Source organism: Malaclemys terrapin, chromosome 17 (genome assembly GCF_027887155.1).
Source record: "Malaclemys terrapin pileata isolate rMalTer1 chromosome 17, rMalTer1.hap1, whole genome shotgun sequence".
Classification (NCBI taxonomy): Eukaryota; Metazoa; Chordata; order Testudines; family Emydidae; genus Malaclemys; species Malaclemys terrapin.
Genome location: NC_071521.1, coordinates 19,657,874 through 19,766,072, shown reverse-complemented (window position 1 = coordinate 19,766,072; position 108,199 = coordinate 19,657,874). Strand labels below are relative to the sequence as shown.

At 46.0% G+C, this 108,199-nt stretch overlaps 3 protein-coding genes across 7 annotated transcripts; 1 reads left to right on the top strand and 2 right to left on the bottom strand.

The window, feature by feature from the left end:
* Window positions 1–12,117: 12,117 nt before the first annotated feature.
* On the bottom strand, window positions 12,118–50,047 carry LOC128825424 (ficolin-2-like). 3 transcript variants are annotated; one of them, XM_054007941.1, is made up of 10 exons: window positions 49,923–50,029; window positions 46,643–46,756; window positions 46,298–46,351; window positions 45,659–45,694; window positions 45,143–45,178; window positions 44,466–44,501; window positions 43,394–43,521; window positions 41,691–41,820; window positions 40,523–40,657; window positions 12,118–12,688 (listed from the first exon to the last, which is right to left on the bottom strand). In XM_054007941.1, exons 1-10 carry the CDS (start codon window positions 50,002–50,004, stop codon window positions 12,441–12,443), a joined length of 999 nt encoding a protein of 332 aa, XP_053863916.1. In that variant the 5' UTR covers window positions 50,005–50,029; the 3' UTR covers window positions 12,118–12,440. The 3 variants fall into 3 exon arrangements, with proteins under 3 accessions (XP_053863916.1, XP_053863917.1, XP_053863915.1); XM_054007940.1 differs by lacking the exon at window positions 12,118–12,688 and adding an exon at window positions 38,791–39,362 and having other exon boundaries at window positions 49,923–50,047; XM_054007942.1 differs by lacking the exons at window positions 40,523–40,657; window positions 41,691–41,820; window positions 43,394–43,521; ... (4 more) ...; window positions 46,643–46,756; window positions 49,923–50,029 and adding exons at window positions 15,226–15,356; window positions 18,482–18,611; window positions 19,928–20,055; ... (3 more) ...; window positions 22,781–22,894; window positions 26,071–26,233 and having other exon boundaries at window positions 12,118–12,692.
* A 2,743-nt stretch (window positions 50,048–52,790) lies between these two features.
* Window positions 52,791–81,825, bottom strand: LOC128825421 (ectonucleoside triphosphate diphosphohydrolase 2-like). Its single transcript, XM_054007935.1, has 9 exons — window positions 81,707–81,825; window positions 75,445–75,562; window positions 66,006–66,156; window positions 64,315–64,474; window positions 61,595–61,822; window positions 59,146–59,418; window positions 57,710–57,805; window positions 55,225–55,359; window positions 52,791–54,277 (listed from the first exon to the last, which is right to left on the bottom strand). The coding sequence occupies exons 1-9, from the start codon at window positions 81,815–81,817 to the stop codon at window positions 54,059–54,061; spliced, it is 1,491 nt and encodes a 496-aa protein (XP_053863910.1). The 5' UTR covers window positions 81,818–81,825; the 3' UTR covers window positions 52,791–54,058.
* A 7,502-nt stretch (window positions 81,826–89,327) lies between these two features.
* NELFB (negative elongation factor complex member B) lies at window positions 89,328–104,547 on the top strand. Of its 3 annotated transcripts, none has more exons than XM_054007932.1 (13): window positions 89,328–89,458; window positions 91,068–91,231; window positions 91,429–91,528; window positions 92,493–92,723; window positions 94,386–94,571; window positions 96,155–96,267; window positions 96,722–96,824; window positions 98,144–98,239; window positions 99,897–100,039; window positions 102,282–102,388; window positions 103,050–103,191; window positions 103,770–103,878; window positions 104,128–104,547. In XM_054007932.1, exons 1-13 carry the CDS (start codon window positions 89,357–89,359, stop codon window positions 104,263–104,265), a joined length of 1,734 nt encoding a protein of 577 aa, XP_053863907.1. In that variant the 5' UTR covers window positions 89,328–89,356; the 3' UTR covers window positions 104,266–104,547. The 3 variants fall into 3 exon arrangements, with proteins under 3 accessions (XP_053863907.1, XP_053863909.1, XP_053863908.1); XM_054007934.1 differs by lacking the exon at window positions 89,328–89,458 and adding an exon at window positions 90,264–90,293; XM_054007933.1 differs by lacking the exon at window positions 89,328–89,458 and adding an exon at window positions 90,300–90,374.
* The last annotated feature ends 3,652 nt before the right edge of the window (window positions 104,548–108,199 follow it).

Sequence of the window (108,199 nt, the reverse complement as noted above, 5' to 3'; positions counted from 1 at the left end):
AACCTTCCAACTCATCTAGAAGATTAACAAACAAAACCAAACAAGCCCAGGATGTGGAAGCCCACACCCAGATCATAGCGTGCTTTGGTAGGGGCTAAATAGATGTGATGCCTCTAGTTTGGGGTCCTGCAGCTCTGTGTCGGACTGTGTCTTTCATTAAGGAATCCTGCAAGGGATGGTTTAAGCTTTACAGTCCTTAGTAAGTTCAGATAAACCTCCATTCTACACCAGCGTTTCCCAAACTTGGGATGCTGGTTGTGTAGGGAAAGCCTCTGGCGGGCCGGGCCGGTTTGTTTACCTGCCCCGTCCGCAGGTTCGGCCGATCACGGCTCCCACTGGCTGCAGTTCGCTGATCCAGGCCAATGAGGGCGGCGGGAAGTGGCGCAGGCCAAGGGATGTGCTGGCCACAGCTTCCAGCAGCTCCCATTGGCCTGGAGCAGCGAACTGCAGCCAGTGGGACCCGTGATCGGCCGGCAGGGCCGGCCTTAGCAAGAGCGGGGCCCGATTCCCGCTGGCAAGCCCCGCCCCCAGGAATTGGGTCCCGCTCGGGCTGGGGTCGTGGGGTTTGGGTCCGGGCCGGAGCCGCTGGGGCCGGGGCCAGGCCGGAGTTGCTCAGCCCGGGGCTGAGCCGGCGCGCCGGGGCCTGAGCCAGAGCCGCCGGGGCTGGGGCCTGAGGTGTTCGGGCAGGCGCCCTGGGGCCCGAGCTGGGGCCGGGGATGCTCGGCCGGGGCCAGAGCCATGTGGCCATGCTTGGGGTGCTCAGCCGGAACTGGGGCCGCTGCCCCGGGGCCCGAGCCGGGCCGGAGCCAGAGCCAGAGCCAGAGCCGCAGCCGCTTGCCCGGGGCCGGAGCCGCTCGGGCTGGGGCCGGGGGTGCTCGGCCGGCGCCAGGGCCGGCCCGGAGCCGCTTGGCTGGGGAAGGAGCCACTCGGGCCGGGACCGGGGCCGCTCAGCCAGGGCCGGACTGGGCCGCGCCGCGCCTCCCAGGAGCCCTCCTCGCACCCCCCCCCTTACCTGTTGCTGCCGCCGCCTGCCCCTTTTCAGACTTCCCGCGAACATCTGATTCGCGGGAAGCAGGGGAGGGGGAGGAGCAGGGGGCGGAGTATTCAGGGGAGGGGAGGAGGGGGAAGTGAGCTGGGGGCAGAGTGGAGAGCTGCGGGGCCCTCTTAGGCGTGGGGCCCAATTCAGCCGAATCGGCTTAAAGCCGGCCCTGTCGGCCGGACCTGCAGACGGGGCAGGTAAACAAACTGGCCCAGCCTGCCAGGGGCTTTCCCTACACATGCGGCGTCCCAAGTTTGGGAAACACTGTTCTTCACTATTCCTCATTCATGGGAGTAATCTTATTGAAGTCAACAGACCTACTCAGATGAGCAAGAGTTTGCAGCATTGGGCCCTGAGAAAGACTCCATGCCCTTATACTCATTTATAAAGTGATCAAAGCAGAGGTAGAAAAATATTAGCAGGGCTTTCCGTCCTTGTCCACACAGTGGGGTAATGCGCACTACTGGGGTATGACTTCTAAAGCACACTAAAATGCTGTGCATTGGTTGGTCTGTACAGACCCCACTGGTGTGCACGATAGGTCCCCTGCTGCACTTTAACACAGTACTGTTTCAAACGGCCCTATGTTAAAGTGCACCAGCAGGATCTACATGGATCGGTTAACATGGAACATGTTGGAACACGTTAGTACATGTTAGAAATCACACTCCGGCAGAGAGCATTACCCCACCATGTAGACAAGCATTACGAGTCTGCCTTCAGTGCTGCCCCATGACAGGAGAGAGCTTTCAACATGGGGCAGCTCACCCCTCCCCTCCCCCAGAGAACAAGTGCACACACCCCGTCTTCACTGGCCCAAGCAACAGGTGTTCGAAGGCTATTTTAGCATTCAGGTCTCTCCTGTGACAGCATGAGATGTTGTGCTTGCAAAAGAGACCCATCCCTTCAATGTTCTTTAAACAAAGCACAACCTGTCTCTGCTCCCTTGTACCCATCACTCCAACATCCTTGGCATGGATTGTTTAAGAATAATGGTTCTTTTGTTTGTACCTTAGGAACTTTTCCTGGGGCAGCAAAATGATTAGCTACTCTCGCTGTTCCTTCCCCCCCACCCCACCCTCCTTCCTTATTACCGCTAAGCTAGATTGTTGGCAGTACAAATAAGTGTTAAAAGGGAGGAGAGGAAATACAAAAGATAAGGGGCTATACAGACCTTAGGCAGGTTGTGTGTTACAGTAGATGTACATACTGATTTCATAAATTATTCTTTTTTAACTTCGTTCATCTCACTTGGCCCATCATTCCTCTTATAATTCAGATGTTAAGATAATACAAGTAGCACAGCACTCCAAACTATTTAATTCTTTTATTCCGGTCAATCACTTTTCTGAGGTTGGCGTTCATTTTTGCAATCTCGGGCCCCAATTCAGAAAAGCACTTAAGCAGGTGTGGGATTTAAGTGTGAGCTTAAATGCTGCCCTGAATGGGGACGCTTTCTTATATAGGGGCCATATTTATACAGTACGTTTACGGACTGTTCTCACCATAGGCGATGGGTGGCTAGGGTGAGAGGGGGCTCAGTGCCCCTGTGACACGTCCCAGGGGTATCCGAGGTTGTGAGGCACCTCGCTACTATCTGCCCTCACTGTCCTGCTGTGCATCAGCTCCCTGACTCGACCAGCCTCTGGCAACACAAGCACTGCCTGCCAGGCCTTTCCTTGCCTCGCTTTCCGCACAGGCTAACAAAGGTAACACCAACCCCTGAATCTTCCAAGTGGCCTTCAGGAGTGCACAGCTCCTGTTCCACTGAACATTCTCAGAATTCTCAGAGCCACCACTCCCAAAGGAATAGTACGCCCCTGACTGCAAGGTTCAACTCAGGATCCTCACGCTACGTAACACAGAGCACTTCAGATACATAGATAGTGACAACAAGAACAGGGTTATCAAAGAACACGGATTCAAGTAACAGAAAGAAAGAGTATCGGAAACAAATGGTTACATATAAAATAAAATCATAACGTGCTTTCTAGAGCCCAAACTTAACTAACAAGGCATTCCCTTGTGTCCTACAAGGCAGCTTACCCCAAGTCCTTTCCCCTGTCTTTTCAACCAGGTTGGCCAAGATCCCCATTTCATAATATCAAGCCTGCTGGCAGTTTGTCTTCACAGATGGAGAGATGCTAGGGTGTCTCTCTGCACCCCCAAGTGTACCTTTGATGTTCGCCTGAAAATAGATTCCCATTCCCCCTGCTGCTTAATCTCTTCCTGTTAAGTTCCTTCTAAAGTCTCCACCAGCAATTTGTTAGCATCTGACTTAGTATATGAATACATTTCTGTTGTACGACATACAACAGTCTCCCGCTCCCTGTCTGGAGAAGTCTGTCTCACGACACACTGCCTTTGAGTGACGGGCTTCTAACTACAGACTTAGGGATTATACATTTTAGTATATATACACTCACACACACACACGCACACACCCCTCCTCACATATTTTCTGTACATACATCTCAGTGATTATGATGATCAGTGCACCATAGGCTCTCAGTATAGATCTTACATGCCATTCTTTTGGTGAACCCAGGGGATCCCTCTACCCCTATGTACTCTTGTGCCCTCTCCTAGTTGGCCTCAAGAGGTCTGTGGGCCACAGCCCCCAAATCTACCTATCAACTCACCAACCTTCCTCCAGTTTTTCTCAGACCATGTGCATGCCCAGCTCGGTATGCAAAACCTTGCATCCAGTAGCACAAGGGCCAGGAAGGGGGTGGGTTAAGGTGACCAGGTGTCCGGTCAAAGAGGGATCCTGGCGGCTTCAGTCAGCACCACTGACTGGGCCATCGACTGTCTGGTTGGCAGCACCGCCACACCGCAGGGCTGGCAGGCTCCCTGCTAGCCTCTGCACCGTGCAGCTCCTGGGTCAGGAAGCAGCCGGCATGTCTGGCTCCTAGCCTTAGAGGCGGCCAGAGGTGTCCGTGTGCTGCCTCACCCCCCCGTCCACAGGTGCAGCTCCCATTGGCTGGGTCAGGACAGGGGAGGAACTAGCATGACTCACGAATGCTCAGCAGGTGTTTGGTTTTCTGGAATTAGAAAGTTGGCAGCCCTAGGGTGGGTTGTCATGGCAAGGCCTCGCCTGCACATCGACAAATGTGCCACATTATACCAGGGCAGCCTCCTCCAAATCTGTGAGTCACAAGAGCCAATGTGCTGGAGCGGGGAGACAGGCCCAGACCCACAGGACAGGAGCCGCCTTTGCGGGGTCAGTATGGGGCGGCCGGGCTCACTCTCCAACCCACTGGGACCTTAACAGCACTTAATATTAAGTTTTACTCCGCACCCCAAAGAATATTTTCACTCTCTGCCTGTGGCTCTCAAGAGATTTCTGAACAGGTATCTGCCTTTAATTTCAACACATTAGCACATTTTCATCACATTATAACAGCAGCATCCTGCTTGTCACTCAGGCCTGTAACCTCAGCATTGTTCTCGACTCAGACACCTGTAGGTCCTCACATCCGGGCTATGTCTAAACCTTGCCGATTCCTTCTGCACCTTATTGCTAAGCTGCAGCCTTCCCTATCCAGCCACACAGCTAAAACTCTTGTCCAAGCTCTCATCAGTTCGTGGCTCAATTACTGTAACATCCTCTTCTTGGGCCAGATTATGTTTATCCAGGCCAAACTCAGACCCATTCAGAACGCTGCTGCAGAGATCAGGTTTCCCTCAGAGCCCCCCAGTCTCCAAGCCTCACAAGGAAACTCCTTACACACAGCTTATAACATTAAATAGAGTTTTCATATACACCCCTGTGCCAGGTTGGGTCACAGAAACCCCCTTTGGGACTGCCACCTGATGTGCCTAGACTACCTCTGAGCCTGTTTTCCCTGCCAGCTTGGGACATCAGTCCCTTGCCTGGTTTGAGCCAGACACGCTTGCTTGCTGCAAACACAGATCCAAGTCTGAACCACGTCCCCCAAAAGCTACAGGCTTAACTGAAAACAGCTTAAGAAGTGCCCCTGTCCTCAGCACTCAGATACCCAACTCCCAACGGGGTCCAAACCCCAAATAAATCTGTTTTACCCTGTATAAACCTTATACAGGGTAAACTCATAAATTGTTCCCCCTCTATAACATTGATAGAAAGATATGCACAGCTGTTTGCCCCTCCCTTCCGCATGTATTAATACATACTCTGGGTTAATTAATAAGTAAAAAGTGATTTTATTAAATAAAAAAGGAGGATTTAAGTGGTTCCAAGGAATAACAGACAGAACAAAGTGAATTACCAAGCAAAATAAAATAAAACACGCAAGTCCACATCTAATACAGTAACAATAGATGCCCACAGAAAGCTCACTCACCCCATTGGCTTACATCTATAGTCACTGATGTGTACTGACATAGAATGGTCTCCTGTTGGAATGGGTCTGATCTCAGATTTTAATAAATGCTTGTAAAGAGATATATATTCCAGTTCAGCCTGGCTGTTTTGTGTGATAGTTTTAGTACATTTTTTTTTCAGGGAGAATTTCTGCATTCTAAAAAAGTAAAAAATTACCAAGATGTCTGGCAAAAAACGTACCTATCTCTGAACAGAGAAGTGCTTGAGGTTCAGGAGTATCTTGCTTCCCCTTCTTCTAAATTATAATGATTAGAGTTACCATAATTTCTTCTCATGGAGCTAGTGCTCTGGCAATAAGCTTATAGCACCTGAAAATCCCCACAGGTGTCATTGATCTATCTTGAACCTGTGCTGCTGAGATAGATGTTGAGGTCTGGGTGGTTTTTGTTTGTTTTGGGAAGTGTGTGTGGGGGGGGGGGTGAGAGTTTACCAGAAGGCACCAGCTCAAAGCAGGTAGGTGTTACTTTCCCATTCCATCTCAAACACCTTGTCCAGTTCAACTTATTCATAAATGATCTGGAGAAAGGGGTAAACAGTGAGGTGGCAAAGTTTGCAGATGATACTAAACTGCTCAAGATAGTTAAGACCAAAGCAGACTGTGAAGAACTTCAAAAAGATCTCACAAAACTAAGTGATTGGGCAACAAAATGGCAAATGATATTTAATGTGGATAAATGTAAAGTAATGCACATTGGAAAAAATAACCCCAACTATACATACAATATGATGGGGGCTAATTTAGCTACAATGAATCAGGAAAGAGATCTTGGAGTCATCGTGGATAGTTCTCTGAAGACATCCACACAGTGTGCAGCGGCAGTCAAAAAAGCAAACAGGATGTTAGGAATCATTCAAAAAGGGATAGAGAACAAGATGGAGAATATCTTATTGCCTTTATATAAATCCATGGTACGCCCACATCTTGAATACTGCGTACAGATGTGGTCTCCTCATCTCAAAAAAGATATACTGGGATTAGAAAAGGTTCAGAGAAGGGCAACTAAAATTATTAGGGGTTTGGAATGGGTCCCATATGAGGAGAGATTAAAGAGGCTAGGACTCTTCAGCTTGGAAAAGAGGAGACTAAGGGGGGATATGATAGAGGTATATGAAATCATGAGTGGTGTGGAGAAAGTGAATAAGGAAAAGTTATTTACTTGTACCCAAAATATAAGAACTAGGGGCCACCAAATGAAATTTAATGGGCAGCAGGTTTAAAACAAATAAAAGGAAGTTCTTCTTCACACAGCGCACAATCAACCTGTGGAACTCCTTGCCTGAGGAGGTTGTGAAGGCTAGGACTATAACAGGGTTTAAAAGAGAACTGGATAAATTCTTGGAGGTTAAGTCCATGAATGGCTATTAGCCAGGATGGGTAAGGAATGGTGTCCCTACTCTTTGTTTGTCAGAGGGTGGAGATGGATGGCAGGAGAGAGATCACTTGATCATGACCTGTTAGGTTCTCTCCCTCTGGGGCATCTGGCATTGGCCACTGTCGGCAGACAGGATACTGGGCTGGATGGACCTTTAGCTGACCCAGTACACCGTTCTTATGTTCTTTTGTCACAGTGCTGAACTGGACCCTCATGAAATTTCACATCCCCGACCTCAGGTTCAGAGTTCCTGCCTAGAAGGTGGGTGGGTAAACTATTAAAATAACACCTGTAAGTCTGTTCTATAACCTATAGTTTCTTGAGGGGACATTTTACCAGTATAGTCTCTGTGACTGAGTTATCACAGGCTAAGTAAACTTGACTTGATTTAAAAGCGTATTTTTCCTCTGAGAGGCTATTTCACATTCCAGATGGGAAAGAATTTATCTTGCTTTTGCCATAGGATGGTGTATATTTATTAGAATTGCATGACTTTCCCCGGCTGGGAGAGGTATAGAAGGTACTCAGAATCCACCTGCAGTGCTGCCAGGAAAGTCTTCCAGAATCAGTTTATATTTCTTCATCTGCCCTATTTTTCTGAATGACTTGTACCTGGCAAATAGACTGTTTTCAAAACCGCTGAGATTAATACAAATTCATTATTTCCTGTTAAAAATCTGAAAATAAATTATTCAGCATGCCCCATTAACAATGTGTACGACCTTTCCGGGAGCTTTTTCGGCAAACGTTCGCTGAATGAGGATTCAGCTTGTATCTTCTTTTCCCCTTTCCAATTGGAGGGGGCTCTCACCTGCCTGCTGCAGGAGAACCGTGCCATGCAGGTAGAGCTGGTGCTGTGGCAGTACCTGGGCCGAGCAGAACCTGCTGCACCTGCACCAGTGCTGGGCAACACCAAGGGACCTCAGCCACCCCCCTCCCCACCAGTGCTCCTGGGGGGCAGAGGCTAAGGGACCTTGCTTATGGTAAAGAGTGGGGGACATGGAGCTTTGGCTTGATTTGGGGGGTGACGTCAGGGCTTTTTGCCCAGCTCTGCCAGGGAAGGGGTGGAAAAGGAAACATGTACATTGTTTGTTTACAGTGTTATAGTTTATATGTATATAATTTTCCTCAAGAAGTGTTAATAGTGGCCCGCGGTGCTTACTGCAGCTGCACAGGGGGGCCTCAGGGAATAAAGTTTGGGAATCCCTGCCCTAGAGAAGCCCCTCAGCCCCTACGATCTGGCCTCTGCCCTGGCCTTGCATGCAATCCATTCCTTAGGTGATGGCGTCCATTGTTTCAGCTATCACCAAACAAAGAGGCATTTAACTGATTCCTCATTTAGCCTGAATGAAAGGCAGCTATCATGCCTATCAACTTTGTAAGAAGTCACAGACTTTGCTGGATTAAAGACAGGCTTGTTCAGAGCCACCAGGCCTGCAGGTGGGGTTCCCCATAAGAACTGGCCTCTAGGGACCTGAAAGCAAGATGCTTAGCTGGGCTTTTCTCTCTCCACTGATGATTCTCAGTTTGTAGAGCTTTGCTGGGAAACTTCCCCAGCCAGGCTGAGTTCACTCTCCAGCTCCCTAGGGGAGACCAGTCACCACATGGTCAGCTCTGCTCTAGCTGCTAGTCTAGGGCTGCTGCCTGTGTGTCTGGACGCTGGGCTAGGAGACTACAGTTTGGATGTTAGTGTAGTTGTGTAATCTGCACCTTGAGCCCTACACCACTTTGTGGTGAGGGGAAATCCTTGGAATGAAGCAGCCTGACCCGTTCCTGAAGAGGATCCCGGCCGGCAGAGATCAGCCCCTCTGCAGTGACTGAGGAGTCCAGAGTCAGCTCTGAACCTGAGGATCATTCATGGAGTTTGTGAGTGCACCATCTTTTAGTCAGTCAGTCAGGGAACTTGTTTTGGGGACCCCCTACTCCCTGAACTGTGTCCTCAAGCCAGGAGTGAGGGTTTGGGGATTTTATAACCTGCTGCATATTAAATCTGTGAAGGGTCTTACCACCTCCTCCCACTTGCGAGTCCTTTAGGTTGTACTGAACCCATTCAGCCGCACTGCTAAACCACTGCAGAGAAGATATCGTGGTCATAGGTCATGAAGGGCCCCAACAAAGTACAGGTACCAACAGGACACTAATCTTACATTTCATACATCAGGTCCCATGACTGGGGAAAGTCACGGGTATTATTAGTGTGGGCAACAGTGACCCTAAGAATAGTGTTTTATCCTGTTATTTTAAATTTGTCTCCTGTTTAATATAATTACTGTGTTGAATACATTGTATGTATTTGTGTTATTTCTTGTGAGTCTCCAACTATCTGGCAAGTAAGTGGGGGTTACCCCGAGGTTAGAATTTTCCTTCCAAACTGCCCTGGTGACCCTGATAGGAAGGAGCGAGGGGGGTGGTGGCGCCGCCAAATAAATTCATAGGGAAAAAATAAAGAAGATACACCCTGCTGAGTTGGTGGCAGAGTCCAGAAGAACCCAGACCTGTCCATCAAAACCTGTAATTAGCATTAAAGAAGGTAACTGGGTGGAGAGGGGGGTGCTACACCTGTTCACACTAACACTAAATTGATTTCAGCTAATCCTGCCTCACCATCCCTTAAAGCTAAATCTATATCCCTATGGTGACTGTCCGACAGTAGTGAGAAATGTCACACATGGAACTGCGGAAATCTCCCTGCTTCTTCCACAAAAGGCAAACCTCACACCAAGTAGCTTCAGCAGGCTTCGGGTAGGGGAGTAGGAGACTTAGTCCTTCCCATCCCCCTTATCCCAGCAGCCCAAGAGGTCACTCAGAACTGGAGCAATTGATCCCAGGGATGCAAGGCAGAGAGTCTTTCAGGTGCAATGCAGTTGCTCTCCTTACCCCTAGCATTTGCCTCCTCTTTCAGGATCATGCTCGTCTAAAAATGTGTCCATTAACATTTGCCTATGAAGCTACTAACAATAAAAACCAAAGCAAAAGCACCATGAGGCCTGGTCGGGACTAGCACAGGTTGGACATTAGAACAACCTTTTATTACAGTTATACTTAAAAAACAGATATTCAGCCCCCCAAAAAGCAAACTGAAGGTTCCTACCTCACCTTTCACTGTGCCCCAAGGCCTGCCCTCCCCCACACTCCACCTGTGGCTTGAGACCAGCATGAGCTGCCCCAGAAATCTTTCAGCTGCCTTGCTGTAATGTATATTTATGAAGAACATTATGGTGTGTGAGTGACAGAGGAGCCCAAGGTCCATTTTCAAAAGTGAAGGTCAATGGGATCTAGGCTCCTAAATACCTAAATCTTTTTAGAAAATGGGGCTTAGGCTTCTACGTGACTTAGCTCCCTTTGCCCGCAAACTCCTCTCTTCTCTGGGGAATAATTGTTGAAAACCCCATGAGATGAACTGTGCCTAAGTTACCCGGCTCTGCTCCCTCAGTGCTGATTGCACTAATGTTATTGGCATGGATTGAGTTTTCAGGGAGGTTTGTTTTATTGTTAAGAGCCTTAAGAGTCTTATTACGGCAGTAAGAGCACTGGCTACTACCCAAGTTCCTTTCCTTCCAGTTAACACTAGAAGGCAAAAATAGATTTAGTAGGACAGAGAGGGAGGGAGGCACTGAGGGACTTACATCAATATTAATTTGCCTAGTTTACAAAAGGAAACCTATCTTTCTTCACAACAGCTGGAGATAGGGGATAGATGGACATAAGAACGGCCGTACTGAGTCAGACCAATGGTCCATCCAGCCCAGTACCCTGTCTACCAACAGTGGCCAATGCCATGTGTCCAGAGGGAGTGAACCTAACAGGTAATGATCAAGTGATCTCTCTCTTGCCATCCAGCTCCACCCTCTGACAACAGAGGATAGGGACACCATTCCTTATGTGACATGACCCCTGCTGGAATGTGATTGCAGTGTTTATGCCCAGGACAATATAGAACAATTAAACATTCTGGAACTCAGCGTGGGGGAAGGGTCAGACAAAGAGTGTCTTAAAGTTCAACAATTTTTACAAATGTTCTGTGCAGTGTTTGTGTAGCTGTATTGGGCCCAGAATATGAGAGACACAAGGTGGGTAAGAGAATATCTTTTATTGCCATTGGTTAGTGAAAGGGACAAGTTTCTGAGCGACACAGAGCTCTTCTTCAGATCTCTTCTTCCTGAACAAGAGCTCTGTGTAGCTCGAGAGCTTGGCTCTTTCATCAACAGAAGTTGGTCCAATAGAAGATATTACCTCACCCCCCTCGTCTCTCTTGATTTAAAAAAAATGGCAGCCTAATCTGGATGACATTGGACGGGGCTGAAACTTCTGCTGAGCAGAGACAGAATCTTCACTGTGAAACAAAATGAAACATTCTATTTCCACAATAAAAAAAACAAAGCGAAAGCACCAGGAGGCCTGGTTGAGACTAGCACAGGTTGCCCATTACAGCAACCTTTTATTAAAGTTATACTAAGCAAACTGAAGGTTCCTACCTCAGCTTTCACTGTGCCCCCAGGCCTGCCCTCCCCCACACTCCACCTGTGGGCTTCAGACCAGCATGAGCGGCCCCAGAAATGTTTGAGCTGCCTTGCTGTAACGTATATTTATGAACAACATTATGGGGGGGATTTTCAAAAGCATCTGAGTGACTGAGGGGCCTAAGGCCCATTTTCAAAAGTGAATGTCAATGGGATCTAGGCTCCTAAGTACTTAAATCCCTTTAGAAAATGGAGCGTAGGCTCCTAGGTCACTTAGAACTTTTTTAAAATGTTACCCAAAGAGTACGTCTACACTGCAATCAAAGACCTGCAGCACGGTTGGGGCTGGCCCAGATCAGCTGACTTGGGCTCACGGGGCTCGGGCCGCAGGGCTAAAACTTGCAGTGTAGGCATTTAGACTTGGTCTGGAGCCTGGGCTCTGATATCCTGCAAGGACGGAGAGTCTCAGAGCGGCTCAAGGCCAAGTCCAAAGTGCAATTTTTAGCCCTGCAGCCTGAATCCCGAACCCCAGCTGACTCGGGCGCTGAGACTTGGTGTTGTGGGTTTCTTATTGCAGTGTAGACGTACCCTGAATGACTTAGAAGCACACATGCCATTGACTTTTAATGGCACTTGTGTTCCTAAGTCACTCCGGTCCAGATTGTTAAAGGGATTTAGGCACCTATCTCCCAGACATCTAAATACCTGTAAGAATCTGGCCAATAAAACACCATGCCCCTCCCGCAGAAGCCCTTCCGCATGTACGTTTGTATAGGATTGCAGAATGGGGATGCTCATTATCTGGACAACAGAAACCTGCTTAGAAGGATATTCCTATGTCAACCCTAATTATCTGGAAACAAAGAAGTGCAGCCTCGGTTACATTATAAAGAAATGTTTTATTTAGTTCTCAAAATGATCAGCAATGCAGAGCAGACAGAGTGTGAAGGATTTCCAATTGTTCTCAAACCCTTTGATCCATAACTCCGTCTCTCCCCACCTTGCACTGCCACTAGATGAACCATGGAAAACCTCAGCTGGCAGGTAAGGTGGCCCAGCATGCAATAGCAAGTCAGGTGCCAGCAGAAACAAGCAATCTTAAGGAGATGGGGAAGAAACCCAAAATTATTGATATAGGTAGTGGCATACAAAATAAATTGACTCCTGCTCACTACCGTGTGATCACCCTCCTTCCTGCTGGGCTAAACAGGCCTGAATTTCATTTCGGACCGTTTGTAGGAGTATTTGTACCCTTTGCCTGCCTGCCAGTTCACACCATCTGCAAAACTGCTATGGGCTCCCAGCCAGTACATCCCATTCAGGTTGGAATTATGGCAGCTACTGTACCACCAGGCTCCCTTGTAGGTTGTTGCACATTTCTTTGAATCAGGATCTTGGTGTCTGTCTTTAGTTGAGAACAGCATGTTGTTGTGGCCGGATAACGAATCTCCTGCGTGAAGGAAATGAAATCACTGTTTATGGCAGGTCGCAGGCAGTTTACTTCCTCATTGGCCAAGTCTAACGTTCCTGGAGTCGTGCTGTCCATTTCCCCCTTTTGTGAGGCACTCAGAATCCCTTGGACTATAGACAGGAGTCTGAAGCTTAATTTAACTGCTTCCATCTCGGTTCCTGATGGGGCAGATGCTGGGTTACATACCACCTCCAGCTCTTCTGAGGTGCAGGTATTCCACAGAACGCCTGTGGTTACGTCACCTGACTAGGACTCAGAATTTCTGGGTTTTCTACCCAGGTTTGTCACAAACCTCCTGGGAGACTTGGGACAAGTCTCTAGAAAGTCAACAGGAGATGGGCACCTTAAGCCTCTCTGAAAATGGCCGTCATAATATCTCTGAACTTCAGTTCCTTGGCTGTAAATCATTCTTCCTTACTTGCACCCCCTGTCTTGTCTATTTAGCTTGCCACATCTCTCACCATGTACAGCGACTACTAACTGATAGTACAACAGTATGTGATCTCATTTAGATCCTCTAGGTGCTATCATGATATAAATAAACAATAACAGTACAGGCACTTCAAAGATCAAGTTAAAAAAGTATGGATTGGATGAATGGACTATAAGGTGGATAGACAGCTGGCTAGATTGTCGGGCTCAACGGGTAGTGATCAATGGCTCAATGTCTAGTTGGCAGCCGGTATCAAGTGGAGTGCCCCAAGGGTCGGTCCTGGGGTCAGTTTTGTTCAACAACTTTATCAATGATCTGAATGATGGGATTAATTCCACCCTCAGCAAGTTTGCAAATGACACTAAGCTGGGGGGAGAGGTAGATACGCTGGAGGTAGATACGCTGGAGGGTAGGGATCGGGTCCACAGTGACCTAGACAAATTGGAGAATTGGGCCAAAAGAAATCCAATGCGGTTCAACCAGGACAAATGCAGAGTTATGCACTTAAAAAGGAAGAATCCCATGCACTGCTACAGGCTGGGGACTGACTGGCTAAATAGCAGTTCTGCAGAAAAGGACCTGGGGATTACAGAGGATGAGAAGCTGGATATGAATCAGCAGTGGGCCCTCGTTGCCAAGAAGGCCAATGGCATATTGGGCTGTATTAGTAGGAGCATTGCCAGCAGATCGAGGGAAGTGATTATTCCCCTCTATTCGGCACTGGTGAGGCCACACCTGGAGTACTGCATCCAGTTTTGGTCCCCCCACTAAAGAAAGGATGTGGACAAATTGGAGAGAGTTGAGCGGAGGGCAACGGAAATGATTAGGGGGCTGGGGCATATGACTTACGAGGAGAGGCTGAGGGAACTGGGGTTATTTAGTCTGCAGAAGAGAAGAGTGAGGGAGGTTTGCTAGCAGTCTTCAACTACCTGAAGTGGGGTTCCAAAGAGGATGGATCTAGACTGTTCTCAGTGGTGACAGATGACACAACAAGCAGCAATGGTCTCAAGTTACAGTGGGGGAGGTTTAGGTTGGATATTAGGAAACACTATTTCACTAGGAGGGTGGCAAAGCACTGGAATGGGTTACCTAGGGAGGTGGTAGAATCTCCATCCTTAGAGGTTTTTAAGGCCCGGCTTGACAAAGCCCTGGCTGGGATGATTTAGTTGGTATTGGTCCTTTTTTGAGCAGGGGATTGGACTAGATGACCTCCTGAGGTCTCTTCCAACCCTAATATTCTATTATTCTATGATCATGCCTGTTGACTGTAGCAAACCCAGCAGGACCATGGCCAAATTTCTTTGACGAAGGCTGGGATGCATTGAGAATCCATTTAGAACCAGAGAATTATATACAGGAGCCCTGAAAATGGACCCATATCAAACCAGAGGGTGAGATCTAGTATAGACAACAAAACAGCTAGCTCCCTGGTGGGCAGGCTGCCCAGCTGCCCAGCTCCCCAGCCAGCAGGTGGGTGCCAAATAGATTGTTTGGTTCCACCAGAAATGTCACTATATCAGTGTCGCATTCTGATAAGCAACGAAATGTCAGCAACCTGGAATTTCACATTACATGGACATTCCATTTTCCAGGCAGCTTTACTCCCAGAGCAAGGCTCCTGTGTAAGATTGCTGCTTCTTTCTGCCTCTAATCTCAGTTTAAGTCAGCTGGTGCAGCAATTCATGAACACGATAAATACAGCTAAACCAAAGTTTTCAAACCTCAGAGGTTCGATTCAGGATCCATTTGAGTTTGCGGTGAAGATTCAGGTCTGCTCTTCCCTTATCTGACTAACTCTTTCCATCTGTAATGAAGCTCACCTGCAATTTACCTGGACCACGTTCTGAGCTCTTGACTCTGTCCTGACTCAGGTAAAATGCCCAGTGACTTTGATGGGAGTTTGCCTGGATAAGGACTGAATAGAAGTGGGTAATAACCTCAGGATTTGGCCTTAGGAAATGGCAGAGTTATTGTAGATGAGAAGTTTAATTTACTTCTGCTCTGGGATTCTGTACACCTCCAATGGCATTGTACCATTTCTCTGTGCTATGAAATGTGGAGACCATGCATGGCACCTATCTGCATTACCCCCAAGGAAATCTCCAAGGATCAGCTTGTAATTTTCAGTCTCTCCTAAAATTTTGAATGACTTGTACTTGGCAAATGTATGGTTGTTATCGAAATCTGTGAGGTCAATGCGAAGTTCGTTAGCTCCTAATGGAAACAAATTGGAAAGAAAGAAAGAAAAGAGGCTCATTAGGTTCCATCCACATTTTGCGTCTTTAAGAGTTCCCTCAACTTCACCTCACCTCTAATAGAGATAAACCAGCAGTACCCTTCCCTTCAGCTCTGACACCAAAACCTCCCCCTTTCCACTGGAGTTATTGCTCACCCATCCTAGACTGGTAGGTTGCACCTCTTATCTTGGTTTCATCTACATCTTAGAACCCTCAGTGCCAGAAAAATTAGAAGCAACCATAAAGAAACCCTCGAAACCTTCCCTGGTTATGCATGACTGAATGCCAGGTGCTGAGCAAGAAGATATTTGACATCGGTTTCATTAGCTCCTACTTGCAGAGTAATAATGACTTTTTAAGATGTTTTGCTAATGTGTTGAAAACCTGATTGATCAGCTGGGTTGGGGAAGGACAGAGAAGGGCTATGGGCAGCTGGAAAGAAAGTTCTCAGGAGGCCCAGATTTTGCAAAACAAAGCCTTCTGTACACATCCTGCATTATTTTTAGAGTTCTTGTTTGCCAACGTAAGAAAAATCAGCAGTACGTGCTCTTCCTTAACTTGAGACCAACAAACACCCAAACAAGAGGGGCATAAACAAAACAGCTCTTATGCCTCTGGTGCTTTACATTCTGGAGTCTGGTCAGTCAGTCCATCTGTGTTTCATAGGTAGGAGAAAGGAATTTCTGGTAAGGAATATATGCCATTTGATTCATCACTCTATTTGCAAGGCCTTGACTGGAGCCACCAGAGCTACAGTGTTAGCTGGTCCAATGAGATTTCACATGAATTTATTTAGTTCTCTTTTAAACCCTGTTATACTCCTAGCCTTCACAACCTTCTCAGTCAAGAAGTTCCACAGGTTGACTGTGCGCTGTGTGAAGAAGAACTTCCTTTTATTCGTTTTAAACCTGCAGCCCATTAATTTCATTTGATGGCCCCAAGGTCTTATATTATGGGAACAAGTAAATAACTTTTCCTTATTCACTTTCTCCACACCACTCATGATTTTATATATCTCTCTATCCTATCCCCCCTTAGTCTCCTCTTTTCCACGCTGAAAAGTCCTAGCCTCTTTAATCTCTGCTCATATGGGACCCGTTCCAAACCCCTAATCATTTTAGTTGCCCTTCTCTGAACCTTTTCTAATGCGACTACATCTTTGTTGAGATGAGGAGACCACATCTGTATGCAATACTCAAGATGTGGGCTTACCACAGATTTATATAAGGACAATAAGATATTCTCCATCTTATTCTCTATCCCTTTTTTAATTATTCTTAACATCCTGTTTGCTTTTTTGACTGCTGCTGCACACCGCGTGGATGTCTTCAGAGAACTATCCACGATGACTCCCAGATCTCTTTCCTGATTAGTTGTAGCTAAATTAACCCCTATCGTATTGTATGTATCGTTGGGGTTATTTTTTCCAGTGTGCATTACTTTACATTTATCCACGTTAAATTTCATTTGCCATTTTGTTGCCCAATTACTTAGTTTTGTGAGATCTTTTTGAAGTTCTTCACAGTCTGCTTTGGTCTTAACTATCTTGAGCAGTTTAGTATCATCTGCAAACTTTTCCACCTCACTGTTTACCCCTTTCTCCAGATTATTTATGAATAAATTGAATAGGATTGGTTCTAGGACTGACCGTTGGGGAACACCACTACTTACCCCCTTCTCCATTCTGAAAATTAACCATTTATTCTTACCCTTTGTTCCCTGTCTTTTAACCAGTTCTCAATCCATGAAAGGATCTTCCCTCTTATCCCATGACAACTTAATTTACATAAGAGCCTTTAGTGAGGGACCTTGTCAAAGGCTTTCTGGAAATCTAAGTACACTATGTCCACTGGATCGCCCTTGTCCACATGGTTTTGACCCCTTCAAAGAACTCTAATAAATTAGCAAGACATGATTTCCCTTTACAGAAACCATGTTGACTTTTCCTCAACAATTTATGTTCTTCTATGTGTCTGACAATTTTATTCTTTACTATTGTTTCAACTAATTTGCCTGGTACTGACATTAGACTTACCGGTCTGTAATTGCTGATATCACCTCTAGAGCCCTTTTTAAATATTTCCATTACATAAGCTATCTTCCAGTCATTGGGTACAGAAGCTGATTTAAAGGACAGGTTACAACCCATAGTTAATAGTTCCGCAATTTCACATTTGAGTTCTTGTTACTGTTAAATTTATCAATTAATTCCAAAACCTCCTCTAATGACACTTCAATCTGTGACAATTCCTCAGATTTGTCACCTACAAAGGACGGCTCAGGTTTGGGAATCTCCCTAACATCCTCAGCCGTGAAGACTAAAGCAAAGAATTCATTTAGTTTCTCCGCAATGACTTTATCATCTTTAAGTGCTCCTTTTTTATCTTGATTGTCCAAGGGCCTCACCGGTTGTTTAGCAGGCTTCCTGCTTCTGATGTACTTAAAAAACATTATAATCATTTAAAATCTATCTTTTTGTAGTTACTTATTTTATATTTTAACCTAAACCAGTGTGCCTTTAAGTGAAGTGCCTGGGGGAGAATCTCAGCTTGGTTACCATAAGTTTGCATATTCCCCTCCACATTGAGGGAGAGGAGAACCGAGTAACAAATTCATACTGGTCGGGGTTTTGACCGGGGCAGGACAATACAGATCTGGGGTCTGAGGCTGGGAAGCTGGGGGTAATTTTGGCTGCAGCCTCTCTATTGTTGGTTCATGCAGTGGCTGGCCAAAGCCTGCAAGCAACTGCAGCTGGGTGTGTCCCTGCCTGTGTGAATGCTGGTGGGAGTGTAGGACTGGGAGCGGTCAATGGCCTGGCACAGCAGCACAGGGCTGAGAGGGAAACCAGGCTGCTGAGTCAGACGGCTCAGTGGTACCCCATTTCCAGGGGGCACCCCAGGGGGAACCCGTCACAGCCGCCACCTTAAGTCCGTCTCTGTCTAGGAAAACACAACAAGGAAAGTCAGTAGCTGACATATGGCTGGATTGTTCTTTTCCTTATCAGAGAGCCCAGTTAAAGTTACAAAAGAGAATGCTCTACCATCAAATATAGAGAGAGAAGTTGGTGGGGAAAAGTGCACACGATGCATTTTATTTAATTACCAAAAGAGGTTAATAAGTGAATATTGTCATTGCCCAACCAGAATTCTGTCAGGCGGCTGCCAAAACCTCTCTTGTATGAATTCCAGTTACGGAAAAAGTCCACTGAACCGTCTGCCCGCCTCTGGAAAACCTGCAGGGAAATGAAAGGTATGCAGGTCAGTTTCTGTCCTGAACAAAGCAAGGGTACAAAGCAGAATTTTAAAGCATCAGCAGTCACTATTAAACTAGGCAAATTCTACTCTGCCTCGCAGGATATAAGTGAGAGCTCAACTTGGTATTTAATTACTAGTACTTATTTTCATCTGTTTTGAGAATTGACAAAGTGGATAGATGCTGTAATAGAGTCATAGATTTTAAGGTCAAGAAGATCTCTTCATACACAGGCCATAAAATCTCACCCAGTACTTTCTGCCTCGAGCCCACCAATAGAAGTCTAAAGCAATGAACAAATACAATTTCACCTCTTACATGCTGGAAAGCTAATGAATGACTTGTACATAAGGAAAAAGTAAGTGTTATAAGATAGCAGCTGTGGACAAAAATTACCAATAAGAAGCTTGTCTACAGCCATATTCCAGTTGTGCAAGTGAAACTTTCTGAGCACCTGGTGCCTTAACCCCACAAAGGGAAATCCTCCCACTGCCGTGTTAATAGGTTTAACAGGGAAATTGGAAGTTAAAAGAATAAAATGATATTAAGAGCTGGTCAGAAAATGCAGTTCCATTGAAACCGAAATGCTTCATAAAATCATATTGAATTCCTCAACATTTTGTACTATATATTATAATATAATCAAAATGACACATTTGTGCTGATATTATCTAAATGAAACATTTTTGATTGATCCAAAACAAAGAAAAATTAGAATATTCCTTTGGAGAATTTTTTAAATTTTCAGGTTTCATTCTGATTTGTAAATAAGCCATATTCTGAAATAGTGAAATCCTAGTGAAACAGAATTCCTCTGCATTGCACATATTTTCCCTCCTCTTTCAACCCCATTTTACCCAATGGGCTATGGGGTTTTCCTTTTATACTACTATAGGTATTGGATACAAAGGTAATCAGAACCTGTAAGACCTCCCTTATCCCCATCAGCTCTTCACTTTTTTCCTCATCGTGTGCACCTCCTCTTCCCCCAAATTCTGACGGAATAGATTTAAACCAGCTCCCAGCCTCAATTTTATCTTAAACACACTGACAAGTTGGGAAGTTTCTGTTTGAAGTCCTGCTCCTAGCGAACATGTATCACTGGGACAGCACAAAGAAAGAGGTTTCATTTTCAACAAGGGTTACAAATGCCTTCACATGGTTGATGTCCTTTCTAGGAACTGACTTGTTTGAGCAAACCCTTGGCCCCATCCCACTCCCTGTGAAATCCATCAGTGATTTGCATTGGCTTTGATGACAGCAAGAATGGGCACTCCATGATTTGTTCTTACTTACTATCCATCCACCTCCATCTGTGTCCATGTCACACAGCACGGTCATGGCGTTACAGTCATGCGGGTAGATGGTGTACCAGCCGCTCATGATGTTCCCTTTGGCTAACAGCTCCTTGCAGTTCTTTGCTCCTGGAGAGGATGGTAATTTAATGTTCTAAATAAATTTTGCTGGAACGGATAATTACACAAGCAGCATTGATCCCTTTTCAAGGAACTAAGAATTTCAAATAGCTGTCTCTGGAGTTTCCAAACCCTGGAGTGCTGGATTTCTGTTTGGCTTCCTAAGTCCTGACTCCTGTTTGAAAAGACAGCAGCAAAACGGTGCATTCCTGATGAAACTGACTCCCTCAGACTTCAAATGGCAATGTGCACAAGGAACCACAGTGGGTTTTAGTCGTTAGCCCATTTTAACAGATTACTTGCTTGTATTACATTCAGTAGGGTTTTGGGTATAACTGAACCTCATGTAACTCAATAATGCTAACATAGCAGAAACAGGGGTCAATTACACTACTTGCAACAGAAGTCAGAATGAATTGCAAGCACCTTTGACTGTGTCTCCACACTGTGAACTGAGCTCCAGGTCTCTTGAATGGGATGAGTTGACAGCTCATGTAATGTGATTCTAGGAAACACTCACCTGTCTTACAGTATACGTCCGCCAGCTCCTTCTGGGCTGTTCAGGAAGAAAAAACACAAGGGAGGGGGATTGAAACTGGGAAAAGAATGATATTTTTCTAAACTCCTGCTCAGGCCACAAAGCCTGTATGTATCATGAGTTAAGAGACAGTAAAGCATCTTAACGCATCTCTGACTCCAGCCAGCAGTATGTGGAGACAAGTCCTTCCCTAGACAAAGATCAGTGTCCTACATTCTCTCCAACCACAGATTTTACTTCCCACAGCCCCATCCATAAAAATAACATCCACTTACACCTTAGCTAACATTCTTCACAAGCTGGGAAACATTCAGGCAATTGCAGGGTGTGAAATAAATTTTATCCCTTTAGTTCCTTCTGCACCAAAGATGTACAATTTCACACGTTGGCTGTGATCTGAGCCTCCCCAAACTTTCAGGGGAGATCAGTTCTGGATCCAAAAGCAGATGCACATGTGACAGCCCAGGCTCATCTCTAATTATTGAATTCAAGGGGTTTTTTCGCACTCTTGGATAGCTCCTCAGCTACAGGGATATTAACAAATTCAGTATTGTGTGCAAACGAATTGCACTCTGAAAGTTTCCTGTGGGGGTCAAGTGTACTGCTTTTAAAATGAAATCGAAGTATACTCTTGCCAGAAAAGAAATTGTAGATGTTCTTACTCATAGTTCCAGGTACTCCAATGTCTCCTTTATCTCCTAAAAACACCCAAAAACACACAGGAACAAATCACTATACAGCCAAGAGACAGCATCCTGATCTGAGTGCTCATCCCAGCATTTGTTATTAATTCCATGTTGGTGTAAAACCCAAGTTCCCCCTACATCACCCCATGGAAAAAGTATTAACCAATCCAGAGTTTGATAAGCGTGACACAGAGGAGAGAGGGCCAAATTCTTTTTCACATCAGTGTCACCCCATGGACTTTATCCGAGTTGAACGGTTACAAATGAGAGGGTAATTTGGGCAAATGTGTATGTTGGGGTGGGGTTTTTTTTCATTTTTGAGGTGAAGGTTGGAATTTCCAAAGGAGACCCAAAAAGTTAAGTGCCCAACTCCCATTGACTGTGGGACGTACTGGGTGCAGAGCTCTTTTGGAAAACTCTGAGCATGTCACAACTGCACTCCCTACTGACTCAGTCTCTATCACTATGGGTAACACCTAAAAGACAGGCGTGGAGCTCAACAAGTAACAATTATTGGAGGTCTCTTACCTTTCAGACCAGGAACACCAATGTCACCTTTCTCTCCTGGTGGAAAACAGAAAGAGTGAACAGAGACGTAGCAATCTCAATGAGAGCTTACAACTGGGGTTCTATTGGGATAAGAGCGGGGTGAATACTGAAAACACAGATCTGTGAATTTGTTTGTGGAAAAAATGGTCCAAAATGTAATTAGTGTTCATTCAATAGAGTCTGACTATTTGCTGTTCATGAATATTTAGATCACCGCTAGTATTAATGAAACTACTTACTTGTGCTGCAGACTGCATGAATTCATACCAGAAGTTCTTCAGTCATCACTCTCATATTAAAAGGTTTCAGTCAACTATATCAGATGACTCCACACCATAAATTACCAATGCCTGTAGCAAGCATTTCACAAAACAGCCACTGGCTGAGAATACTTTGGTGAACACCAGGGATAACAGATACATTCTTAGCAATCAGGAACAGTTCATGAGTGAGTCGTAAAACAAAGAGAGGCCTAAATTTGATTCAGTTCATGCTCTAAATTGAGAGAGAGACCGATAGGGGGAGGGGGATTGTTAAATGTTTCATAAAAGGGAAATCCAAATGTTAAAAATTATTTGATGGTAGTTAATAAAAAGACTAAGTAAATTTGTTTATTTTATCTTTCTCCCCAGCTGGTCCCATCTTCCCAGGGCTCCCCTGAGTTCCCTTTTCTCCTACAAACACAGAGAATGAATTTAAACATTTTATATATATTCAAACACAGAAGAAATTAGAACAGACCTGAGCTCCCAATTCTACCCTTTCTGGCTTAATCCTCAGGTAATGTCAAAGGACACTGAAGCGAATGGAGCCAAGCCAGTTTCATCAGTGGATATCACTAAAAGACCATGTAAATTACATGCAAGATTTTAATCAGCAACACTATGGTTATTTATTGAGTAATTCATGTTTCTGCCTGCACCATCCAAAGCCGATTCTCACTCAGTGCTGAGGAACGTACCTCTCATTCCTGCAGCTCCGGGTTCCCCTTTGGGACCTGTGGCACCAGGAACTCCAGGGCATCCTTGCAGAATAGCGAGCCTCTCGTTACCACTGAGACCCACCACTTTCACTTCTGGAGACATAAAATAATCATTATCAGAGACACAGGATGTGGGATGTTCTGCAAATTGTGAATTCCAGGCGGAAGCACAATACGTCATGAGATCTAACAGAGCTCTTTGCTTGACTAGAAAGGTAAATACAAACAAGCAATGTAGCTGCCAAGGCCTACTCAAGGGATGCTACAGGCACAAGTAGGAGGAACAAGCCCCTTGACCTTCTGAGCCCAACCCCAGAGTGCCTCTCTGTGGTTCCCAGTGTGGAGGGCTGCAGAAGAATCTTCTTTGGACCTTGGGGGAAGCTAGAGTCAGAGTGGAAAGCCTCTGCCCCAAACTCCCCCTCCGGCTGTGGGTTTTCTGGCCTGTCCCTCTGTGGTTCAAACTCTCCTGTCCTCTCAGTCCATATTTCCTCTTGCTCACAGACTGAAGTTTCAAGAGCTTCCATAGTCCAGACTGCATTGAGATTTGCATTTAAAGCAGAGATTAAACCTCCTTCTTACATATGTGTCATGTAATTCATCATCCCCAAACTTACAGCAGTAATTCTGAGCACAGAATGGAGCTTCTGAGAAGTCCACTAGTTTGAGATATAATTCTTTAAAAGTTGGCCCTTAGAAAAAGAAGTTTAAAAAACAAACCCTTTGGTCCCTCTAGCAAAGACGATAAAGGGGATAGGGTGGTGGTATGTTCATGACACCTGCATGAAGTAAAGATGATTTCATCCATGATTTCAGAGATGATATTACATTTACACATGGCAAATCTTTAACACCGTACAGGCAGTCCTCGGACTTACGACACAATCGGCTCCTGAAAATTGTATCGTAAATCAAAACATCATAACTCGGAACTGCAATCCACTCCACTGTGGGACCGAGCATCATAAAGTTGAAACCAATTGTCGTAAGTCAAATCACGGTGTAAATTCAGAAACATCGTAAGTGCCGTTCGTCGTAAGTCAAACATCATAAAGTCGAGAACTGCCTGTAGAATACATGACCATGACAGTCCTTCATTGTGTGAACAGTAGGTTTCAAAACAAGGCTGCTGGAAAGAAAGGGGCAAAGGATCAGATCTTCAGCTGGTGTAAACTGGCAAATTGACTTCAACAGAGATTTGCCAATTTACACCGATTCATCTAGCTGAAACATTGATGTATTGACAACTGTGTTAAAATGACAAGCTGTCACTTTATGTTCTAAGGGGTTCTAACTCTCTGCGTGTATGCCATGAACACAACAACTGTAGCTTGATATAACAGCAGGGTCAGAGTTAGAAAAAGAATCAGAAACATTTTATAAAACCGCATTGTGAGAAAGTTACAGGTACTAACCCATACAAGATATCACCTATAAATACTGAAAACAGGGGAATGAATAATAGACATCAACAACTTCCTCCTAGCAGAAATTGCCAACATTACAACACATAGGAAATGTGATATGTGAGAAGCATGTTTTGAGTCTGGGATTCTACTTGGAAATTGTTCACTGATGGCTTCACTGTTCATTTCCCTGTTTTCAATGTCTGTGTAGGTGATGGAACATATAGGTTAGTATCTCTAACCTTTCTTACCGTAGCTTTTAGTTTTCTACATACTGAAAGCTATTTGTGAAGGTGATCTAGGAATGAGATTTATACAAGAATGTGCATTAAGAGTGTGGATTTAAATATATATAACGTTAGAAAATTCCAAGTCTTGAACACTTTAAAGTACTTTCTGAACTGAAAGCCTGTGGAACAACAGAATGGAATGAAGATTAGCAACTGTGCCGCTGTTGGTTTATAGCAACCTGAACCTGCAATAAAAACTATCCACCACCAAATAGCTCAATAAATGCAAGTCTGTATGGAAGAGAAAACAAAACAGCTTCCCCAGCTCCTTGTATCCAAGTGCACAGCGTGACAGAGCCTGTAACCAAACCGTATCTTTTGGTGCATCCTTTGTACTAAGGCGCCATTGATAAATGTTGAAGAGATGTTATAAGCACATTAGAAACACAAGTCGTAGGCATTATAGATGGTGCTAAACACATCAGCAGAAGATGTTATAGATGGTTTTATTCAAAGGTTTATTATAGTGAGTAATCATTCATATTATTGATTATTATAAGCCGTGGTGAGCACCCCATTGACTTAATGGACACTAGGACAATCTGTAGCCATAGACAAGCCACGTATTAAAACATGTTAATCATTTATTAATTGTTTAATAATGGAACCTTAATCGAAAAGGGGATTGTGTTCTGGATGTGCATTAGTACAGCTGCATTTTCCCCCTTATTCTACATTCCACATCAATTGCAAGACTCTGGGTAATACCTCCCAGGGGTAAGGGAATGAGGAAACAGTGTTGTGTAGCCCATACATTGGCTTTGTGGGGGCTGGCACATAAGCAAGTCTTTCATTTCATGAGGATGATTAATCAGCCAGAATTGGAGCGACTGGGGATGATATTGGAGATGGTCTCATTTTGAGAAGGGGAGTCTTTCAAGGTTCCCTCTTAGTAACCAGGAATTTTACAGCCTTGTCTCCCTCATCCCCACGTCCTCAGGTCTGCCACAGCCCAGAGAAGAGTCCAATACTAATGAGGAGAAGCTAGAAGCTGTGGAGTGAGTCTGATGTGTCCAATTGCTCCCCGTTCAGAGCTCTGCTGTATCATGCGTGTTCCCCGCTCCTCCTCAGAAATCAGTGGAAAGTCCTTTCTACGTGCTCCATGGAGTTAGGGCCCCTGGCTCTGGGGTAATGAGGGAATAGAACTAAGGGGGCAGATGGTCCCAGCAACATGCGCCGTTTGGGACCCAGGGAATTTCCCATCAACACAAACTCCCACTCCACAGTATCCCCTTCCCAGAGAGGAACAGTAACGGGTAGGCATGGTGGGGTGGCCAATGGCAGTGTGGCCATTCAGAGAGCCATGCTGCTGAGGAGCATGGAGGAGCTTCCTTTCTCCACAGTTCTCTGGGGTTTGGAGGCTGGGACCCTCACCCACAAATTCCTCTCTCCTATGGGGAGTGTTTCTTAGAAACCCCATGAGATGAACTGTGCCTTGGCCCGGTGTCCCCTTCCTGTGTCTTCACTGCAAGCGAGTCTACAGTGGCGCTTCACTATCAGGAGTGGACAGTAACTACTGCAAAGTAGCTAGTCAGACCCATCTTGTTAAAAGGTAACAGCTTTGTTCCTCACTCACCTGGGCAGGTGTCCTGAACCTCACAATCCACAGCTGCTAGACAGAGTAAGGCGAGGAGGGTTTGCTGGACAGCTCTCCCCATGGCTGGTGCTGGTCTCTGCAACGGCAGCTCCACTCGTCTTCTCACTGCCTTCTCCTCTGCTTTAGCATTTCAGAGCTGAGAGACTTTTCCAGGGAATACAAATAAGAATATTAAGCTCCACCCCTGACTTCTCAGTCTCCTCAGCCAGTCTCCAAAGTCCAGTTTTTTCCCTGCTGAGATCATTGTACAGGAAGTGTTGCCACCTGGATTCAGGGAAATCCTCAAAAGGGTTGACCCTTTTTTTTTTTTTTAAATATAAAACCTCCTGTGGCCTTCTGGTTCCATTCTTCTGGTTTCCCTTTTGAGAACCGGGGGATTTACACTGAACGTAGAGTTGTCGGGAGGGAGGGTTATTAGGAGCTTAATTCCAAAATACTGAGGAACTAACCCACAACTAAGGAACTAAATACACCTCAGACAAGTCACTTTCATGCAGCGGGTCCTGTATAAGTGGTTACCACATTCAAATCTCTTGCCCTTTATAAAGCAGCAGCAATGTCCATCCATGCTCTGTGCATTTGCATAATTTCAGTCACACACATACACATTTGTATTCTGCTCTGTTCATTTTCTTATATCAGGCCCGTCACCTTCGTGTGTGAGCACCTTCCAGAGAGGCATGAAGCCTCATGATGTTTGGATTCTTCCCAATGGACTGTCCCACCTGCTTTAGGATCTGAGCCAAACAACACTGAAATTAGTGGAAATCCTCCCATTGTGGGTAAAAGACCCACTTTTTCAGGTGGTCTTTTACCCACGAAAGCTTATGCCCAAATAAAACTGTTAGTCTTTAGGGTACCACCAGACTCCTCGTTGTTTTTGGGGATACAGACTAACACGGCTACCTCTCTGATACTTAGCGCTCTTCTTGTTCACAAGGCCTGGTTGAGAGTAGCACAGATTGCCCATTAGAACCACTTTAATAAAAAGTTATACTTAGATATGCAGCTCAACAACAAAAAGGCAAACTGAAGGTTCCTACCTCAGCTTTCATTTTGCCCTGGGCCTGTCCTCCACCTACACTCCACCTGTAGGCTTGAGACCAGCATGAGCAGCCCCAGAAATGTTTGAGCTGCCTTGCTGTCATGTACATTTATGAACAATATTACGGGGGGGATTTTCAAAAGCATCTGAGTGACTGAGGAGCCTAAGGCCCATTTTCAAAAGTGAATGTCAATGGGATCTAGGCTCCTAAGTACCTATATCCCTTTAGAAAATGGGGCTTAGGCTCCTATGTCACTTAGAACTTAGAAAAAATTACCCAAAGGATATGTCTACACTACAAAAAAAAAAAAAAAAAAGACCTGCAGCACGGTTGGAGATGGCCCAGATCAGCTGACTTGGGCTCTCGGGGTCGGGCTGTAGGGCTAAAATTTGCAGTGTAGATGTTCAGGCTTGCCCTGGAGCCTGGGCTCTGAAACCCTGTGAGGAGGGAGAGACTCAGAGCTCAGGCTCCAGGCCAAGTGCAACATCGACACTGTGATTTTTAGCCCAGCAGACGGAGCTCCTTGAGCCCATGAGAGCTGACCCTGACTCTGAAACTTGGTGTTGGGTTTTTTATTGCAGTGTAGACATACCCTGAGTGACTTGGAAGCACAAATGCTTTTAACTTTTGGAACTTGTGTTCCTAAGTCACTCAGAGCCTGATTGTTAAAGGTGTTTAGGCACCTAACTCCCAGGCACCTAAATACCTGTAAGAATCTGGCCAAGTCATTTTTGGAAAATCACCCCCTTAATTCTTTAGTTGAAGGATTATATTTTATTTAATCCTTTCTATTTCTTTGAAAGCAACTTCCTCAATAGCACTGGGCTCTTTTACAAGAGTTTGAAAGTACCCATGGCTTTACCGAGGACAGGGGCTCTCAACCAGATGGTGGGACCTAACGTCACAGGGTGGGGAACCCTGGTGGGCCAGCCTGCATTCCACCTTAGTCCCACGTTCCGGTGGGGATATCAGTTGGCGGCTCCTTCACATAGCCGTGAGCATGGGTGTGTACTTGGCGCAGTTCACCCCTGTCCCTGATGCCTGCCCCTTTTGCGGCATGAGGGAGACCTCGGCGCATGCTTATCTGGAATGCCCTAGGTTACAGTCCTTGTTCCGGCTCCTCCTGAACATCCGTTTACGTTTCTGGCTGCACTTTTCCCCTCATCTTTTCATATACTCCCACCCTATCCATGACCCCACAAAGTCACAAGACCTCCTTGTCAACCTCCTCCTAGCGCTGGACAAAGTAGCCATCTATAAGACCAGGGAGAGGATGTTGGCTGAGGGGGTTTCCTGGGACTGTTGGGCCTACTTCCGATTCTGCTTTCACTCACGTATCCTGGCAGAGTTTCTCTGGGTGGCATCCATGGCCTCCCTTTACACCTTCGAGGAGCAGTGGGCGCTATCCGGGGTTCTCTGCTCGGTGTTCCCTTCAGGTTCCCTTTGTTTGACCTTTTGACCTTCGCACCTGCCCCTGTTACATTTTTGGTTGTCCCCCATAATTATTTGAGTTTCTGGATCTTGTCCATCCTCCCCTAAGGCTGGGGGAGGGTCCTTTAGCAGTGGCAGTTCCCGGTACCCAGTAGGACCACTCTCCCACTGCTCCCTGGCCCTCCTGTATCACATAAGCCATGTTTCTCCATTCACAAGCACTGAGTCCATGTATAACACAGGAAAAACTTATTAAGAGAAGAATAAATACCATATTGATTCAGGAAAATACAGTAACAATGACTCAAAAGCATGCAAAGAATAAGTAAAACACTCACCCAGAAGCATCTTGGGCAGTAGTCTTTTGCCTGAGTTTCCCCACCTTTCGGTGGAGAAGTCCAATGGACAAATGCCCCTTTAACACACCACTTCTCCCTTCCTTCACTGCACCCCACTCTCAGTTTGGTGGCATGAGTTTATTGTCAGAGGTTAGCAAAGTCCCAGAGGCCAGACATGCATTCAGATGGGTTCGCCTCCACCGCCTGGGAGAAGAGGGGCAAGGTTTGCTGCCTGGCTCTTGTGACGAAATGCCTGTCTCTTGTCTCACTGCTTCAGTCTGTTGCCTCTCATTATTCTACCTCTTGCCACTGCTTTACCACTGATAGCAGTGGGGTTACTACCTCTTTAGCATCTCATTTTCCTGGTTTGCCATTATCACTGGGAAGAGAGGAAGATTTTCAATTGAGTCTATTCAGCTGTGTCTTTAAACTCTGCAATCCCAGCAAGGAGAAGACTGTTCAAATGACATCTAGGACCCTTAAACCAAGGCCAGCCACCCACCCAGAAAAAGAGAAACATCCTCTTCCCCTTCCTTTTTGGCTCACTACCCAGCTGTTCAAGAATGAGCTATAGGTTATGGTGATCCCCCTTAATCAGGGCATATGAAGTTCAGTTCTACTGCCCTTTATTCATACAATACAAGGAATAACATTTAACTACCCCTACATCTAAGACTTAAGTGATTTTTAACCCAAAACAGCCAAAAATGATCACTCTGATACAGGGGGAGTCACTTATGCAAATAAGATCTGCTCCTGAGGTCTTTTCCTCTCATTCATCAATAGATGGTCACAGAAAGCTCACTCACCCCATTGGCTTACATCTATAGTCACTGATGTGTACGGACCATAGAATCATCTCCTGTTGGAATGGGTCTGATCTCAGATTTTAATAAATGCTTGTAAAGAGATATATACTCCAGTTCATCCTGGCTGTTTTGTGTGATAGTTTAACCACATTTTTTTTTCAAGGAGAATTTCTGCATTCTAAAAAAGTAAAAAATTACCAAGATGTCTGGCAAAAAATGTACCTATCTCTGAACAGAGAAGTGCTTGAGGTTCAGGAGTATCTTGCTTCCCCTTCTTCTAAATTATAATGATTAGAGTTACCATAATTTCTTTTCATGGAGCTAGTGCTCTGGCAATAAGCTTATAGCACCTGAAAATCCCCACAGGTGTCATTGATCTATCTTGAACTTGTGCTGCTGAGATAGATGTTGAAGTTTGGGTGGTTTTGGTGTTTGTTTGTTTTGGGAAGTGGGGGTGGGGGAGAGTTTACCAGAAGGCACCAGCCCAAAGCAGGTAGGTGTTACTTTCCCATTCCATCTCAAACACCTTGTCACTATGCTTAACTGGACCCTCATGACATTTCACATCCCTGATATCAGGTTCAGAATTCCTGCCTAGAAGATGAGTGGGTAAACTATTAAAATAACATCTATGAGGAATTAATAGTTGTGATGTTACACCTCATAAGGCATTATAGAAATATGCTTATGAGTGTAAATATGACATAACTGGAATATGTTTTATGCTAGTGTGACGTTACTGGCATAACCTGTGACCATATAGATCATTGTTGAAACCAAGGTCCTGTAGTGGCACCAAATCTTGAATAAAGGGGGTCAAATAAGGTGTCTAAGACAAGGTTATGGTTTGCTGGTTATGATTATGCTATCTATATGCATGTATCATTTTTGTATTTAAATTTTAAGTATTGGCTCTAGACTGTTTGTATTTCAAACTTATGCTATGCTTCTGGGTGACACCCCAGACAAGTTGGTGTTAGCTCTGTCTAGCCTGCTTGATGGCCCATTAAGGACCATCAGCTATACAATTGACCCATTGAGAGAAGGCAGATACGCCTTGTAACTCAGCGAGGTATGCAGGGACATGCCTGTGGACAGAAGGGTTTTCTATACCATGTGCTGGATCAGTGTCTTTGGGACAAAGAAAGCAGAGCCCACATGGCAAAAGACTATAAAAGGCTGATGCATCACCTCCATCTGGTCTTCAATCCTGCTTCTTGCCTCTGGAGGAACCTTGCTGCAAACTGAAGCTCTGAACAAAGGACTGAAGGACCCATCCCAGCTGGGGATGGACTCCAGAGCCTTGATTTGAATCTGCAGTTTATTCCATCACTGCTACAAGCCTGAACCATGAACTTTGCCATTACTGTATGTAATCAATTCCATTTAACCAATTCTAGCTCTCATCTATATCCTTTTCCTTTTATGAATAAAACTTTAGATTTTAGATTCTAAAGGATTGGCAACAGCGTGATTTGTGGGTAGGATCTGATTTGTATATTGACCTGGGTCTGGGGCTTGGTCCTTTGGGATTGGGAGAACCATTTTTCTTTTACTGGGGTATTGGTTTTCATAACCATTCGTTCCCATAACAAGTGGCACTGGTGGTGATACTGGGAAGCTGGAGAGTCTAAGGGAATTGCTTGTGTGACTTATGGTTAGCCAGTGGGGTGAGACCGAAGTCTTTTCTGTTTGGCTGGTTTGGTTTGCCTGGGTGTACAAAGGAACCCCAGCCTTGGGCTGTAACTGCCCTGCTCTAAGCAATTTGTCCTGAATTGGTACTCTCAGTTGGGTCCCATCAAATCCAGCATTGTTACAGCTAGATATGTAGGAAGCACATAAGGCAGATTTGGTCAACATAGTGTGAAGGGGTTATTCAAGTAATTGGGAGTACTTAACTAACAGCGGATTTTGGGAGACACCAATCCACATCTGAGCTTTCCTGGGAACGTTCAAACTAACATGTAAACAATGGCATCGGCATGCAAAAAGCTAAATCATTCACAGACATGTGACTTGCCCAGGTGGCTACAGACTCCATCTTGTGGCTGTGATATTGCACAGGAGAACAAAGGGGTTTCCACCCACAAGAGAGAGAATATAAAAGGCCCTGGAAACCCCTCCATTTTGTCTTCAGCTGGCTCAGAAGATAGCCTCTCCACCCCAAACAGATGCCTGAAAGAAACTGGAACAAAGAACAGTAACTATGGGGTTGTGAGTGATTGCTGGACCCAGACTGGGAAGGAGTCTAGTCTGTGAAAGGTATCAGAGGGGTAGCCATGTTAGTCTGAATCTGTAAAAAGCAACAGAGGGTCCTGTGGCACCTTTAAGACTAACAGAAGTCTGTTAGTCGTAAAGATGCCACAGGACCCTCTGTTGCTTTTTAGTATGTGAAAGAAGCTTATTGGAACATCTCTGAGGGTGAGATTTACCTGCAGTTAGTTTCCAGGCCTAGACTTGTGTGTTTTCGTTTTATTTTGCTTGGTAATTCACTTTGTTCTGTCTGTTATTACTTGGAACCACTTAAATACTACTTTTTATATTTAATAAAATCATGTTTTGCTTATTAATTAACCCAGAGCAAGTATTAATACCTGGGGGAGCAAACAGCTGTGCATATCTTTCTATCAATGTTATAGAGGGCGAACAATTTATGAGTTTACCCTGCATAAGCTTTATACAGAGTAAAATGGATTTATTTAGGGTTTGGATCCTATTGGGAACTGGTGTCTGGGTGCTGGAGACAGGACCACTTCTTAAGCTGTTTTTCAGTTAAGTCTGCAGCTTGTGGGGGAGGTGGTTCAGACCTAGGTCTGTGTTTGTAGCAGGCTAGCATGTCTGGCTCAACAAGACAGGGTACTGAAGTCCCAAGCTGACAGGGAAAATGGGCTCCGAGGTAGTCTCAGCATATCAGGTGGCAGTCCCAAGGGGGCTAGAAATCTGAAAATAAATTATTCAGCATGCCCCATTAACAGTGTGTACGATCTTTCCGGGACCTTTTTGGCAAACTTTGGCTGAATGAGGATTCAGCTTGTATCTGCTTTTCCCCTCTGCCAGGACAACAGAGCCTACAGCTGCCTCCCCATGGGGTGTTATTGCTGCACTCTGTGGTTCAGCCAGTAGGAACTGACTGCCAACTGGACTCCCAGCACCGCTGATTCAATGGGGAACCCTGTCACAGTAATGATTGCCGTGTGCTGGAGCTGAAGATCCACAAATCAGAAGCTATTAAGAAGATCAAGTGAGAGGTCCCAAGGAAGGCACTCCTGTTAATGGAATGTCCCACCTCTTCTCCCCCAGGATTGTGAAGAAGGGAGGGTTTGCTAGGATCCTGCTCCCTCCCCAGGGTCTAATGTTCCAGTTTAACCTTCCTGAAAAAAGTTCTCGGGGTAACGTCCTGTCTCCTCTCAGTTCTACAGGCCGCAGCAGAAACCACAGCACTAAAATGTTGGTAGTGAAATCACTACGGTACCTGAGTGGAAGTTGAAGCCTTCACTCACCAAGCTGCAAGCTCCCTTTTCCGGAGGGTACAGGGGGATTTCCATGCAGTGGCCTGCCCAAATCTGCTCATAGAGAAAGTGACTCGAATGAGAGAAAATAAAAACAGAATATAAAGGAGAGATCTATTTTGCAGTGGGGAGTATCAGGGACCCTCCCCCACATGCACAGAACTGTCCCCTCCATATTGGTTGCCGGCGGTGGGGTGTGGATGTGCTGTTCTGCAGTGAGGGGTCAGGGGAACCCCTCACAATGGCACTGACCTGTCCCTTCCCCCCTCCCATCTCCACTGTCTGTGCTAGGAACCACTTGCCCTCCATTGTACACTGCACACGGTGCCCTCCCCAGCCATCTGTCCCTTACCAGTGTGGAGTATGAAGCTGCCATTGGGAGCATCCTCTGCCTGTCCCCGGCAGCTGGGCTCGCTCAGCCATTTTGCCTACTGGGGGCTCCCCTGCCCCATTTCCCCCAAACTTGGGGTTTCTCCACCCTGCACCCCCCAACTACCTCTCCACAACATGTCTGCCCCACCCCTTCTGAAACACCTTTAACTCTTCATACACTCCAGCCCACCCACCCCCTCCACCTTCCCATGGACCATCTGTCATCACTGTCCTCGAGGCACCTTGGACCAAATTGGTCTCGGTGTTGGCCCCCTCATCCCTCTGTCCTAGGGCCAGTCTGGGGTTCTTTGGGGCTAAACCCCTGCACTGATGGGGGTAAGAGGTTCTGTCTCCTTTCTCTGCACACTGTCTCTCTCCAGCTGGAGGGGGCTCTCACCTGCCTGCTGCAGGAGAACCGTGCCATGCAGGTAGAGCTGGTGCTGTGGCAGTACCCAGGCTGAGCAGAACCTGCTGCACCTGCACCAGTGCTGGGCAACACCAAGGGACCTCAGCCACCCCCCTCCCCACCAGTGCTCCTGGGGGGCAGAAGCTGAGGGACCTTGCTTATGGTAAAGAGTGGGGAACATGAAGCTTTGGCTTGATTTGGGGGGTGACGTCAGGGCTTTTTGCCCAGGTCTGCCAGGGAAGGAGGGGAAAGGAAACATGTACATTGTTTGTTTACAGTGTTATAGTTTATATGTATATAATTTTCCTCAAGAAGTGTTAATAGTGGCCCGCGGTGCTTACTGCAGCTGCACAGGGGGGCCTCAGGGAATAAAGTTTGGGAATCCCTGCCCTAGAGAAGCCCCTCAGCCCCTACGATCTGGCCTCTGCCCTGGCCTTGCATGCAATCCATTCCTTAGGTGGTGGCGTCCATTGTTTCAGCTATCACCAAACAAAGAGGCATTTAACTGATTCCTCGTTTACCCTGAATGAAAGGCAGCTATCGTGCCTATCAACTTTGTAAGAAGTCACAGACTCCGCTGGATTAAAGACAGGCTTGTTCAGAGCCACCCAACCTGCAGGTTAACAATAATAATATCTAGCTCTTTTATATAGCACTTTCCACCCATAGATCTCAAAGAGGAAAGGGGGAGGGGAGAATACGGGGAAGGAGGAGGCACTATCTGAGATTCTGCTCTCTCCCTTTTCATTTGAGGGCTTTTTCAACAGAAGGTGGCACTCCAGGGGAGCCACCCCGTGAAAAGCCAACTCTGAAGACTAAGGGAGATGGGCGAAGGGACAGACAATCTGTAGCTTCACCACCTCAAACATTCCCTATGTAACTGCTTGCCCCGTATCTATCTATAACTCCAGCCCCCACCCCATGCTTCTTGATAACCCTTCTTCCCCCAATTCAATTAACACTCCTTCACTATCCTATAATCCTCTCTTCCCCCTAACACTCACCACCACCCTTAACTTTCCCTCACAGCCCAAGACATTTTCCCCTCTGCGTCAGTTTTGGCCCAAAATAAATATATATTTTTCATTTTTCTGTGAACAACTGAAAATGCATGTGGAAACTAATTTTTTTTTCATACAAAATTTCCACAGGACCAATTCAATTTCAGACCAGCTCTACTCCTTAAACCTTGCAGATTATTAATTGGGGCTCCCAGCACATCACAAAATGTTCCCCAGGTCCTTCACCCCTCACACAGCATCTCTAGAATGTCCCATAGTTCCCTGAGCCTCAGAAAGCCTACCCCAACGTACATGCGTCACAGAAACATCCACGGTAGCCTCTGTACTTCACAAAATGTCACTTATGGCTCCCAGACTCACAGAATATAGTCTGGGCTCCCTGTGCCAGAAAGAACTTTGTCCAAGGCAAGCAACCTCTCACGGGTCTCCTGGGGCGAACCATCCCTCACAGATTGTCCCACAGAGCTAACAGCTCCTCACAGAATAACTCCCAGAGCTCCCGTCCCCTCAGATAAACACCTTAAGGGTTCCCCACCCCTCAGAAAACTGCCATCAGAGTAGATCTGCCTGAATATCCCTTGGATTTCTAAATGCCTGTAGAATGGCCCCCTCAGATCCTAGTTCCTCACAGAACCTTCTGGGTCCCCCACACAAGCACAGAGCATCTCTTGGCACTCTTGGAAGTCTTCACAGAATTCCTTCTACCTTAAACATAAGGTTAATTCTGCACTTCCTGGAGTTAAGCACACTGATTCCTCAGCCTCTGACCTTGTCCCTTAAACCTAAATGTAACCTCCAGATAATAACCTGTCTCTGACTCTAGACCTAAAACATACTTCCAGGCTTCAAAACCTTTAAATCATTATCCCCTAATCCAAAACCACCGCAAACTTTGACTAAAACTAGTCCCTCACCCTGAGACTCCACCCTGTCCACCTCTGACCCCATCCACTTAAGCCTAAATCCCTGTCATTTAAACTGGAATTGAAGTCTTTGCCCTGTAAACCTAATGCCCTGGCTGCCCCATATGCCTAACTTTAAGCCATGCCCCCTTAGCCTGAGCCCCAGTCACCCACTTCAAACCATGACCCCAAATCTTAATCCCCATCCCCTAAACCCAACTCCATCACCCCTAATTCTAAAACTGAATCCCCTCTCTCTAACCCTTAATCCTCTTCACACTAACACTAAATTGATATCAGTTAATCCTGCCTCACCATCCCTTAAAGCTAAATCTATATCCCTATGGTGACTGTCTGCCAGTAGTGAGAAATGTCACACATGGAACTGCGGAAATCTCCCCGCTTCTTCCACAAGAGGCAAACCTCACACCAAGTAGCTTCAGCAGGCTTCAGGTAGGGGAGTAGGAGACTTAGTCCTTCCCATCCCCCTTATCCCAGCAGCCCAAGAGGTCACTCAGAACTGGAGCAATTGATCCCAGGGATGCAAGGCAGAGAGTCTTCCAGGTGCAGTGCAGTTGCTCTCCTTACCCCTAGCATTTGCCTCCTCTTTCAGGATCATGCTCTTCTAAAAATGTGTCCATTAACATTTGCCTATGAAGCTACTGACAATAAAAACCAAAGCAAAAGCACCATGAGGCCTGGTTGGGACTAGCACAGGTTGGACATTAGAACAACTTTTGCTAACAGTTATACTTAAAAAACAGATATTCAGCCCCTCAGAAAGCAAACTGAAGGTTCCTACCTCACCTTTCACTGTGCCCCCAGGCCTGCCCTCCCCCCACACTCCACCTGTGGCTTGAGACCAGCATGAGCTGCCCCAGAAATCTTTCAGCTGCCTTGCTGTAATGTATATTTATGAATAACATTATGGTGTGTGAGTGACAGAGGAGCCCAAGGTCCATTTTCAAAAGTGAAGGTCAATGGGATCTAGGCTCCTAAATACCTAAATCATTTTAGAAAATGGGGCTTAGGCTTCTCCGTGACTTAGCTCCCTTTGTCCGCAAACTCCTCTCTTCTCTGGGGAATAATATTGGAAACCCCATGAGATGAACTGTGCCTAAGTTACCTGGCTCTGCTCCCTCAGGGCTGATTGCACTAATGTTATTGGCATGGATTGAGTTTTCAGGGAGGTTTGTTTTCTTGTTAAGAGCCTAAAGAGTCTTATTACGGCAGTAAGAGCACTGGCTACTACCCAAGTTCCTTTCCTTCCAGTTAACACTAGAAGGCAAAAATAGATTTAGTAGAACAGAGAGGGAGGGAGGCACTGAGGGACTCATAAATATTAATCTGCCTAGTTACGAGAGTTGGAGATAGGGTATGGATGGACGTGACCCCTGCTGGAATGTGATTGCAGTGTTTATGCCCAGGACAATATAGAACAATGAAACATTCTGGAACTCAATGTGGGGGAAGGGTCAGACCAAAGAGTGTCTCAAAGTTCAAGGATTTTTACAAACGTTCTGTGCAGTGTTTGTGTAGCTGTATTGGGCCCAGAATATGAGAGACACAAGGTGGGTGAGAGAATATCTTTTATTGCCTTCAGTTAGTGAAAGGGACAAGCTTTTGAGCGACACAGAGCTCTTCTTCAGATCTCTTCTTCCTGAACAAGAGCTCTGTGTAGCTCGAGAGCTTGGCTCTTTCATCAACAGAAGTTGGTCCAATAGAAGATATTACCTCACCCCCCTCGTCTCTCTTGATTTAAAAAAATGGCAGCCTAATCTGGATGACATTGGACGGGGCTGAAACTTCTGTTGAGCAGAGACAGAATCTTCACTGTGAAACAAAATGAAACATTCTATTTCCACAATAAAAAAAAACAAAGCAAAAGCACCACGAGGCCTGGTTGAGACTAGCACAGGTTGCCCATTACAACAACCTTTTATTAAAGTTATAATAAGACGTGCAGCTAAAAAAAAAAAAGCAAACTGAAGGTTCCTACCTCAGCTTTCACTGTGCCCCCAGGCCTGCCCTCCCCCACACTCCACCTGTGGGCTTCAGACCAGCATGAGCTGCCCCAGAAATGTTTGAGCTGCCTTGCTGTAATGTACAGTTATGAACAACATTTTGGGGGGATTTTCAAAAGCATCTGAGTGACTGAGGGGCCTAGGGCCCATTTTCAAAAGTGAATGTCAATGGGATCTAGGCTCCTAAGTATTTAAATCCCTTTAGAAAATGGAGCGTAGGCTCCTAGGTCACTTAGAACTTTTTTAAAATGTTACCCAAAGGGTACGTCTACACTGCAATCAAAGACCTGCAGCACGGTTGGGGCTGGCCCAGATCAGCTGACTTGGGCTCACGGGGCTCGGGCCGCAGGGGTAAAACTTGCAGTGTAGGCATTTAGGCTTGGTCTGGAGCCTGGGCTCTGATATCCTGCAAGGACGGAGCGTCTCAGAGCGGCTCAAGGCCAAGTCCAAAGTGCAATTTTTAGCCCTGCAGCCTGAACCCCGAACCCCAGCTGACTCGGGCGCTGAGACTTGGTGTTGTGGGTTTCTTATTGCAGTGTAGACGTACTCTGAATGACTTAGAAGCACACATGCCATTGACTTTTAATGGCACTTGTGTTCCTAAGTCACTCCGGTCCAGAATGTTAAAGGGATTTAGGCACCTATCTCCCAGACATCTAAATACCTGTAAGAATCTGGCCAATAAAACACCATGCCCCTCCCGCAGAAGCCCTTCCGCATGACGTTTGTAAAGGATTGCAGAATGGGGATGCTCATTATCTGGACAACAGAAACCTGCTTAGAAGGATATTCCTATGTCAACCCTAATTATCTGGAAACAAAGTGCAGCCTCGGTTACCTTATAAAGAAATGTTTTATTTAGTTCTCAAAATGATCAGCAATGCAGAGCAGACAGAGTGTGAAGGATTTCCAATTGTTCTCAAACCCTTTGATCCATAACTCCGTCTCTCCCCACCTTGCACTGCCACTAGATGAACCATGGAAAACCTCAGCTGGCAGGTAAGGTGGCCCAGCATGCAATAGCAAGTCAGGTGCCAGCAGAAAATAGCAATCTTAAGGAGAGGGGGAAGAAACCCAAAATTATTGATAGAGGTAGCGGCATACAAAATAAGTTTACTCCGGTGACGCGTTCACTGCCGTGTGATCGCCTGCCTTCCTGCTGGGCTAAACAGGCCTGAATTTCATTTCGGACCGTTTGTAGGAGTAGTTGTACCCTTTGCCTGCCTGCCAGTTCACACCATCTGCAAAGCTGCTATGGGCTCCCAGCCAGTACATCCCATTCAGGTTGGAAGTATGGCAGCTACTGTACCACCAGGCTCCCTTGTAGGTTGTTGCACATGCGCTCGAACCAGGATCTTGCTGTCTGTCTTTAGTTGAGAACAGCATGTTGTTGTGGCCGGATAACGAATCCCCTGTGTGAAGTAAATGAAATCACTGTTTATGGCAGGTCGCAGGCAGTTTACTTCCTCATTGGCCAAGTCTAATGTTCCTGGAGTCATGCTGTCCATTTCCCCCTTTCGTGAGGCACTCAGAATCCCTTGAACTATAGACGGGAGTCTGAAGCTTAATTTAACTGCTTCCATCTCGGTTCCTGATGCGGCAGATGCTGGGTTACATACCACCTCCAGCTCTTCTGAGGTGCAGGTATTCCACAGAACACCTGTGGTTAAGTCACTTGACTAGGACTCAGAATTTCTGGGTTTTCTACCCAGGTTTGTCACAAACCTCCTGGGAGACTTGGGACAAGTCGCTAGAAAGTCAACGGAAGCTGGGTACCTTAAGCCTCTCTGAAAATGGCCATCATAATATATCTGAACTTCAGTTCCTTAGCTGTAAATCATTCTTCCTTACTTGCACCCCCTGTCTCTTCTATTTAGCTTGCCACATCTCTCACCATGTACAGCACCTACTAACTGATAGTACAACAGTACGTGATCTCATTTAGATCCTCTAGGTGCTATCATGGTATAAACAAACAATAACTTCAAAGATCATGCCTGTTGACTGCAGCAAACCCAGCAGGACCAAGGCCAAATTCCTTTGAGGAAGGCTGGGATAAGTTGAGAATCCATAAAATTATACACAGGAGGCCTGAAAATGGACCCATATCAAACCAGATTGCTGCTTCTTTCTGCTTCTAATCTTAGTTTAAGTCAGCTGGTGCAGCAATTCATGAACACGATAAATACAGCTAAACCAACTTTTTCTAACCTCAGAGGTTCATTTCAGGATCCATTTGAGGTTGCGGTGAAGATTCAGGTCTGCTCTTCCCTTATCCGACTAATTCTTCCCATCTGTAATGAAGCTCACCTGCAATTTACCTGGACCATGTTTTGAGCTCTTGACTCTGTCCTGACTCAGGTAAAATGCCCAGTGAGTTTGATGGGAGTTTGCCTGGATAAGGACTGAATAGAAGTGGGTAATAACCTCAGGATTTGGCCTTAGAAAATGGCAGAGTTATTGTAGATGAGGAGAAGTTTAACTTACTTTTGCTCTGGGATTCTGTACACCTCCAATGGCATTGTACCATTTCTCTGTGCTATGAAATGTGGAGACCATGCATGGCACCTACCTGCATTACCCCCAAGGAAATCTCCAAGAATCAGCTTGTAATTTTCAGTCTCTCCTAAAATTTTGAATGACTTGTACTTGGCAAACGCATGGTTGTTATCGAAATCTGTGAGGTCAATGCGAAGTTCATTAGCTCCTAATGGAAACAAATTGGAAAGAAAGAAAAGAGCTCATCAGGTTCCAGCCACATTTTACATCTTTAGGAGTTCCTTCAACTTCACCTCACCTCTAATAGAGATAAACCAGCAACACCCTTCCCTTCAGCTCTGACACCAAAACCTCCCCCTTTCCACTGGAGTTATTGCTCACCCATCCTAGACTGGTAGGTTGCACCTCTTATCTTGGTTTCATCTACATCTTAAAACCCTCAGTGCCAGAAAAATTAGAAGCAACCATAAAGAAACCCTCGAAACCTTCCCTGGTTATGCATGACTGAATGCCACGTGCTGAGCAAGAAGATATTTGACATCGGTTTCATTAGCTCCTACTTGCAGAGTAATAATGACTTTTTAAGATGTTTTGCTAATGTGTTGAAAACCTGATTGATCAACTGGTTTGCAGAGAGATAGAGAAGGGCTATTGGCAGCTGGAAAGAGTTCTCAAGAGGCCCAGATTTTGCAAAACAAACCCTTCTCTACATATCCTGCATTACTTTTAGAGTTCTCGTTTGCCAAAGTAAGAAAAATCAGCAGTCTCTGGATACTTGCTCTTCCTTAACTTGAGACCAACAAACACCCAAACAAGAGGGGCATAAACAGAACAGCTGTGTCTGGTAGGAAGGAGAAGATAGGAACTTCTGGTAAGGAATATTTGCCATTTGATTCATCACTCTATTTGCCAAACCTTGATTGGAGCCACCAGTGTTAGCTGGTCCAATGAGATTTCACAAAAGGACCCTTTTTGTAACATGCATGTCCACTATTACCAGCATTTAACATTTTGTGGCCTTGCATAGAATTAATAGTGCACCTTAACAATTATGGGATGGCAGCCGCTGTGACACTATGCCCCAAGTTCACCATAGTAATATTATTATGATATGATTATGGCATAATTATGATGCATTTTGTACAAGGTCATGTAAGGTGTCATTGGAAAATGCTCTACAGTCAAGTATATAGAGAGAACTTGGTGGGGAAAAGTGCACATGATGCATGTTTTTTAGTTACCAAAAGAGGTTAATAGGTGAATATTGTCATTTCCCAACCAGAATTCTGTCAGGCGGCTGCCAAAACCGCTCTTGTATGAATTCCAGTCACGGAAAAAGTCCACTGAACCGTCTGCCCGCCTCTGGAAAACCTGCGGGGAAATGAAAGGGATGCAGGTCGGTTTCTTTCCTGATACACAGGCCATAGAATCTCACCCAGTACTTTCTGCCTCGAGCCCACCAATAGAAGTCTAAAGCAATGAACAAATACAATTTCACCTCTTACATGCTGGAAAGTTAAGGAATGACTTGTACATAAGGAAGAAGTAAGTGTCATAAGATAGGTTTCAGAGTGATAGCCATGTTAGTCCATATCAGCAAAAACAATGAGGAGTCCTTGCAAGAAGGAGTGAATATTAATGAGGCCAATGTAGTCAAGGTGGCTCATTTCAAACAGTTGACAAGAAGGGGTGAGTTTTTGTAGTGACCCATCCACTCCCAGTCTTTATTCAGGCCTAATTTGATGGTGTCCAGTTTGCAAATTAATTCCAGTTCTGCAGTTTCTCGTTGTCAACTGTTGACAATAACCCACTTCCACCTTAATTGAATTGGCTCGTTAGCACTGACCCCCCACTTGGTAAGGCAACTCCCATATTTTCATATACTGTGTATATATACCTGCTACTGTTTTTTTTTTCTACTCCATGCATCGATGAAGTGGGTTTTAGCCCACAAAAGCTTATACTCAAATAAATTTGCTAGTCTCTAAGGGCCACAAGCACTCCTCGTTGTTTTTGTCATAAGATAGCAGCTTTGGACAAAAATGACGAATAAAGAGCTTGTCTACAGCCATGTTCCAATTGTGCAAGTGAAGCTTTCTGAATACCTGGTGCCTTAACACCAAATAGGGAAATCCTCCCACTGTTGGGTTAATAGGTTTAACAGGGAAATTGGAAGTTAAAACAATAAAATGATATTAAGAGCTGGTCAGAAAATGCAGTTCCATTGAAACTGAAATGCTTCATAAAATCGTACTGCACTCCTCAACATTTTGTACTATATATTATAATATAATCAAAATGACACATTTGTGCTGATATTATCTAAATGAAACATTTTTGATTGATCCAAAACAAAAAAAAATAGAATATTCCTTTGGAGAATTTTAAAATTTTCAGGTTTCATTCTGATTTGTAAATAAGCCAAATTCTGAAATAGTGAAATCCTAGTGAAACAGAATTCCTCTACATTGCACATATTTTCCCTCCTCTTTCAACCCCATTTTACACAATGGGCTATGGGGTTTTCCTTTTATAGTACTATAGGTATTGGATACAAAGGTAACCAGAACCTGTAAGACCTCCCTTATCCCCATCAGCTCTTCACTTTTTTCCTCATCGTGTGCACCTCCTCTTCCCCCAAATTCTGATGGAATAGATTTAAACCAGCTCCCAGCATCAATTTTATCTTAAACACACTGACAAGTTGGGAAGTTTCTGTTTGAAGTCCTGCTTGTACGAACATGTATCACTGGGACAGCACAAAGAAAGAAATTTCATTTTCAACAAGGGTTACAAATGCCTTCACATGGTTGATGTCCTTTCTAGGAACTGACTTGTTTGAGCAAACCCTTGGCCCCACTCCACTCCCTGTGAAATCCATCAGTGATTTGCATTGGCTTTGATGACAGCAAGAATGGGCACTCCAGGATTTGTTCTCACTTACTATCCATCCACCTCCATCTGTGTCCATGTCACACAGCACGGTCATGGCGTTACAGTCATGCGGGTAGATGGTGTACCAGCCGCTCATGATGTGTCCTTTGGCTAACAGCTCCTTGCAGTTCTTCGCTCCTGGAGAGGATGGTAATTTAATATTCTAAATAAATTTTGCTGGAACGGATAATAACACAAGCAGCATTGATCCCTTTTCAAGGAACTAGGAATTTCAAATAGTTGTCTTTGGAGTTTCCAAACCCTGGAGTGCTGGACTTCTTTTTAACCAGCTTCCTAAGTCCTGACTCCTGTTTGAAAAGACAGCAGCAAAACGGCGCATTCCTGATGAAACTGACTCCCTCAGACTTCAAATGGCAATGTGCACAAGGAACCACAGTGGGTTTTAATCATTAGTCCATCTTACAGGATTACCTGCTTGTATTACATTCAGTAGGGTTTCTGGTATAACTGAACCTCATGTAACTCAATAATGCTAACATAGCAGAAACAGGGGTCAATTACACTAGTTGCTACAGAAGTCAGAATGAATTGCAAGCACCTTCAACTGTGGTTCAACACTGTGAACTGAGTTCCAGGTCCCTTGAATGGGATGAGTTGACAGCTCACGTCATAGGCGCCGACTCCGTGGGTGCTCCGGGGCTGGAGCACCAATGGGGGAAAACTGGTGGGTGCTCTGCACCCACCAACAGCTCCCCGCCCTGGCCCCCCACCCAAGCTCACCTCTGCCTCCTCCCCTGAGCGCACCTTCCCCGCTTCTCCCCCTAGCTCTCAGCGCTTGCCGCCGCAAAACAGCTGTTGCACGGCAGCAAGCGCTGGAAGGGAGGGGGAGGAGGGGGAATGCGGCGCACTTGGGGAAGAGGCAGGGCTGGGGCAGGGATTTGGGGAAGAGGTCCAATAGGAGCAGGGAGGGGGTGGAGTTGGGGCGGGGACTTTGGGGAAGGGGTTGGTATGGGGGCAGGGCAGGGGTGGAGTCGGGGTGGGGCTGGGGTGTCAAGCACCCACTGGCACCAGGAAAAGTTGGCGCCTATGGCTCATGTAATGTGATTCTGGGAAACACTCACCTGTCTTACAGTGTACGTCCTCCAGCTCCTTCTCGGCTGTTCAGGAAGAAAAACAAAAGGGAGGGGGATTGAAACTGGGAAAAGAATGATATTTTCCTAAACTCCTGCTCAGGCCACAAGGCCTTTATGTATCATGAGTTAAGAGACAGTGAAGCATCTTAACGCATATCTGACTCCAGCTACCAGTATGTGGAGACAAGTCCTTCCCTAGACAAAGATCAGTGTCCTACATTCTCTCCAACCACAGATTTTACTTCCCACAGCCCCATCCATAAAAATAACATCCACTTACACCTTAGCTAACATTCTTCACAAGCTGGGAAACATTCAGGCAATTGCAGGGTGTGAAATAAATTTTATCCCTTTAGTTCCTTCTGTACCAAAGATGTACAATTTCACACGTTGGCTGTGATCTGAGCCTCCCCAAACTTTCAGGGGAGATCAGTTCTGGATCCAAATGAAGATGCACATGTGACAGCCAAGGCTCATCTCTAATTATTGAATTCAAGGGTTTTTTTCACACTCTTGGATAGCTCCTCAGCTACAGGGATATTAACAAATTCAGTATTGTGCGCAAACGAATTACACTCTGAAAGTTTCCTGTGAGTCAAGTGTACTGCTTTTAAAATGAAATCGAAGTATACTCTTGCCATAAAAGAAATTGTAGATGTTCTTACTTATAGTTCCAGGTACTCCAATGTCTCCTTTATCTCCTAAAAACACCCAAAAACACACGGGAACAAATCACTATACAGCCAAGAGACAGCATCCTGATCTGAGTGCTCATCCCAGCATTTGTTATTAATTCCATGTTGGTGTAAAACCCCAGTTCCCCCTACATCACCCCATGGAAAAAGTATTAACCAATCCAGAGTTTGATAAGCGTGATGAAGAGGAGAGAGGGCCAAATTCTTTTTCACATCGGTGCCACCCCAAGGACTTCATCCGAGTTGAAGGGGTACAAATGAGAGGGTAATTTGGGCAACTGTGTATCTTGAAGTGGTGGTTTGTTTGTTTTTTTTCATTTTTGAGATGAAGGCTGGAATTTCTAAAGGAGACCCAGAAAGTTAAGTGTGCAATTCCCATTGACTCTGGGACACATTGGGTGCACTCCCTACTGACTCAGTCCCTATCACTATGGGTAATACCTAAAAGACAGGCTCAATAAGTAACAATTATTGGAGGTCTCTTACCTTTCAGACCAGGAACACCAATGTCACCCTTCGCTCCTGGTGGAAAACAGAAAGAGTGAACAGAGACGTAGCAATCTCAATGAGAGCTTACAACTGGGGTTCTATTGGGATAAGAGCGGGGTGAATACTGAAAACACAGATCTGTGAATTTGTTTGTGAAAAAATGGCCCAAAATGTAATTAATATCCATTCAATGGAGTCTGACTATTTGCTGTTCATGAATATTTAGATCACTGCTAGTATTAATGAAACTACTTACATGTCCTGCAGACTGCATGAATTCATACCAGAAGTTCTTCAGTCATCACTCTCATATTAAAAGGATTCAATCAACTATATCACGTGACTCCACACCACAAATTACCAATGCCTGTAGCAAGCATTTCACAAAACAGCCACTGGCTGAGAATACTTTGGTGAACATCAGGAATAACAGATACATTCTTAGCAATCAGGAACAGTTCATGAGTGAGTCATAAAACAAAGAGAGGCCTAAATTTGATTCAGTTCATGCTCTAAATTGAGAAAGAGACAGATGTGGGGAGGGGGTTGTTAAATGTTTCATAAAAGGAAAATTCAAATGTTAAAAATTATTTGATGGTAGTTAAACAAATTTACTTAGTCTTTTTATTATTTTACCTTTCTCCCCAGCTGGTCCCATCTTCCCAGGGCTCCCCTGAGTTCCCTTTTCTCCTACAAACACAGAGAATGAATTTAAACATTTTATATATATTCAAACACAGAAGAAATTAGAACAGACCTGAGCTCCCAATTCTACCCTTTCTGGCTTAATCCTAAAGTAATGTAAAGCGACACTAAAGCGTACGGTCCCAAGCCAGTTTTCATCAGTGGATGATCTTGCTAAAAGACCATGTAAATTACATGCAGGATTTTAATCAGCAACACTATGGTTATTTATTGAGTAATTCATGTTTCTGCCTGCACCATCCAAAGCCGATTCTCACTCAGTGCTGAGGAACGTACCTCTCATTCCTGCAGCTCCGGGTTCCCCTTTGGGACCTGTGGCACCAGGAACTCCAGGGCATCCTTGCAGAATAGCGAGCCTCTCGTTACCACTGAGACCCACCACTTTCACTTCTGGAGACATAAAATAATCATTATCAGAGACACAGGATGTGGGATGTTCTGCAAATTGTGAATTCCAGGCGGAAGCACAATACGTCATGAGATCTAACAGAGCCCTTTGCTTGACTAGAAAGGCAAATACAAACAAGCAATGTAGCTGCCAAGTCCTAATCAAGGGATGATACAGGCACAAGTAGGAGGAACAAGCCCCTTGACCATCTGAGCCCAACCCCAGAGTGCCTCTCCGTGGCTCCCACTGTGGAGGGCTGCAGAAGAATCTTCTTTGGACCTTGGGGGAAGCTAGAGTCAGAGTGGAAAACCTCTGCCCCAAACTCCCCCTCCGGCTGTGGGTTTTCTGGCCTGTCCCTCTGTGGTTCAAACCCTCCTGTCCTCTCAATCCATATTTCCTCTTGCTCACAGACTGAAGTTTCAAGAGCTTCCATAGTCCCGACTGCATTGAGATTTGCATTTAAAGCAGAGATTAAACCTCCTTCTTACATATGTGTCATGTAATTCATCATCCCCAAACTTACAGCAGTAATTCTGAGCACAGAATGGAGCTTCTGAGAAGTCCACTAGCTTGAGATATAATCCCTTAAAAGTTGGCCCTTAGAAAAAGAAGTTTAAAAAACAAATCCTTTGGTCCCTCTAGCAAAGACGATAAAAGGGACGTGGGGGTGGTATGTTCATGACACCTGCATGAAGTAAAGATGATTTTCATCCATGATTACATTTACACATGGCAAATCTTTAACACAGTACAGGCAGTCCTCGGACTTACGACACAATTAGTTCTTGAAAATTGCATCGTAATCGAAACATCGTAACTCGGAACTGCAATCCACTCCACTGTGGGACCGAGCATCATCGAAACCAATTGTCGTAAGTCAAATCACGGTGTAAATTCAGAAACGACGTAATTGCCGTTCGTCGTAAGTCAAACATCATAAAGTCGAGGACTGCCTGTAGAATACATGACCATGACAGTCCTTCATTGTGTGAACAGTAGGTTTCAAAACAAGGCTGCTGGAAAGAAAGGGGCAAAGGATCAGATCTTCAGCTGGTGTAAACTGGCAAATTGACTTCAACAGAGATTTGCCAATTTACACCGATTCATCTAGCTGAAACACTGATGTATTGACAACTGTGTTAAAATGACAAGCTGTCACTTTATGTTCTAAGGGGTTCTAACTCTCTGCGTGTATGCCATGAACACAACAACTGTAGCTTGATATAACAGCAGGGTCAGAGTTAGAAAAAGAATCAGAAACATTTTATAAAACCGCATTGTGAGAAAGTTACAGGTACTAACCCATACAAGATATCACCTGTAAATACTGAAAACAGGGAAATGAATAATAAACATCAACAACTTCCTCCTAGCAGAAATTGCCAACATTGCAACACATGTGAAATGTGATATGTGAGAAGCATGTTTTGAGTCTGGGATTCTACTTGGAAATTGTTCACTGATGGCTTCACTGTTCATTTCCCTGTTTTCAATGTCTGTGTAGGTGATGGAACATATAGGTTAGTATCTCTAACCTTTCTTACCATAGCTTTTAGTTTTCTACATACTGAAAGCCATTTGTGAAGGTGATCTAGGAATGAGATTTATACAAGAATGTGTATTAAAAGTGCAAATTTAACTATATATAACATGTTAGAAAATTCCAAGTCTTGAACCCTTTAAAGTACTTTCTGAACTGAAAGCCTGTGGAACAACAGAATGGAATGAAGATTAACAACTGTGCCTCTGTTGGTTTATAGCAACCTGAACCGCAATAGAAACTATCCACCACCAAATAGCTCAATAAACACAAGTCTGTATGGAAGAGAAAACAAAACAGCTTTCCCAGCTCCTTGTATCCAAGTGCACAGGGTAACAGAGCCTGTCACCAAACCATATCTTTTGGTGCATCCTTTGTACTAAGGTGCCATTGATAAATGTTGAAGAGATGTTATAAGCACATTAGAAACACAAGTCGTAGGCATTATAGATGGTGCTAAACACATCAGCAGAAGATGTTATAGATGGTTTTATTCAAAGGTTTATTATAGTAAATAATCATTCGTATTATTGATTATTATAAGCCGTGGTGAGCACCCCATTGACTTAATGGACACTAGGACAATCTGTAGCCATAGACAAGCCATGTATTAAAACATGTTAATCATTTATTAATTGTTTAATAATGGAACCTTAATCGAAAAGGGGATTGTGTTCTGGATGTGCATTAGTACAGCTGCATTTTCCCCCTTATTCTACATTCCACATCAATTGCAAGACTCCGGGTAATACCTCCCAGGGGTAAGGGAATGAGGAAACAGTGTTGTGTAGCCCATACATTGGCTTTGTGGGGGCTGGCACATAAGCAAGTCTTTCATTTCATGAGGATGATTAATCAGCCAGAATTGGAGCGACTGGGGATGATATTGGAGATGGTCTCATTTTGAGAAGGGGAGTTTTTCAAAGTTCCCCCTTAGTAATTGGGAATTTTACAGCCTTGTCTCCCTCATCCCCACGTCCTCAGGTCTGCCACAGCCCGGAGAAGAGTCCAATACTAATGGGGAGAAGCTGGAAGCTATGGAGTGAGTCTGATGTGTCCAGTTCCTCCTCGTTCAGAGCTCTGCTGTATCATGTGTGTTCCCCGCTTCTCCTCAGAAATCAGCGGAAAGTCCTTTCTACGTGCTCCATGGAGTTAGGGCCCCTGGCTCTGGGGTAATGAGGGAATGGAACTAAGTGGGCAGATGGTCCCAGCAACATGCTCCATTTGGGACCCAGGGAATTTCCCATCAACACAAACTCCCACTCCACAGCATCCCCTTCCCAGAGAGGAACAGTAAGGGGTAGGCATGGTGGGGTTGCCAATGGTAGCACAGCCATTCAGAGAGCCATGCTGCCGAGGAGCATGGAGGAGCTTCCTTTCTCCACAGTTCTCTGGGGTTTGGAGGCTGGGACCCTGCCCCCCTCACCCACAAATTCCTCTCTCCTACGGGGAGTGTTTCTTAGAAACCCCATGAGATGAACTGTGCCTTGGCCTGGTGTCCCCTTCCTGTGACCTCACTGCAGGCGAGTCTACAGTGGCGCTTCGCCATCAGGAGTGGACAGTAACTACTGCAAAGTAGCTAGTCAGACCCATGTTGTTAAAAGGTAACAGCTTTGTTCCTCACTCACCTGGGCAGGTGTCCTGAACCTCACAAACCACAGCTGCTAGACAGAGTAAGGCGAGGAGGGTTTGCTGTACAGCTTTCCCCATGGCTGGTGCTGGTCTCTGCAACGGCAGCTCCACTCGTCTTCTCACTGCCCTCTCCTCTCCTTTAGCATTTCAGAGCTGAGAGACTTTTCCAGGCAATACAAATTATAATATTAAGCTCCACCCCTGACCTCTCAGTCTCCTTAGCCAGTCTCTATAGTCCAGTTTTTTCCCCTGCTGGGATCATTGTACAGGAAGTGTTGCCACGTGGATACAGGAAAATCCGCAAAAGGGTTGACCTTTTTTTTTTTTTTTTTTTTTTAACATATAAAACCTCCTGTGGCCTTCTGGTTCCATTCTTCTGGTTCCCCTTCGGAGAGCCGGGGGATTTACACTGAACGTAGAGCTGTCAGTGGGGAGGGTTATTAGGAGCTTAATTCCAAAATACTGAAGAACTAACCCACAACTACGGAACTAAATACACCTCAGACAAGTCATTTTCATGCAGTGGGTCCTGTATAAGTGGTTACCACACTCAAATCTCTTGCCCTTTATAAAGCAGCAGCAATGTCCATCCATGCTCTGTGCATTTGCATAATTTCAGTCACACACATACACATTTGTATTCTGCTCTGTTCAGGTTCTTATATCAGGCCCGTCACCTTGGTGTGTGAGCACCTTCCAGAAAGGCATGAAGCCTCGTGATGTTTGGATTCTTCCTAATGGACTGTCCCACCTGCTTTAGGATCTGAGACAAATAACACTGAAATTAGTGGAAACCCTCCCATTGATTTCAATAGGGTTTGGATCAGCCCCTGAATAAATACCCATCAACAGAGCAACAACCCCCTTCCTGTGGCAGGTATCTTAAAAAAAAAAAAAAACCCTCACTCCAAAATGTTTGGACTATTAGCACCCCCTAGGATGTAAGAGATCCCCTAGTACGCCTTTACCTAGCACCTGAGCAGAGCACAGACAGAATAGGGAGGTGGGTTAGCACTCTGAGCCACCCCTCAACTTTGACGAGAGTCATACTTCATATGGACACCAATAAAGGTGCCTGCTGTGATGTATCCCTTTTGGTTCTTTCATTTCTCCCCCAGGTTCCCTATAGATAGGAGCCCTCTTCCTTGAGACCAATGCACAGCCTACTATCCATCTCTCTGCTGTCAGAACTGCCTTCTTCCACTAACTCCACTGTCTCTACCTGCTACCGTTTCCATTCCTCCACCTTCTCAGACTCAGGCCGCAGGGCCGAAGAGAACTCCATAAAGAGGGAAGTTTACTCCAGTCTCCCGTTACTCCTGGAAACCCAGTTTGTTGCCTCTGCCACATGCTCAGTCTTCACTGGTCCAAGAACAGATTATTGTGAGGTGTCTTTGGAACCTGGGTCTCTCCTGTACCAGGATGACGTGACCCCCATCCCTTCAATGTGCTTACGTTACCTGGCTCTGCTCCCTCAGGGCTGATTGCACTAACGTTATTGGTGTGGATTGAATTTTTAGGGAGGTTTGTTTTCTTGGTAATAGCCTTAAGAGTCTTATTACGGCAGTGAGAGCACTGGCTACTACCCAAGTTCCTTTCCTTCCATTTAATGCTAGAAGGCAAACATAGATTTAGTAGGACAGAGAGGGATGGAGCCACTGGGGGACTTACATCAACATTCATCTGCCTAGTTTATGAAAGGAAACCTATCTTTCTTCACAACAGCTGGAGATAGGGTATGGATGGACATGACCCCTGCTGGAATGTGATTGCAGTGTTTATCCTCAGGGCAATATAGCACAATGAAACATTCTCAAACTCAATGTGGGGGAAAGGGTCAGACCAAAGAGTGTCTCAAAGTTCAAGGATTTTTACAAATGTTCTGGGCAGTGTTTGTGTAGCTGTATTGGGCCCAGAATATGAGAGACACAAGGTGGGTGAGGGAATCTCTTTTATTGCCGTCGGTTAGTGAAAGGGACAAGCTTCTGAGCGACACAGAGCTCTTCTTGTTCACGAGGCCTGGTTGAGACTAGCACAGATTGCCCATTAGAACCACTTATTAACGTTATACTAAGACGTGCAGCTCAAACACACACACACAGAAAGTTCCTACCTCAGCTTTCACTGTGCCCCCAGGCCTGCCCTCCCCCACACTCCACCTGTGGGCTTCAGACCAGCATGAGCAGCCCCAGAAATGGTGGAGCTGCCTTGCTGTAACGTATAGTTATGAACAACATTATGGGGGGGGATTTTTCAAAAGCATCTGAGGAGCCTAAGGCCCGTTTTCAAAAGTCAATGGGCTCTAGCCTCCTAAGTACCTACATCCCTTTAGAAAATGGGGCTTAGGCTCTTATGTCACTTAGCACCTTTTTAAAAAAATGTTACCGAAAGGGTACGTTTACACTGCAAAAAAAGACCTGCAGCACGGTCGGGGCTGGCCCAGATCAGCTGACTTGGGCTCACAGGGCTCGGGGGCTAAAATTTGCAGTGTAGATGTTCAGGGTTGCACTGGAGCCTGGGCTCTGAAACCCTGTGAGGAGGGAGAGACTCAGAGCTCAGGCTCCAGGCCAAGTGCAACATCGACACTGCAATTTTTAACCCTGCATGCTGAGCTCCATGAGCCCGTGAGAGCTGACCCTGGCTTTTAGACTTGGTGTCTGGGCTTTTTATTGCAGTGTAGACGTACCCTGAGTGATATAGAAGCACAAATGCATTTAACTTCTAGAGCTTGTTTTCCTACGTCACTCAGGACCTGACTGTTAAATGTATTCAGACATCTAACTCCCAGGCACCTAAATACCTGTAAGAATCTGGCCAAGTCATTCTTGAAAAAAAAAAAAAAATCACACCCTAAATTCTTTAGCTGATGGATTATATTTCATTTTATTTAATCCTTTCCATTTCTTTGAAAGCATCTTCCTCAATAGCACTGGGCTCTTTTACAAGAGTTTGAAAGTACCCATGGCTTTACCGAGGGCAGGGGCTCTCAACCTTTCCAGACGGCTGATTTGTCTTGCCGACCCCCAAGTTTCACCTCACTTAAAAACTCCTTGCTTACAAACTCATAAAATTACAAAAAGTGTCACCGTCACACTGTCAGCAATTTTCAGTAACTCATTTTTACCATGGAATTATAAAATAAATCAACTGGAATATAAATATTGTATTACATTGCCGTGTACAGCCTGTAGAAAAGTATAAACATGTCATTGCATGACATTTTAGTTAGCACTGACTTCACTAGTGCTTTTCACATAGCCTGTTGTAAAACTAAGCAAATATCTAGATAAGTTGACGTATCCCCGGAAGACCTCTGCGTATCCCTGGTTGAGAACCACTGACCTAGGGAACCACCGTCTCTTCCTAGGATTGATATCAGTGTACGAAGGGTTAGTACCAAGAATGATGGTAAAACAGCAGAGACAATGATTGGCTAGTGATGTGATGTGATATTCCCAGAAGCACCATGGTCCAGGAATGCTGGACTAGCACACCACACTAGAAGTGCTCAGGTATCACTGCAATGCTCCAAAGGAAATTTGGATGTTGGAATATAAACTAACTGCTTAACTTTAATCCTGGTCTACCAGATAGGTCATTGGACTGGAAATCGGAAGATCTGGCTTCTATTCCTGTGGTCTCTGTGGGCCAGAGTTTCAAAAGAGCACAAGGCCAGATTTCCAATTGATTCTGCTATCAGCCACCAAGGTGCAAATCCAGAGTAACTGACAGCCAGGGAGATACCCCAGAGTACCTCTAGGAGGGACTGAAATCCAAATCTCTTCCACTGGGATCTGCCTTCTGAGCGCCACAGAAAACAACTACCAGCATGTACCCAGCATTCAGGGCTAGTTACCAGGCACTTTCTATGGCATTAGTGTAAGCGACATGTTTACAGCCTGTCTGGCTTGGTGGGGAGGCTCAACGCCGTACTGAACTCTGGAAACCCCATCTGGCTGTTTGCCTCTTGGAGAAGTGGTTGGATGAAAAAAATTAAACACTAAAGAGCTTTTCCTGACACCTATGCAACAGCTCTGCAGCGTCTCCTAGGCCAGACGCTCCTTTGTGTGCGCTCATTCTCTCGGTCCTGTAATTGCCCTCTGCTGAGAGCTGACAACCCCTGGGACAACAGTCAGAGTCCTTCCAAGATGCGGTCCTCTCCGTTGTCCTTAGCCATCACACGGTATGCGATGCGCGTGAAAGAGCCAGTGAGCATCAGGACAAAGAGGATAAAGAGCAAGGGCCAGATCCCATATTCAATCGCTTTCAGGGAGCTCAGCTTATCCTCTGGGATGGTGTTGGTCAGATTCAGCATGTACCCAAGAGCCCAGCCAGCTGATAGGTTACCAACCTAAAGAAACAAAACCACAGAGTAAGATTGGGTTCGTGGCAGGTGAAGCCCAGGGCTGGAGGCTCAAACAGATCTCTCAATGCCCAGACCCAAAGCTTAGTTAATTTTATCCAAATTTCTTTGGTCTCAAAATTGGGTTAGAACACTCAATAGACCAGGCTTTATCAGGAGATTCCTAGTTTCTGAAGGGCACTTCTGCTTCCAGTCCTGGCCAAAGGCAGGAAGGGCAGAAGTGCGACTTTTTTTTTTTAAAAAAAAAGACGTGTCTAGCCAATCACCCCTGCCCCCCAGATGATTCAGAATCTGAACCCAAATTTCACAGCTGGCCCCCGGCTCTGTAACAGACCACACTAGCTCTCCAGATGTGAACACTCCCAAACTTTGCAAGGCATTCAAAAGCCAGACGGATCGGATCTCTCAACTCAAAGTCATGAAGATGTTCTTTTGCCCTTCGTTTTAAATTCTCTCCAGGCCACCTTCCCTGATCTACCACCTGGAACGGTGTCCTGCGCCCCATGATACACTGCATTGTAATAGAGGCCTAGTTGCTCAATGTTAGGGTTGGAATTTTGACCCATTCCTTCGTGAGGTCTGTCAAGTTTCACAACAGTGACTGACTGAGATGATAATCTTTCTGTGGCTTGGTTGACGGTCCTGCTTGTCAGACTAGTGACTTTATTTTATAAAAATATGGCACTGGGGTATAGCTGCATAGCTCAGGTTCTGAATGTTTGGATTCATTTCTTATTTTATCCAAACTATTCCTCCCTCTCACCCCACCCCTATCACCTTTGCCTGGGAGGAACTGCTGCCAGCCAGAAATGACAGCATCCATGTAAGATATCACAAAAATGATCATGGGAGAGGACATATCCCTCCCAGGGACTGTTAGCTACCTCCCCACAGACACATCTGTTATCTAAAGCATCACATACTATATTACTGACCTTCTCCTGGAATGTAATCTGGCCAGAGCTGTCCAAATCAAACAGGAATCCCCTTGTACTTAGATAGTAGATGAACGTGGATACGGAACAGTGATCAGCAAGACTGTCTGGTGTCATCTGAAACCTCTTGCTCAGCTTAACAGCATTTGGAAAAGAAGTTAGACACGTAAATATTCACTAACTGCATTTCTGAATGCTCTTAATATGGTAAAATCCAGCCCTTGTTGCTCTGTGCCACTGGTTGCTGAATTGCAGCAATGCTCAGGAATGCTCTCAAGCATCTTATTTATGGGTATGAAGTCAATGCTTCTTTCAGCCTGCTAAGCTGCAGGGCCGGTGCAAGCTATTAGACGACCTAAGCGGTCGCCTAGGGCACTAGCATTTGGGGGCGGCATTTTCTTCGGCAGCGACCACAGCAGCTGGATCTTCGGCCTCCTCAGTCGGCGGCAGCAGCTGGGGTGGGGGGCGCAGGGAGGGCCGTCTGCAGCAAGTAGGGGGGGACGGCACGCAGGGGAAGTCCCCAGCCCCACTCACCTCTGCTCCGCCTCCTCCCCTGAGCACACCGCCTGCTCTGCTTCTCTCCCTCCCAGGGTTGCAGCGCTAAACAGCTGATTGGCGCCGCAAGCCTGGGAGGCGGGAGAAGTGGAGCAGCGACAGCGTGCTCGGGGAGGAGGCAGAGCAGAGGTGAGCTGGGGTGGGGAGCTGCCACACAGCTCCCCGAGCAGGAGTGGGGGGAGCTGCCACGGGGGAGGTGCTTCAGGGCGGAGGGAGGGGGTGGGGCAGAGGTAAGCTGGGGTGGGGAACTGCCGCACGGCTCCCTGGGCCTGTGGGGGTGTAGAGCTGCCACGGGGGGGGGGGTCGCGCCTCAGGGCGGGGGAAGGCAGGGAGCTGCTGCAGGGCTCGGGGAGGGCGCAAGGTAGAAGTTTTGCCTAGGGCGTGAAACATCCTTGCACTGGCCCTGCTAAGCTGGAGACTTATTTCACCCTCAGGGAAGGGAGAGACCCTCCTTCATCCAAATCACTTTAAAATTTCATTTTTTCTTTGTCTTTTCAAAGAAAAATCTCTTGAATTCCCCATGGAAGGATCTCCATGGGCCCCCTGGGTGTTGAAGGACCTCACGTCATGGGGTGCCCCATGTGGGAGAGAACAAGAGGATGAGGATAGTTTTGTATGGAAAGAAGACATAAGTACGTATAATACAGAAGGGCCAGTCAGCATCCCCTGTCTACTCCTTAATACAAAGGAAGAAGCACTTGATTAAATGAGAAGCCGAGGGAGAGGGGCTTTGATCACAGCTCCCATGGGTGATCTCTCTTCTGCATAACACTGTACAGATTCTATCAAAGTCAGGGACCCTATTTGTTCGGCACAATGTACCTATTGTCCAATGCTGTGGCTTCCTAAGGCTTCTCAGAACAACCACAAAGCAATGATAAAAAATGAAAAACAGGCAAATTTAGATTGGACAAAGTTTGACATTTGCGGAGATTTGGAGTTTTTTATAACCTGGGATCTCCCAAGGACGTCCCAAACATATGGTATAAAATAGCTTGTGTGCACCCCGTGAAGGTAAGTCCCATTCACAGCTAGATGGCACCTCCAGCCAGCTTGAACCACCCAACCATTTAGACCACATCTCATTGGTGTCAGAAATGAGGTGGAAATATTTCTACCAGGAGGAGCCACACGATGGCTGGAATGTTCCGAAGGGCTCAAGCACTGACAATCATGGCCAGATTTTGAAAAGAGCTCTGCATGTTGTGCGGAAGGTGGGTGCGGAGCTCCTTGAACATCCCTGACTGTGGATGTTCAGCCCTTGGAAATCTGGCCCAGTGAGACCAAGGAGGACTCGTTACATTCAGCTGTTGTCAGAAGCTGGAAACATCCTGGTCACGGAGGAGGTTGGAGAGTGTGTCTGCTCCTAGTACTTTCTCGCCCTCTGCCTTAAGATGAAGCAAGGGCTTGTGCCATGCTTTACAAAAGCATAAAAGGAAAGCCTCACCCATTAGGTTATTACACCCATCCCACAGTACCGTTTAGGAACAGGTGACTGCCGCATGCGCTGTATCGATGACGAGGCAGAACAGTCTCTGCCTGCATCCATGGAGACCAGAATAGCTCATACGGACATGAGCACCAGATCAAATAGCCAAATAACAGATAAGCTGGGCTTGCTTCTGTTACACCTGTGGAGTCCCTCTGCTCAGCCCCACTAACAAACAGCACAATCTGGCCCACTGAGGGTGTGGAGAGAGTCTGGGTTTAGAGTATTTTTGCATTCACTAGATCCCATTTCTTGAAAGTCCCAAGGCTTTGGAAATGGGCTAGATCTTAACCAGCACCTAGGAGAACCCCAAGCTCCCCTTCGCTGGGGTCACCTGCTCGCAGTGCTTTCAGGAGAACCGAAGGTCTGAGTTGGGTTTTGCCCGAAAGCGTTGCCTGCCTCACTTATCCCCATGGTACAAGTGGGTTAGCTCACAGTCACCTCTTCCACAGACAGCCCACAGAATGAGTCGACTGCCTGGCCCAGGTCGGTAGAGGGCGTCATCTTCTTCACAAGATCCAGAGCCTCGGAAATCACCTAGGACAGCAGCAAAAATACTCATTGGAAACTTCAGCCCGTTTGTAGAATGAATAAAGCGAGGCAACGGCGTGAGGGCGCATATGGCATGTTCCCAGGACATTCTCCCAACACGTCTGTGTTTGGTAGCTGTATGTCTCCATGACACGCACCAGGAGATCAAGCAGAATTCATTCCACCCGGTTACTGACCAAAGGGGCAAACAATAGAAATGTCTCTGGGAAGCTGCTTTTCTGGCCTTTAGCACAGACTAGGGCAGCCCTTGAGCAACTCAGCACCAGACTCCCGCCTGGGGCTTGCAGCAGCAGGGAATAACTGGGGTGCAGAACCATCCTGGCCACACCTCTTCCCAGCCCCCCTCACTGCTAGCCTCAAAATGCCTCCAACATGCCCCTCCACCCCCTGCACCACGGGTCTGGTGGAGGCTCCCTGGGCCAGGAGTAGGGTAACTAGTTAAACTGATCCTCCAGCTACTAAGCTGAATTACTTTCCCTTGTAGCTTGTACGGTAAAGATGTGGCTGCAGCTGCTAGACACAGACCAGCACCCAGGAGAGAGTCTGGTCTCTTCTAGCACCTTTCACGCTCAGACTTTCCAAGTGCTCTTTGCAGACAGGGGAGTGAGGTACCAGCGGTGCAATAGCTGCAGCAGTCGTATGTTCACCCCTGGCTCCCACATGACTCTGGACACTAGAACCTGTGGTTCAGAGAAGGGATGTTGGGCAGAACATCAAAGTAATTCCCTACATTATGTTTAGAAAGTGCCAGAGGATCTGTAGCTTCCACGTGAACAATAAGCAGATATGAGAAAGGATAGCGCCTCCAGAAACACGGCACCCTGGTACTTCACTGCAGGCTTGGACAGCCTAAGCCTCTGTTCCATCATAGCACTTGAAGCCAAAGCCTTCTAGTCTAGAGGTCTAATAAGTAACCCAGGCTGACACCCGTGATGGCTATCTGGTTCATTAAACCCATGCCCATGTAGACACTTGAGAGTTGTCACTAACCAGAAAGCTATCACTATTTGGAACCTCAAAGAAGCAACACATGTCAGATCCTCTTGGCTTTAGCTAAATAAAATAAATAAATCTGTTCCTATTATTAATGTAGGGCCCATGACACACAGTAGAACAGGTCTCATTCCCATCCAGTAGAGGGCAGTGCTGCAATACTACCCAGAGTAATTCCAATTCCACCCAGCAGAGGACAGAGCACTAATACATACTAGTCAATCTTACAATGTTTATTAGGTGTTGAGCTGAGTAGGTGTTGAGCTGAGTACATCTCTTAAGAACTCCATGCGTAAAGCACACCTTAATGGAGTGCTTAATGGAGAACTTACCTGAAATCTAGTTATGTTGGGCTGGAAAACTCCATTTAGGGAACACTGTGAGAAGCCGCAGAACAAGGAGGAGTCGAACAAACTTCCCATGAGTTTCCTGCAGGCAGAAGAGTTGCTGGAGCCAGTTACTTGAAACACATCTTCAGAGGTAGGTGTTCTTAAAGAGGCGTTACTTCCAGTGCAGGGCCCATCATGCACAGAACCGAACCGAACCGCCCGGGGATAGGAGAGAGGCCAGCAGGGATTAGACACATCTCTCACATAGCCGTGGTCCTAGAGGGAGAGGATAAAACAGGAGCACAGAGAGCGAAAGGTGGTGCTGGAGTCTGAACAGGACTTTTCAAATAAAGACAAAATACAATGAAACTAAGGAGAGTTTGGTTTCAACATACTAGGGTTATAACAGAGAAGGCGGATTTTAACAGCTTTGCATAAACCAACCCCCTGCCATTCAGATTCTCATCCAAACTATCTAACCCTCTGCAAAGTTGGGGCTTAAACCTGCATGGTACTGAATGTTTTCGGCTTCTGTGGATTTCAGTGGGAGCTGCAAGTGTTTGGCACCTTATAGAACCGGGACTAGTGGTGGGAATTTAGAGTACATGTCCCTTGTAAGTTTCCTGGTCCTTCTTTTCGGATCAGAAATACTGCTTCTCTGACCTTCCCCTTCCCAGCCCAAAGCAGATATGCAGGGAAGCTAAAGGATTTTCACAGGTCAGACTTATTGAAATTTCAAGAACAGGCTGTCTGAGTTTGGGATGAATGTTCCGTCTACCAGTCCAGTCCAACCCTGAAGATAAGAGATCCCTGCAGCCAAACTCTTCTCATCCCTTTGAGACTGGGGAGACACCGCTGGGAATTTGGTTAATCACTCTGCTGTAGCTCTCGTCACACTGATTCTCTAGCGTGAATCAAAAGGAAGAACAGTCTATTGGTTAGACCACTAGCCAGAGCTGTGGGGGACCGGAGTTCAATTGTTGCTCTGCCATAAACATCTGGGCATTTCACTTAGGGGACTGAGGCACTAGCAGACTATCTGTACAATGGGGAGAATGGCACTGCCTTATCTCACAGCGGTGTTTTGCTGCTCATGCTCTAGTAATGGGTAGTGCCACACCTAGGGTTAGCATTTTGGGCTGGAAGCTTCATTTCCTGATGAGCCCTTGAATGGCAATATACAAAAACCTGTAGGAGAACACTTCAACCTCCCTGGACACAATAGCAGATTTAAAGGTAGCCATCTTACAGCAAAAAAACTTCAGGACCAAACTTCAAAGAGAAACTGCTGAACTTCAGTTCATTTGCAAATTTGACACCATCAGCTCAGGATTAAACAAAGACTGAATGGCTAGCCAACTACAGAAGCAGTTTCTCCTCCCTTGGTATTCACACCTCAACTGCTAGAAGAGGGCCTCATCCTCCCTGATTGAACTAACCTCGTTATCTCTAGACTGATTCTTGCCTGCATATTTATACCTGCCTCTGGAAATTTCCATTACATGTGTCTGACGAAGTGGGTATTCACCCATGAAAGCTCATGCTCCAATATGTCTGTTAGTCTAAAAGGTGCCCCAGGACTCTGTTGCTTTTTACAGATCCAGACTAACACGGCTACCCCTCTGATTCAAGAGCTAGTGTTTATGATCCCCACGACTCTACCATAATGCAAGTGGGGCACAGAGGTCTCTCTGGGTTAAATCGCGTCTAAAGCGAGAGCAGTTCTTCATAGAGAGGTGCAACAGAGCGGCTTTTAACCTGTGTGTTACTCACACATACGGTACACAGTGTCCATCTGGCCATGTATGCAGTACATGTACTGCTCAGCAGCCAGGAAGTAGATGTAGCCTTGGCAGAATTCAATGTTTTATATATAATTTTGCTGGAGAATATGGATGTTTATTTTTAAGCATTTTTTCTATTTTTATTGATTTCAATTTTCAGTTGCAGGAAATTGTGCAGGGAGGGCAGACAATTATTTAATGGCAGTAGATGTTGAGATTCAACAAAGTTAAAGCTTATAGCTGTTTAAAATACAAACTGCCAACATCACATCAAAATATACAAAGTAAATATCCTTAAATCAAACTCTAATAAGTTCTTAAGGAGGGTTTTTTTTACTTTCCCTATCCATACATTTCAACCACCATTGATGGAAATATTTTTTTGTCGGTTTGGGCGGGTGCGGGGAAATCAACATTTAACAATGAAAATCTACTCCTTCTAAGCCTAAGTATACGCCTGTGTTCATGCTACAGACACACATTCTTTGCACACTAGTATAAACAGTGCTTGTGACGCAGGCTCTCTGCTTGTGTACTCATAGGCAAGCTCCTGCATGAGAGAGGGTGTCTGATGTTACCCAACTCTGTATGCGCATTGACTATAACTTAAGGCATTTAACATTATAGGTTTAAAGAAGCCATGAAGCACATGATCATGCTCCACTCACCTGTATGGCTTTCAAGAGCAGCCTCTGGCGGAGCTGGTCTGTGCCAGAGCACGGGAAGTGGTGGGTGTAGACCCTGTGTTCTTGCCCGTACAGCCGCAGGGTCACTTCGTTCTCAGGATCTGTGCTCCTTTCTTTGATCTTGAAAGTGAGCCGGGTTGGGGCTTCTCCTATGGTCATGACTCCAACTGTTCCCTTCCTGGAGCGGCTCCACCGCCCAATCCAGCCATACTAGACAAAAGGGAGCCAGAGAGGTCGATTTTTCGTACACCTGACAAGTATCGGAGTTCAAATGCTCTGAAGGAATGAATGGGGAGGAACTGGAAATGCAACACTACACCTGCCCTCATCGGGGGCACCACCCACTGCCAATCCAGCCCCTGCCACTTCTCCCCATCATCGAATCTCAGCAGCAAACTACTGATATTCTCCCTTTCTGTATTGGTGGCAGAGGAATCTGTTTAAACAATAATAATAATAGGCCGTACCCACGTTAACATGATACACCGTCACCCAGGGAATTTTCCAAAGCCTTATTCCACATCTAGCAAAATCAACTTTCCACTGGAAAATGGGCACAACCTTTAACCCCGAGCAAGACATCTAGGAGTCTGAGGTCTTGACAGTGAATTGCTGCCACACTGTGGAGTGAACCTGCAGCCAGAGGAGTACAAACTGGTAGCATTATTTAGGTTCTAGGAGCAGTTTTGTTTATGGGATGGATCTCGTGTGTTTGAGATAAATGGACGGTAAATACAGAACGAGGAAAAAGGTGTATGGACAGTCTCTGCCAATCACATGCAGGAGGTCGTTGAGTTAAAGACTGCTGCCGGGTTCTTAAAGACTGGATCATTTTTAGAGCTGAGCAAATTCTGGATAAAAATATCCCTGGACTAATATACACGAGAACGACTGCATCATTCCGAAAGCTATAGTAACTCGCACTGAGTGGCTGGGTCACGACAAAAAGTAATTTTCCCTGTGCACACCTTCTTGTCAACTGTTGGGGGGGAATGGATGATGTCCACCTTGATTGAATTGGCCTCGTTAGCCCTGACCCCCCACTTGGTAAGGCAACTCCCATCTTTTCATGTGCTGTAATATATATACTGCTTACTGTATTTTTCACTCCATGCATGCGATGAAGTGGGTTTCAGCCCATGAAAGCTTATGCCCAAATAAATGTGTTAGTCTCTAAGGTGCCACAAGGACTCCTCGTTGTTTTTACTGATACAGACTAACACAGCTACCACTCTAAAACTCTCACTGTGATTCACTGAATAACGTACTCATTTAAGAACCGCATTAGTTGTTGAATAGGTGACTCCGGCTACAGGAGTGGACTAGCTCCAATCATTTAACACCAATCATTGCAGACATGAGCACTGAGAACAGCAGAATCTCACCTATGTTTAAAGGCATTGGTCAGTAAGCAGTGATTTGTTATACCATTTCTCTCTACAGAGGCATATCGATAACTACACAGGACTCTCCTCCTAGCCCCACTGCAGTTCAAGTTCCATGGGGAGATCTCCCTTCAGGAGCATCTTGTAGTCTGAGTTCTCACACCCCACTGCTTCCTGCACAGGCAGATGTGACTGGTGCTGATGTTAGTGATAGAAAGGGGCCACAAGAAAAGGCAAGGAGATGTATAGTCAAAACAGTAGCTGCTGTTCTGAATGGCACTACAAAATTAGTTAATTACTGTGCCTATTTTTGGCTAGTCTCACTGCGTTCTACAGCCTGGTATAATAAGCCCTTTGTGGAGGACTCTGTTGTACAGGCATTAGTCTGACACGTAGGACAATCTTAACTGCTTTGGGGTCAGTGTGACCAGACTCCCAGATGTGACTTTTCTAAAACGGCTTTCCACAAATAAAATAATGAAGGGTTTATGGACCGTAGCCAGCAAACGCATGGAATAATGAGCCCTTCCCTTGTACGGCACTGCCAGTGTGGGAATGCAGTGTTCTGTTTAATCCGTACATCCTTGGAACAGAACGAAGGAAACTAATGAATGGGCTAGAGCATGACATGCACAATGCTGCCCTCTACTAGCCAAAGTCAGAACTGCTCACAGCCCCAATACTAAAGGAGATTTTACCTGAGATGAAATGCTAGGGGCCTGTGATACTGGAGCAAAAGGACATGAATTCCGTTCGCTGTCTTTGGCAAGTCCTGAGAGGTAACTGAACAGAACCAAGTGACCCACCAATCTGGAACAACAGTGAAGAAAATTGGTGGTGGTTACCATCTGCAGTAGAGCTGCAGGACTGAGCGGTCATCTTGGTTTTTTGTTTTAAACAACCCCTAAGTCTGGGGCCAGGGTTACTAAGAAACAAACTTCGTTAAAACCTGGACAAATTTTTCTTTAAGCCTTGGGGAGTTTTGGTGCACATCTGTAGAACCCTATCCTAGGGCAAGGGTTCTATTAACCCAATAGTAACAGTTTGACCCCTTCCACACAGGCCAGCCAAACACTATTATCATATAGACTGGCCATAACTGAGTGCATATGAACTGTTTCAAAACTCTGTTGGAAGCCCCATGCAGGCAGAGCCCTAATGGTCCCGTCACTATCTCCATTTGGTTACTATATACTCCTCCAGCCCCGTTCTTCTCTCTGCTATGCTGCGGTGGCACCAGTGAAGTCAGTGGAATCACCCCGGTGTGATGGAGCAGAGAATCCTACTGGTGTCCTAAGCCAACCCTACAGCCTTTACCTTGATGAAGTTCTCCAGAAGATAGTTAACAGTGACCCAGCCAAACACCCCCTCGTTTTGACTGGACAGAATTTCTGCCCCCCGAAAGTCAAAGGGGTACGACTTCAGCGTGGCGGTGACAGCGGCAAGCAGAGTATCTGACACAGTGGGACTGGTGAGGCTGGGTGAAAAGGGAAGAAGCACATTAGTTGTTAAAGGGCCCCAAGCACAATCCTGAGCAACAACAGCCTCAATGCTTCCGGCACGTTGCTCGTTTTGGGGAATAACACAGTGCAAGTTATAATACGGCACCAATCAACTGCACTAATCACCAGCTTGGTCACGTGGCTGGAGAGGAGCACACACAGGCTGTGCCCTTGGGAAGCAAAGCATAAGGTTGTAGAGAGGACGCAAGGTCCAGTGGTTAGGCCACGAGGCTGGAAATTGGGAAATCCAGATCCAATTCCCCGCCCTACCCCAGACTGCCTGTGTGGGCGTGAGCTAGTCAGTCCATGGGACTTAGACTCCTAAATACCTCTGAGGAGCTGTGCCTCCACTCCTCCTCTGTGAAATGGGGACAGCAGCACTCCCCTCCCTCTCAGGGTCACTGGGGGGAGAAATAGGTTAGACTGTGATGCGCTTCGAGAACAGGGGCCACTTAAGTACCTCAGATGCAGGGCCGGCTCCAGGCACCAGCGGAGGAAGCACTTGCCTGGGGGCAGCTCATGCTAAGGGGTGGCATTCCGTCCAGTCTTGGGGCGGCACAGTCTGGGCGGCTTTTTTTTTTTTTATTGCTTGGGGCGGCAAAAATGGTAGAGCCGGCCCTGCTCAGATGGTTTAGCTGGCCACTGTAGTCAGGGATGAACAGAGATGGGGAGCATGGGCAGAGTATAACGGAGACTAGGGGAGGCGAAACCTCCCCAAACCTCGCACCCTCGGGGGCAGGGGCAGTGGTGGATTTGGGGCCCCTGGAAGAATCTCCCCTGCCACAGCCCCAGGGCTGGAGGAGCTCTCGCTTTTCCGGTCTCAGGACCACAAGGGGGGGGGGGGAAAAAGAGGAGCTAGCAGGGGCAGGGCCTCGGGGGGGGGGGGGGGGAGAAGAGAGAGAGTGGGGGCAGGGCTCTGGGTGGAATGGGGGCAGGGCCACAGGGGAAGGGGCAGAATGGGATGGGACCATGTGCAAGGCTGCAGGTGGAAGGGGCGGAACGGGGGAGGGGCTCCAGGCTTGGAGCTCCAGCCAGGGCCAGGAGCTCCAGCGTGGTCCCGGCTCAGGCTGAGAGTAGGGTGACCAGACAGCAAGTGTGAAAAATCGGGACGGGGGTGGGGGGTAATAGGAGCATATATAAGAAAAAGACCCAAAAATCGGGACTGTCCCTATAAAATCAGGACATTTGGTCACCCTAGCTGAGAGCTCGACCCTGGCTGGGGCTGAACTCTCAGGCCCCCCCACCCCACCCTCTCCCGTGGCTCCAACTGAGCTCTCAGCCCCCCTGTCCCAGCCAGGACCATGTGGGGGGAGGGGCCGAGCTCTCAGCCTCCCTCCCCCACTCCAGCCAGGGCCACAGGGGGGCTGAGAGCAGCAAGCGGGAGTGGGGCCTTGGCAGGAAGAGGCAGGGAAGGGAGCTAGCCTCCCCAAGGGGAAGCTAGTTTATAAAATGGTCGTTCACACCCAGTCTGCCATCGGCACATGGGTAGCTGAAACCTTGACTCACTTCAGCAGCCTCATGCCAGCAGTCGCTCCCAAATAGATAGGGGTTTGGTCATGCTGTTCCTTAGGGATTTCCTTCATTGCCTGGCCGAGGCATAGCTTTAAACTGTTCCCAGCTTCCCCCGGGGATCTGGAGTAGCTGGAGATTCCAGGACCTAAGGACGCAAAAGAAATATACGAAATATTACGACAGGGTGGGGGAGCCATTAGCCACAGCGATACATGCGCCTTTCGCGATATCAACAGTTCTGTGCCGAGTTTAGGATTTGCTACAGCAGATCTGCAAGGCGATGAATCACCTGTGCGAGGCTCCAGCCAATCCACAAGCCAGGGACTGGTCTGGTGACACTCAGGGCTGGTATAAGCGCCTCACTGGTGGAACAGCAGTGGAGTCTGCCCAATATCATTTCAGGGCTTGGAACCCTTTTCTGCCTGCTAGTGGCAACCGACTCCAAGCCTTAGCCTGCCCCTGCCCTATTCCTAGTCCTTCTCCATCCTTGCTCCAACCCTGCTCTGGACTCCTGATGCTGGCTCTGACCCTTAGCTCTGGTCTACACTACGAGTTTAGGTCAAATTTAACAGCCTTAGATCGATTTAACCCTGTAGCCGTCCACACAAAGCCATTTTTGTCGACTTAAAGGGTGCTTAAAATTGATTTCTGTACTCCTCCCCGACGAGGGGATTAGTGCTGAAATCAACATCGCCGAGTCGAATTTGGGGTAGTGTGGACGCAATTCGACAGTATTGGCCTCCGGGAGCTATCCCAGAGTGCTCCATTGTGACCGCTCTGGACAGCGCTTTCAACTCAGATGCACTGGCCAGGTACACAGGAAAAGCCCCAGGAACTTTTGAATTTCATTTCCTGTTTGGTCAGCGTGGCGAGCTCAGCAGCACAGGTGACCGTGCAGATCTCATCAGCAGAGATGAGCACAGAGTCCCAGAATCGCAAAAGAGCTCTGCATGGACCGAACGGGAGGTACTGGATCTGATCGCTGTATGGGGAGACGAATCCATGCTATCTGAACTCCATTCCAAAAGACAAAATGCCAAAATATTTTGGAAAAAAATCTCCAAGGGCATGAAGAACAGAGGCTATAACAGGGACCCACAGCAGTGCTGCGTGAAACTTAAGGAGCTGAGGCAAGCCTATCAAAAAACCAAAGAGGCAAACGGCCACTCCAGGTCAGACCCCAGACATGCCACTTCTATGATGAGCTGCATGCAATTCTAGGGGGTGCCCCCACCACTACCCCACCCCTGTTTGTGGACTCCTGCAAAGGTGGAGTCTCATGCAACAGGGATGAGGATTTTGGGGACGAGGAGGAGGAGGAGGAGGAGGTTGAAGATAGCACACAGCAAGCAAGAGGAGAAACCATTCTCCCCAACAGCCAGGAACTGTTTATCACCCTGGAGCCAGTACCCTCCCAACCCTCCCAAGGCAGGCTCTCAGACCATGAAGCCGGAGAAGGCACCTCTGGTGAGTGTTCCTTTGTAAATATAATACATGGTTTAAAAGCAAGCATGTTTAATGATTAATTTGCCCTGAAGACTCAAAGAAGCCAAAAAGACTGTGGCTTACCATGGCTGCCTGCAAGCCGAATTCTGTTGCCCGGCCCTGCGTGTGTGATCTCTCACACCAAACCGGCAGGCCCTCAATATAAGAGGCAAAATGCGACCTTGTACTCTAAAATGTGTCTTTTTAAATACTACTCTCCCTTTTTTCCCCCTCTACTGCATCTGCAAATGTTTCAACGCTCACCCTATCATCTCCATCCCAGAGGCTAGCATAGATAAGAAAAACAAAAACAAAACAAAACCCACCCGCACTCACGATGACATGTTCTCTGAGCTCATGCAGTCCTCCCACACTGAAAGAGCTCAGCAGAATGTGTGGAGGCAAACAAAGTCAGAGTCCAGGAAAGCAGAAAATGAATGCGAGGACAGGAGGGACAAGCAAGAAGAGAGGTGGCAGGAGCAAGAAGAAAGATGGCGGCAGTGCGATGAGAGGAGGCAGGAGGCAATGCGGAGGCTACTGGGGGATCAAACTGATATGCTCTGGCATCTGGTGGAGCTGCAGGAAAGGCAGCAGGAGCACAGACCGCCGCTCCAGCCCCTGTGTAACTGCCCGCCCTCTTTCCCAACAAGTTCCACAGCCTCCTCACCCAGACACCTAAGGACGGGGAGCTCTGGGCACCCAACCACTCCACCCCAGAGGACTGCCCAAGCAATGGAAGGCTGGCATTCAATAAGTTTTGAAGTGCAGTGTGGCCTTGTCCTACCCTCCTCCCCCACCCCTCCCAGGCTACCTTGGCAGTGATCCCCCTATTTGTGTGATGAATTACTAAAGAAGGCATGATTTTGAAACAATAATGACTTTATTGCCTCTGCAAGTGGTGATCAAAGGCGGGAGGGCAGTTGGCTTACAGGGAAGTAGAGTGAACCAAGGTGGCGGGTTTTCATCAAGGAGAAACAAACAGAACTGTCACACCGTAGCCTGGCCAGTCATGAAACTGGTTTTCAAAGCTTCTCTGATGCGCAGCGCGCCCTGCTGTGCTCTTCTAACCACCCTGGTGTCTGACTGTGTGTAATCAGCAGCCAGGCTATTTGCCTCAACCTCCCACCCTGCCATAAACGTCTCCCCTTAGTCTCTCAGATATTGTGGAGCACACAGCAAGCAGTAATAACTATGGGAATATTGGTTTCGCTGAGGTCTAACCCAGTCAGTAAACTGCGCCACCGCGCTTTTAAACATCCAAATGCACATTCTATCACCATTCTGCACTTGCTCAGCCTATAGTTGAGCTGCTCCTGACTACTGTCCAGGGTGCCTGTGTATGGCTTGGTGAGCTATGGCATTAAGGGGTAGGCTGGGTCCCCAAGGATAACTATAGGCATTTCAACATCCCCAACGGTTATTTTCTGGTCTGGAAAGTAAGTCCCTTCCTGCAATCATTCAGACAGACCAAAGTTCCTGAAGATGCGAGCGTCATGTACCTTTCCTGGCCATCCCATGTTGATGTTGGTGAAACATCCCCTGTGATCCACCAGTGCTTGTAGCACCATTGAAATGTACTGGCTGCCCTGGTGCTTCGGTCCCAAGATAGTGATGTGTGTTCCGTCTATCGCCTCACCACAGTTAGGGAATCCCATTGCAGCAAAGCCATCCACTGTGGCCTGCACATTTCCCAGAGTCACTACCCTGGATAGCAGCAGCTCAGTGATTGCATTGGCTACTTGGATCACAGCAGCCCGCACAGTAGATTTACCCACTCCAAATTGATTCCCAACTGACCGGTAGCTGTCTGGCATTGCAAGCTTCCATCTTGGTATTCTTGCACTTCAGGGCAGGGGAAAGCAAGTCACAAAGTTCCATGAAAGTGCCCTTACGCATGTGAAAGTTTCGCAGCCACTGGGATTCATCCCAGACCTGCAACACTATGCAATCCCACCAGTCTGTGCTTGTTTCCCGGGCCCAGAATCGGCATTCCATGGCATGAACCTGTCCCATTACCACCATGATGTCCACATTGCCAGGGCCTGTGATTTGAGAGAAGTCTGTGTCCATGTCCTCATCACTCTCATCACCGCACTGCCATCGCCTCCTTGCCTGCTTTTGCAAGTTCTGGTTCTGCATATACTGCAGGATAATACACGAGGTGTTTACAAGGGTGATACCTGCCACGGTGATCTGAGCGTCTGCAGGAGATGGTATATGGTATGGCGTCTGCCGGAGAGCAGAGTTGCAGTGGAAGCGGTGGATGATGGAACAGATATTTATAGAGAGATGCCACGAGAACAGATATTTATAGAGAACAATGAGAAGACCTGGGAGGTGGATTCATGACAGCAGAGTTGCAGCAGAAGCAGTGGTTGGAATGCCAGTTTTTCCAACCTATTGCTCCGTCTGCGGCCAGAGCAGGAGAACAGAGTGGCAGTGGAAGCGGTCGTTCGATGATGACGGTTAGCAGTCCAACTGCACCGTCTGCTGAAAGCAATATGGTGCCCACATGGAAAAAAGGTGCAAAACGATTGACTGCCATTGTTTTCATGGAGGGAGGGGCGACTGACGACATGTACCCAAAACCACCCGAGACAATGTTTTTGCCCCATCACGCATTGCGAGCTCAACCCAGAATTCCAATGGGCAGCGGAGACTGCAGGAACTGTGGGATAGCTACCCACAGTGCAACGCTCCGGAAGTTGACGCTAGCCACGGTACTGTGGACGCACTCCGCTGACTTAATGCGCTTAGTGGGGACAGACACACACTCAACTGTATAAAAATCACTTCCTAAAAAAAATCAACTTCTATAAATTCGACCTAATTTTGTAGTGTAGACATACCCCTAGGCCCAACTGCCATGACTCTCACCACTAGGCCTGACCATCCCCCGTCATGGTTTCTGATAAGATCAGACCAGAATCCTGACTCTAATAATGGCTAATACATGATGCTTTAGTGGAGAGAGATAAAAAGTGAGTAACACAATGCACCTAATTAAACCAACAGATGCAAGTTTAAGGTATCTACCAAACTACATACAGCAACATAAGAGACCCACATCAGAGATCTGAGAGTGATAAGTGGGAAAGGATGCAGGAAACTGAGCTGAGGCTGTCAGCTTCCTTCTTAAGTCATTTTCTCGTGTTCACAGGGAGGTTTCTACACCATCATTGTGGCTGCTATCAGCCACAGCACAGGAAGCCTCTGTCTAGGAGACCAGAGGAAGTTGTCAGTGCAAAGTGTCCTGTGCGTGCAAAAGGACATGGCTAAAGCAAGATTCATGGGGCTCTGAAACTGGATTTTTTTTTTCAGAATAGTCAAACTATCTGTCCATTTTCCAGATTGTGGTCACTTGCACTAAACACTCAGGATGCTTTTTCTGTTTTAAGACCTCATGAGGAAAATGTATCTTCTCCTGCTGAGCTCAATTTATTGTTCAAAACTCAACTCCCGTTCAGATATAATTGCAGTTTGTAAAGCACCATTAGCAAGCACAGCATTTTATGCAACAGCTAGAAGACAAGCTCCTTGCCCAGTGCTTCTTCCTCTTAGGCCCTGTCAATGCTACAAACAGTGTTGCCAACTCTCATGATTTTATCACAAATCCCCAGCTCCCAGAGGCTTGTGATTATGGGAGAGAGAGCTGAGGGTTTTTTTGTTTTTTTTTTTTGTTTTTTTAAACAAACAAACTTTTGGCCCACATGGTTGTGGAGAAAAGCTTGAAAATATGACCCTGAAAGGTTATAACAGCAGAAGATAAATAAAAAGAATTCAGAAGTTATTTTTAAAAATTGCATGATTTTTTGGGCCTGTCTCATGATTTTCAAATGTGTGGGGTCGGCAACGCTGAAATAACCAGAAATAGTCATAGTTTCTGCCAAACTTTTTATTTCATAGACTTTTTATTAAAATATTTTTAAACAAAATACCTTATAATTAAACAGACAGCTACAAATATCCCATAAGAACATAAGAACGGCCGTACCGGGTCAGACCAAAGGTCCATCTAGCCCAGTATCCTGTCTACCAACAGTGGCCAATGCCAGGTGCCCCAGAGGGAGTGAACCTAACAGGTAATGATCAAGTGATCTTTCTCCTACCATCCATCTCCACCCTCTGACAGACAGAGGCTAGGGACACCATTCCTTACCCGTCCTGGCTAATAGCCATTAATGGACTTAACCTCCATGAATTTATCCAGTTCTCTTTTAAACTCTGTTATAGTCCTAGCCTTCACAACCTCCTCAGGTAGTGAGTTCCACAAGTTGACTGTGCGCTGTGTGAAGAAGAACTTCCTTGTATTTGTTTTAAACCTGCTGCCTATTAATTTCATTTGGTGGCCCCTAGTTCTTGTATTATGGGAATAAGTAAATAACTTTTCCTTATCCACTTTCTCCACACCACTCATGATTTTATATACCTCTATCATATCCCCCCTTAGTCTCCTCTTTTCCAAGCTGAAGAGTCCTAGCCTCTTTAATCTCTCCTCATATGGGACCCCTTCCAAACCCCTAATCATTTTAGTTGCCCTTTTCTGAACCTTTTCTAGTGCCAGTATATCTTTTTTGAGATCTACTCAATTTAACATGACTATCCAATGCCACACGGGCCTAAACAGAGGAACAACTAATATATTGTTCAGGATAATATGGTGTACATTGTTTAGAGTTCTACAGTACTAGCTAGAACAATGGATTGTCATATGGGACCTGACATATGCTCCCTGAAGTCAGTCTAAGCATAGCCCCAATTCAGGCAAGGATGTGCTTGAAGTTAAGCTGTTCAGCTTTGCCCAGGCCGCACGGAGATCAACACGATTCAGCAGCAAAGCAGATGCCAAAGCTCAAGCTCACTGACAGCACATGGCTGTGTGGTGGAAAAGAGAGAAAGTTGTACGGACACAATTCAACTGGGGTGGTTGTAACTGGGTCACAGCGAGTCAGCGGCAGGGCCAGGGACTCTCAGTCTCCAGCCTGATGCATTTTCCGTTAGCGCATTTTGACAATAGCCAAGACAAGACTAACTATCGTGGGACTTAGACCTACTGAACGTCATTAGTTCTTGTGTATATAAAAAAGGGGGAGTCCTTTTGGCACCTTAGAAACTAACCAATTTCTTTGGGCATAAGCTTTCGTGGGCTAGAGCGCACTTCAGATGTATGAAGTAAAAAATACAGGAGCAGGTATAAATACATGAAAGGATGGGGGTGGGGTGCTTTACCAAGTGTGAGGTCAGTCTAATGAGATAAATCAATTAACCGCAAGATACCAAGGGAGGAAAAATAACTTTTGAAGTGGTAAGAGAGTGGCCCATTACAGACAGTTTTGACAAGAAGGTGTGAGTAACAGTAGGGAGAAATTAGTATTGGGGAAATTAAGTTTAGGTTTTGTAATGACCCAACCACTCCCAGGCTTTATTCAGGCCTAATCTGATGGTATCTAGTTTGCAAATTAATTCCTGTTCTTAATAATTAATTAGTTCTAGTTCTTGTGTGTCTGAGTTTAAGTGCTTTCCTGAATTGGGGTTTATATGAGTTCCATATAGGGGGGACCAAAAATCAAGTTTATAATGGAAATTCACTGCAAATACGGAGTGGCAACTGCTGCTCCATATAATAATGTGACTTTGTTTGTCTATGAGTAAAGCAAGCAGATTTGATCATAAGTTTTCAGTCCTACTGTTAGCCCTAGAACCAATGCAGCTATGTGAGAGGCAGGTGGATTCTAGTGCACCCTGTACATCACCAATAAAATTGCCAGCTAAATACTGTTTGGATCATAGAATTTTTTCCCTACAGATGACGGTGTAAGAAGCAGAAGAATCTTAGCTAGATTTTTAAATCCCAGGAGGAGCAGTTAGAAAAAAAGTGTCTTCATTTGAGATGAAAAATCATCCACAGAGGAGTCAGTTTTAGGTCTGTCTACATTACAATTTTGACCCATTTTGTAAGCAATTAGTGGCACAGATGGATCTGAACATAGTTTGTGTTCACAGATCACACAGTTTATCTACCTTGGGTACTTACCCTACTGCCACAGTATCTGAGCAGCACCCCACAGCCTTTAACATAGTTATCTTTACAACAGCCCATAAGGCAGGCCAGGGCTATTATCTCCATTGTATAGAGGGGGGGAACTAAGGGACAGATAGGCTAAGTGACTTGCCCAAGGTCACTGTCTTGTGGTAGAGCAGAGATTTCAATCCCAGTCCCCCATGCCCTGGGCTATTGCCCTAACACTAGCCCTATCCTTCATACTCACAGGTTATGCCCACTCTAGGAGTGCTTTACTGGTATAGGAATACCTGTATATGGCAAAGCACACCTCGTATGGATGCAGCTAGCCCAGTAAAACTGTTTTGTGCCAGTAGAGTAAAACCTCAGACATACCCGGAGCAAAACGAGCTCTACTGGTAAATGCAATTTTTCTGCTATAACGGCATCTACACTAGGGGCTTCTGTCAGCACAGCACATCTCTGACTGGCCTAGCAATGCAAGCCGAAGTCTGTAGAGTAGATCTGCCATCCATAACCAGAGAACCATGTTTCTCCCCCTGCCGATGGCCTATGCTGGCACATAGATATTTGCTTGTAATTTGTTCGTGTGTCTCTACAGCTGGTTTGGCCAGTCTTCCTCCTTCCCAGCTGCCTCATGCAGTAAGGTATCCCAGAGTGCATTGCTCCACATGCTGCTGCTTCAGGGCGTCTGCCCAGCACTCCTGCCTCTGCTGGGGCACTATGGGATAGCTGTTCAGATTTCCCCAGTATGCACTGAGATAAACATGGCTCAGCAGCAAAAAGCAGATGCAAAAGCTTAAGCTCAGTGACTGCACACGGCTGTGTGGTGAAAAAAAATTGCTGCATGTGCACAATTCATGGCGTCCATTATAAGTGGGTCAAATGACAAGACCATCCTTGTGATCGAGACAAATTTCACACCTTGAGAGCGAGAGAGATGGGGTGAGAACAAAGCTCACATGTTTGCCAAATCAGCTGGGAGGGAGGTGGAATTTCACACTTTGGGTGCGTCTGTGGTCTAGCTGGAGGCAGTTTTTTGCATGGCTCAGTTAAGACGATGCCTAGAAGCCTTCTTTGCAGGGAAACGGGCTAGAAACCAGATTTTGCTGTACATGAAAGATAATGCTCTTGCCAGAAGCATCTTTACGAACGAACAGCTTTCAGTAGGTGCTAATGGAAAATGCATCAGGCTGGAGATTTAGTATTCCTGGCTCTGCTGCTGACTCACTGAGACACTTTCAGCAGGTCCCTTCCTCACTGTGTGCCTCGGTTTCCCCATCTGTAACGTGGGGGCAAAAAAAATGTTGACCTGTCTTTGCAAAGAGTTTTGAGATCTTTGGCTGACAAGTGATCTATCTACCTACGAGGCCACTCAGTAAGGTCGGGCCGCCTGGTTTTCGGTATCTAAAGATCAGGATGCTTATGATATATAGTACTTTACCTGAGGAGCTTGCAAAAATCAGGTGCTGCTCCTGCAAGCTGATTCCCACGGATACAGAGCCCCTTGGAGGGGTTGCAGCACAGCGAGAACTATTGAATTGTATTCAAACCCAATATCTATTGTCCCTATAACAGTCGATGCACACCATTGACTAGTGCCACTGACACCAGATGCTGGTCCCAGTGAAGAGACAATGCCATAAACAGTCAATACCACTCCTCCCAAGACATACGGGCCTCTCAAATGCTTCAGCTAGTGCCATCTAATGGAATAGGCAGTTCCGCTTAATTTCCCACCAGATGCTTCAGTCATGAGGGAGAGTAGAAACAGTTGCCTGCATCTTTAGTTTGTAGGGGGATTTATTTGCCCCTCATAATTCTTTTGTGCAGAGTTAGCAAGAGACTTTGTGGTGGACATTGACTATGCAATGAAACGTCATCCAGTGCAAGTGTCCATACATTAGCAGCAGAACACCACCTTACCTTGCACAGCACAGGAGCTATGTTCACTGATCACCCCCGTATTGTTCTCTTTGCTGGCTGACCACTGGTATATGAACAGGGTAGTGCGGGATGGGCCAGCATCCAGCACGATGCCGTACTGAAAAACAACACATAGGTCATAAATAGATACGCTCCCAAAGACATGTATTTGTGCACTGGTTTGTTATTATGAGGTTGCTTGGCTGCACACATACTCAGCATTGTCGACTCCAAGTGTAACCTAAGAGCATCCCAGTGCTTACCGGTGTCAGGAAACGAGTTTCAGATGCCCTGACCAGTTCAATGTACCTCAACTCATAATCTGTATCTAATATGTGGGATGTAATAAATCCTTGGAAAACTAATAACTTACTGATCATGAATATTCTTGTATGGTTAAAAAAAAAAAAACCATGAGGAGTCCTTGGTTTTTTGCTGATACAGACTAACACGGCTACCATGGACTCTTGTGTGGTGTATATACGGCAGTGGTCACCAGCCAGTAGATTGCGATCGACTGGTTGATCGTTGAGCCTCTGACAGTCAATCTCAGTCCGAGTCTAGGGTTGCCAACCCTCCCGGTTTCACTGGGGGTCTCCCAGAATTGGGCTTGGTCTCCCAGAGGCTCCTGCAATCAAACCGGGAGATCAGCCACTAACAGTCTGGCAGCACAGTGGGGCTAAGGCAGGCTCCCTCCCTGCCCTGGCCCCACACTGCTCCCAAAAGTGGCTGGCTGGGGGAGGGCAGGGGGTCTCCGCACGTTGTCCTCACCTGCGTGCACCGCCCCTGCAGCTCCCATTGGCCAGGAATAGGGAACACTGTCTACATGGGTGCTTTACAGTGATGAAACTTGTTGCACTCGGGAAGGGGGTGGGGGTGTTTTTTCACCTCCCTCCTTTCACCCTGAGCGAGAAAGTTGCAGTGCTGTAAATTGCCAGTGTAGACAAGCCCAGAGACAGGACTTTTAGCTCAGACAAGAAGCATTAAGATCTAGAAGTCCCAGTCCGAATCCCTGCTGCCAACAAGCCACCCAGAGGTGTTGGTGCTAGACGACCATTTCAGACTCAGGACTCCAACTGCAAAGAAATCCAGGAGATTGGCTTAAATCACGAGATAAAAGACCCCCCCCCTTTTTTTTATCTTTTCATTCTGGTTTCAGGGCCTTTCAGTTTCACTCACATCATGTTTTCTAGCTTCTCTACAACACCGAAGGCTAGAAACTTAGCTTTATTTTTAATGTTCATGTGATTCCAGGAGTTGGGGCTTGAAGAAAAATGCCAAATAGCAGAGAGTTGTGGTAAAAAAAAGAAAAATCACAAGAGCGGGCAGCAAGGGGATGAACTCTACGTGTGAAGAAATACATGTCTTAGGAGCACAATGAGGGAATGTCTATTAGATGCGGTTTGCCTAATGCACCAACTGGCCTTGCAAATGTCACTATCATAGTTGTTTTCAGGCCCTTCCCCACCCCTGTTCCTCTCAGAAGTTTGCAATGATCCCCTGGAAGCAAAAAAAAAAAAAAAAAAAAAAAAAACACAAATCTGCCTCCACCTTCCTTACCGGGAATGTTTTATCTCTAGCAAACCCGCACTTTGGTTTGTTACTGTAGGGTTACTCAGTAAGGAGGGCTGAGTTGTGCACAGTGCTTTATGATTCTAATTAAAACTTGGCAAGTACTGCAAGAAAATTCCTGGCCAGTTGAAATTTCACACAAGCTCACGTGAGCAGTTTTTGATCCTTGTGCATGCTTCAGGGTAACTGCAAAAAGCAAACAAATTCACTGGGAAGGATGTTCCTGAACCATGTTTTAGGGCAAGCAAATGCCACCAAATAATTCCAGAAAGTTTCAAATTCGTAACAGTGAGCATTTGCACTAGCAGTCCTGATTCTCATCTAATCGGGGAGCAACATAACATGAACAACATGCCCAGTCAGAAAAGCTCAGGTTGGAATTTTTAGAATCCTATAGGATTCGGTCACCCAGCTCCTGTTGAAAGTGGATATAAACTGGGTGCCTAAATCCTGTCAGCCCTTTGAAATCCCAACTTCCAAGTCCAAAATGTGAATTTGGAATGTTCAAAGCAGGGGTTCTCAAACTGGGGTCAGGACCCCTCGGGGGGGGGTCACAGGGTTATTACAGAGGTGGAGGCTGACAAGCTTGCAATCCCATCCCCACCCACCAAAACCTACTTTGCCTCCAGCATTTATAATAGTGTTATAAATAAATAATATATGGAGATATACCTATCTCATAGAACTGGAAGGGACCTCGAAAGGTCATCGAGTCCAACCCCCTGCCTTCACTAGCAGGACCAAGTACTGATTTTTGCCCCAGATCCCTAAGTAGCCCTCTCAAGGATTGAACTTACAACCCTGGGTTTAGCAGGCCAATGCTCAAATCCACTGAGCTATTCCTCCCCCATGTTAAATATATTAAAAAGTGGTTTTAATTTATAAGGGGTGGGGTCAGACTCGGAGGCTTGCTATGTGAAAGGGGTCACCAGTACAAGAGTTTGAGAACCACTGGCTCAAAGTAATCGCCACTAAACCGTTTGCCAGCAAGCCACAGGCTTAATTCTGTTTGCATATAAAGCTCACTCATGTACATAAAGGTCACTCTCCACTGCTTAAGTCATTAAAGTGAGAGATTTACAAGTACTTTAAGGTCTCCATTTACACTGTGAATTGGCCTTGCTGTAAATCAGAATTGGGTCCTGGATAATTTTTGAACACCATTTCCATGAATCTGTTCAATCTACTCGCAGACAAGCCACAAATAGAGAAGAGCTAAATGTGACTCAAAATCTGCTGTGAGCAGTTCCCCCAGCCCTAGTTAGAAAGCTGTTAGTGAGCATTTGTGAGAGGCTTAGGATGACAGACACTGTGGAAGTGCTAAGTATTATTCCAGTCGCTGCCCTCCCAGCTATAATAGCAAACGCTTGCCGGTAAAAGTCACACAAGACTGTTTCATTATGCCCCCTACTCAAGGGAAATGAGGACCGCTGAATTATGAATCGATCTGTGCAGGAAATCACTTTCAAAAGTTTCCTATGCCGCACTGAGATGAAACCAAGACTTTTCAAGATGGTCATGAAAAACCAACAAGCGACACCGACCCCAGACTAGCCAATAGCCTGGTGGGGGAGGGCACTTCCTGTGATGTGGAGGACTCCAGGGTCACCCACATTGCTGATGAGTGCCCTTCCCACCAGGTTATTGGCTGAGATGGGAGGATTCCCTCCCTCCCATCCTGGACCTGAGAAACTTCCCCACGAAAGTTTCATCAGATCTGGCCATTTCTCCTGACAAGTTTCGATTTTCACAGATTGGAGGTTCCCCCATCAGCTCTAACCAGAAGCCCTGTGCCACTAATGGTTCATTGTCAACAGGCAGGGCTCTGTCCTTGAGGCAGAGGGATCTGAATTCCATCCCCTGCTGTCATGGTGATGTTCTGAGGCCACACTGAGTAGCAAGGTGACAGCACAAGGTTGTTACAGCATGTATATCCCACTTTTACATGATCATAATTGCCCAGAGCAGCAGCTACTAGCCGGCTCCCCAGCCATATAAAGGCTTGCTTTGACTAAACTGCTAATAGCAGAGCACATGCTCTCACCAGTCCACACATCCAGCCCCCCACATCCATCCTTCATCCCCATTCATTCACACTTACCAGACATCTAGAAGTCAGAGAACTAAACCCACTAGCTAAAGGCCATGACAAGAGATACCGTCCCAAGGCAAAGCCCAGGGGTGAAGCCAACTCTCTCCTTCCCCAGCTGCTGGAAAAGGGGATTGTGCTGAAAATCCTGTCAGGTGCTGACCCTGCTTTGGGCTCTCTCATCTCTGGCAAACAAATACCTGATCACTATTAAGCCATCCCCATCTCTATCACCTCTGCTGCTAGAGTTTTGTCTGTGTTTCCTAATTGCGGTGTGTTGAATGCTATGAGGGTGTGCGTGTGGGTGCTTTTCAGCTGGTGCAAAGAGGTAAAGTCTGAGGGTGGAAAAGAGATTATTTTTGACTCAACCTCCATCCTGTGAATAGTTTCAGCCTCACTACTGCTGGCCAGAGCTATCCCAAGCATGGGCAGAATGAAATTGACCCGATTCTGATCAGTTTCGCAGCTACCTGCAGGGTTCTAAATAGCAAAGTGAAAAGGGACAAAAGTGGTCAGTTTTCATTCATTTAATCTTGGGAAAGCTCTGAGCAGCACCAGACACACTGGCGCCGTCATTCTTCAGATTCAGGCAGGCACTGCTTCCTCAATTACACTCTGTTCACATTTATAAGCTCATCTTTACAAACATTACAGCTAGAAACTTTTTTTAAAATGAGAACATTGATTCTCCAAAAGTTGATAGTGCTTGTCTGTAGAAAGCTTCCTACTCTTCATGGATGAGTAGATTTTTCAAGCCCTGCCTAATAAGCAAAGGCTAGACTATCTGGTGGGGGGGGGAAAAACCACCACAAAACCACAACTGTGCCACCCATTGATACAGTCACATTCAATGGGAATGCTTCCGTGGATGTGAGCAAGGTTGAACTTGGAATAGGAAAGTGTAGGGCCCTCAACTGTGGAGGTTCTTCTAGCAAGAGATCATGGTCAAACTGAACAGCCATTGGGGAGTTCAAATGAATGCTCAAACATTTTTTGCACTATTTAGACGGCTTTACTCCTGGCTACAACCAAAGATGGAGCAAATGCAAAGTATTTTCATATCCTGTCCAAACTTTCTTCATATGTCAAATTAGAGGTCCCTGGGGCACAATACCTGTACAATTCCTTATAATGCTGCTGTAGGGAGCACCCAGGCAGTTCGCAGTCCTAACCAAATTCACAACCTACACACCATTGTAATAATCTTCGTATAAATATGCCTTGTAAGATATCATTTGAAAACTAATAACTCACTGGTCAATAATATGATGAAATGCATGCATTTCATCATATGTAAAGTTATAAACATAAGCTGAAGTTAGGTCTGAAATAGGTTTACCAGACAAGTTTGGATAAATCTGTTTCTCAAGGACAGATCTTTGGCCAGGAAGGGGGGCAGGAACAAACAGATCTGCCTCTTAAACAACAGCATGGAACCTCTCTCACCAGACTCCTTGACTGCAACCTCAAGGCAGGAATGAACTTTATCTAGGAGTAACTCTCAGGACAATGCATTTCAAAGGGGGACTGGACTATGAAAGTGAGTGGCAAGCACACCCCAAGTTCTCCCTCCCTATCCATCTCTCTCCTTTTCAGAGAAGATGACAAAAGAAACAGCCTTTGGGAGAGGATCCTGGACTGAGTTTGGTCAGCAGTGTTACTGGAAACACATTGTAAGGGACTTCACCTTGAACCAAGTCTAGTTTGCTACGTTTAGTACTAGGAAACATTTTATCTTTATTTCTCAAGTAACCATTTCTGACTTTAATTCCTTATGCTTCTACTCATTTAAAACCCAACTTGTTTTATTCTTTAAATCAAAACTAATCCAGTGTTGTGACTGTGTGCGTAACTCCACTTAAGGTAGCAAACTATTGTATGTAGATCCCCTTAGAGGGGCAAGGGACCTAACATATCTGAACTATCCAGGAGTGGACTGGACAGTGTAGAACACACTTTGGGGGGAGGGGGGAGAAATCAGAGATTGGGAGTATGTTGGGGTCATCCTACAAGTGGTAACCAAGGCTGTTGGAAGCCAGAGCGTGGCAGGAGTTGGCTGACAGGCTGCTGGGATCAGAGTTGCTGGACCAGGGCTGTGGCTTTACGCAGACACGCAGGGTGTTTGTGAGGAGCCCAGCAGCAAAGCATTGTGAGGCACCCCAGGTTGCAGGGCAGGGGTGACAACCCCTCGTTGGTCTGGACTGTACCCTGGAATGTCATAGCAGTAAAGATATTGTACAAAAAGGAAGTTCACGGTTATTAGTGCCTGTTGCAGCTTCAAGGAGCCATATGCCAGAGCAAGCTTTCTGCTTATGGCCCTTTGAAGAAAGGGGGCAGGACCTCCTGAATTTTGCCACTAAGTTAATTTACTTACTGGTACAGTGTGTTTAACAGCATCAAACAAGGCAGTTAATGGATTTAGAGACAATGCTGCAACAGATGCAAGTCAAGCCCAAAGTAAAAAGACAGGCTCCCTTTTACAGGGTGACCACATTAGACAGGGATCGAGAATAGTCAGTGCGTGCGGATGTCAATATTCACCCTGGCACATCTTGCACACCATATGCCAGGCTACGCCCCCCTCTGCCAGCCATTCCTTACCTTGCACCTGGGAGGGTTCTGCACATCTTTAGTGGTGACACAAAGCAGCAGGATCCCAATCAGCCCAGCTAAGATCACCAGGGAAGGGGGAAGAAGCTCACGCCAAGACATCAGGCTCCTTTGCCTGCTTCTGCTAAGCAAAAGAGGAAGCTGTGGAGCAGCGAGCACAGAGACTGTCTGAAAGTTATTTGCAGCCTTCAGGGGCGGAGCCAGATGTTGGTTTTCAACACAGCTCAAGCCACAAGGCATAGACTGAGGCTTGGTGTGTGTGAAGTGGGGTCCTCTTTCCTACCATCACAGTAAATAAAAATACAACTTTGTGCTTATTTAGTGTCTCCAATGCTCAAAGACATTAATGGAGCACGGGGTTAGTATTGGTCCATCTGTAGGTGGGTGTCTTCATCTGCCGGATGTTCTTTTCCTGTGTGACAGGATGAAGAGCTTACTTTAGGCCACTCTTAATTGATACCCTAAAGCCAAAGAAGTCATACATTCTCCTTGGAATGGCCATTGCTGCCTCCTTTATGCACAGTGTGACAAAGTTCCTCCTCTATCTTGGTGGGTCCTGCGCTTATTGGCAGATTTTCTTGCCTCAGAGATTCACCATGTGGGTTGGGGAACAGCCCAGAGACCTTTCCCTCTGGAAGAGCCCACAGTCCAGATCAATTGGGAGGTTTGGGGGGAACCAGGGCCCATCCTCTACTCCAGGTTCCAGCCCAGAGCCCTGTGGACTGCAGCTGTCTATAGTGCCTCCTGTAACAGCTGCATGACAGCTACAACTCCCTGGGCTACTTCCCCATGGCCTCCTCCAAACACCTTCCTTATTCTCACCACAGGACCTTCCCTCCTGGTGTCTGATAACGCTTGTGCTCCTCAGTCCTCCAGCAGCGCACCATCTCACTCTCAGCTCATTGCACCTCTTGCTCCCAGCTCCTCACACTCACACCACAAACTGAAGTGAGCTCCTTTTAAAACCCAGATTAGCCTGCCTTAATTGATTCTAGCAGCTTCTTCTTAATTGGCTCCATGTGTCCTAATTAGCCTGCCTGCCTTAACTGGTTCTAGCAGGTTCCTGATTACTCTAGTGCAGCCCCTGCTCTGGTCACTAAGGGAACAGAAAACTACTCATCCAGTGACCAGTATATTTGCCCTTGACCAGACTCCTGTACCCCACTGGTCTGGGTCTGTCACAACAGATTATAGTGTGGTCAGGAGAGCTGGTGCATTTCTGTGCTCTCTAGTATTGTCTATGTCCAGTGGAACTTTAACTTTATTTCTTTTGGGTAAAGTACAGAAAATTAAGGGGAAGTTCAGCAGAGAAGTTTGTGCAAGAAGTACAGGATAAGTGTCCAGAAACAGATCTGGCATCAGCTCAAGAGGAAAGGAACTACCTCAGAGGAATGTGGATTGTGGTGGTGGCAGAAGCTTAGAGATTAAATGGGGAAAACCAAGGGAAAGTGTAGGAGGGGTGATGGACAATGAAGTGAAAATAGTGATCCAAAAAAAGAAAACATGATTCATAAAGAAAAAACCCATCCAGTGTGAATGAAAATGAATGCAAAGCATCAAAGCAGGCTGCCAAGTGGGCAGTGAAGAAGGCCAAAGAAAGAGTGTTCTAGATGTCCTGTATGCTGAGCTTTTAAGTGCATTGCAAAAATGAGCTGTAAAGGGAAGGAGGATGGTATTGCAGTACCATTGTAAATCTCAGAAATGTAGGGTGGGAAGGGACCTCGAGAAGTCATTAAGTCCAGACCCACCCACCCCCCCTTGCACAGAGGCAGGACCAATTAAACCTAGACCATCCCTTACAGGTGTTTGTCCAACCTGTTCTTATAAGCCTCCCGTGATGGGGATTCCACAACCTCCTTTGGAAGCTTATTCCATAACTTAACTACCCTTAGAGTTAGAAAGTTTTTTTCCTAATATCTAACCTAAATCTCCCTTGCTGCAGATCATGCCCATTACTTCTTATCCTACCTTCAGAGGACATGGAGAACAATTGATCTCAGTCCTCTTTATAACAGCCCTTAACATACTTGAAGACTTATCAGGTCTCTTCAGTCTTCTTTTCTCAAAACAAAACGTGCCCAATTTTTTTAACCTTTCCCAATAGGTCAGGTTTTCTAAACCTTTCAGAATTTTTGTTGCTCTCCTCTGGACTCTCTCCAATTTATCCATATCTTTCCTAAAGTGTGGCACTCAGAACTGGACACGGCATTAAGGCTGAGGCCACACCAGTGCTGAGCAGGACAATTATCTCCCATGTCTTACATGCAACAGTCCTCCTAATATACCCCACAATGCCATTAGCCTTCTTTGCAACTACATCAGATTGACTCATTCAATTTGTGATGGACGAGAACACCCAGATCTTTTCAGCAATACTACCAACTAGCCAGTTATTCCCCATTCTGGAGCTGTGCCCTTGATTTTTCCTTCCTAAGTGAAGTACTTCACATTTGTCTTTATTGAAATTCATTTTGTTGAATGAAGACCAATTCTCTAATTCGTCAAGGTCATTTTGAATACTAATCCTGTCCTCCAAAGTGCTTGCAACCCCTCCCAGTTTGGTGTCATCCCCTGATTTTAAGCACATACTCTCCACTCGGTTATCCAAGTCATTAATTAAAATATTGACTACTACCAGACCCAAGACTGACCCCTGCAGAACTCCACTAGATCCAGCCTCCAGTTTGACAGCAAACCATTGATAACTACACTTTTGAGTACAGTCTTTCAGTCAGTTGTGCACACACCTTATAATAAAGGTGGTGTAAATTAAATTCTCTAGTTTGCCTATGAAAATACAATTTGGGATTGCGTCAAAAGTCCTACTAAAAACCAAGATCTATCACTTGCACTGCTTTCCCCACATCCGCTAGGATAGTTACCCTGTCAAAGAAGGAAATTGGGCTGGTTTGGCTGTTCCCCAACCTTTTTCGTCTGGCGGGCACCAGACGATGAGCCACGGAGGACTGTGCCAGCAGACGAGCATCCGCCGAAATGCCGCCGACAAGCAGCAACGTCAATAGGTGTCGCCGCCGAAATGCCGCTGACAAGCAGCGTCATCTCCGCCAAAATGCTGCTGATTTTCGGCGGCATTTCGACGGCGACGCCTCTGGATGATGCTGCTTCTCGGCGGCATTTCGACGGATGTTCGTCCACCGGCCAGAACGCAGGCACACTTAGACGCCCCGGCGGGTGCCATGGCACCCACAGGCACCGCGTTGGGGACCCCTGCTCTAGAGGTTTACAAATTGAGTGTTTAATAAATTGTTACAGTATCTTTCCAGGTATCCAAGTTAGACTGACAGGTCTATAACCCTCCGGGTCCTCTTTGTTCCCTTTTGAAGGCAGGTCCTGTGTTTCCCCTTCTCCCGTCTTCTGGCACCTCACCTATCCTCCAGGCGTTCTCAAAGATAATCATTAACAGGTCTGAGATTGCTTCAGCTAGTTCCTGAAATCCCCTAAGATGAACTCCATAAGGTCCTGCCAATCTGAATGCATCTAACTTATTTAAATATTTTTAACCTGATCTTTCCCTATTTTGGCTTGCGTTCCTTCCCTCTTGTTAATATTAATTGTATTGAGTATTTGTCACCATTAACCTTTTTCGTGAAGACTGACGCAAAATAGACATTAAACACCTCAGGTCATCAATTATTAGGTCTCCTTCCCCACTAACCTACACTTGCCTTTGTCTTTCTCTTGCTTCTAATGTATTTAAAGAATCTCTTCTTATTGCCTTTTATGTCCCCGGCTAAGTGTAACTCATGTGGTGCCTTATCCTTTCTGGTTTTGTCCCTACACACTTATGCTATTTGTTTGTACTTCTCCTTAGCGCTTTGTCCAGGTTTTCACTTCCTGTGGGATTCCTTTTTGATTGCCAGGCAATTAAAGAGCTCCTGATGGAGCCATATTGGTGTCTCACTAGTCTTCCTAAATTTCCTTCGCATTGGAATAGTTGGCAGTTTTGTGCTTAACATCTCCTTGAGAAACTGCCAGCTCTCCTTTACCTCTTAAATTTTCTTGCCATGGCACCTTATCCACCAGTTCCCTGAGCTGAAGATCGGAGGAGACTACTAGTAACACCTGAACAAGTGAAGAAGAAGGGAAAACAATACTTTGAACATCTCTTAAATGAGACAAACCCCTTTAGGGCAGAGGTGTCAATGTGGTGCCTGATAAAACAAGTTTATTAACTACAAAAGATAGATTTTAAATTACTACAAGTAGTAAGGCATACAAGTCACAATTGGTTACAAATAAATACAAAGTAAAACACAACGAATACCTAACTTAACCAACTAAGTCAATTCAAGTCCTTTCAGCCAGTAACCCTCTCCAGTCCAACGATGCTTCCTTTGTCCTTCAAATATTGTCGACGCCGCAAGTAAAGATGAAGGGAGAGATGATTTGGGAGCTTTGTTCTTCCTTCTTATGCTTTTCTTCTTGAGGGTCATCTCCAACCGAGGTTCAGGATAAATCTGTTGGATGGGAATCCTCAGCTGTTTCTTTGTCAAAATGTAAATCTTTGCACAAATCTTCCTGCCAAAGAATGGCCAATGAACCAGATGATAGTCCACTTGATTTTGTTGACACCTGGCTGAGGCGTTGGCTAGCCTTTTGTCTCTGGGGAACTGGTTTGTGGCTGTTTTTAGTACTACCATACAGTAGAATCTTATAACTTTACATACAATGTTGCCACACATTTTACCAGGACAATAGTGATCAGCAAATTATGAGTTTTCAAATGATACCTCACCAGGCATACTTTGTAAAAGTTTTATCATAGTCCTATTAAAAGGGGTGAATGTAGGGGTACAGACTGTCACACCAACAGGATAGCTTCTGGGCTTTTATAGACCAAGAAAAGGCATACAATACAGTGTTCACATCAGTGCTGAGGAAATATGGAGTGTCTGAAGTTTTAATAACTATGGTGAATGCCCTATATAGATCACCTAAAACAGTGACCCGAACGTTTTTTGGAATTAAACGTCTATTTGCAATGAAAGTCAGACTGACCCGGGGATCAGCCTGCACCCGGAGCCAGCCCTAATTCTGCTGCTGGTTATCATATTGATGGGCTACGTCAGCAGGAAGATCCCAGTTGGGAAAGGTGAGAAGCTGCTATATGCTGATGACATAACAATAAGGGCATCCTCAAATGAAGTCCTAGAGAAAATAGTAAACCAGTGGTATGACCAGCTAAGCTGGCATGGGATGAAAATGAGAATGATGAAGATCGAGGTTGTGTGGGGCAGTAGAGGTGCCACCAGAAGACTGGATGTAGAGATTAATGGAGTGAGATTAAATCAGACTGAGCAGTTCAAGTACCTTGGCAGCTGGGCCATGGAAGATGGCGAGCTTGAACGTGAGATTTGGGGATGCTGGAAGACGAAAATAACTCAGGTGGTGCATTTGACAAGCATAATGTGACAGGGTGGGGGAACCCCATCCAGTGCAAGATGAGTGCACCCCATTCTCCAAGCTGCGCTCTACCTCAGGCCAGCAAGGCTAAATGGCTAGTGGGCTGCCCTTACCCACAGGGCAATCACGGTAGGGAGCCAACCTGCTCCACCAGGTCCCAGCCCAAGACCCTAACAATAGTGGAGTGCTCTGCCACGGAGTCAGAAGGGCTCCAACCAAAACATGCCAATTTCCCACAGGACTATAGCTAGTCCCCCTGGGCCACTTCCTACCATGTCTCTCAGAGCAGTAGTTGGGGTGACATCTGGGTCTCTGGGCTTCCCAGAACACACAGTTCCTGGTGACTCCAGTTCCTATTGGACAGCCATAGGTATCTGGGCATCTGTCTGGGTCTTAGCACCACTGGCTTCTACAGTCAGGGTTTCAGCTGCTCCCAGGATGGACTATGCAAAGTACATCCTTCCTCCTTGGCAGTCAGCCCAGACTGAGTTGGGCTGATCCTTATTATACTAGTGCTACACTTGGAGCATGCCCAGTAGGGACGGGGTGGGTGTGTGGCTTCTTCAGCCCACAATGAGGAATTAGCCCTTCCCCGTCCAGTGCAGGGTGGGTGCACCCCATCACCCATGTGCTGCTGAGACTGAAAACCCAACTGTCTGGAGCAACGGTGCACCACACAACGCTGTACAGCACAGAAGCCTGGGCGATAAAGAGATGGCACGTTCAGTGTCTACAGGTGTTTGAAGAAATGTCTTCACACCATACGAGGAGTTACACAAAGAGACAGGTTTAGACATGAAAGTACTAGGATGGAAGCCAAAGCCTGTGATGTGGCCAACAAAATCCAGGACACGCAACTTTGCTGGTTCAGACACATGTGGAGAGTGAATGAAGGGCACTTGGTGAAGACAGCATGGCAGGCAGCACACGGGGGCTATAGGGGAGGAGGCGGTATACCTATAGGCTCTCCATAGCCAGGGGAGCAGGCGGCACACGTGGGCTATAGGGGAGGAGGCGGTATACCTATAGGCTCTCCATAGCCAGGGGAGCAGGCGGCACACGGGGGATATAGGGGGGAGGCGGTGTACCTATAGGCTCTCCATAGCCAGGGGAGCAGGCGGCACACGGGGGCTATAGGGGAGGAGGCGGTATACCTATAGGGTCTCCATAGCCAGGGAAGCAGGCGGCACACGGGGGCTATAGGGGAGGAGGCGGTATACCTATAGGCTCTCCATAGCCAGGGGAGCAGGCGGCACTCGGGGGCTATAGGGGGGAGGCGGTGTACCTATAGGGTCTCCATAGCCAGGGGAGCAGGCGGCACATGGGGCTATAGGGGAGGAGGCGGTACACCTATAGGGTCTCTATAGCCAGGGGAGCAGGCGGCACACGGGGGCTATAGGGGGGAGGCGGCACACGGGGGCTATAGGGGGGAGGCGGTGTACCTATAGGCTCTCCATAGCCAGGGGAGCAGGCGGCACATGGGGGCTATAGGGGAGGAGACGGCACATGGGGCTGTAGGGGGGAAGGAGGTGGTACACCTATCGGGTCTCCGTAGCCGGGGAGCAGGCGGCACACGGGGGCTATAGGGGAGGAGGCGGTACACCTATCGGGTCTCCATAGCCGGGGAGCAGGCGGCACACGGGGGCTATAGGGGGGAGGCGGTATACCTATAGGGTCTCTATAGCCAGGGGAGCAGGCGGCACATGGGGCTATAGGGGAGCAGGCGGTACCTATAGGCTCTCCATAGCCAGGGGAGCAGGCGGCACATGGGGGCTATAGGGGAGGAGGCGGCACACGGGGCTATAGGGAAGGAGGCGGTGTACCTATAGGCTCTCCGTAGCCGGGGAGCAGGCGGCACATGGGGGCTATAGGGGAGGAGGCGGCACACGGGGCTATAGGGAAGGAGGCGGTGTACCTATAGGCTCTCCGTAGCCGGGGAGCAGGCGGCACACGGGGCTATAGGGGAGGAGGCGGTACACCTATCGGGTCTCCATAGCCGGGGAGCAGGCGGCACACGCGGAGTCTCTGGGCAATGGGCCGTGAGCCCCACGCAGGCCCTTCGGGAAGGCGGAGCGAGCTCCCGGCCCTCCCGCCGCAGCCCGGAACCTGCGCGCCGAGGAGCAGTTTCGGGGGGGGACGAGGAGCGCGCGGGACCCGACCGGGCTGGGGGGGCGACAGCGGGGGCGGACCCGGGCTGGGCCCGCCGAGGCCGCCGCCATGTTCGCGGGGCTGCAGGAGCTGGGGGTGGCTAATGGGGAGGACCTGAAGGAGACGCTGACCAACTGCACCGAGCCGCTCAAGGCCATCGAGCAGTTCCAGGTGGGGCCCGGGGGACGGGGCTCGCCGCGGGGCTGGAGTTGCTCTGTCTCCCTTGGCCCAGGCAGGCTCCCAGCCCGGTGGGGTCAGCGCTGATCACTCCTCAGTAAAAAGGGTCCAGAGGCCGGGACATCCACCCTGGTGGTGGCCGACGGCTGCAGGTCTTCTCTGAAGCCTCCTCTAGTTGTTTCTGACCCGGACTCTGCTCCAGGGCGGTCCCCTGTTGCTTGCCATGGGCGCAACTGTTTCACCTTCGCTCGTCCTCCCCCGAGATTGCACCGCTTCTGCTCTCTGGCCAGGTCTAGCCGCGCTGCTTCCAAGATGTGGGACAGCGTCAAGGAGGGGTTTTCAATAGATCCAGACTTCTTATTTTTGATGTTATAATCGAGACAAAGTTTGGAGGCCCTCATCACAAGGGGAATCTTTAAAAGCAACTTTTAAAATGAAGGGAGTCTCTCTCCCCATTGAACAGGATTTGACAGTTGTGAGAGTAGCTTTCAGGTGTTGTTTTTTGCAGCTTCACACAGGATGAGATGTGAAAAGGAAGCTTTGGTGACTCTTGGCTCTTAATGACAGGTTTCAGAGTAGCAGCCGTGTTAGTCTGTATCCGCAAAAAGAAGAACAGGAGTACTTGTGGCACCTTAGAGACTAACAAATTTATTAGAGCATAAGCTTTCGTGGACTACAGCCCACTTCTTCGGATGCATATAGAATGGAACATATATTGAGGAGATAGATATACACACATACAGAGCTTGGCTCTTAACACGCTGGTGCTCTGTAGTATCTTTTCACCTCTGCAATGTAATGTTCTGTAATACAAATGAAAACTGACTGTGTATGTTACATGGCATCTCTAAGACTTCATGAAACTATTGCATGTGTCGTTACACTATGCTTCAGTGTTTTTAGGATTGGGGTATTGATCGTTTAGCAAAGCTTTGGTATATTTCAGCAGTGGCAGTCTGTATATTTAGATTATAAAGTTGGGTTAATGGCGTTTAGCATAAGCTAGCCAAGTGCAACCGTTTTAAAAGTCCTGGTAGATTTTTGAATGATTAGAGAAACATTGTAAGGTACTTCAGGCCCCAGATTTAAGGATAATTTAAAAAAAAAAAAAACTTGTGAATATTTTTGTATACAAATGGATAAATATTAATGGAACAATATTTTTTAAACAAATAAACATTCCTCTGCACTGTTTCCTACCCATGCCTACGAGTCAGAGGCATGGACCAGGACTCTATTGTGCTGGTGTGTCCACACTCCAGTGTTGCACTATTGCATGAGAACTAGAAAAGGAAACTTGCTAGTCTTTCTTCATTGCCTCGGTTGAGTAAAAAGTAAACAAATGGCATCAGTGATGAAAAGTGAACTAGATTTTTAAGTTCTTTTAACATTAATAGTATTACGCTAGTGCCAGTAGCGTAACTAAAGACATTTTTTAAAAATGTTATATTGTTTCTCACTCAATAATGACCATTTAAATTTATCTGAGTGCTTACTTTTTCTTAACATGAGTTGTTTTAGTACTCTGTCTTGTTATTTATTGCCAGCAAGGAATTTGTGTTTAATCCAAGTGTATAACTCTGTATGGTGTTTGTTTTGCTAGACAGAAAATGGAGTCCTCCTGCCCTCTCTCCAGTCTGCTCTGCCATTCTTGGACCTCCATGGAACTCCTAGGCTGGAATTTCATCAGTCTGTATTCGATGAGCTGAGAGAGAAATTGCTGGAGAGAGTTTCAGCCATTGCCTCGGAAGGAAAGGTTGAGGAAAGGTGTGTTACTGATCTTGCTGCTGATTATTTATCATCATTAGAAATTAATTGCAAAATTAATCATGGCAAGTAAAGTTTTCAAAAAGCTTAAATGACTTAGTCACTTTTTCAAAAATGACTTAAGCACTTAGGACCCTAAGTCACTCAGGAGTTTTGAAAACTTTACCTGGCAACTTTTCTTGCTTGCATGTTGCCAGATACAAAAAGCTGGAGGATCTGCTGGAGAAAAGCTTTTCCTTGGTCAAGATGCCGTCTATTCAGCCTGTGGTGATGTGTGTCATGAAACACCTGCCCAAGGTAAAATCTGTTGCATCTCCTGGTTACAGCCTCTTTCATTCTCTGCTGTTAGCCGGGCTGTATGCCACGTTTGCAAACTCTTCAGTCAGTTTGTCATTCACTGGCAGAAAAATTTGTCTTATGCTTTGTTTGATTCTCATATCAGTTAATTTAATGTAGTTCAAAAAGCATTTCATGTTTCATAAAGCACACTCTACTTACAGAAGTATGTTCTTCTATTTTTAAAATGTGCGTGTCCCCCCTATCTTTCCCAAAAATAGTTTGAGCTCAGTGGTAGGGGGCTTTTCCAGAACTGATTTAAATGGCAAGTATTTGAAGGATGCGGCTAGATTTTAAAAGGGGGCAATATTTCTGGAAAAGGGTACTTAAGAGGAAACAACTCTTCATTTAAGGCACTACAGTACCTTTAATGTAATCGCTTCAAAACTTGTACTAGTGCTATTGTATGCTGTAGACTAGAGTTTTGAACTATCACCATAGAATGCTGTGCTCCTTTTTTAATAAGGGAAGATGTTTGTTTAGGAGGAGGGATAGCTCAGTGGTTTGAGCATTGGCCTGCTGTGAGTTCAACCCTTGAGGGGGCCACTTGGGGATCTGGGGCAAAATCAGTACTTGGTCCTGCTATTGAAGGCAGGGGGCTGGACTCGACCCAATGACCTTTCGGGGTCCCTTCCAGTTCTATGAGATAGGTATATCTATCTATCTATTTCAAAATTAACTGAAGGAAAATGTAATGCTTTCTCTAGGAAGCTAAATACTTTAAAACCAGGGTGGTATTGGAGGGGTAGGGTCATGAAAGAAGGGTTTCTGCTGTTTCCTTGGGTTTTAATTGCACTGGTTGTAGAAGTTACTGGCCAGTTCAAGGTTGTGATTTAGATCGGGCTTATAGTCAACTACTTACCATTTTAACAGTCAGGTAGGTGAACCCCTAAACTCTTTACTGACACTGCATTGTTGTTCGCAGGTCCCTGAAAAGAAACTGAAGTTAGTGATGGCGGATAAGGATTTATACAAAGCATGTGCCGTGGAGGTGAAGCGCCAGATCTGGCAGGATAACCAAGCTCTGTTTGGTGATGAGGTGTCCCCATTGCTGAAACAGTACATCCTGGAGAAAGAAAACACTCTCTTTAGTAGTGATCTCTCTGTCTTGCACAACTTCTTCAGTCCCTCTCCAAAAACAAGACGTCAGGGAGAGGTAAGAGCAGGGAGAACTTTTACAGTGACGTTTGGAATGGAATTCTCCGATCTCTGTCTTGAAAAGGGAGCATATTTGGTTCCTATCCTGCCAGCATCATCAGATAATTGAGTGTTCGTCTGGCCTTACAACTTTGCTACCACCTGGAAAAAGCTATGTAAATATTTTGGCTAGTTATTTAATGTTAGTTCATCTTCATTAAACAAGTCTTAATTAAATCAACAGGTTAATCTTATATTTAATAGTTACAAATATAACAGTACTGAACATTATCTTTATTAGAATAGCACCTAGTGACACAGAGTAATAGGTTAATCTTTTGTTTAAGCGGATTTTAAAAAATAACATTTAAATAGCTAAACAACATGTTTAGCCAATAATATTTTTCCCCGGTTCTGTCTGTCAGTCTGGGATTTAACCCATCATAATAGTATCTAAGCACCTTTAGCGGGGAGGGATAGCTCAGTGGTTTGAGCATTGGCCTGCTAAACCCAGGGTTGTGAGTTCAATCCTTGAGGGGGCCATTTAGGGATCAGGGCAAAAATCTGTCTGGGGATTGGTCCTGCTTTGAGCAGGGGGTTGGACTAGATACCTCTTGAGATCCCTTCCAACCCTGATATTCTATGAAATCAGGGTTTGGGGTTTTTACAATTTTTATTTTGTTTTTGCAGGAAATAGTAATAGTTCAATAAAAAATTGGGAAGAGGCATCAAAAGCTGTGCATGTAGCTAGCCTATGGGAGAGTGTGATCTTATTAACGTTACCCTCACCCCAGCCACTCTTCCCTCCTGTTGTATACTACCCTCATTAACGTGTCTTAAACTCGATTGTAAGTTCTTCAGGGCAGGGATTGTGCCTTCCTATGTACTTGTAGAGTCTCTGTTGCAGTGGCGCTTTTAGACACTCCCACTATACACATTTTATTAAAATATTAAAAAAAAAAAATCCATGCCCCAAGTAGTGTTTTTACCCCAAAAAGGGAGAAATGCCAGAGAATCCATGAAGTCTCTAGGGACTTTGCTATTACTTTTGATTTTACGTGGTGGGCACTCTGGAACTATGGTGATAGATGGCAGTATAAAACCCTAAGGGTACGTCTATACCCAGCCGCTAGTTCGGCGGCTGGCAATCGAACTTCTGGGTTCGACTTATTGCGTCTTGTCTGGACGCGATAAGTCGAACCCGGAAGTGCTCGCCGTCGACTGCGATACTCCAGCTAGACGAGAGGAGTACCGCGGAGTCGACGGGGGAGCCTGCCTGCCGCGTGTGGACCGAGGTAAGATCGAACTAAGATACTTCGAACTTCAGCTACGTTATTCACGTAGCTGAAGTTGCGTACCTTAGTTCGATTTGGGGGTTAGTGTAGACCAAGCCTAAGATCACATTTACAACAAAAGCAATTCCTACTGGTATAGTTGGTATAACAGGTCAGATTGTTTAGCAAAGGGAACAGAAGGTCTTGCAATTACAAAAGTCTAGACAAAAATCAATTAAAGCACAAATGGAGTTGAAATGTTGAAAAAGTCTGGTGTGAAATGTCCTTTAAAGCTGTATGTTTTAGTTCAGGCATTCCACAACTGATGGGGCAGATAATGAAATAGTTTGAAAGCTGTCGTGTAGGAATATCTTTTGGTACCCTGTGTTTTTTCATTTGGGCTTTAGGTGGTTCAGAAGCTGACACAGATGATTGGGAAGAATGTGAAGCTATATGACATGGTGCTACAGTTCCTAAGAACATTGTTCCTTCGGACAAGGAATGTCCATTACTGCACGCTACGGGCAGAGCTCCTGATGTCACTGCATGACCTGGACATCAGCGAGATCTGTACTGTTGACCCCTGTCACAAGGTAATGAATAGATGGACCGGACACAAGTAGTACTTCAGAGTTTTCAGTCGGAGCAGCTCTCATTTGTGCCAGCTGTCTTGAAGGTCAATAACACAGAGAGGATATTATCTCCAGGCATAGAAAATGGTTCAAACCTCAAGTCTGAAATTCTTATAGTCCTTGGAATGACAGGTTCAAATCCCAGCAGTGTTAACAAAGCCCTTTGTCTTTCTATGGTAGATAAATTGTTCGTCATGCTGTTTGTGGTGCTTGGTATGAAGTCTTAAAAAACAGTGTACCATCTGACCTACATGGATGCTGCCAAAAACAAAGTTCTTGCCATTGGTTTGCCCCAGTGTTCTTGGCCAGTTTCCTTCCCCTCCCTGTTATGCATAGGACTGTGCACAAACTGATGCTCTTTGCCCAGAAGTGATTGCATTTCATTAGTTTAGTCTGTGAAGTGCTATGGAGCTTGAAGTATAAAGAGCATAAAATTAACAACTATTAAAATATAAGAAGTTTTGCTGTCTTATTTAGCACTGCGTTGGCATTTGTAATGTGAATTAAGTCATTCATCCACTATAAATGCAGAGTCGCATTCTGTTCTCTACACTTACGTCCTGGTTACATTATTTACACAGTTTATTTCTCGTGCGATGTGTGCTTCTGAAGAAAAGATACCAGTGATGAGAAATATATTTAGCACCTTCTGTACAGTGGGCTCCAAGCACTTCAGAAACATGAATTGATCAAGACCCACAACATCCTTGTGAGGAATATGTGGTTTTAATATAGACAGGGAGACTAACCCATAGGGGTTATGGCTTGTCCAAATTTCCAATGTAAATCAGTGATAGAGCCAGGAATAAAGTCCAGATCATCTGACTTCCAATCCCATGTTCTTACCACTAAGTGATACTGCCCCCTCAGTTACCATGTACTCCATTGTGAATGTGATTCCACGTTGATGGGGGTGGGCCATGAGATATATTCACATACTACATGGTATATAGTACGTGTTAATTTTCAGGGAATGCTGCTTGTGGGAGAGGAAAAGGTGATGCCAGTTGAACCTGCAGTACAACAGCTCCATAGAGTGATCTTGTGTGTTTGGATGCCTGTTGGGCTTCCTCTGCTCCTGATGTCAGACTGCCTCTAGAACTTCCCAACACACACAGGACTGTGCAAGCAGCAGATACTGCTGATCAGAGGTTGTTGCTGTTTGCATGAATTGGAAACTTTGTCTTCCCCCTTCACATGCTGCCACATGAACCCATGTTCTGTTGCACTGATGGAGGCATTTGAATATAATTAGAATACCTGTAGGAGCTTAATGCAAAAGCCTCACCGATTAAGGACCTGTTTTGTCACTAGATCTGAAGCCTTTGAAAAGTGGGCAAAAGTCTTAAAACTGACGTGTGGTGGATCTAATGTTGCAGCTTCCTGTACAACTGTTGGGGAGGGTCGGAAAGGCTTATGTGGGTGTATTTAATTAAATATCGAGCCAACAGTATTACAGTGAAGCCTTGAGGCGATTCATATATCGTAATGGTAGTTTAGAGGAGTTGCCATGAGTGTGTTAACAATGTTGCCTTTCTTTGCAGTTCACCTGGTGCTTAGATGCCTGCATTCGGGAGAAGTTTGTGGATAACAAGAGAGCTCGAGAGCTGCAGGGGTTCCTGGACGGAGTGAAGAAAGGACAAGAACAAGTATTGGGGTGAGCAGTTCAGGCTCAAGAAACTGAGGGATTGATAGCGACGTTCCCATTATCCAGAGGGGCTGAGAATTACTTCAGTTATTAATTCTCCACAAGTGTCTAGTAACAAAACCAATCATTACCAAACATAGCCCTTCTTAGTGCATTCAGCAAGATAACATGTTTATTCTCAGTATCCTATCCCAGGACTCTAACTAGTCAGTGGCCTGTAAAATACAAGTTAAAGGGGTTGTTGTTTTTTATCAGGCAGGACTTGCCACTTATAAGCATCTAATTAGTGATCTAAGGCAGAAACATATTTCAGTTGATATAATACATTAGGTTTTATCATTATAGTTTTTGCTGCCTGTCTTCCTTCCCTCATAGCTTTTGGTATTCTGTGGCTGGGTGTGTGGTTGGGCCATGGGGTTTGTTAGTATATATAAAATGCATTTGTGGTTCTGTTTCCCTTCAGAGATTTATCAATGATCTTGTGTGATCCCTTTGCCATTAACACCTTAGCTCTGAGTACCATACGGCATCTGCAAGAGCTGGTTGGGCAAGACACCTTACCCAGGGTGAGTCTGAGAAACCTGCACAGATTACAAATGAGCCCTGTTCAGGTTATAACGAGACTGCATTTTTCAGCAAGGGAGAAACTGACTGACATTACAGGAGAAGGAATGAAACTGTGTGCTGTCAAATGCTCAAGTAAACTGAAAAAGAGGAAAAACATATATTTTGTCCTCATTTCTTTCATTTGTAGTCATTTTAGGTGTCATGTAATTATGGTAGGTACACAGTTCTCAGACAAATGTGATTTTTCAAGTTGACAGTGCCCCCTTAACATTCCTCACTCTCTACTAGATGCCTGCTCTTCTAATTATGCATACTTGCAGGCAACTGCTTTCTGCCTACTTAAACTCCTGCTTCAGTTACAGCATTCCTTACTCCCTGTGCTAAACTTGGTATCTTGCTTTGCTTTGGGCTGGTGGTAGGGGGGATCTAGTAAAGTCAATTCCTGCTGAATGGGGTAACGGAGAGAGAGTTCTCTCTATTGTCCGCTTTATTGAACCATCTGAATGTAAAATTATAGGTGTTGCTCTGCGTTTACATCAGCCACACGGAGAAGAAGATGGTACACTTCATAATGTTGTGAGGCACTTGCTCTCTGTAATGCTGCGTTCGGCTGCCGACAATCCCTCGGCGGGGGAGGCAGAATTACATCGGGAATGGCGGCTGGCAAGTGACCGCCGTTCAGCCCTAGAAAGGACTTAGAATGCGGTCTGCTGGTTGGATCCTCAGTTTCCCTGGTATGAACTGGGTACTCACGGGCTGTGCAACAAGAATGTGAATCTTTGCCCCCAGTGGATCAGGACTCAGATGCTATGTTGGGAACCATACAAGGATCTAAATAGAAACACTTCCTATATTTCATCCCTTGGGCTGCTTTTTCATTGTCAAATTAAATAATTTCTTTTTATCCTTTCAAGCTTGCAAAAAGGCCAATGTCATTTTTATACACTCAATATTGGATTTTACTGACAAACATGGATAGTTTCATTCTGACACATATTGTACTTTGTGATGTCACATTGTTTTTGAAAGGTCTCTAGCCAGTCGTCTGATCAGATGGCCTGACTATCTCCAAGCACACTATCAAATGATTACACTGAGGTGTGTTCTGTGGCATTTGCAGCTGTTTGTGGCCCTTGAGCTATAATTCATTATTTAAATCATAGAAATTGACAGCCCCTGGCCTTCTTTTGCGATCTAATGTCTCTGGCTAATGCTTCTGAATCCAAGAAAACCCCTGAATATAAATGACTTCCAAATAAATCTCCAACAGGTCAAGAATTGAGGAAGAACATCACTTTTATTAAATTTGAATTTCCAGGAAAGCCCAGACCTCTTGCTGCTTCTAAGGATGCTGTCTCTGGGACAGGGGGCCTGGGATATGATTGACAGTCAAGTCTTCAGGGAGCCTAAAATGGTAAGCTTCTTGAAGAGTATTTCCTCATTGATTTCTTCATCTTCCTCTCTCTTAAAAAATCCTCAGGGTCACCTTTTCCAAATGCCTCTAATAAGCACTTGCAAAATTTGTAAACGTCCTGGTTGTACAGATGACACCTGGCATTTGCATGCACCAATAGGGCGAGAGTGTACACAAGTGGGTCCTCTTGTCAACTCCTCCCCCCCTCCCGTCCCCTTTTTTTTTATAGTCTTGAACATCTAAGCTTTAACTTTTTTATATCTGAGTTTTGCCTCTAACAAATTCAGCACCAGAAGCTCATAACTCCTGGGATCTCCGCCCAAATGGCGAGACTGTAGATCAGAATGAATGTGAAAATAGTATTGCTGGGGCTGGCTCTGAACTCTTATAGCAGCTCTTTGCATTGTCATTCAGTGGCTAGCACGTCTGCCTCCCCAGTGTTGTGATAGGAATGCTGTGGCGGTATCACATTCAACCCCTGGAAAGCGTATTTTGGATCGCTCAGGTGACCCTCCTCCCACTTTCCCTCTGGCCTGCACTCTGAACAGGTTTGGTAGCTCTGGGAGAAGTTCTATTCAGCTCTCTACAGAAGAGAGGTTAACCACAATACTGGGCAGTGGGAGGAACCTCCAAAAATTCCATTGCTGTTTCTGTTCTGTGCTGCAAAGTGGTGCAGCTCTTCCCCAGGGAGGGTGATTGAGGCATTGACTGTATAAACTGCTAGCTGACTGCACGTTTACCTCAGTGATGTACGTTTTCCATAGGTGTTTGCATAGGTGCTGGAACTAGGGGTGCTCCTGCACCCCCTGCCTTGAAGTGGTTTCCGGCATATACAGGGTTTACAGTTTGGTTCAATGGCTCTCCGCACCCCCTACTCTACAATTGTCCCAGCACCCCAGGTGTGTGTGCATGAATAGTCAAATACTAAGGTGATTAGGTACTTGCATCGCCCTCGACAAAGCCTTGGCTTACCTCATAACTTAATTGAAAGGTTCCTTCTTCACCTGTTGGTGCTATATGGAGAAAGCTCCACAACCGGCTTCATTTTTAATGAACTTTGTGGTTCCATACGCTGCCGCTTCCCGTTGTTTTAATTTGATACAAAATAAGTAATTTTCAACTGCTGTGGGAATGGAGGAAATGAGTGTGACTTTCCCCTGGCACTCCTCCTGGGAGCATGACTAAGTGCAATGGTTAATACTGGTTCAGGGAATTAACAAGATGACTTGTACTCATTAGTATACTACCCTGTCCTTACCCAGACCCTCTGTGTCCAGCAATAATATAGGATAAGGTGCTCTAGACCAGATATGTATATCACAGGGTAATTCTGTTACAGCAGAAAATTCATTCAATAGTGTTCTTGTGTACAAAGTGAAGGATAGTTTTCTGATTATCTCCTTATATTCTACTGGAGGACATGAAGAGAGAGGTCAGTGGTTAGAACAGGGACTTGGTGTCTGGATACCAGTGTTTTATGTTCCTGTCTACCATTGGTTTGCTGTGTGGTCATAGGTAAATGGTTTACCTTAGTTTTTCTAGCTGTAAGATGGGAATATTACATGTCACCTAAACACTTTTGAGATTCTTGGATGGACAGTTACATAAATGCTGAATGACTTTTTTTATATTGTAATGGCTTTTTTCCCCCTCTAAGGAACATGAGTTGATCACCAAGTTCTTGCCGATGCTGATGTCCTTTGTGGTGGATGACTACACATTCAACGTAGATCAGAAACTGCCATCGGAAGAGAAAGGGCCAATTCCCTATCCCAGCACCATTCCCGAAGCTTTCACCAAGTATGTCATCCACCTACGCACATTAGATCCTTTTTCCAACAAAGCATTAGGCTGTGTCTACACTACATCAGTTACAGCGACGCAGCCGCATTGCTTCTCGTGAAGACTCTCTAAGCCAACGGGAGAGACCTCTCCCATCAGCTCAATAGCTTCTTTCTCAGCTATGTCAGTTGGAGAAGTTCTGCTGCCGACATACCACGGTCCACACCGGTGCTTCGGTTGGTGTAACTTGCGTCACTCTGAGATGTGGATTATTCACACCCCTGAATGATGTAAATTATACTGAAATAATTTGTAGTCTAGGCGTAATCTTAGGTAGCTAAGCTATATCACCGAGGAAGCCCATTATGTGCAACCTGGCACAATTAAGAGAGAAGAATTAACCCTAACAAATTCAAGGCTTCAGTTCCATTCAGTGGAACAGTTGATTAAAAGGGCACCAGTAAAACTCCAGATCTTGAATAGGTCACTAGAGATTGTGCTGCTGTGGAGACAGTGAGGGTGCTGTCCAGTTTAGACGTTTCCAGTCAGAGAGCTCAAATACGGTGGCATTTTTATCAAGGGCTCAGATTGAAAGGCAACTGCACAAGAAACAGAACAAAACACGAAGGCCCTGATTCAGCAAGGTACTCTATAGTCAGTGTGACTATTCGTGTACTTAAAGTTAGGCCCGATTCAGCATATGCTTATGAGAAGAGAATAATATTGTCTTGGTGCCTTTGGCCTGAGTTATTTCTACATGGACACTACTGAGGAAAGTCCGTTGTAGACAGAGCTGACATTAAAAAGAAAATTTCGCGGTGTAACGTATTGCCAAAATTAATTAACCATGAGCTACTGCTGTTTAAACCAGATTGTGCGTAAGTGGGTTAAAGAGACCTTGGAGTGAAAGCACAAGAGGTTTGCTGTAGTACTTAAAGCTTTTGTGACCCATGGAAGAATGAAGATCTGTTCAGGCCTTTGTAGTGATTAGAAAGAGAATAGTTCTTTGACTAACAAACATGGCTGGTGCTCAGCAGTAACACAATTAGGGAGGTGTGAGGGACTGATCATCGACACTGCTTTTAAACGAGGCACATCAAATGGCTTTGCCCTCATTTTCAAGGAAGCAGAGTCTGTGTCATCCTCTCATAAAGTTCTCAGTGTCTCCTCTATTTGAAAACATTGACACAACCTGTGTGGAGCAAGTATTGGAGGGGTAGCCGTGTTCGTCTGAATCTGTAAAAAGCAACAGAGGGTCCTGTGGCACCTTTAAGACTAACAGAAGTATTGGGAGCATAAGACTGAATCTTGCATCTGAAGAAGTGAGGTTCTTACCCACAAAAGCTTATGCTCCCAATACTTCTGTTAGTCTTAAAGGTGACACAGGACCCTCTGTGTGGAGCAATATTTCTTACTGTTGATTTTTATATAGGCCTGGCCCAAGGAGGTGGACCATCGCAATAATGTTTCTTGCTCTGACATTTCAGTTCAGTCTTTGCAAAACAAATTCATAAGGTTTTTTTGCATTGCTGTTTTCAAATAAAGAAGACATTTGTGTGTCGTTCACAAGCAGAGGAAAGCCACCACTGTAATGGTATTACTGAATTTAGGCGCATTTGGACTGACCACCAATACTTTTTAGCGAGAGAATGAGCACCTTCAAATGCGCTACTAGAAATAAGATGACTATACATGTGATGAGAGGACTTCAGTTTCTCTTTGAAATCCTAAATGTTTGGAGGTTAAAAAAGAAACTTCTCACGTCTTTGCAAAGCAGACAGAAAAGATCTCCGTATGCTCAGTTGCGTTCAGATCTTACACTTATTCCCAGTACTCTTCTTGTTTGAATGTCAGTACCCAGAATACCACATCCAGTTAGAATCACACTCACAACTATTTCATAGCAGAATTGGTGTCTGAGCTGGGAAACTTTACAATGAAGCAGAATCAGATTTTCCATTGTGTTAGCTTGATCCTGAAGCTTCCTTCTTATTATTAACTGTTCAGTTAGTACTGATTATTGGAAAGTAACAATGTTGTTGAACAATTATTTCTTTGGGCCATGGCAGCAGACAGCTCTCCTAGATCTGAACACTTTCTCTTAGCCACCACTTCACAGGAGACTTCAGATTAGCTATTGAGACATTTCCCTGCTTCCTACTCTGTGGCTTCCAGGTTGTGGACCCTGTCTTCTTAAGGTCCTCTTTCGTAAATGAGTTCTTGTTCTATTGGTTAAGAAACTTTGTTTGTGCCATAACAGATTCCTCCAGGAGCACAGAATAGCCTGTGAGGTTGGGCTATATTACATACTTCACATAACTAAACAGAGGAACAAGAATGCTTTTCTCAGGCTCCTGCCAGCACTAGGTGAGTCTTGTTTTCCTCTTATGTTTTGTACCCACTTGTCACATATAGAAGGCCTAGAAGGAGGAAAATAAGGGCTATGGGGGTGAGTGTGGCTAGTGGTGACAACTCTTGGATTCTGCCAGTTTCAGGTCTGCTAGTGATTCACTGTGTGAGCCTGTGCAAGTCCCATGAGTTTACTTACCTGTTCAGTGGTGGTGTTTTCCTACCGAGCAGGAGTTTTGTGAAGATTCTTGAGTGTTTGTTTGTAATTGCTCGGATGAAAGACACTGTACTAGCAATGTGATTAGCTGTAGACTGGTCGGAATATTACTGGAAGATATATTGTGTCTCTGAGCAGGTAGCTTCCTGCTCTAAACAGTCCCCAAAAGTTGCAGTGGATCAGAACTTTCCACTTTATCCAAAAAGGGAACTTGTAATGAAACAACACTGAATCTAGCCCAGGCTTAGCTGCTCCCAGAATTCTTCCTCAATAGCTGTTCAGCCCACATCTTGGGTTCTTTCCCACCTCCCTTTATACCCGGGTAGGGTAGTCAGCCACCTGCAGTGGCCAGTCAGCGAAGTGCACATAAAGTTTTTCAGCAGGCTTGTCTTCTGCTAATATGGTAAAGCTTTCAGGGAAATGCTTGCCAGCCTGTTAGTCATTGTCCTTCGTGTTGTGCAGTCGAGACATTCAGTGACCTGGCCTTCAGTGATATTTTCCTGCACCTGCTCACCGGTAACCTCACATTGCTGGCTGATGAATTTGCGCTGGAGGACTTCTGTACCAGTCTCTTCGATGGCTTCTTCCTCACTGCCTGCTCAAGGTAACCAACATCCTTCAGAAAGCACAATATTTACAAGATGAATGGGACAGTTCACACCTCTCTGAGCTATTGTTTAGCCTGTCTGCAGACACTCTGGAAAGGGTATGATAGCTGTTGTGATGTTTTTTTTATATGTTTAGATTTTGCAACCAATTCTGTAGAAATAAAATCACTGGAAATAGCAAGTGTTGGTTTATAAACGATTACACAAACCCTAAATCGTTATTCAGAGACAGAAGTTGCAGTGGGGCAACATCCTCCTTACCGTGCAGTAGCAGATCGAATTTCTGCTTTAAACATTATATTTAACTTCAGCCCTCTAATTTCTAAATGCACATAAAGAACCTGTTAGTAGTTCTAAACCCTTGTATTAATTCCTGGCAAGCCTATAGAAGCCTAACGTCCTGTAGCATGCAAGCCATTCCTTTACAACTTAAGTATTTTTGATGATTGAAAACAAAACTCCCAGTGTTTGAACGCTCTGACGTTGTTATGTAACTTTCTCTCTAAAGTGTGGTTGTGTTCTGTACATTGTGTTCTGTGCATTGCTTTCACCACTTTACAATTGCTCTTTACAGAAAAGAGAATGTCCATAGACACATGCTAAGATTGCTACTTCACCTGCATCACAAAGTGGCACCTGCCAAATTAGAATCCCTCCAGAAGGCTTTGGAACCTACCAAGCAGGTAAGAAGGGTCACAAAAGGAAAAGTAATTGCAGATGAAGGCAACTGCATTCCCTGAAGCTGCTTACTGGAGCCTGTGTTCTGTTTAGATAGCAGCTTTCAGAGTATATGGAGTATTGACTTAATTATATCATGACTTCCTCTCCCCACTTTCCTCTGTGTTGAAACACTCCCAGTAGTCCTAGTACTTCATGTTCCAGCTAGTAACAGCTTCTTTTGTTTGTTTGTTTTCCCAATGCTCGTTCCACAGAGCGGCGAAGCTGTGAAGGATCTTTATAACCAGCTCAGCGAGAAACTGGAGCTTCGCAAACCCAGTCCAGCCCAGGTGGCTGAAACTCCATCCATGGAACTGACTTTGCCCACAGTGCCCACCCCAGCCTCGCTCTGAGCCACATGAGCGGGACTCTGAGACAAGAGAAACTAACTTTTGCGTCCTGCAGAGTGGAGGCGTTTCAATGTGTCGCTGGCTACCATGGTGGAAACTTACCTAAAGCCACTGAGCCTTTTGCAGAAGCAGGACATTGTCAGACACTGCAGTTTGTCCTTGAGCATGCTCAGTATGCAGTGTATTGCATAGGTTTACTTTGCCTGAGGATAGCTAGGTGGCTTCTTGTGGATCTACTCAGCTTGTATGATTTTTTTTTTTCAAAAGACAAGTCTTGTTTTTAAACTTTGTCTCTTCTTGCATTTTTAGACTTACAGTTTTCTGGGGCAGTAAAAACCCGGTTGTGTAATCCGGCAGAGGGAGCGAACCCTTGAAGTCTGAGCAGTTTCGCTCTTTGTCCCCACCTTGCTTCTTTGGGGCTTTAAAGCTGAGAGATGGTTCTCAACAAAAGGGAACAAGGCTGCAGATTTTATACTTTGTTCAAATCGGGTGCTTCCCTGTGACCTCCTGGAGACATGGGCTGTGCATACCTGTTGGTCAATCCCCATGGGAGCAGGACAGGCAGGGCGGGGCCTAGTTCCAGCTCCCTCGTTGGGTTTGTGGATCACTCTCAGACATAGGGGGCGACGTAGTTGCGGAGCACCTGGCAAGTTAGGCACCTGCTTCTGATGTCAGGGGTTGGCTGTTCACCAACCTGATCCCCAGCTTATTCCACAGCAACTGGTAATTGGCAGCCGTCCCGGACCTTGGACAGCAGCCCAGGTAGGAAGGAGAAGAGAGGGTTGGAAAAGCTCAGGCGTTTCAATTTAAAGGCTGCTTTTTGTGAACCCAGAGTCACAGATAGGCTGCACCTCCCATCCCTCTCACACCTCCCCTCAATATTTGTACCCATCTCCCAAGCTCAGGCTGGTTGGCTCTCCTTGCACTGAAGAGCCTGCACGAGGTCACCCCCCTTCATCCCCACATGATGCTGCCCTGATGCTGTGGCAGCATCTACCAGGGTCATCACTGGGCCCCGGAAACTCAGGACATTCATTAGGAACGGGGCAGACGTGTTGAGTTGCTGCCAGCAGGTGACTGAAGTCCCCAGTCCAAAGTGAGCAGCGCCTAATACTCCCTATGGTCCAAAGACCATAGAATTGTAGGACTGGAAGGGACATCAAGAGGTCTTCTAGTCCAGTACAGCCCATGACCAACTGCGGGGACCCTTGAGGCTCCCTGCTGGCCAAGCTGCCATTTGCCACCTCTTGTGCCATTGGTTGAGGGGGCTCTGGCTGCCTGCCACTGAAGTGGAGCAATGGAACGCAGATATCGGTGTGGGCTGGCCCCTTGGAGGCTAGCTGCACTGAGCAGAGGGCCACCCAAGTCACCTCACTCCATGCATGTGGTGGTTAGTCACCTGGAGATGGCTTGCATGAGCCAACGTACCACCAGAGGGGCCATGGGCCCATAACAAGACTATCCCTGCCCTCAGGAGCTTGCCACCTAAGACACGAGACAACAAAGGGCTGCACCAGAGAGACGGGAGTACAAGGAAACAGTGGTCAGCATGGAAAGTAGCAGCCACAGCACAGCAGCTGCCTAACCACTGTCAAGTCTTTTTTGTAGACCTCACTGCAGAGGAAGAGCCTGCAGGAGGAAAGCCCGTGCAGCCGTTTTATGGGGAGCTACTCCCATGTTAGAGGGGTGGCATGGGAGGAAGTGTGTGTATGCCAGGATGGGGTTTCCTAGAGCCACACGCTCAATTTCTGCCTCCAGGACACAGCTCTAGTTGTTCTCAAGCGCTTTTCATCACTAGCTTTTAAAGCGCTTTACAAAGGAGGTCAGCGTCATCATCATCATCATTCCCATTTCACTGGGGAAACTGAGGAACAAAGCGTTGACGTGATTTACCTGCGGTCACCTAGCAGGTCAGTGGCAGAGCTGTGCATAGAGCCCAGGTCTCCCAAGTCCCAGTCCAGTGCTCTCTCTAGTCTCTCCTCCCCCCACCCCCGGTGTACTGGGGCGAGGCTATGCTTGGGGCAGTCACTCAGGATTAGTGCTCCAGTAGCGCTCGTTGCTTTAGGACTCCTCCTGTCCCCCTGCTGCAGCACAACCCACCTCTGTGCTGCTACACCAGTAATCCTGCTCCCAGTGCACCCTCGTCCCCATTCCATATGCTGCTAACTACCCTGTGGCACATCCCCTCCCTGGCCCCCTGTCATGTGGGAAGGGAGAGCCAGGAGCGATGGTATCTGAGGCTGACTGCAGACAAGAGGGAGACCATGGACCTGAAGCTGTTGGAAGAGCTGCTCTCCTGCCAGAGTTTCCCCAGCTAGTAAGTCTCTGATAGTCGACCCGCCTGCATGCTGGCCCATATGGTTCCCCCGCAGTGACCACCGCACACCCATCTGTCCCATCTCCCCAGCTGCTTTCCTTGCTTGGCCACCCTCCGTCCCTGGCTCGGGTTTGGTTGGGGAGGGGGCACCTTGGCAGCAGTAGAGAATGGAAGCAGCTGCATAATCCATACTCAGGTTGGCTTGTTGCAAAAGGAAATAACATTTTGTGTTTTGTCGACGCTCAAATAGCTTGTATGATGCACTGATTGACGCGATAAGGGTTATGCCTTCAAAATACTGAAGTTACGAATTTCTTTGTTAAGTTACAGAAGAGCAAAAAGAAGGGAGACACTCTGGGTAGAGTATCAAGAATGGGCAATTTTCAGATACTTATTTTTTAAAATTAGATAATTTTTCTAAAAGTGAACATCCTGGAGAGTCTGCTGCTATCCACAGCTCCTGCTAGGCAGACTTGGAGATGAAAACACTTTCATTTTATTGCCTGAAATTACAAAAACTTCTGCTTTAAGGGAAATCTCAACACAGCCTCAACTAGAAGTTGTGTCCATGTTGCATGTTCTCTCTCTGTTCCCCGGGCCCTGAGTGCAGACTTCAGAACTCTGTATATTGCTTCAGAGCTCCTGTCTGCAGTGGATCTTTTCCTTTCCTTTGGTCTTAATATGTTCTTGGATTGGATCTTGCCATACTTGACTCACGAGGCAAAATAAAACTGGACTATAAAGCAGCGATTTTTTTTTTTATGAATTCTCATTGTGCCTCCATATGTGAACAGATCTGGGTGTTGCGGACCATGAGTCGTGGCAGCAAAGATGCAGTGGTGTGTGTTTAATAATCCCTAGGTGTCTCACATGGGGCACCGAGAATTAGTGAACACCTCTGACAATTTTGGCCTTACTCTGTCTGTGCCTCAGTTCCTGAGCTGTAAAATGGGAATAATACCACCACCTAATCTCACAGAGGTGTTGTATAGACAGATTCAGTAAGTCTGTGAAGCACTCCGCTAGTAAGGCGAGAACACATGCATGAGGATAAGTTTATGGAGGGAATGGTTTAATGGGATAACGTGATTTTAGTCAAATCAACAGCGTGCCATCGCTGGTAAATAGTATCAATGGCCAATGAGGGTCTGGCTGGAGAATCTTGCCTACATGCTCGGGGTTCTACTGATCGCCATATTTGGGGTCGGGAAGGAATTTTCCTCCAGGGTAGATTGGCAGAGGCCCTGGAGGTTTTTCGCCTTCCTCCGCAGCATGGGGCGGGGGTCGCTAGCTGGAGGATTCTCTGCGACTTGAAGTCTTTAAATCACAGGATTCGGGGACTTCAACAGCAGTGTCAAGGGAAAGGGGTTGGGTCAGCTTTTGTGGCCTGCATCATGCGGGAGGTCAGCCTAGATGATCATAATGGTCCCTTCTGACCTTAAAGTCTATGAGTCTATGAGGAAACTAATAATTCTATATTCACTGCAGGGTTTGAATGGCGTGTGGCAAATAAGCCTATGGGCCACACATTGAATGAGGATAAGAAGAAATATTGGATTCATTCACTGAATGAGGCAGGGGTCCTTTAGAAAAAAATAGTGAGTGAGCATGTAATTAAAG

Coding starts and splice junctions, on each gene's coding strand:
- LOC128825424 (XM_054007940.1), bottom strand. CDS start 50,004: ATGGGGAAAGCTGTACAGCAAACCCTCCTCGCCTTACTCTGTCTAGCA. Junction 46,352..46,642: donor CGGAGCTGCAGGAATGAGAG/GTACGTTCCTCA, acceptor CTGTGTTTGTAG/GAGAAAAGGGAACTCAGGGG. Junction 44,502..45,142: donor TGGAGTACCTGGAACTATAA/GTAAGAACATCT, acceptor CTTCCTGAACAG/CCGAGAAGGAGCTGGAGGAC.
- NELFB (XM_054007932.1), top strand. CDS start 89,357: ATGTTCGCGGGGCTGCAGGAGCTGGGGGTGGCTAATGGGGAGGACCTG. Junction 91,232..91,428: donor GAAGGAAAGGTTGAGGAAAG/GTGTGTTACTGA, acceptor GCATGTTGCCAG/ATACAAAAAGCTGGAGGATC. Junction 100,040..102,281: donor ATTCCCGAAGCTTTCACCAA/GTATGTCATCCA, acceptor GTGCCATAACAG/ATTCCTCCAGGAGCACAGAA.
- LOC128825421 (XM_054007935.1), bottom strand. CDS start 81,817: ATGTCTTGGCGTGAGCTTCTTCCCCCTTCCCTGGTGATCTTAGCTGGG. Junction 66,157..75,444: donor TAGCTCCTGTGCTGTGCAAG/GTAAGGTGGTGT, acceptor TTGCGTCCTTAG/GTCCTGGAATCTCCAGCTAC. Junction 54,278..55,224: donor AGATTACATTCCAGGAGAAG/GTCAGTAATATA, acceptor TTGTTTCTTTAG/GTTGGTAACCTATCAGCTGG.